This window comes from Oryctolagus cuniculus, chromosome 18, assembly GCF_964237555.1.
Source record: "Oryctolagus cuniculus chromosome 18, mOryCun1.1, whole genome shotgun sequence".
Taxonomy (NCBI): domain Eukaryota; kingdom Metazoa; phylum Chordata; class Mammalia; order Lagomorpha; family Leporidae; genus Oryctolagus; species Oryctolagus cuniculus.
In genome coordinates, this window is record NC_091449.1 from 46570295 (window position 1) to 46714473 (window position 144179).

Below are 144179 nucleotides of genomic sequence, written 5' to 3' on the forward strand. Positions count from 1 at the left end.
GGTGATTTGCCGTTTGCTTAAGCCGTTATCAACGTTTTCATCAATCCTAGTCGAATTACAGAAAGGCCTGGAGGAAACAGAGATAACACAAGAAATATGTCCCATATGGGCAACTGTTTGAGTCCTGGCTGCTCCTCTTTCAATCTAGCTTTTTGCTAGTGAGCCTGGGAAAGCAGCAGAGCGTAGCCCAAGTATCTGGGCTCCTGCACCCGTGTGGGAGACCTGGAAGAAGATCCTGGTTCCTGGCTTTGGGTCAGCTTAGCGCCAGCCTTTGCAGCCATTTGAGGAGTAAACCAGCAGATGGAAGACATTCCTCTCTGTCTCTCCCTTTCTCTATCTCTGTATGTTAGTAAATAAAATAGATCTCAAAAAATATATTTGTTAGTATGCCTTAATTTTTGGAGAAATAAATCTTTTAGCACATATTAAATCCTGTTATATAAAAGTAAATTCATACCCCTCAGAGTGCCCTCTAGCTAAAAATAGTAGTTATCCATAAAATGAATGTATGTTAATTATAAAATACTAGAAGAAATAGGAGGAAAAAATAACTATAAATCTACCTCCTAAATACAACCACAATAAAGACAGTTATAGATATAGAGATATAGATATTCTGTATATACAGATATATTTTAATTAATCCAGGCATTTTCTTTGAACAAAATAAAAACTCTTTGGACATACATAAAAACACTTAAAAGTATAGTGATTATATTCCCTCTTTCAATATATTCATCATTATGTCCTTCTAGTCATCCACATTTCTGATTTACCTTATGTATGTTAATTAACAAAATGATAATACCTGTTTTGCGACAAATTCACACAGGACGTTAGAGGCATCCGGAAGATTTAGTAGTTCTTAGCTTTCCAGGTTGCCACCCCTCGTCATGTATGGAGATCCATAAATTGTTTTGCAGGATGGAATGACATTAATGAGGACATAGAGCAAGAGAAAAAGAGACAACATTGCCTCTAGTTGAAGATTAGAAAAATATTTTATTGTAACCATCTTTTTCTTATCACTATTGACTTGATCTGTGAAATTCATAGTAACATAAAAATTTTAAAAACCCTACAGACCTTGAAGGAGAAATTTCATCAAATGCCTTTGTTCAAGTAGTACCACACACAAATAGAACACATGCCTCTGTAAAATATTAAATATCAGTGTAATGTGTAGTTATTCAAAAATCATTCATTTTATATAAGATGCTGGGTCTTGATCCTCCTTCCAATTTAATTCTCCTACTCTGCCTCTGATGGAATTTTTTTAAGTAACGGTTGTGCAAGTGGATAGAACAGTAGTGTAGATTTTAGTTTCATACTGCATTCATTACTCAAGCCAGATACGATCAGTTATAAAGAAAATAATATTTATAAATCCACTTTTGGAACTTTAATTAAGAATTAATTTCTATTTTTGTTACATGTGTATGTATAGCAGTTCAATATTAGAAAGAGAGACAATTCAGCACATTGTAGGAAGTCTAATTAAGGCAAAACTAACACCATAGCGAAGAGTCAGAGTCGCTCATACACCATCATCATCTGTTGTCAGATAGGGGCTTGGATACTGACTCCAGAGTTCTGTAGGCTGCCTTTATATCTGGTTTCATCTTGTGATACGCGACAACTTAAAGAACTGAAGTTTATTCATCTGTCACATGAGATGAATAATTAACTCAAAGACTTTGACATAAACATATTAACAGCAAAACACTTTCAGTTTATTTAGAATACATATACATGAAAGCGTCAATTAACACAAACAGAGTCAAGGCATTTTGGAGGAGTTGAAAGCAGATATGACTACAAGAATGGTTAGGAGTTAGTTTGGTCAAGGAAAAAGGGGGGAGGGAAAAGGCATGTTCTAGATTCAGTCATGAACAAAGTAATGAAGATACAAGAGTATAACACATTAGCATATGTCAGTAGTACAGTAGGATTGGATACAGTTCAGGGTGCTAGAGAGATTACAGTTTTGGGTAACAGCCTTGCTTAGAATGGTGCCTAGTACACAGTGGACCAATAATTACACTGATCAGGCTATTTAGCCAAGATTATGCAGCTACATTCTGTACACACCAAAACTGAATAACAAGATGATCATAGGGGCCAGCACTGTGGTGCAGTGGGTTAAAGCCCTGGCTTGCAGCGCTGGCATCCCATATGGGCACCCGTTTGAGTCCTGACTGCTCCACTTCCGATCCAGCTCCCTGCTTAGGTGCCAGGGAAAACAGCAGAGGATGGCGCAGGTTCTGGAGCCCCTACACTCATGTGGGAGACCTATATGAAGCTCCTGGCTTCAGATGAGCTCAGCTCCAGCCATTGTGGCCATTTGGGGAGTGAACCAGTGGATGGAAGAACTCCCCTCCCCCATCTCTACCTCTCTCTGTAACTTGGTCTTTCAAATAAATAAAATAAATCTTAGAAAAAAAGTTGATCTTATTTACCTTGAAGTATATTTTATTTTAGTAAGACTATGATTGTGTATCAGAGTCACATTGTTTAGAGTTTAGTAGTGCAGGATTTTTGATGCTGTATTTTTATTGTTAATCTTTTTAGAGTTCTCGGCAAGGTGTCTTAATGTCTATAGACAATGAGTGATGAGTTACTCTAGCCTTACATCACTTCTTCTGGCTGTATATTGACCCTGTACTCTATGCATCTAAATTACCCTATGTTGAACGACAACTGACGATTATTCCCAAGGTAATTGAAATCTTTCAACAATTCTTTATTCAATCTTTTAAAATATTCATCAATATTTCTTAATCTACACATTTCCTGTTTCTTAAAGTGTTTATTTGGGAGGTTGGAGGAGACAAATGAACACACACACACACACACACACACAAACACGGGGGGGGGGAGAGAGAGAGAGAGAGAGAGAGAGAGAGAGAGAGAGAGAATCATCCCTAGTGCAGCAGGAAGCAGGAATCTAGGAATGGAGCATAAATCCACACAATCTCACATGGAATATAGGTGTCCCAACACACATCTTAACCATCTATGGAGGAGTAGTAAGACTTCTTATCCCCCAGAGTTGGTGTGTATGTGTATATGAATGTGTACGCATGTGTGTATGTGTAGGTATGTGTATGAGGTTATTGTATACACACAACCATTTTAGTGTCAGTAAATAACAGTGGTATATCATCATATAAATATCTGCATCCTCCAATCAATATTACTCTTTAAAAATGCATGTAGAAGGGTCTAGTTTTGAGTATATGCAGAGACTATTTAAAGCTAGACAATAAATATTCAGAACTATTCTGATGACACAAAGTGCCCAACAGAGGTCAGTAACTAAAGTGATTAACTGGTAACTGAATTGTCTCAGAATATGAAAAGAAAATTAAAACTTCTAGAAAGATTATATATGCCCTAAGGAGACGGACACTTTGATCCAAATGTATTCAGAGATGCACACTACTTAAATATTGCATGCATATCACTCAAAGTTACTAGTTCAACAGGAAGCCTGGGCAGATGAAATGACTTCCTTAGGTAGAATGATGAACTCATTTAATCAGCTTCCAAATCCTTGACAGGGATAAATCTCCCATTAGGAAAGCAGGCAACTACTCCAAAGTAAACACATGGTGGGACACTGTCCATCATTTCTGCAGAGAGCTTTTCTTTTCATTTCAGACATCAATTCTTTCTGTATTAGAACTTAATGCATTCATGGATATTTGTGGCTTAATCAAAAGTAAATTATAGGCGCCCACGCTGTGGTGTAGTGAGTAAAGCCGTCGCCTGAGGTGCCAGCATCCCATAGGGGCGCTGGTTTTGGTCCTGGCTGTTCCACTTCTGATCCAGCTCCTACTATATGCTGGAAAAGCAGTGGAAGATGGCCCAAGTACTTTGGCCCCTGCACCTGCTGTGGGAGAACTGGAAGAAGCTCCTGGTTCTTGGCTTTGGATCCGTGCACCTCCAGCTGTTGCAGCCATTCAGGTAGTGAACCCGTGGATGGAAGACCCCCCCCCCACCACCTCTGCTTCTGCCTCTCTGTAACTCTGCCTTTCAAATAAATAAATAAATATTTTTTAAAAATAAGTTATATTATATAAGTAATAAATATTTATTGAGCACTATGCTAAGCACCTTATATATCTAAATATATTTTAATATAAAATGTGTTTATGTATTATTAATAAATTAATCTTAGATTTGACTTGACAGAATTCACATGCTAACATGTGACAGTGCTACAATAAGAATCTGTTCTGTTTCTCTCCAGAAGGCATGTTCCTAATTGGGTAACCATTTTTCTTACCCATTGCATTCCATTCTGAAAAGAAACTAGAAGCAATAGAAATTGACTGGTCACAGTTCTAAGGATTGAGAAGTCCTAGATTTAGGCAATGGCAGATTTGTAGTCTGATGAGAGTGGACTTTCTGGTTCATAGAAGGTCACACTTTTTGCTGTGTTCTAATAGGGTTGAAGAGGCAAGGGAATTCACTGAGGTTCCTCTGACAGGGGCTAAGCCTCAGGTCATTAGGCTAATTCTAATTACCTTTCAAAGACCTCACCTCCAAACACCATTACATTTGAAGACTAGATTTCAAAAAATAGATCTGGGGGAAGATTTGGTATTATTTATTTTATTTAATTTTTTTTGTGAGTATAATGAAAACCACTCCAAAACTGATCTACAAATGTGGTTTGTTTCTTGACTTCACTTTTTCAGTTCTATGAACTTGATAAATTTTGTTATCAACTCAAGTCTTTGCTTCTAGAATGCTATTACTTTAGTTGCACATTATTATAGCTTCATTGTGTATATTTTTACAAATAATCCAGCTAGTAATGATACATGCACATGTTGATATTAGGCAGATTATTTATTTAAATTTTCTCATTACCTTTCCCCTGTGATGACATAGTCAGATAAACAACATAAAAATATTTAACATAGTACCAGACAACAACTCTCACAACTCAGATGTGGGCTTACTTCCTATTTCCTGGAAATAACAGACAAAGATAATCTAAAATGCATCCGTGAATAAATTGATGATTGAGTAAACCAGAGTTTTTTAACCAACACAACTACTTTTGGCATCGATAGGGAATCCACACTCTTTGCAATGTAGTATATGGTCAATTTTCTTGATGAAATCCTTTTTCTTAGGTCACTGGTTGAAACTTGTGATTACCCAGCCAAACATTGTGGTATATTAGCATGGTTAGCAGTCCTGTGAGAAGGAGTAAGAATCCATTGTCATCCAGGAAGATGAGGAGACAGAGGCAGAGAGGTGCTACCTCTTGACTAAGTAGGACTTTTAGTGTCCTTCTTCCCAAAAACCTGGTAGATGTAATTCAATAATAGCTCCTGGAACAAAGTAGTGAGAATCCAAGGGCTTGAGGGTAAAAAATCTGAACTAAACCATTCATTTTTTAGAGTAGGTAAGTGCAATAGTGAAATATGATGTATTTGACAGGCTCTGATGAGAGTGTGATATTTTGGATAAAGAGGCTGTCATGTTATCTGGATCAACCCTGAGAAGGCAACAATAGCTATTGTCTGGGCAGAAGGGACCATTGATAATAGTAACTTCTCACTGGCTTGAGTATAAATGCTACACTCAAGAAAGTAACATTTGATGCCAACTCCGGACCAGGTTAGGTTACCCTGCAGAGTTATGCCTCATAGCTCCTTGAAGACATATTGCTGTGCTCCATTGATTTGTTCATTAATTCACTTGCTATTCTACTATCCATTGATTTGAACTGGATGCTTTGCAGGACTAATTCATGTTAAGCATCATGCTAAGCAAGTTGCTCTGCTTAGAATCATTGGTAAACAAAGTAAAGATACTCTCCTTATAGTTACCAAGCTTGCACATATAAGAGAACACTTAATCTGAGAGTTTCCTAAGGCCAGAGGCTACTGGATTTTCATAAATAAATCACCAGGGAACCAAGCCCGGTGTCTGATACGTGGCAAATGATCCTTATAAATGAGAGATCTTAACTAAATGATCCCTGAAAAGTTACCAAATTCTTCTATCCTAAGTAATAATAATCATAATGATGACAACAATGATGATACCAATTTGATTACATGAATGAATGTTTTTTTTTCATTATCCCTAGATGCTCAACTCTCTGCTAACTGGATTACATGAATTAACTCATGAAAAACTTGAACAAGCCTGAGGATCAGTCATTAATATTCTTCTCCTTTTACATATCAGGAAAATGAGTCCAAGGTTATTGGACAAACTCTTGAGAGGACAAAATTGCAGATCAAAGGTTCAAACTCAGGATGACTGATTCTAAATCTATCATGGAATGCTAACTTTTTTTTTCTGCAGATGCATTTGCCAGTGATAGATAAATATGGTTGTGGGTAACAGCAACACTGGAGTGAAAACACATTCTTTGTAAATAAAGATTTTAAAGACAGAAGAAATGTCTGCCAACTACAACCTGGAATTTTTCTTCCATCCATCATTCTCAATGCAGTTAAAAATTCAGGCAACTACTGCAGTCTCCCTTGCCATTTAACTTACCTCTCCAGTTACTTTAGCTAAGCCTCACCATGGCAACCCATCTTTTCCAATTGTGTTTACACGAATGTTTCTATTTTACCTATTGACTGGGAGAGGACTCCCTAACTCTAGCTATACTGTAAGTTAGGAGACAACAGCTGTTAATGGTAAAAGAGTACAGCAAAAGAGGACTTTGAGCAGAATCCCTAAGCTAGAACATTCCCAAGTATCATGTTATGTTCCAAGTTCATTTTCCATTTTTCTTTTTCTTTCTCTCTCGCTTTTTATTTTATTTATTTATTTATTTATTTATTTATTTATTTTTTGACAGGCAGAGTGGACAATGAGAGAGAGAGGCAGAGAAAAAGGTCTTCCTTTGCCATTGGTTCACTCTCCAATGGCCGCCGTGGCTGGCGTGCTTCTCCTGGTCTCCCATGGGGTGCAGGGCCCAAGCACTTGGGCCATCCTCCACTGCACTCCCTGGCCACAGCAGAGAGCTGGCCTGGAAGAGGGGTAACCGGGACAGAATCCGGCGCCCCGACCGGGACTAGAACCCGGTGTGCCGGCGCCACAAGGCGGAGGATTAGCCTAGTGAGCCACAGCGCCGGCCTCTCTCTCGCTCTTTCTCTTCATCTTCATATATAAATAAAGCATAATCCCAAATCCAGATTCTAGGAGAGAAAAGTCTGCATCATTCAGTTTATATCAGGTATTTACATCTGGTTCTGTGAAGTCTGTCCACAAGAACAGGACCATATAGTAAACACATTGTTACTGATAGAGCGCTTTAGATAGTGATAAATTTTCAATAAGCTTGAACAGATATACATGCAAAAACATTCTTCAAATTTAGCCTAAAATATATGTGGATTATAGCCCCTGGCATAAAAGATCTATAAACTCTGTTAATAAATTTGATGCAATTTTCATTACTTAACCATCAAAGTAACCCTGCAAGGTAGATGATATTTTTCTCATTTTGCAAATGAGTGAAGAAGTCAGAGAACAAAACAATGTGCCTGGGGTCACAGAGTTGCAGAAGCAGTCACAGTCAAGTGCTTTTTAACACACCACACATCCTCACGTCTCACTTGCTTTAACAGATTCAGTATTTCCAGGGGAACCGCTGCAGGATTGTGAGAGTGCTTGTTCCTTTTATGATTCTCCCCATCCTTCCTCCTACATTAAAACAGGGTCAAGGAGGCCAGCTCTGGTCTCAGCAGGCTCCTTTTAAGGAGCAGTGCCAGGATTCCCTGGAAACCATTCATCTTCCCTCTCATAGCTAGAGACAGTCCACAGCCTGCCACTCTCACTGCCAGACTGTTTAGATAAATATCTTCCATATTATCTTTCCATTTCTCCCTTTTTTTTTTTTTTAACTTGTACTTCTGCCTCCCTCCCATCTTTCTCTCTTTGCAATTTCTAAGGAATTAATCTTAGATGACGGCAAGCCTTTTTAGACCAGAAAGAATTTCCATGGATTCATTTGAAGTATAAACAACTCTCAGAAGTTTAATTCCACTACTGCATATGGAGCGCCTGCTATGGGCCAGGTACCAAAATAAGATATGAAGATGAAAAAGAAAATGAAACAGGCTGCCTGAAAGGTGAGAAATGTTGAAGACACTTTTCAAATAAGTAAATCTTTGTTAATAATAACAATAAGATATTTTTAAATACCTAAGATTTACTGAGGACCGCCTAAGTTCCTAGTACTATATTCTCTGCTTTATAAATGTTTTCTTATTTAAGTCATTTAGCGACACTATTATGTATATATTATTGCTAGTTTACTGATGAAATACTAAAAGTCATGGTATTATAATTAACAGTCCCATATGGGATTCAAATGTGCATTCAACTTATTTTTTTTAATATTCTGTTTTATTTACTCTACAGTTAAATGAAATACAATAAAATACAGAAGAGGGAGTAGTAAAACACAATAAAATTCCCCCAAAGACAAAATTATGAATATAAGTTTATATTTCAGTATTGAATTATGGTTTCTATATGGTGCCACACTCTTCATAATGGAATTATCAAAGCTAGTATCCTCAGGGAAGATTTCAGTACAAGCTGCAGATAATGTGCTGTCATCTGTTTGTAGTAGATTTAGTTCCAAATGTTAGGAAAGTAGGAACTATGGAGATATTTTGAAAAGTTCAAGGAAAGATGAAAATTAAATGATGAGGTTATTTTGTTGCAAAAATATTTTTGAAATACATGCATAGTCTTTCATAAATGCATTTTCATCAACATTTTGAAACATTTTGATGCATGGATTTAAAAAAAATTTGTACCAAAATAAGCTTATTTTAATTCCATTTTCCATGAACTTTGTTAAATATCCTTTTGAGTGTTCTGGGTCAAATCCGGAGTTATGGGAGGGGTGCAGGAATAAAGAATGAGGTTGTCTATATTATCCAAAGGCCAGAGAACAACAAATTCTGGTGAGGATGTAGAGAAATGGGAAATCTAGTGGGAATGTAAATTAGTTGAGACAATATAGAAAACAGTATGGAGATTTTTTAAGGATTAATTTTATTTATTTGAAAGACAGCATTACAGAGAGATGGGATAGATTTGGGCAAGAGGGAGGGAGGAAGGGAGGAAAAAATCTTCCACTGTCTGGTTCATTCCCCAAATGGTTACAATAGCCAGTGCTTGGCCAGGCTGAAGCCACGGACCTGGAACTCTCTATGGGTCTCCCAAGTGGGTGTCAGGCCCAAGCATTTGGGCCATCCTCTTTGGCTTTCCCAAACTCATCAGCAGGGATCTGAATTGAAACTGGAGCTGCCAGGACTCAATCTGCTGCTGATGTGGGAGGCTGGCATCATGGATGATGGCTTAACCCACAGCACCACAAAGCAGACCCTTAGAGATTGCTTTAAAAACTAGAAATAGACTTACCATATAATCTAGCATTTCTACTACTGGGTATATGCCCTAAATACATAGCCAATTTTATCAAAATGTTAACCTGTTTTATAACAGCACAGTAGCCAAACCACAGGATAAACCAAGGTGCCCATTATTAGATGAGACAAAATGTGGTATGCATACATGATGAAATATTACTCAGCTATAAAGATAATAAAATTCTAACATTTGCAGCAGAATGGTTAGAACTGGAGGATATTATCTTGCATAAAATAAGCCAGACCCAGAAAGAAAAATACCACATGTTTAACCTGATATATGGGAGCTAAGACTAAAAGAAGGAAAGATGAAAGGAAGACAGAAAAGAAGGAAAAGAGGAATGAAGGATGGGAGGAAGGAGGATTGAGTACTATCAGTTTTATTTCAAATACAGTGTTTTGTCCAACGTTGTTTTAAAATTTATCAAACAAATTGATAAGAATTATATACTGCTATAGTGTTAATGACTTTGTGACCATTTTAAAATTTACTTGTTATGAGTGAAGTTGAAAATCTTTTCCTTTGATTGTTGTATTATCCATGCCTGCTTTCCTGCTGGATTATGGTCTTTTCACTTGAAAAAATTAAAAGATTTATTTATTTGAAAGTTAGAGTTACAGAGAGGCAGAGGCAGAGAGAGAGAGAGAGAGAGAGAGAGAGAGAGAGAGAGGTCTTCCATCCGTTGGTTCACTCCCCAAATGGACACAACAGCCAGAGCTGGGCTGATCTAAATCCAGGAGCCAGTAACTTCTTCCAGGTCTCCCATGTGGGTGCGGGAACCCCAGGACTTGGCCCATCTTCTACTGCTTTCCCAGTCTATAACAGAGAGCTGGATCAGAAGTGGAGCAGCCAGGACTCGAACCAGCACCCATGTGGGATGCCAGCACTGCAGGCAGCAGCTTTACCAGCTACTCCACAGCTCTGGCCTCTATTTTTTGTTTTTTAAACTCTTTGTTTAGGGAAGCAAATAAATCTTTGACTATAATGTAAATTAATAATATGTTATTTCTAAAAATAATAATTAAAATATTCTTTAAAAATGACATTGCCTAAAACAGGCATGAAAACTCAGTGTCACAGAGAATGGAAAATTGGGGAGGAAAGTAAAAAAAAAAAAAATAAGCTGTTAGCCTAGCACATCAGAAGGTGAAGTTGTTTAAGAACGTGATTCTGAGTTCAAACTCTCTAAGCCAATTCATTATGCATGTTGTTCCATATATGGCTTTATCTAAATACTTATCATTTACAGCTTCAGTTCCCTCAAGTTTCCTTTTATTTTTAGAGGTCATTTGTATATCACAGTGCCCAGTCTTCAATAAGTTTCTGTAACATATCTGAATTCTGTTACATAAAACTACAAATTTAGCTCACCATTTTCCTCTCTTTCACTTAGATGTGTGTCCCATCTACTTTTATCTGTTGAAAGACAAGGCTTTGGTGATTTGTGTGTGCAAGCAGCCTTGGAATAAAGCAACACAGAGCTCAGTCTCCAAGAGAAGGAAGAAAGAACAACTGCACAGCAAACTGTGCATTCCTTTCCTGTTTAAATCCCACTGCAATGTGCACCGAGATGAATTAGTGACGTCATTCGGGGAATTGGATTATTTGCCTGGACTGCCTCCTTTTGAAAGCGCTGCTTCCTTGCTGATGGCCTTCTGTACCTCCCACGGAGAGGCACCCTAAGTTTTTGCAAGGACATTCAAGGGAAAGTTGTTGCAGTGCTACCACCCGTGGTTAAATGTCAATTGGATCTCACCACAAAAGTCGTAGATGAATGTTGATGTATTTGGCAATGAGCTCATCGTAGCATCTAATATGTAAAGGGAGCATATTGCTGTCTCTCTTGAAGACCTCGTGGGCTGCTGACCATGACTCAGTTTTGTCACTGGTCCCACAGCAGTATATCTCCATGTGATTAATAGCTCAGTTTGCTTGAGTTGGCTTCCTGATACAACTATTTCAAAGGAGAGCAGTAAACTGTATAGTACAACACGCATGTGGTGACCTCTCCTTCCTGCACATTCCAAAGGTGTCTGAAGAAGGATCTGTTGTTTGATGGGGGAGCTGTATGATCTCATTGATGATAGCTACTTGCCAAAGGTCAAGCTCTTCAGTGAAATCAGGTTTTGTTCTTCTGGGATTCTTGGATAGTAGCAAAAAATGTAGAATAGAAGAATGCACAGAAAAGAGTTTTAAAGGGTATATAGAGAAGAAAATCTAATGTTCAGTATTCTTATTAGAGGTAAACTAGGTATTACAATTCCCTTTTTTTTTTTTTTTTTACAATTATTTAACACCTTTATCAACAGGTATTTGCTGATTGTTGATTTTTTTTGGAAAAATCAAATTGTAAACTTATATCACTAAATAAAAATAAAAGTTTTTTTTTTTTTTAGAAAAACACATTTGTCATTACCAAAAGCAGACATCTTTAGGTAAAAATCATGAAGACCCCGTGCAACATACATAATGCAGACAGTCCCAGTAAGCTGATCAATGGGCAAAAAGCAAGCACTGAATGTCTTCTTCTCCAATCTTTTGTTGATTTCTTATTGCTGGAATTTCATATTCATTTTTTCTTGTTGGATGACCAGCCCAGATGATGGTAGAGATGCTAAGCCAACATTTATTCAGCCCTTTCAACAAGTGTTATGTGAACTAGACTAAGAACACTACGAACACGGAAGAGACTACGAACACTGGAGAAAATGTTAGATGCCTGTTATTTTGGCTGAAGTTGTGTCTACTCACTGTGGACACATTGGTTATCTCTTGCTGAATCAGCTCTGACAGGCAGTGATAAATGCCTTTGATTAATAAAACATTAGGAATTGAATTAAATATTACTGAATACATGTAGTGCCTTTGGTAGACAAGATCTTTCAATATATGTAGTCTTTTCAAGGGTGGAAATAGTAACAGCTAATAATAAAAGTTAAATTTTACCAGACACCTGTCATGTGATAAGCACTGTTCTAAGTATTTTACAAGTATTGTCCTTTCAATCATTATAACAAGCTTGTAAGATAAATTCAGTTTTAATTTCCATTCTATAGATGAAAAAATTTGGTACTTTTCCAAGGATTTGCAAGGATTTTGGCTCAAGATCATATCCTCTTACCAACCTTATTTTAAAATATAAAAATAATGAGATCTTCAGTAGTGTGATAGGCTGAATAAAGACCATATAAGATATCAGAGCATAATCCATGGGAAATAACAATAATGCTTTGAGATCAGGAGATTATCCTCAAATGTCTGCAAGAGCTCCAAATTGAATCACAACTGACCTTGTAAGAGAGGCAGAGGAAGATTGGACATGCAGAGGAGGAAAAGGTGGTGTGCAGACAGACGCGACTGTAAGCAAAGAAATACCATTAGGTGCCAGAAGGTAGAAGAAGCAAGGAATGACTTTTCCCTTATGGCCTCCAGAAGGAGAAGGAAGGTGATGTTGGACTTCTGACCTCCGGAAGTGTGAAAGACTATATTTGTTGATCTAAATTATAAAGTTGAAAGAAATTTGGCTGTTAATGCAGACCCAGGAATGCAAAGATGATGGCCTAAGTGATTAGATTCGTGCCACCAATCTGGATGACCTGGTTCAGTTTCCAACTTCAATCTTAACTTGGTCCAATGTGATTGTAGGCTTTTAGGGAGTGAACCACCAGAGGGGGAACTCTCTCTCTGTCTCTCTCTATCTCTTTCAGAGATATATTTATATATATTATATATCTATATTTATATTTTAAATATAATATAAAAATAAACAATGGAAGTCACAGAAATCTAATACAGGTTGAAAACTATAGTTACAGAACTTATCAAAACTCTATTCTATGTATTTGGAAAGATTTTTTGACTAAGGTCACAGTGATAAATTCTTGGAGTAGAACCGGATTTGATGACTCCTAGTCTGATAGCTTTAGCATCTCTTAACTTTGAACTAGAATCTCCCCTTGAATAATCATGCCAAAGTTCTCTCTTCCTCCAAGGAAGGCTTTCTGCTTTATTGTAGTCTTAATCTTGGAAGCAAGTGCTTCTATCTTGCTGCATCTAGGTTAAGATCCTCAGAGGACACCTCACAATGACATCTTATATGCTGCTTTGAAATGAAATTGAATTTAAGACAGCTAGAATAGAGTTCTGTTATGTTTAAAAATTTGCATAATTATCTATGCTTCATTGTTTTGCATCAAAAGGTATAATATATGTAAAGGCCCATACCTAAGTGAAGCCCACCTGATGTTTAAATTTTGTTTCCTTATCAAATTGTTATCATTCGTGGAGGGATAAAACAACTAAAATACCCTGAAAGCTGCCGTTTTCTCATTTTAGAACGCTCTGTATTTGACTGCATGGGAGATCCACAGAAAGCAGTTTGTTGCATAAGGAAGAACAGAGGATTTCAAGTGGGAAAAAATCTTTGAATTGCAGGATCTGAAGTGTAGTGGTTGACATTAGATAAGGCTTAGCACTTCTTGATCCTTGCTTTCTTCAGCTCTAGACTAGAGATAACACTACTTTCCTAATCTCTCCCAACAAGATATTGTGTATGCATATGTTGGGATGGAGGAAATGCCAAAAATGATAATGGATCTGACTGCACTTTTTAAATTGGAAATTTCTATATACATATGAAAGATTATAAATGAGATGACAAAATCCATCATCTTAAGGACCTACCTTATCTATGCTAATCCCCCATATGTTTCACCAGGAAACATGAAATCATTGAGTAATTTAAGAAGCAGCTTTAGACACTCAGTTGGTATTGTAGAAGGACTCTTCCAGATTTTATGGATAATCTGCATTGTATAACATGGAAACAGTAATCATCGCTTTCTCACCTCTTCCTTTATTTTTTGTTTAAATACATTGAAATCTTACTTACTCTTCATGACCTCAATCAAGTGTTTCCTCTTTGGTGAATCCTTCCCCAGTCCTTCAAGGTAGGTCAGTTCCTTTCTGATGCATTTCCCACATCTGACACACGTCCCTGTAACCGCACTTATCACTGCACTGCAACAGATCTCTTCCGCAAATTCGCCTCTCCTGCTAGTTCCCTGGTGTGCCTGGGTTATTTAAACCAGCCCGCACCATCTGACTCACTGCCACACAACCAGAATATTAATGTATGTCAAATTATTTTCAACAGTGACATCTAGAGAAATGTAAAAGCCTGATTCTAGCATCATCTTCTGATCCATCTGCTCTGTTGACTGGCACCAAGATTTGATTCCTAACTCTTAACTGAATTCTTTAGATATCTCATTACTGATTTACAGTTTCTTCCATTTTGATCTGGCCCTTCTTGTTGACTGTGAATTGTGCTCCCAATCAGTAGACTAATAGTTAAAAGATAACTGTACTTAGCAGCCATACCTGGTTGTAAGGCTCTTACAGGAGATCATTATAGAGAACTTTATAGGAAACTGATAAGCTGAACCAACACTAAGACAAGGAAGCCTCCATATTTGTAGGGACATGGCCTCATAAATTTTCCTTTGACTGGAGATTCTGACATGTGGCATGCAAGGTCACTTGACATCTGATGAGATTAAACCTTAGGAACAATGAAACACAGGTTGAGTAGCTCTTTTCCAAGTGTTCCAGATTTTGGAAACTTTATGAATGCTGGAATTTGTTTAAAATATTTATTCATTTTTGAATGGCAGAGATATGGGGTGGGGTGGGGGGACAGAGAGAGGGAGAGACAGAGAGAGAGAGAGATCTTGCATCTGTTTGTTCACTCGCCAAATGACCTCAGTGGCTGGGGCTCAGTTGGTCTGAAGCCAGGAGCCAGGATTTTCTTCTGGCTCTCCCACATGGGTGCAGAGTCTCAGCACTTGGGCCGTTTTCCACTACTCTCCTAGGTGCATTAACAGGGAGCTGGATTGGATGTGAAGCAGCTGGGACTTGAAACTGGCACCCATATAGGATGCTTGCAATGCAGTGCCATAGGTGGTGGTCTAACTTGTTAAGTCATAGCTCCAGCCCCTGAATGTTGGAATACATTTGAGAATCATTTTTGATTGTGGATATTCAACTACACAATAATAATGTCATTAAAATCTCACCTTGCTTTAAAGTCTTTCAGTAACCCCACTTTAATGAAGATATAGTGAGCACCAACTGTATGCTAGGCTTTGGAGATGCAGTTATAAGCAAGATATCATGTTTATACTATTGTTGTTAAGAACAGGCTGTTTTAATTAACAGTGAAAAATATTTTATGGAAAAAAATCATACAGGGCACAGAAATAGAGGAAGAGAAGCTACCCAAGCCTAGGAAGAATCTGGGTGGATTTCAGAAGTGACACATGAAGGAAGATGAGGATGTAGGTGAAGACTGAGGGAGAGAGCAGTCCTCAGTACTTCATCTTTCATTTCTCTTTACTTATAACCCTCTTCAAGTTACATTGAACACCCTGCAGTATTTTCAATCATTTCTTAATAAATCTTCACTTCTCCCATTTTGTTTTGGCCTTTTGTCTTCATTTTGTGAAATGTTCTCTATAGTTAGATAGGATAAATCATAAAGCAACTATATTTCAATAATTCTAGTTATGAAATATAATGGTTGTCATGAGTAGGCATATACAAAAGCTAAGTGTTTCTGTTGAAAACTTTTGAAAATGTGATCATTGGACTTGTACCTGCTTGAAGATACAATTGGGTGGTTCTGGTGATGATTGGGATCCTGCTGTTCAGTGACCACAAAAGCTCTATTCTTTAGTATATAATCCCAAGTTGCAACTAATTTATGACATTACATTTCATGCTTTGCTCTTATCAATGGTAGTAGAGTGTTTTAAGGGGCTTATTAAGATTTCAAAGTAGAAGTGATATTAGCACTGAATAACAAAGTTGTTTAAAAGAACTAAGGGTTGTCTCCCACAGAGATTGAAATAGGTCAAAGGTCCAGAATAACTACTGAGTTCATCTATATGCAAATGCTTTCTTGGAAGTGTGATTCCTCCACTTGGGTTTTTAGCAAGGTAAGTTGGAGGAGACTCTAGGCCATGCAATATAATCCTATAATTTTGATTAGAATTCAGCCAGAAGAATATTGCCTGAATTTCAAATTTGGGGTTATATAAACAATAGTAAAAGCAAACTTCCACAGTTGGTTGGGGCTTTTCAACTCATGCAATCCTAGGAATCCACAACAAAGGCTCCCTGTTCCCTGCTGAACTTGCCTAAGCCCTTTTTCATCACATAGAAATTGAAGCATTCTCTACCTTTTTCTAAACAGTTTTTTTTGTCTTCACTCTGAATTCTTTCTAACTTTCTGAAGTTTACCTAGCAGATAACAGGGTCTCTGTCCAGATCCCAAGGACAGGTTGGTTAGTCAAATTCTTGTTCCCTTTAAGTGAGCCTCTCCTGGCTACCAAAACTGTGCAACATAGGTAACAATAATGAAAATAATAGTAGGCATGAGCATTTATTTTCTGTCACATCCCAGGCTTCTCCTTTGCTTAACTTGACAAAATGGGAATTCTAATATTGGTTTTATTTCCTAATTCAGGAAGTAAAGTGTCTAAGATAAAGACATACCATTTGTCATTGGTGTACATTCAATTCATAATCAATTATGTCTGACCACAAACATCACATTCCATACTGGGAAGTCATTCTTTGAACCTCTGTTTGTCTATTACATGGCTGAAACCAGATACTGAAGTCATACTATTATTTTAAGAAATAAATTTGATTAACATGGAAGCAAATAAAACAAAGCAAGTGCTCAATAAATCTTCCCTTTTTGTTACTCTATTAGTCTTCTTGGTAAAGGCAATATATTTGATGAGCTGGTTAGTACATTGGCCTGTATATGGCAAATACTTAAGAAAAAATACTTCCCAGGAGAAGAAATAAATGAGAAAATGAATAAATAATAAGGCAAAGAATAGGTGGATGGATGGTTTGAACTTTCTTGTTAGTTTTCTTTTTCCTTTGTGTTCTAGATTTGTGATCCCTTCAGTTTTCCTGAAACCAAGATAAATGTGAAACGAAGAGTAGACTGGGCATTCTGCTCTCTTGGTAAAATATTGTAATAACAAATTCTAATCTTTCTATTATTTATGTTTTCTCGTGTACATAATTGATACTGGCTCCCTTGCTCTATCCAGTAATAGAGGAAAAAGCCAAAAGTGATGGAGAAGCTTTTTTCTATCGTTACAAAAATAAATCAATTGTTCGAGTAATATGTAACAGTATTGTTCCATGAGTTAATCATCATGAATATATTGAGTTACTACCCACGTCCCTGAAGACTCTTACAAACAACAACAAAAAGATGAAAAAGTACAGTTTAAATTGGATTAAACCAATACTCTTTCCCAGCATTTTTGTCTTGGAAAATTTTTAAAAATTTAAATCATAAATGTGTATCAGAAGATGAAGTTTGTGTATATCATTATTTACTATATCCCAGTAAAGAGAATGATTCAGATTCTATACATATGAATATAGGAAAACCATGATGAAACATATTAATAAATGTGGAAAAAGGACAAACAAAATAATGTACAAAACACAGCCTCATTCATTTAAAAAAGGGGGTTGCAAATGTATACATTTATACCTTTGTATACATAGACGTGTACAAGCAAAAGTAATGGCATGCATACTAAATTATTAGAGATAGTCACCCCGTCTTTAATCTGTTCATGAAAATGTCAAAAATTATGAATTCTTCATTTCTTCATTTTACATCTGTAAAAGCTTAGACTCAGTTAAGGAAGGCTAGCTGACCAAATCACATAGCAAATTGCTAGCAGAATCTAGAGTTATATGGGCTGGAATCTACATCTGGATTGATTATTTGAGGGCTATCATTCTAAATATTGAAAAGAATAAATAAAAATTGGTGTACGATATAATAAAGGACTTATTTATCTTTGTGCCTCTAGAATGTGTTTATCTGGCAACATAAAGTAAGCAGAGGATATATTGACAATTGGAAAAGACGGAAGTATGATCATGTTTTGCTCTCAGCCTTAGGCTGCTGAATACCATTCTTCCCCTTTTCCTTTAATCTCAGCCATGCCATTGTAAACCAGAGGAATGACAAATGGCCATGAGATGCAGACAAAGATCTTTTTGTTTGTCTCACAGAATAGGTAGATGGTCAAATTGATCAGTTATCAAGGTATAATGATCTGAAATAAATGCCAGCCCATTTGATGTGCTCGTATTGCCAGCATCAGTACAAAAGAGATCAATCTTCAGATTTTCCATAATTGAATAATTATGGGTGTATGTGAATGAGCTTCCTTAATTGCTAACTGGTAATTTGGCATTGTGACATCAGAGTGTATGAACCGTGCTCCCTCACCCTGCACAAGGGAAAAAACATTGATCTGAGAGGCATGAATGGAGAGAGCCCTCCAAATTAGAAATAATTAGGGCAGAAACAGGTGATGAGAAAAGGGCACAGGAATTGCTCCACCTGCCCTCAAGGACTTGCCCCTGATTCCTCTGACTCGGAATGCAGTGAGTATCTCCAACAGCTGTGTTCATTTTCAGAAAACACCCAAAAAAGACTACTCTGGGATATTTCCATCTATAAGAAGGATTAAACATGAATGAATTTAACCATTCTGGTCCTTGGGAAGCTTTAAGAGATAATAGAAGGCTACTTGAGCTTTAAGTCGAAGATCATCTGAAAGCATCAGGAAATACAAGAGAGAAGTAAAGTGATTAAAATATTGGAAGGAGGTAGATGCAGGAGTTATTACATATTGCTTTGAGACTGACATTGTTAACATGTGATTTGAATGTGTCCACCAAGGTTTCATGTACTGAACTGTAATATCCATCACTGGGTATTACATTAAGAGAGCAGAAACCTACTCTGATAGTGGTGTTCAGATGTGAGTCTTTGGGAGGTGATCAGGATTGGATACTGTCATCTGGGTGGAAAGCTCATGATCAAAGACTGGTGGATTTATAAGAATAGGAAGAAAAACCAGAAAATACTCACACATGCATGTTCCCTGTCTCTTGCCATGTGACTTCCTATGCTGTCTCTAGGCGATAACAAGGATGTCAACAAGGAGATAACCAGATGCAGCAACTGACTTAGAACCTCCAGAACCATGAGCTAAAATAAACTTATTTTTTATTATAAAGTAGTCTATTCCATCTATTTAATTATAATAATGCAAAATGGATTAAAAGGGACCTTCTAGTTTTTTTTTTTTTTTTTTTTTTTTTTTTTTTTTTTACTTAGTTGACTATGTGGGCAAGTTAGTTAACTTTCTGGAAGCCATTTTCTTCCCCATTTCCTTTTGTGATGACTATAAGATGATACAAAAATGATGTATGGACAGGTATTTAGCATAGTGGTTAAGACGTCAGTCTGTTAGGATGCACATATCCCTTATCAGAATGTCGGAGTCCTAGCTATGCTCCTGATTCCAATGTCCTGCTGATGAACTTCCTATAAGTCAGCAGGTGATGCCTCAAATACCTCAGTGCCTATTATCCATGTTGGAGATGCAGATAGAGATGCTGGCTTCCTACTTCAACCTGGTCCAGTGCTGGCATTGCTGGTGTTTGGAACAGTAGCTGAGTTCTCTCTCTCTGCCTTTCTATTAAACATATAAAACTAAACATAGCAGGTTAAAAATCATTACAAAAAAAAACATGATTCTATCCAGCAAAACGCACTCAGAGGCTATGAAAACAGCTTTATTCACTGCCTTCTCTCTTTGAATGAAATAAGATTGGTAGTGTCAACATTTTCAGACCTCAAGAAATATTGATACTCCCCTATATTCAGAAACACATTTCTAGGATTAAGCTTTTTTCACGATATTGCAAAAGTTTTGTCACTCATACTGTTTATTATATTTTAGACACTGAAACCTTAGTGGACATTACAATTTTAGACTTTTTTATAGCTTTTTATAAATCACAATAGCAGATCCTCATCTCTAATCCTATCACCTCACCAATTCTTTAAAATTTTCAAATTTGGATATTTTATCTTTTTTATTTTTGACAGGCAGAGTTAGACAGTGAGAGAGAGAGACAGAGAGAAAGGTCTTCCTTTCCGTTGGTTCACCCCACAAGTGGCCGCTACGGCTGGCGCGCTGCGCTGATCCAAAGCCAGGAGCCAGGTGCTTCCTCCTGGTCTCCCATGGGGTGCAGGGCCCAAGGACCTGGGCCATCCTCCACTGCACTCTCAGGCCACAGCAGAGAGCTGGACTGGAAGAGGAGCAACCGGGACAGAATCCGGCACCCCCACCGGGACTAGAACCTGGGGTGCCGGCACTGCAGGCAGAGGATTAGCCTAGTGAGCTGTGGTGCCAGCCCAAATTTGGATATTTTATGAATAATTCATATGCAAACTGAAATTGTATTTTTCCAACCATTACCAAAGTTTTCTTTCATTTCTTATAGAATTTACTTACGCACTAATTTTTGATTAACAAAAATAATTTCACAGACAATAACTATGTGCCTACTACCAGGTAAGCCACAAAAAGCACATGTTTGCTATTTCCACAAATCTTGTAACTAGAGGCAAGTACAACCACATAAGTATCAAAATTTACTATAAAAGGAAAACATGTGAAATCCTGTCAAATAGGCTATCAAGAGGTCATTTGATCAGAACTCATGCAATAGAAATCAGAGGCAACTTCCTTGAAGAAAGGAGTCTAATTTGTAATGTACACATATGTATGTGCTTATTACTAGCGATGATGACAAGGGTGTAATGTCAGCCCAGGCAAAAGAATACATCTGTGCAAAAGTTCCATATTTAGAAGTAATAAAGCATTTTCAACAGAAAGATGCATTAGCCTTAAAATAAACTTTTATTCCAATTTCCATGAATTTTTAAAGTTCCCCTGTGCACACTGATCAGTGGATAAATCATCTCCAACTGATTCTTCTGATTCATACTTCCCAGTTACTCATCGCCAGTGATTCTCAAATGATGGTGTACCTCAGAATACGCCTGCAAAGTGTCTTCACATTCGGATGTGCAAGGCTTTGTCTGTCATGTGCTGATGTGTAAAGTCAGATACAGGCTGAAACTTCGAATATTTGATATGGAAATTCTCAGTTTGTGAACAAAGTTTTAAGAGTGGATGCCTTATGTGGGCAAAGCACCTCTTTCCTTTTCTGAACATGAATATAACCGCAGGTATGATAAGGTCAGTTCTTCAATTTTTTATTGAGTGGCATTGCTAATGGTAAAAGCAAACACTTGCTTGGCATTTCTATATAAGGGAGATAAATATTTCATATGAAGTCATAACTTTAAATTTCCATTCCAAAAATTGTACTCATGAAATTTATATTTATTAAATAAAAGCTTTCTAAAAAATTTCCAGGTATAAGAGGCCTTAGAAGCCTTCTTCTGGAGTGGTTAATAGATGCTGGTTATTGTTGGAGATGAAGATTCTAAACTAGGCTGGTTCTTACATCTGCAAAACCTAAACTTTCTTCCACGGCCTGAGATTTTTACCTGTTGGAAGTAAAGGAAGCTCGCAAAAATACTTTCCTGGTTAAATGTTTGAATAGCCACATGGAGTTCTGGGAAGACAGAATCCCTGTGAATAACCAGAAATATGCATAGCCCATAATTGCATTGTTAATCTCTTTTTTAAAAAGATTTATTTAGGGGCCGGTGCCATTACATAGTGGGCTAAGCCTCCACCTGTGGTGCCCACATCCCTTACGGGCACCAGTTCATGTCCCAGCGACTCCTCTTCTGATCTATCTCTCTTCTATGGCCTGGGAAGCAGTAGAAGTTGACCCAAGTTCTTAGACTCCTGCACTCATGCAGGAGACCCTGAAGAAGCTCCTGGCACATGGTTTCAGATCAGTCTAGCTCTGGCCTTTGTAACTATTTGGAGAGTGAGCCAGTGGATGGAAGACCTTTCTCTCTGTCTCTCCCTCTCTGTAACTGCACCTCTCAAACAGGTAAATAAATCTTTTTGAAAAGGCAGAGCAACAAAAAGAGAAAGGAATTGATGAAGGGAGGAATGGTGGGAGAGTTTTTTTAAACTATTTTTATTTTTTTATTCATCTGAAAAACAGAGTCATGGAGAAATGAGGAGAGTCAGAGCAAGAAAGCAATCTTCCATTCACTGGTTCATTCCCCAAATGGCTGCAACCACCAAGATTAGGCCAGGCAGAAGTCAGGGGCCAGGAGTTTCTTCTAGGACTTCAATGTGAGTGCAGGGACCCAAGAGCTTGGGCCATCCTCCACTGCTTTCCTAGGCACATTAGTAGGGAGCTGGATTAGAAGCAGAGCAGCTGATACTCAAACTGACTCTGATATGGTAGTTTAACTGGCTGCACCACAAGGCTAACCCCAGCCTTATAAATCTTAATATATATTTGAAACCAGGAAGAGCCCCTGATGGGTATCGTCTCTAGCATTAGTATATATGCTGTCTTAAGCTGTAATTTCAGGCCTTCATATCTTTGCTTGCACTGTGTCTTCTTAGAACCCCCCGTCCTTCTAAACTACTTCAACCACAATCTATCCTTCAAGACTCTACTGAAACACTTAACATCAGTTCTTCCTCAAAGAAAGACAATCTTTTGCCTTCTCTGCATATTTATGACATCAAATCCACATTCTTCGTGTGGTGCCTGCTATAGGCCATTGCACTCATCCTGGAAGTGTCTGTCTGCATTCTCAAGGGCACAGTATGATTTTGCATTTTATATATCCACTGTCTTGCACATTTCCTGCAACAACAGAAATTATCCACTGTTTGTGAAATATCCACAAACACACCAAGATGGTTGCCAATGTCATGAGATCAAGATTGAAGCAATAGACATTCATTTAAAAGATTGTTTTCATAAACTGTTTATGTTCCTCACCAGGGGATTTACTTCCAGTTGTTTTGTAGTTGCAGTATGATCATGACTATATTTAAAGACATTAGCATGTGCCTAATTTTGTTCCCTCAGTGTATTGCACCCTTTAGAAAAGCCATATATTCATCCTCACTTGATCTAAAATGCCAAAACAGAAAAGGGAGCGCAAAGAACACCCAATGGAAAGCTTGTTAAAATACACTGCACTGTTATTTTAAAATGCAATAATTTAGACCATAATTTGGTAGGAATTAGTTTACATTAATTGTCAAAATGGATCTGATTTTACTAACTTTACACACATTTTCCTTTGCTCTATAAACATTTCCATTTAAGTATCAGTTGGTAGATCACAAATCAGTTTTAAATGTATTATACTACTTGACCCAGACACAAATATTTTAAAATATGAAGTATTAATTTAGAGTATTCATTTAAGCTACATGGAATTATGTGACTTTGTCTCCAGTCCTTTGCAAAGCATACACATTTCTCCCATTAAGTTTAATACGTAAAATGATAATATTTAAACATGTTGTTATTGACAAAACAGCAAATTTCTGTTACTTATGATCTTATTGTGCAAAACTGACAAAGAAGAATCTATTTCAACTCCATTGCTGTGTTTTACATGTGTTCCTCAAAAGTTCATATGTCGGGAACTTAATTTTCAAGTCCATGCATTGTTAGTGTTTGGAGGTGGGTCTGTGGGAGGTAATCAGGATTAGATGAGGTCAGGAATGGGGATCTCCATGATGATGGGGGAGAGGAAGGGAGACCCAGCCTAGCACACCTGGGCAGTCTCATCAGGCGATGCTCTCTGCAGTGTAATGACGCAGCAAGAAGGCCCTCACCGGAGGAGACACTGGTGTCATGTTTTGGACTTCTAAAGCTCCAGAATCATAAATGAGAAAAAGAAATTGTCTTTCATTTTTAAATTACCCAATCACTGGCGTTCAGTTATAGAAACAGATAGTAAAGTATGACACTGGTTAAAACTGTAGCTTCTTGGATCAATAAGGAAAATGAATAATAATTTAGTGCTGACCATAAGAATGTTTGAGTCCCTATGATTAAACAAGGTGGTTATTCTGAGCAGCATTAAGTGGTCTTAGCAAATATGAATTATAATATTACTTGTATTATGCAAAATTTAGAAGGTTAAATAAATAAAATGACAGTATCACGTTGTAAGATAATAATCTTGGAAGAGAGACCAGCCTTCCAGTAAAAAGAACCACAGTCGACACTGTAGTAAGACCCTCTACATCCTACTTAGTGGGATCCATCCTCAAGGCTCCTTCCCTTCAAGGCACTTACCGTGATTCTTTGAGATATAGCTTGATCTCCATCTTCCTCTTTTGCTACCAACTGCAAATAGAAGCTTGGTATCCAGAACTTGCCTCACTTACAAAACTAAGTTTGCTTAGAAAATCAGAGTATTGGGTGCCAGTGCTAGGGAGCAGTGGGTTAAAGCCCCGGCCTGCAGCACTGGCATCCCATATGGGCACTGGTTTGAATCCCGGCTACTGCACTTCCAATCCAGCTCTCTGCTATGGCCTGGGAAAGCAGTGGAAGATGGTCCAAGTGCTTGGGCCCCTGCACCCGTGTGGGAGACCCAGAAGAGGTCCTGGCTCATGGCTTTGGATCAGCTCAGCTCTGGCCATTGCGGTCATTTGGGGAGTGAATCAGAGGATGGAAGACCTCTCCCTCTCTCTGGCTCTAACTCTGTCTTTCAAATAAATAAAAAAATATTTTTTAAAAAAGAAAATCAGAGTATTGAATGTAAAGGTAAAGGATGCGAAATTAGGTGGCTCTCTCTGTGTCCAAGTCAGTACATTTGGTGGCAGGCAGTTGTCCTAGGAGTTAATATACTGGGGGCAATTCCAGTGTCCCACATAAGGGTACAAAGATGGAACAGGTAAGAGAAAGATGATTTCAGCACGTTTCCAATCCACCGTCTGAAAACAACAATTTCCATGATCAATACACTTACAATTAATGAATGCAAAAAGTATCAACATCTATTTATCACTCTTTGTAGGTTCCTTTGAACACTTATTTATTTTCATTATTGAGTTTCCTATTTGCCCTTTAATTAAAAATTTTTCCTTCTGCACTTGGCCCAAAATACATATGGTAAAGTCTCCCTGCAGCCCCCTGGTTGAGAAACACACAATTACCACCACAGACATTGAACTAATCAATTAGGGCTTAGGGTTCTCATTTTAATTTATGTAGCTAGTTGTTTTAGATCTGAGTGAATCTAAAGATTAAGTTTTGATTAAATGTATTAAACAAGTGTGTAATGTGTTCTTCCAGTGCTTTAAGGTTTTTTTTTTTTTTTCAGAAGTGCATTTCACAAAATGATACAGGAACAATGTTAATGAGTGCATTATCTATTGCTTGCATTAATTACAGCTATTCTCTTCTCCTTTTTAATTTCAAAGTACTTTGTATCAGTGATAATTAGTTGGAAAGGCCACTGCAATTCTTCCTGACAGAGACTAGGAAAAGCGATCTGATTTTCCTTTTACCCATTCATTGCAATTCTAACCAACAATTTATATGTCTCATTGTATGTTGTGACTTTGAAAACGTATATCTAGTCTTTATATCAACTTGCCCATTATCAAGGTGTAATAAATTAGCAATATTTTACATGAAAGAAGTAAATTTCAAATGATTAAAAAGTAGCAGAAGAAAAAAATCTTTTGCTATTCATCCAAACCTAGAAGCATTGACAGTAAAATAACTCAGTGCTACTTCCTTCATAGAGGATATTGTGTTGTCAGTGACATTTTTCAGGATGAGACTTGAAAAACATAAAGATACACAGTGAAAGGAGACTAGAATTGTTGCTATTTTCTTACTAATGAAACCATTTATTTTGTCCGGATTTTCTATTGAAGTGTTTCAATTAACATCTGTGTTTCCCTTTTGTCATACACGGTCAACGTTTTCTTTGATTTTTGGATTTGTTTTTATTGTTGCTATTGTTTTTCCTCTCTGTATACATTACTATAAATGCAAATACTAGATACAGGAAATTGTGTGTTTAAAATTTTTAGATTGTCAGAAGCTGACAAATTTTTTATTCTAAAAATGCTGGACCAATTTACATTTTCACTAAGAATTTATGAGACTATCCTCTACCTTCCACACTGTTGCCACTGCTGAATATTTGTCATATTTCCCTTTTTAATTTTTTTGAATCAAAAAACCAGCACAATTTTGTTATATTGAAGATGAGCTTTTCAAATGTGCATTATCTTTTGTGTGTCTATATCAGTGATTAGACTGCCCACACATTTAAAATATTTTATAGGTTTATTGATTATGCTTCTTTTGATTTTTTAATCTATGCTGTAGATGAAATTCATGGCATCTTTTTTATTTTATTTTTTAATATTTTTTATTATTTATTTGACAGGTAGAGTTACAGACAGTGAGAGGGAGAGACAGAGAGAAAGGTCTTTCATCTGCTCATTTACTCCCCGGATGGCTGCAACTGCTAGAACTGGGCCTACCCGAAACCAGGAGCCAAGAGCTTGTTCCAGGTCTCCCACATGGGTGCAGGGGCTCAAGGCCTTGGGCAATCTTCCACTGCTTTCCCAGGCCATAGCAGAGAGCTGGATCAGAAGAGGAGCAGCAGGGCTGGTGCTGTAGCTCACTTGGTTAATCCTCCGCCTGTGGCGCAGGCATCCCATATGGGCTCTGGGTTCTAGTCCCGGTTGCTCCTCTTCCAGGCCAGCTCTCTGCTGCGGACCTGGAGGGAAGTGGAGGATGGCCCAGGTGCTTGGGCCCCTGCACCCGCATGGGAGACCTGGAAGAAGCACTGGCTCCTGGCTTCAGATTGGCATAGCGCTGGCCGTAACAGCCATGTGGGGAGTGAACCAACGGAAGGAAGACCTTTCTCTCTGTCTCTTTCCCTCACTGTCTATAACTCTACCTATCAAAAAAAAAAAAAAAAAAAAGAGGAGGAGGAGCAGCCAGGACTAGAACCTGAGCCCATTTGGAATGCCAGAGGATTAGCCTATTGCATCACAGAGTCGGCCCCTATGGTATATTAAAATTTATATCATAAATTTAAATTAACCAGTGAGCCAATGTTATATATTTTTAAACTACTTCCACCTGAGTCTATTGTATACTAACATATGCCAGCTGGTATCCACCCCTCCCCGTTTCATTGACATTAAAATCTATCCTCCTTAAACTACCATATAATCCCTACTGTGATGTGATTTCTTTCTTTTAGGTTTAACTTTCTCTTTCACTATTTTTTTTTACTAAATCTTGTGGTATTTCTAAACCCATTTTTATAATTTACAGGGTGTGAATCCAGTATAATATTGGTATATGACAAATAATTACTGAATTGGTCAAATCAAATGAGGAAACTACTACTCTACCCCAACCAGTGTGCTCCCACAACAATACCTAGCTCTGAGTGTTCACATCTCTGCCATATTTCCATATCTCTTATGTCTCTAGAAATTTCAAGACAGAACCTCAAGTAGACTGGTTGCTCAAAAATCAACTATTCGCAACCTCCTATAAAAGTAGTGTGATCCTATGAAGCAGTCCTGGTTAAATGCTGGTGACAGTGTTGGTGGTTTTCATTGTATCATCTATAAGGAAAAATCTATATAAAATATTTAGCACAGGATGTGGAAAACTATAGTCTCACAAGAAATGTTAATATATCATTTTCGAGAAGGCTAGTAGAGGCAAGCATGCCACATCGGAGTGCTAGGTTTGATCCCTGGCCTCAGTTCTTGGCTCTGACTTCCTATTAATGCAGATCCTAGGAGGCAGAGGGATAGCTCAGGTGTCCCCGTTGTTGCTGGCATTGGACACTGAGCCAGTGGATGGAATATTTCTCTGCCTCTGTCAGTTGTGTCTGTTTTTCTGTGTCTCTCTACCTCTTAAATAAATAACTACATAAACAAATAAATATTCAACAAAGAAACCACATGGTTATCAAATGGGGATCATTACGATTATAGTTTCAACAATCTGAATGATTTTTCTCAATATTTTTATCCCTCTTACTCTTTTTTTTTTTTAAACAGGCAGAGTGGACAGTGAGAGCGAGAGACAGAGAGAACCCTCTTGCTGTTAATCTCATGTTGATGAAGTCCACTTTCCCTCTCATGTATCTCAGAAAATGGGGTCCTGACTGTGTGACTGCCATTGAGCAGTAAGGTGTTGATAAGAGTAAGGCAAGCAGAAGACTTATATGCACTTTTGCAGTACAACTGGGCTTTTGCACTTCAGTGACCACTCTCCCCTCCACGAGAAATGTTATGTCCTAGTTATTTGCTGGTCCTGGATTTTGCAGCCCAAAGCATAAGCTTGTGGAGCAGATGTGAAATCAACTCAGATGCTACAAAAATGCTCAGATGGATCTGCATCCTGCAACAAATTCACCCAGGGGAAACCTGGAAAGGCTACACCAATTCACAGCTGATCTGTATGCCCCTGCGTATGGGAACAAATGCTTATTGTTGTAAGCCACTGAGTTTTGGGATCATTTGTTCCACCACTTGTGCAGTAGCCAACAGATGTGCCACTGATCCTCTGGAACCCCCATGATAACAGCATTATGTTGCCAAGTGTTTGCCTCTTGTCCTGGTTCCTGTGATCTGCACACAATTATAATATATTTCTTCTCTTCAGACATGCAAATTTTAAGTTATATGTTCAAATGTAAAAATAATAAATGGTAAATCCGGAATTAGAACCAATGCTTCCAAATACCCATATTTTGAGTGACTATAACATATAACCTCACTAATTGTCCAAAATTTGACCCACCAAGAAGATAAGAATCTGTTTCAAAACATTACAATAATGGCCGATGTCCTGTGTCTGGTCTAGTCTAACACACAATGTACAGATTAAGTCAAAGACTCCCAACTCCAGTTATTTATGGGCATCAATCAGTGGCGGTAGTGTTGAGAAGGAAATGAGGATGTTTAGGATCCAGTCTTGATATTTTACAGTGAAAACTCCTAAGACAGAGACTATGGATATTTATTTAGGATAAACTCTTCTGGCAATTTTTTAAAGATTTATTTGTATATTTGAAAGTCAGAGTTACACAGAGAGAGAAGGAGAGGTAGAAAGGTCTTCCATCTACTGGTTCACTCCTTAAATGGCCACAACGGCTGGAGCTGTGCATGTCTGAAGCCAGGAGCCAGGATCTTCTTCTGGGTCTCCCATGCGGATGCAGGGGCTCAAGCACTTGGGCCATCTTCCACTGCTTTCCCAGGCCATAGCAGAGAGCTGGATTGGAAGTGGAGCAGCCGGGACTTGAACCAGCGCCCATATGGGATGCTGGCACTGCAGGTGGCAGCTTTACCAGCTATGCCACTGCGCCAGCCCCTCTTCCGGCAATCTTAAAGGAGCCAGATTTTCATCTCTCCCTGGGACTCCTAGACTAGAAATGATGATCTACATGATATTTTATTTTCTAATGTAAAACTAAATCTTGATTACTTCTTTTTCTAAGATTAATTTTATTTACTTGAAAGGCAGAGTTACAGAGAGTGGGAGAGAGGGATAGAGTGATTGTCCATCTTTTGGTTCATTTCCCAAATTACTGCAATGACCAGGGCTGGGGCAGGCCAAAGTCAAGAGTCAGGAGCTTCATCCTGGTCTCCCATGCGGGTGCGGGGGCCCAGAAACTTGGGCCATCTTCCACTGCTCTCCTAGGTGCATTAGCTGGGAGCTGTATCAGAAGCTGAGCAGCTGGGACTTGAACTGGCACTTATATGGCATTCTGTCATTGTAGGCAGTGGCTTAAACCACTATGCCACATGCTGAGCCCTCAATTATTTCTTAGAACACCATGCTAAATTTTTAAGATAAAGCATAAAATAAACATTTTTAAAAACTTTTTGTTAAATCTCACATTCTTCATTTTAAAAAACACAGCAGGGGCTTTCATTTAACCAGAAAGTTAAGACATGGGTTAAGACATCCACAACTCAAATCTGACTGCCTGGGTTCAATTCTCACCTCTTTCCTGATTCCAGCTTCCTGCTAATATGGACTCAAGGAGGTAGCAGGTGATGAGTCAAGTACTTGGGTTCCTGCCGTCCATGTAGGAAAACTGGATTAAATTTCCAGTTCCCAGTTTTGACCTGGGCTAGCCTCAGCATCTGGGGAGTGAACTGGTCTTTGGAAGCAAGCTCTGACTCTCTTTCTCCTTACCTACCGCATGTGTGTCTGCTTCTCAAATAGTAAGTAGTTAAAATCAGTAAAAAGAGGTATGACTGCCTGTAGTCAATAGGAATTCTGAGATAAATCATGAATATAATTAATCTTTTGGAACATCTTGCCAATGATTCAGCTCAGTAAGAACTCAGGACACATTAGGAACTCACGATTCCTTCTCATGTAAAGCTAATTTTATATAAAATCTGTGGTGTCAAGAAAACAAAGACTGGGTTTAAAATTTTCATTTTTTTAAAGAATACACTGAGCTGGGGATGCTGGGTGAGTGCCCCACTCAAGACAAAACAAAGCAAAACAAAACAAAATTACAACCTTGAGTACAAAGTCCCTGTCAATACAAGATGATATTGCCCTCACACCTTGCTCCTGAGTAGCTCTGACCCCCTGGCCTTGTCAGAATTCCAGTGTTAAAAAGCTCCTGTTATCTCCACCTAGTGAAACTGAGCTGGGATTTCCCCTTGTTGGTTCTCAAACTTCATTAGAATATGTAATAATGAAACATGGCCATATTTGTTGATTTACATATTGTTTGTGCTTGTCTGCTCATCTCTAATTTGTTGGAATATTAACTGTTTGATGTCTAAGAGGTCATTAGCTTTTAGAAATAAAGATAAATATGTAAGAGATTAAATGAAACAAAATAACATGTTGTACAAAGCAGTTTTCTCTCCCATCTCAATAGATCCTCCCATGTTCGCCTGATAGGCAAAGCAAATGGCCAGCTCTGTATTCACACCGGGAAATCGAAACAGAAAGATGTTTCTACGCCCAAGGAACCACCGGAAACATGGGTGAGCTCAGTGAACCTTTATAAAGTTCTGACACAGCGCTCATGTCACTAGATCTTGAAGGAACATTGGAGAGATCGTGTCCTGGTGCTCGTTTGTGTGCACATCAGACTATAGAACTTCAACGTCTCATTTATTTTTCAAGTTACCATCCCACTAGGCTCCTAGGAGAGTATTCAGTTCTATCACATTCTCAGTGGAGGCGACCATCTCTTTTTACCTCTGACTTTATTATGTCCAAAGATAATATCTACATATTGCTATATATATATATACATATTGCTGTGCAGATACTGCTGATGAAATATTGCTGTATAGATACCACAAATGAACTAGCTATCCAGAGACAAACATTTTGAAATAGGAATGAATTAGGAGCAAAAGCTGATTACTGGGCAATGAAATTTATGAATAAGCTGCTAGAAGTAAAATAATAGACTAGAGAACTAAGGGGTGAACTGAGTTTAGATGAGTCAAGAGCATGTCGATGTCTCTTAGCGAGTGGCAGAGTTTGTACACACAGTGTTCACCACGATAGTCAGATATGCTCAACAGATTTCATGATGTGTAGGTGTGTGGCAGGACACCTGTGTGAAAGTGACAACACATTTTTTAATTCATAAAGGTCTTGACATCATTAGATAAATGGAAAGCAGAAAAAGTATGATGCTTGAAAAATATACTTTGCATTTTTCCTATATATCTCAAAGGAAAAAGAAATTTTTACAATCAGATACATGCAAATTCTTATGTTTTTTTTTTTCCTTGCTGATGCAAGCAAGAAGACCTCTCTTCTTGGAGAATTTGAACAGAATGGCTAGAATATACCTAGTTTAGTAAAAGAGGAAGCATTCATGAGGCAGAAAGTTAATTTTACTTGTAGCCATAAAATGATGAGGAGGTCTTAGCACATCAAATCAATTTTTTATTCTGATTCTGCTGATTTTCTTTTGTCTTTCCAAAAATCACCTATTGCCACCTTTTGGCAGATACTCCTTGATAATTCATCATAAACGGAAAATAATGTAAGTCAAAGTAAATTCATTGTAAATTGAAAATATAAGTCAAAGGGAAACATCATGGATCTGCACCACAGTACACTGTAGAGCATGAGTGATTTACAGTCATGATGGTGCGGCTGACTGGGAGTTGTGGCTCAGTCCTGCTACCCGGCATTGGGAAAGAGATTCGTTCTGCATATGGCTTGCCCAGGAAAAGAATAACCTTCATATCCAAAGTACAGTTTCTGTTGTGTATCACTGCCACACAATTGTAAAGTTGAAAACTTGCAATGCAACTAGTGAGTAGGAGACCCTCTACAGCGAAAGGAAAAGACTCATCTGGTGATTTCTGAAACATAAGCTTAGTCAACCTTAGGTTCTTTTTATGTCAAAGAAGCCCAGGGCTATATGTGTATAAAGAAGACCTAAATTTCTTGCAGAATGATTTTTGTCTTGGGATACCATGATTTCAGCTTTGGCTCAAAATGTTTCTATTGCTTCAAATAAATACATTCGGTAATGATTTTAAAATCTTATTACTTGCATGCCTACTGTTTAGTGTCCTTCATTTTTCTCTGCATCTAATTTGAAGGCAAACAGAAGCAAGGGATAACAGAGAGATTCATCCTCCAGTCATTGTATTAATTGATGTCTGGGAGTAAGGTAATACTATCTAATGAGACTGAATCAAATGATCAGTGCAAAATGCTGATTTTCAAATACATTTTATCTAACCATTTGAGCTGCCTTGAAAATTGGCATAATTACACAGTCTGAACCTCTAAGATATGGTAATTCTTGATTCAGATATTTCATTTCACAAAAGAGGGAATGAGAAGGCAAGGTTTGATGTGAGTGACTTCAGTACTTATTGACTGTAACAGAATATATTTTTGAACACATGAAAGAAATGTAAATTATTAGATTATCTCAAGTGATTCTGAACAAGCAGACCAACCCTAACATCTTCTACAAATAAAGTCTGGTTTTTTTTCCTTTTTTTTTTTTTAAGGAAAAAGCCCTCATAATCAAGGAACTATGACTCCTTAGAACAAAAATGGAATTGGAAAATTTATAGTGCTCATAAAGTGAGAGGAAAGAAATGAGCTTTTTAATTCCTTGGTCACATATCCACTCCAGATTCCATAGATTGATATTTCCTGCTCACTACAGAAGATTCATTATTTAATAAAAAGGATTTTAAAAATAGGTCTTGTTAACTTGTGACAAGGAAATCATCATAAATTCACTAGGAATTAAAAACTGAAATACTGTGTAAGTGCATACACACGTGTACACATTCCCACATATTTACATAAATGAATGTCAGAATGAGCATGGATGACAGAGTAAATGTTATAAATGTCATGAAATGTTATAAATCCTGTTTCCTGATTGTAAACCAAGTTGTTTATTATTCTATAAATTTAGTAAAAACAACTCATCTTTCTTTCCAAAATGAAAATAATGACTGCCAGCCTACGTTTCAACAATTGAATGATGCTACATGTCAATATAAAGTTTGCAATAGCAAGGTCTCTGCACAGAGAAATATAGCATTGATACAGAATATACACATACGTGAAAAAAACAGCTCAATATACTGTGAAAAATACAAGGATATATTTGCTCTTCCATACCATTATAAAATGCTTCAGCAGTTTACTTAAGTCTAGATTCACCACTTCCAATCTTCTTCTATTTCACCAATTTCTAACTTTCCTTCCATTTTCTACCAGAATAATTGTTTTTTTTTTTATGAAGTAAAAAGCTGATTACAACACTATCCCAGTATTTCTTTTGATAAGCAAATCTGGTTGGGCAATATTCTAAAACTATGCAGACAATTGCTTATAAATCACAAGCAAATTGCAACTTCTGAAAGAAATAACTTTTCCTTTTGTTTTTCAATATGAGAAATAGCTTTTTGTGAGGTATCTGATACACTGATATATGAACCAATATATTGATTTTTATCCCAACAATACAACAACATTTACATGATAACATGAAGAGGAAGAAAGTTGATTTTTCAATGAAAAAAAAAAAGACCCTGAAGTTACAGAAAATAGCTGTAGGAAAGAATAATACTTTTTCATATTTTTAGTTTCTCCTCAGCGAGGATAGTTGTATGATATTCTTGCAGGCAAGGGTACTTAGAATTTTTTTTAGAAAATAAATGACAAAAAAAGAAATAAATGATAAATTTCAAAAAAGAGAAATGTTCACATAATGTGATTAAAAGCTAATATTTTTTCATTTGGTGCAAAATGTTTGAAATCCATCTGTAATTATTTTACAATACACATTTTCACCAACATTTTTCGTGCTTTTGTTTCATTTTATTTTTATGTATTTGAAAGGCAGAAAACCAAAGAGAGAGAGGGAAAGAGAGAGAACCTTCAATCCTCTGGTTCTAGCCCAACATCCACAACAGCTGGGACTGGTCCACACTGAAGGCAAGAGACATGAATTCCATCTGGATACCAATATGTGGTGGCAAGGACCCAGTTATCTGAGTGATCATGTGCTGACTCACAAAATGAGCAATGGCAGAAAAGTAGAATCAGGAGCGGAACCAGAACTTGAGCCAAGGCACGCCAGTATGGGAAGTGCTGTCTTTATCATGCCAAATATCTACCATGTCATGAGATTTTTAGGGATTCCATCTTTATATTTTAATTATCTTAAAATATTTGTGAAGGACTGCATTTTTAAAACATTTTTTAAACTGTCAAACTATGGTAAATTTTATTCACTATTATTTCATCAGCTATAAGTTATAAGAGCTATATTGTAGTACAGATAATGCCCCCAAACAAGAAAACTATAGTTCCAAAACCAAAGGTGACATTAGCGAAAAGGTTAATTCACAGATTCTAAACCCAACTGCATTCCACCCTGCTTACCAATTATGTGTTGACACACTAACAGGGCCAAAACAAAATATTAGTAAGAATACATGCATGGCTTCTATTCCATTTATCATTGTAAACACCTACATTTAAGCACAAATGGGTGCATATAATTTATCTTGACATGTTTCACCAGTCTTTTTTCCCCACTTTTTCCTTTATGTGGCTATCTTTTTAACCTACATTGGTCTACTGTATTAATAATGCTGGTGTTAAAATCACTACAAAATTCCCTATCAGTTAAAAAACTTACGCAATTCAGATCAACAGAGAAAAGTTCCTACATATCTTAGCAATCACCAAAGATGGGTTTTCCTGTCGGCTTCGTTGAAGGCATGTAGAAAGGGCTAATTCTAAGGCCCATCACAAACCTGGAATGGGACAATAAGAAGGTAAAGAGAAGGCCCTTATCTTTTACCTTGAGTTTCACAAATTTGTATTTAGGATCTAACCATCAACCTTGACCTGTCTGCTTCTGATTCAGATTATGGCAAAGAAGAGAAGAAAGAGTTCACAAATATCCCATCATCGTTTCCCCCTTCTCTTATTTTCATTATCTTACACGCATAATGCAAATTCATGTTGCAAGCTATTCTGTCAGAATTCCAGACTATAAACTCTCCTGGGCATAAATGTGCTGATATTAGTTCATGCTCAGCCACACAAAGATTTGAAGAACAATAGACTTGCTCTGTGAAGAAAAGGTAAGAGTGACGGGAAAAGGTAAATGGGCCACAGTTAATTTGCATGGATAAAAGACTATTGGTGTCATGTAAGTCATTCTCTGTTCCAGAGAACATTGTAGCATAGACAATACAGAACAGAGATCTATTTTGTTCAGAATATCCTAATTCAAATGGGGATAACTTTTGACATGAACAACTTCATTTAGGCATAAAGGCAAGTATTCTGAGAGGTTTCATAATTTGAAATGAATATCTGGGAAAATTATAGCATTCACTGTTTTGGTGCAATTTATATTATACTGGCTTCTACCACTTGGAATTGCATTACATTAAATCTTATTCATCCCTTCTCTATGTGTATATTTGTTGAGCATATACTACATGCTAGTGTTTTCTGCACATAGATAAACACCTACTTTTCAGAGTATAATTTGATTACTCAATCACTCGTCAAAACATTAGCTAAATAAGCTCCTCCAATGAGTAAGTAACAAGACAAAGATCTGCATTAAAAAGATAAATTTTCTGCATTGGATAAATTCTTAGATGTATATGGAAGATAAATAATTGTTTTTAAATGCAGGGCAATATGCAATGAAACAAGGGTTAATTCTTGGAAGGCACAATGAGCTACTTATTAGAAAGATGACTGAAACTTCACAGAAGCAACACTGCTTAAATTAGATCATGATGAATGAGTAACAAGGTGTCAGGTGAAAAATAAATTACATGTATAAATGGTTTTGTTTGTTTAAGGAGCTATGTGAGTTCCATGAAACCAAAGCTCAGATCAGAGGTTTTCAGCAAGGGACACTTTAATTTAAAAAAAAAAAAAAAGGTTTATTTACCTGAAAGGAAGATAGAGGTAAAGAGAGAGAGAAAGAGAATCTTCCCTGTGTCGGTTCAACCCTCAAGTGGCTGCAACAGCTAGTGCTGTATGAGGCCAAAGCTCAGAGCCTGGGACTCATCTGAATCTCCCACATGACTCTCAGGGGCCCACTAAAAGGGCATTCATATGTTGTTTTTTTGAGGTGCATTAGCAGGGAGCTGGATTGTTAGTGAAGCATCCAGGGCTCACACCAGCACTCAGATAGAGGATGCTGGTTTCACAAGGCACAGCTTAATCCACTGCACCACAATGCTGGCCCTTAAGCAAAGGGCAATTTTGTGTCCATGACATTTTTGGCAATTTCTGGAGCCATTTTGAATTGCTATATATTGTGAGGCAATGCTATAGGAACCTAATGAGTAGGGGATACTGCTCAACACCCTACGTTGTACAGGACAGTTGTCTCACCCAACACCCAAAAAAATCACTCAGCAAAAATGTCAGCAGTAATTTAAGATAAGTTGGCAAAGGATCAATAGGAAAACAGATTACAAAGAAAGTCAATGGACCCAAATACAAAGCTTTCTGAATTTCTTCTGGGTCTTGTGATGTGGAGAAAGTAATATTGTTTCAACATGATAATTATAGTATCATCTTTATTTTCTTGGATAACTTTATATGGTACAGTATGGGAGATACATTTGTTGATACTAGAATTGAATGCTATGATAACAATAGATTATTGCATTAATTATAGTATTAATTCCTATAACTATGAGAGAATGAAATAAGACTATGGAGAGGGCTGGTGCCGTGGCTCACTTGGTTAATCCTCCGCTTGCGTTGCTGGCATCCCATATGGGCACTGGGTTCTAGTCCCAGTTGCTCCTCTTCCAGTCCAGCTCTCTGATATGGCCTGGGAGTGCAGTGGAGGATGGCCCAAGTGCTTGGGCCCTGCACCCACATGGGAGACCAGGAAGAAGCATCTGGCTTCTTCAGATTGGTGCAGCGTTGGCTGTAGCGGCCATTTGGGGAATGAACCAACAGAAGGAAGACCTTTCTCTCTCTCTCTCTCTCTCTCTCTCTCTCTCTCTCTCTCTCTGTCTATTAACTCTACCTGTCAAATAAAAAAAAGACCATGGAGAAAGATACAGAATAAGAAACCATAATATAATGCACATAATAACTTACTCGGAAAATGTAGGTTTAAGAAGCCATTATTTCACTCTTGGAAAAATATATGAGAAGATTTAAATTTCATTTAAAGCAACACCTAAAAAAATACATGTACATAGAACATTAGTCTACTTTGGCTTGAATTTATCCATTTACCATTTTAATCTCCTTTTAAAAATATTTTCTTAAAATATCTTTTGATGAATCCAGATCTTTAGCAACTTCTTGAACCAGGCAATCACTGATGATAATAAAACATAGGAATATTTGTTCACATTATGGATCTCAAACTGTTTGTCTCCTCAATATTATTAAGAAAATTCTCCAACAAGTACTAACTGGTAGTCAGCTTTTACCATATTAAAGTAGACATAAATCTCACAGAGATTAAAATACAGGCATAGGCTCCTCTTGTCAATATTTAATATTGTGTGTTTTTAAAAATATCTCAGCATAGAATGTGGAAATCCCCCCTTATTCTTTCAAGAGCTTTAATTAAAATAGGAATATATGACTCTTTTGGAAGATACTGTCCAGATGGACAGAGCCTCTGATTTTGTATTACATAGAACCGAATGCCAGGCTACATTTGTACAGCAATGAACATTCGTGCAAATCTGAAGAGTAGGCAGGTGCAAGAGCAAATTTCTTAATGCCATTTGCTCTGAAAATTATATAAAGCTTCTAAAGCAATGCTTGATATAGTAGCTAAAGGAGTTTTGTTTGGTATTTTTAAACAATAACACCTGCTGCAGGCAGAAAAGCAAGCGCCTGTACAGCAGGAAGTGGGCTGCTTTTGGTGGGGAGAAGAGTTCCAGAGCTGATCTCCAATAAGTGATGAGACAATGAAACAAAATAAAAATTGGAAAATGCTGGGGTGGGTGTTAGAGATAGAAGTAGGAGGGCGGGAGGAGAAAGATTTTGTCTTTTGCACTGACAGATGCCGGCAAATGGAAGCAATTCAGCCCAGCCAAGGAGATGGCAGAAGTCCACAGGACTCCATCTGGGCCTGTTTCTTTGGCCTGTGATGCCTGGCAGATCTTTCCCCTGGTAGGCCTAAATTTCCCTTTCTCTTTCCACAGAGGCCTGTGATGACAAGTCCTTTATGTCAAAGTATCATGATTGACTATCAGGAGCTTAGCAATTGTCATTTCTCTGTTGTTCGGTGAAATTACTCTCATTCTTAGTGACTAATTAAAGTCAATGGTTTCTTAATTCAGAGTATTCTCATTGAAGCTGAATTCTCCCTCACAAGGTATTTTGGTAACCTCCTTAAGCAGATTATCTGATTTTCATATTTTAACATTTTATTCTGTGATTTCTTAATATGTATGTCTGGTCCAGGGGCTGCTAGTGATTCATTCATATGTTCATCGTTCATTCAAAGATGTCTTACTGTGTATTATAAAGAGATGGTGGTGCTGGAATGATGAAACTCATTTTTTTTAGTTATAGTTGTGTCGCTGACATCCTTCAGTCACTCAGTTATTTAATACACTTGTATTGATTTTTCTGAATATAGTGGCATTATAGCCATGGCAGCCATTACACTATCTATCTCCAAATTAGTCAACTGTTGTGACTTTCTGGACAGATGTCCCATTATTTTTAACATCTTCATGTATCTTCTCCCAAGAAATTATGGTGCAAGAAAAAGAATGAAAGTTTCTTAGTGGGAGGCAGACTAACTATACTTTGGCACTGAATAAGCAAGGAGTAAATGCTTGTACTGTAACCTGCACTATACTTGGTGGTAGATATACTAAAATGAAAAATATTTAACCTGTGTTCTTAAGAATCTGAAAATATTCCCCAGATATAAATGTAGAGACATACCATGATATTAAAATAGTATATGTGTACTTTTTTATATCAAATGATGGAATACATGAAATTAGAGTGCAGTACCATAGCGGCATCATTTCTTACCATCTCTGGTCTTAAGCAAATAACTGTTTTCTTGGTTGTCATTGTCTTCCTTTTGTTCCTTCTAATCCACCCACCCCATACTTTCAGCCTTGGTGGATCCATTTCCCCAGATCCCTACAGGGTTCATTTGAATTAAATATTTCTTAAACAACCACAGCTCTTGTCAATGCAGCCCTCTTCACAGGACTTTGTCCCAAATTCTTTGCTTTCTCTTGTCTTTTGCAGTTACGCATAGCAACCACTCTGCTGCTCTGAAACCCACGGTTCAGGATCTAATAACTCTGATATCCATGCACTCTATCAACACCTTTTAAAATACTTCTTTAACAAAACATACTAGAATTATAATAACCTGAATATATCATCAATTTTTTGCTCACACCTTAATTAATACTTAATTTAAGTTGAATGGGGTACAGCATTCTCAACTGGGAAGATATCATTGCAAAAGTTAGTGTTTCACAGTCTTTATTCCACAGGAAAGTAGAAGATCTCAAGGGAATAGTTAATAATTTGGTGTCTTAAGTCAGGTTCCTAAGATAAAAGTAGAGAATAGAGGGTTCATATATTGGGAACATCCTTAAGATCAGATATTTGAGTGAAGTAGGGTTGCTTAGGGGGAGGAATTGAATAGTGATTTAGTTGTAATGCAAGACTCAGACAGTTACTTGGGGAACTCTTGTGATAGGTTGGCCTGTCAGGGTTGTGCTACCTTGAAGTACAGCAGCTGGTCCTTCCCATTGACCAATCAGAGGGCACAGGCTACAGGGGAGCAGGCATCATCACAGGTGAGGCAGCTCTTTTGGAGAAATTCCTCCAAGAACAGTCAGCCGAGAGCCTTCTGCTGCCTACACCTTCAGCTGCACTGAAAAACGAATCCACTGATTCAGAAGGGAAGCCTGAGTATCAGGCAGACCACAACGTCCATAACATTTGGTATTAAAGGATATCAGGTTGTATTTTGGAAGTATCAAATAAAAGGGGAAATAGCATGACAAGTCTTCCTGACCGAGATAATTAGTTGTGACCTTTAACAACTTACCTACCCTACACGAATTGTACTTGCTCATACAAATCAAGAGCCAACTACATCTTTGACACTTATGGGATTTAAGTTTCTTCCAATACAACTGGATTTGTATTTTCACATATGTCAATATGAGAAATACTAATTACAAAGTCAAGTATGTTTATCTATCCACCAGTCTCCCTGAAAGTGCTCTTACTAACCTCAAACAAAGAAAGAGAAAGTAAGTGGCTTCAGTTGAGCACTTACCCTACATCAGTCTGAAATCGGAAAAGACCCCCTAAAATTTACACTAAATTGTGGCCCCTTAAAGTTCCCTAGAAATGCTATCCAGGGTGCCACATGGGCTACCGGAATTTGGGTTGCCTTACGATTTCACCACGGGCTTATTACTAAATCCCCGATATTAATAAGCCCGAGAGGGTTCTTGCCTAATATTTAGAGAAGAATTCTAAATACCGGCACAGAAACGAGGCAGCATCGTATGTCTTAAGCTTTTATTTAGTAAGAAAGGTGCATAAGAGAGTGAGAGCTTTACTTAGGAGAGAGAAGTGAATGGAGGTTCATACCGAGCACCAGGAACCAGCCACGTGGATGAGCATCTAGGCCAAGAAGCCTAGAGCACATGGCCCGAAGGCCATGCGCCCTGGAGGCACAAGGCTACAGCAAGCCCCTTCCTAGCAAGAGGCCAGGGCAAAAGAGCAGGCCGGGCCATACCGTGGCCTGGCTTTTAACCCACTTCCAAAGGGGCGTGGTTAATTAACCTGATTGACTGCTGGGCACCCACGTGTGGCCAAGTAGGGGAATGAGGCCACTCAGGGGCATAGCAAAGGCATCAGGTAGGGGCATGAGGTCACATAGGGGCGTGGCAAAAAGGCATGGTCTTCCAGTTCACAAATTTAACAATTTTAACCTGTATGCCTGCCTACTTCAAGTCATGGCGTCACTTTCTAATCTACATAACCAATTATTATAGAGTACTTATTGTCTCTTTGGCATTATAATTATATGTTCGTGCACTTCACTTTTCAATCTTCTATGTTCTGAGGGTGACATCACTGATTTAAAAAGACTGATAGGCAATTAAATTCATATTCACCTGCTTAGTAGTCATGAGACCTCTGATTCACTAAGTATATTCAACCTCAACATCTTCATCAGTAAATAAGAACTTATTTACTTTTATGAAATAAATGAGAACACTTCAAAAAGTTGATACAAAAATTTGAATTCAAATTTAAGTTTATGGAATGGCAGTTGGCACAGCAGCAGTTAAGATATTACTTGGGATGCTTGCATTTCATATCGGAATGCCTGTTTTCAAGTCCTATCTCTTCTCCCAATCTAGTTTCATACTAATGCACACCCCTCCCGAGGGCCATTAGCAATGGCACAAGTACTTGGGTGCTTGTCAATCACATGGAAGACCTGCATAGAAAAGAATTCTGACTCTCTAGCCTCAGCTTGGTATAGCCTTGGCCCTTGTGGGTGTTTGGGAAGCAAGCCAGCAAATGGACAATCTCTCTCTCTCTCTCTCTCTCTCTCTCTCTTCTTCCCTCCCTCCCTCCCTTTCAAAAAAACAGAGCCAAATAAATTGTGAGAAGCAAATTGTGGGAAGCAAAACAGCAAGTGGATAATCTCTGTCCTTATTTCTCTGTCTTTCTGACTTTCAATAAATAAAAGTAAATACATTTTTAAAAGATAAAATTTACATTGATACAAAATTTCTGAAGTTCAAAGCCATATTTTTCTTTTTTATAAAGATTTATTTTATTTATTTGAAAGGCAGAAAAACAGAAAGAGAGGGAGACAGAGAGAGAGAAAAGGATCTTTCATCTGATGGTTCACTCTCCAAATGACTGACAGGGCTGGGTCAGACCAACGCTACGAGCTGGGACCTGAATCTATGTCTCCTACAGGGGTGGCAGGGGCCAAAGTAATTCATCTATCTTTCACTGTTTTCCTAGGCACATTATCAAGAAGCTGAGTTGGAAGTGGAGAAGCCAAGACTGCACTCTGATGTGGGCTGCTAGCATCACAAGTGGTAGCTTAAACCTTGTGCCATAATATATATTTTACATAATATACATTTACATATATATTTTCATAAATATTTATATTTTATATAATATATCTTACATAAATATTCTATGTATTTTACATTTATATTTTACACAATATATATATTTACTTATATATTACATAATATAGATTTTACATAAATATTTTGAATATATTTTTCATAATACATATTTTTACATAAACCTTTTGAAGTCTCTCATATGCATGGATTTCAAAATTTTATGCTTCACAATGAACTTACTTTTTATTTCCATTTTCCACAAAGTTTTGAAGGACCTCGTAAAATGTGTATAAAATACTCGGCAGGATGCATGTGTGGTAGAAGCTACTTGAGTGCTTTCCTTTCCCATTCTCAAGACTTGCTTTCCTCTTTCAGTTCCTTGTGTTCTGCCTTTCCTCCCTTTCTTGTTTCTTCCTGCAGTGCTCCTGACAGCAGACTATATGCACAAAGCATCTTATTTTTGCAGTGACTTAATCATCCCTTTTGCTGAGCAAGAGTGCATCGCTAAAGTAGTCCACAGGTCACCAGTATGGAAGTCACTGTGCTGACTTTATAAATGATTGGATCCTAGTTTTTGGTTCATGCATTCTGATTCCAGAATCTGAGTTTATACCCACCAATTATACCAGAATTTCCAAGTGAAAATGGTACATGTGGAAAGTTGTTAACCACCAATACCAAAGATGCACATAAAAATTTGCTAACCAAGTACATATGTTGTGGTCAGTCACAACGTTCTTCTCTTCAGAAAATGAGAGTAGTCAGCAAAAAAGGAGAGAAAGATTACATTTTATTAATTTTAGTCTTTTGTTCTATTGTATTTTATTCTATTACTTCATTTTATTGTACACAGGCCCCCAAAAAGGCTATGGTGTTCTTCTTTTACTGTTTTCATATACTTGAAAGGCAGTGGGGTGGGGGGGGGAGAGAGAGAGAGAGAGAGATTTTCCATTCAGTTGTTCCTATCCCTTCCCGAATGCCTGTGAGCCAGTCTAAAAGCAGGAGCCTGCAGTTCCATCCAGGTATCCCACACGGATGACAGGATCCCAGGTAGCTGAGCCATCTGCTGAGTCCTAGGATGCATTAGTAGGAGGCTGAACGATAGAAGGGATTTGCACCTGCACTTTGATGAAAGATGTGGGTATTCCAAGTCGCAGCTTAACTGACTGCATTACAGTCCACTCCTACCCCAACATGTAACTTTTAGTACACTGGCCTTTTTGTGTTAGATGGCTAAAGAAGAAATGATGAAAACATCTGCTTATGTTAGCATATATGAACTATGTCCAGTGATACTATGCCCAGTGATACTAGGAAGGATGTTGGGTTCAATTAGTGTCTCCACAGACGCATGTCTCAGAAAATCTGAACAATTAAGGAAATTTTTCAAAACATAATTAAAAAGAAGTAAGAAATACAATTTCCTTGGGCCTTTGGCATTCCCCTGATGTTCTAGTTTCTTCTGTTGCAGGGAGACACAGCGTAAATAAAACTCAGATATTAGCAATTGCAGGAGTAGAAACATCTTCAGAGTTAAAGAACTTTCTGATCTTCTGTATGTAAAGAGAATCGAAAATGAATCTTGATGTGAATGGAAGGGGAGAGGGAGTGGATAAGGGGAGGGTTGCGGGTGGGAGGGACGTTATGGGGGGGAAGCCATTGTAATCCATAAGCTGTACTTTGGAAATTTCTATTCATTAAATAAAAGTTAAAAAAAAAAGACAATTTGGCCATCCTTCTTAACAATTTTTCTGTTTCTGAGGGTCAATGAGTAGCTAAGTTAATGCTTCAGTGTTACATTCTCCTGTGTAAAGCTTTTAAAATTTTAATCTATTTGGCTTCTATTGCCTCTGTTTTTTTGTTTTTGTTTTTTGCTATTTTTGTTTTTGCATCCTTAAATTTTGAGGTTTTTTAAGGGGCGTGATAACATTTCTTTGACACCACTATTAATTCCCCTACAAATCTGATGTTACCTTTCTTGTCTTATCCTTAGTCAAAACACTTTTTTAGGAGCCGGAGCTGTGGCACAGCAGGTAAAGCTGCTGTCTGCAGTGCCGGCATACCGTAAGGATGCTGGTTCGAGACCTGGCTGCTCCACTTCTGATCCAGCTCTCTGTTATGGCCTGGGAAAGCAGTAGAAAATGGCCAAGTGCTTGGGCCCTTGCATGCACGTGGGAGACCTGGAAGAAGCTCCTGGCACCTGTCTTCGGATCGCCCCAGCTCTGACCTCTGCAGCTATCTGGGGAGTGAACCAGTGGATAGATGACCTCTCTTTCTCTCTCTGCCTCTGCAGCTCTGTAACTCTGCCTTTCAAATACAAAAATACATTTTTTAAAAAAATGAGGGATTGCAAGACCATAATAAAATGATCTTACTAATCATTGAATGTAAGCATTGCATAGCCAGATAATATCAAAGGCAGTTCTTTATACATTTTCTATTTTCTTAATATTAGATCAATTTGAATGCAACACACAAAGTGAATTTTTAGATTCTGTACTCTAATTTTTTTCTCAAAACACACAATGGACTATGTCAAAATTTAGGCAGCAGTTTTGATATATGGTTCATCTAGTCAACAGATAACATTGAACTTTGTCATCTTAGAGGACTCTTGAGTATTCCAAATAATGCAAGCAGCAATGTTAGCATGACAGTTTCCTTAGAGAATGTCATTCTGAACAGTTTTGCTTCCTGAAGCGCCAGTTTAAGTTAACATACAGGTTGTGTAGTCTAAAAAGAGGCTGTAACTGAATTAGAAAAACAAAATGAAATAACTAGAAAAAACAACTAAAGTAGAACTTTCTTAACACACTTTATGGAATTTATAAACGTTTATTTATTTGAAAAGAAGGAGAGAGAGAGAAAGAGAGAGAGAGAGAGAGGAATCTTACATTCAGTGGTTCAGTCCCCAAATGGCTACAAAGCTGACAGCTCTGGGAGAGTCAGAAGGCAGGAACTCCATCCTGGTCTCAGACATGGATAGCAGGGGCCCAAGCTGTTGGGCCATCTTCTGCAACCTTCCCAGGTACATCAGCAGGAATTTGAGTTGGAAACTGAGCAGCCAGGAGAAGTACTTTGATATGGAATGCTGGCTTCCCAAATGGTAGCTTAATCTGCTGTGATACAGCACCACCTCCTTGTGATATTTTTATTTTAAGCAATCTTTAAAATGAATTATTTTGTAGAACAACTGTACGACAAATATTCCAGGAACCAGATATCAAAAGAAAATAGTCTGAAAGAAGCAGTACAGTGTGCAAACAAATGTGTGTATGTATATGTATATACATGAAGCAACTTCAAATAGTTCATGGAAAATGCATTCTATCCTTGATCCCATTTGTCTTAAAAAATAAGAACTTCAAAAGGAAGGGGTGGATGTTTGGTATAGCAGTTTAAAAATTGCTTGGGGGGCCAGTGATGTGACACAGCAGGTTAAATTTCTGGCTGCATTTACAGCATTCCATATTGCAGCACCAGTTGGTGTCCCAGATGCTTCGCTTCCAGTCCAGTTCCCTGCTAATGTGCCTGGAGAGCAGTGGAGGACACGTTAAGTGCTTAGGCCCTGGCCACTCATGGGGGAGACTAGCATGAAGTTCTGGCTTCCTGGCTTTGATCTGACCCAGCTGCAGTGGCCAACTGGGAATAAATACAAATAAATGAAATGCATATCAAGCAAACAAACAAACAAAAAAAGAAAATGCTTGCTAAGCTTGCAACCCATATGTGAGTGTCTGGTTTCAAGTCCCAGCCAGGCTTTCAATTCCAGCTTCCTGATAGTGTACATTCTAAAAGGCAATGGTGATGACGCAAGCACTGGATGAATCACCCACATGGGAAACTCAGGCTGTGCACCTGGCTCTTGATTTCAGCCTGGAACAACCCCAGATGTAATCGGCATTTGAGGATTAATTCATCAGGTGAAAACTCTTTGTCTCTACGTCTGTCACATTGCCTTCCAAATAATTAATTTCTTCAAAAGATTAATCTTATTTCTTCCTAAACTTTTTAAAGATTTGAATGTCTTCTTACAATATATGCATATTAAATATACGGCTGGCGCCACGGCTCAATAGGCTAATCCTCCACCTACCGGCACCGGCACACCGGGTTCTAGTCCTGGTCGGGGCGCCAGATTCTGTCCCGGTTGCCCCTATTCCAGGCCAGCTCTCTGCTGTGGCCTGGGAAGGCAGTGGAGGATGGCCCAAGTGCTTGGGCCCTGCACCCCATGGGAGACCAGGAGAAGCACCTGCCTCCTGCCTTTGGATCAGCGTGATGCGCCGGCCGCAGCGCACCAGCCGTGGTGGCCATTGGAGGGCGAACCAACGGCAAAAGGAAGACCTTTCTCTCTGTCTCTCTCTCACTGTCCACTCTACCTGTCAAAAAAAATATATGCATATTAAATATACAAAATTGTATGTAGTTTATGTATAAAAATGAATATAAAATATATAAAATTGAGGAACTAAATTTTTGTAGCCTGGGTTCTTATTCACAATTGGCCAATGAAGCTTCAATTTAATGTTATATTTACTTAGATTTACAAATGTATCAAGGGAAACAGATGAAAAAATTTAAAGTCTTCATTTCACTGAAAGACCTGGCTGCACTGGAGTGATTACACAGTTTCTTTGCCTCCCCACCTACACAGATCATCCATGACTTTCATGAAGACCAATGTGCCTATAGGTCACTGTGATACAGAGAACAGTACCTCAGTTGTCCATCAGTCTCTTAGGCAATTTTTGGTGTATGAACCTAAGACCTGTCTGACGACCTGGCTCTCAAACAACAGGTGTGTTTGCAAGCAGCAGTTGAAGCAAAGCAGCTTCTCTGTTTGTATCTACCAAAAAGCTCTCAGGAAACTCTCCTGTGTGAAGATGAAAGCTTCTCTCAGCCAAGGTTTCTGCTTAAACCCAAGGTGGTATTAACCTGCCATTCACAATTACATAACAGCAAATACCTGCAAATTCTAACATTTGGCCATGTAAAATTTTTAATATAAGAAAGGAAGAGAAAGTATTTAAATCTCAGTGGAGTTTTCTGATATGACCTATCTTGGGATAAAACTCAGTGTTTTGGGCACTAATTGTAGTACAAATTATGACGAAATCAACCATTAAATATCATGTATTTTTGTGGAAAAATACTGTTGCCTGGTAGAGGGTTATGAAAAAATATAAATATGAGAATGTACATTTTATGACACAAAATTTCTAGATGTCAACATAAAATTGCTTGTGTGATTGCATTCAAGGTAAAGGGCACACATGATATTATTTATGTATTTAAATTGTTTGAATTCCCAATTGCTAACAAGTGGGAATTATCCCTCCACAAAATATTTTTCAAGTATTTTTTCATTCTTCATGCAACATTAATATCCAGCTGAGTTCCTATGATTTCTTTGACAATATTTAAGTGGAAATATGTCGCAAAGACAAAAAAGGTTATGAGTTAAATTCCAAGAATTAAGGTGATTTTGCTCTGAAATTTCTGGCATTGTTATATGAGTACTTTCATGTCTTTGAAAATTTATATTGAACTGATCTGGTTCCTTGTAAAAATGATTCAGTTTTAAAAGATAACACTAAGATCAGTACAATAATTAAGTATAATTTGGCGAGAAATAGGATGATACTTGTTACAGTCTTCTCATCCAAGATTCTGTGCTATTTTGGTCTTTATTATAAAAAATTGTAGAGTAATTTTGGGAATGTTCACTTCATTCTTCAAATTTCCACAGCCAGATTAAAGCAAACTCATTCCTTAAACATATTTTGTGTGGGGGCCGGTGCTGTGGCTCATGGGGTTAAAGCCCTGGCCTGAAGCGCCAGCATCCCATATGGGCGCCAGTTCTAGTCCTGGCTGCTCCTCTTCCAATCCAGCTCTCTGCTATGGCCTGGGATAGCAGTAGAAGATGGTCCAAGTCCTTGGGCCCCTGCACCCACGTGGGAGACCCGGAAGAAGGTCCTGGCTCCTGGCTTCGGATCGGCACAGCTCTGGCTGGTGAGGCCACCTGGGGAGTGGACCAGCAGATGGAAGACCCCTCTCTCTGTCTCTACCTCTCTCTGTAACTCTGTCTTTCAAATAAATAAAGTAAATTAAAAAAAAAAAAAGATGTATGAAGAAGTAACTTGCTTCTTTATTTTTCTTCATTTTAGAATTTATAACTCTGTGTGTGTGTGTGTGTGTGGGTCTGTGTGAGATACTATTCTCACATGTTAATAATTGGGAGTTAAAAGAATTTGAAAAAGCAAATAATACCATCCATGCCCTTTATCTTGAATGCAATAACACACAAAAAATGTGTTTTATTCCAGAAATTTTCATGTCATTTTCAACTGTCCCTCCTGACATTTTTCTCATCCAACATGAGGACAAAATCTTCTACCGGGTATTACTATTTTAATCACAAAAGTCTTGTTATTACACCTGATATTTAAATGGTTGATTGTGTCATAATTTATACTATTTTTATAACATAAACAATCTGTAGTATTGAGCTAGTGGTGGTTATTGTACTCAAGAATATACTTTTTTTTGTCTTTTAGGTGTATTTTTAAATTATTTATTTGAAAGGCAGAGAGACAGAGACAGGCAGGCAGACTGAGAGAGATCTCCCATCCACTGCCCACTCCCCAGACGCCTGCAACAGTTTCCAGCTGTGACCAAATCTGGCAGACAGGAACTCAGTCTAGGTTTCTCATATAGGTGACAGGAACCCAACTACTTGAACTTGAGAGTTCTCCATTAGTAGGAAGCTGGAGTCAGGAGCTGGAGATGGCTATGTAGCCAGGCACTCAGGTGGAATGTGAGCATCTGATCCAGTATCTCAATCACTAGGTTAAATGCCTACCATATATAGGTATTTGTAACAGTATTACATAACATTTACTTCCTTAGGTTAGACAAAACAAAGAGTCTATTTTTACTTCTCAGAGATAATAATTATGAATTCTAAAAGATGACATTTTTCTCTGTAGGTAACCTCCTTGGTTGAGATTTCTCAGTTTAAAAACAATGCAGTATTTTTAATCCAGTTGCTTACTTAAGACACGTAAATAGAACTGGGTATACAAGTTTACTTTATGAATAAAGTTACAGAGAATTCACATTCAATGCAGCTCAGATAATCTATTTTCATGCCCCATATAATGAAGAAAGGTGCCTCTGAAAAAAATATAGATGAAAATAGAATTTTGCAAAAATAATCACATTTTTTAATCCCCAGGCAAACTCTCTCAAGTTAGTTAATGTCCCAGGAGAGAAAACAGGGAGATGGAGCATTCAAGCTTAGTAATTTGCAACAAGTTTAATAAAGTCATTATTTATCAAGATGTGAACAGTTTGTAGGGAAACCAGCAAGGGATGGTGATCTACCATAGGGCTAGCAATAGGGGAGAGATGCAATAAATACAAGGGATGAAGAAACAAGAGAAACAATGTAGATTGAGCCAATGGGAGACATCACAATGAGGTCAGAGGTTCAGGGAAGACTGAGCTGTCTTCGGCCCACAAACTTTTCAATGCCAGCTCCCTGTGGGTCATCAAAGGTCACAGTTTATGGCATGTTATGTCCACTTGGCTCATCTATTCCAGTGCCCAGTTATTACTCTCCTTGTTTCTTCATCCCTACAAACCCATCACATCTTGATAAATAATGACTTCATTAAACTTGTTGCAAACTACTAAGCTTGAATGCTCCATCTCCCTGTTTCCCCTCCTGGGACATTAACTAACTTGAGAGAGTTTGCTTGGGGATTTAAAAATGTGATTATTTTTGCAAACTTCTACTTTCATCTATAGTTTTTTCAGGTAGAGAACGTTGGGGCTTCCTGGATTCATTAGTTCCTGGAACACAGCAGGGTAGAGAGCAGAGGAGCAAAGGTCTGGATTGACAAAGGAAAGCACACTCATTCTTTGAAATGGTCCCATGACAAATCCATTGGGGGAGGTAATGCATAATGAACAAGAAATCACCCTGTGCATCCTTTGTTTCAGAAATGTGGGTAGAACTCTATACTACAAAGCAGAAGGAAAAAAAATCAACTGATTTGAAAACTACATTGATGAGCCTCAATTCTATGGATAACTTGACTGTTAGCGATTGTAGTCTTTACAATTGATTAGTTTTTATTTAGTTAGTTAGTGACTGAGTTAGCTTCTCTCTATGCCAGATGTACTGCTATACGTCAGGCAGACAAGCTATCAGTTGACATTCCCAAAAGTATTAAGAGGATTGAAATGCCTTGTCCACAGGTACCTAAGCTAGGCAGGGGTAGAGACAAAATTTTAGCATAAGTGGTCTGTGTTGCTAACATCATTGAACAGTGGGTTCCATGTGAAATGGGTATTACCCCTTTGTAAGGGAAAATATCTCCCATATTTTATCATATTTCTCTCTGCTCTCTTGTAAACCTCAAAAAACAATGGTTGCATTTTGATTTTATTTCTGTCATTTTTGTTGGTTAACTGTCTATATCTTCTCTTTTCAGGCAATCCTTCTCCAAGTATTGTTCCTTGGAAAGCTGGTTCTGATATAAACATGCAAGATGCTTTAGTAGATAGTGTTCTTAGTAGCACCCTCTGGGAAAGGAAGTTAGATGCTTGGTTAAATTTGAGGATTGGGGCCACGCTATGGTGCACTGGGTTAATCCTCTGCCTGCGGCACCGGCATCCCATGTGGGTGCTGATTCTAGTCCCGGTTGCTCCTCTTCCAGTCCAGCTCTCTGCTGTGGCCTGGGGAAGAGGTGGAGGATGGCCCGTGTCCTAGGGCCCCTGCACCCACATGGGAGACTGGGAGGAGGCACCTGGCTCCTGGCTTCAGATCGGCATAGCTCCGGCCGTTGTGGCCATCTGGGGAGTGAGCCAGCGGAGGGAGGACATTTCTCTCTGTCTCTCCCTCTCACTGTCTGTAATTCTACCTGTCAAATAAATAAATAAAAATATTTTTAAGAAAAAACTTGAGGATCGAGCATTTATACCTCTGTGGTGATCATGTGTTGTATGTAAGGTGCCCCAAGAAAGAGGTATGACCCTTGATGGTGTTATTTTCCTTTTCTGAGACAACCCACCTAAAGGGCTGAAAATTGTTGATGAAAGGTCCTTGTAGCAATAGTTCCAACGGGTAGAAGAATAAGTCCTTGGTTCCTGAAAGGAGAGTCTGTTCAATGTGTCACAGCATCCACCAATGCAATTATGAATATCTTCTTTAATTCATAATTAAAATAATATAATTTATGCATGCATGTGATATACATGTGTACTCTATTATATTCATTTTGTTTTGTGATAAATGTCAAGTCAAATATGAAGATTACAGCATAGTCAATTAAAGATAGTTACTGCAGTGACATCTTGTAAAATATTTAATCTACATACTTACATACTCAGAAATATACAAGTATATGTGCATTTCTGCTTAAATATGTGCTATTCCTAAATAGAGCTGATTCATTGGAAAAGTTTACAAGTTGCTTAACTAAGGAAATCAATGCATTCGTATACAAAACTTGTTTTATAGAAACTTGAATTAGGGCATTGATTGTTGTCCATTTTGTGTAGAATTTCTGAATTCAGATGATTAATGATATTTAAAATAATATGTTTATAATTAACAAACAAATACATGAACCTTCTGCGAGTGACTCTGATTTTATGTTCACAATTGGGCAGTGTTCATTTTCATATTTAGAACTACAAATTGTCATAAATTTGACTTTCTGCTTAATCAACTGTTTCTTCTGTAGCCTAGGAAAATGGTTTAGGGAATCCAAACTGTCCCAAGAAGTAGTTCTGGCAGGCAAAACCAGAGCAGGGCAGAGATATCATAGTAAAGAAATAAGACAGCTGTACTCTCTATATCTTATTGCTTTAAATCCTCACCATACACCCTAATCATAAGGTATTTCTAAATGAAAAATCCAAGTTAAAGTTTTTAGATAAACTTGTCAAAGGACACAAATGAAATATTTTTTAAGAGCCATGATTTAAATCTGGTTCTAGTGGGCCAAAAGTGAGAGTTTTAATCCCCTAATCTGCTTCACCTGCTAGGAAAATTTTTCAAAGGTGTGCTTGCATTAGGGATGTGTAACTGGAAGCACATATAAGATGGGTGCCCTGGGGTACTACCAGTCTGCTTTTTCTCCATTTTCCCCATCTGCAATGTTTGGCATGGAATTATGACTATTCCTCTTTGGAAGAGAATGGGTACAGATGTACAAAAAATAAACCCCTATTAAAATCTAAAGCAAATAAACCATTAAAGTGTTCAGATAAAAGTCAAATAAAGCTTTTAGTGATTCACTTGGAGATTTGATTTAAGATTCTTCAATTCTTACACAAGTCTGCACCTGTCCATAGTTTCTACTTTTCCTCTTTTAATAATTCAGCTGCTGACAGTTGGAGCTTTGCTTCTGCTTCATTAATCTGCTCCTGGGAAGTAGTATTTTCTCAAAATTTTGGTGACATTTTCATTTTTCATCTTTAAAGGATTCCTCTCCACCTCGTCCAGAGGTCACACATTTCTACCACCTCAGACAGATGGACGCTCTCATTCTTATTCAACCTGACAGTGTTCAAATTCGGAAGCTCATTTTTCCGCCTTTGATTTACCACTGCTGATTTACATCTTTGCTCATTAGATCCAAGTGTCAGTCTTTCCTTTTCTTTGACTCCAACTCACAGTCCCCTGTATTTGCATCAGTAGAGATACTGTGGATTTTTCTTTCTATTTTTTATTAACTTTTATTTAATAAATATAAATTTTGAAAGTACAACTTTTGGATTATAGCAGTTTTTCCCCCCATAACCACCCTCCCATCCGCAAACCATCTCCTACTCCCTCTCCCATCCCGTTCTTCATTAATTCATTTTTAATTATCTTTATATACAGAAGATCCACTTGGTGTATACTAAGTAAAGATTTCAACAGTTTGCACCCACACAGACACACAAAGTATAAAGTTCTGTTTGAATACTGGTTTTACCGTTAATTCACATTGTACAACACATTAAGGACAGAGGTCGTACATGGGGAGCAGGTGCACAGTAACTCCTGTTGTTGATTTAACAATTGACACTCTTATTTATGACGTCAGTAATCACCCGAGGCTCTTGTTGTGAGCTGTCAAGGCTATGGAAGCCTCTTGAGGTCACAAACTAAAGGATGTAAGTGAAAAGCTGACCAAATGAAAATGGAATTACAATAAAATATGATTCTCCAAAAACATTTGCAACAGAAAAGAATGCATAGAATATTTTAAATGTACAACCTTTTTAAAGTTCTGAGAACAATCTATTTATACAGTTTGGTGTTTTCTTCTGTTTTTACTGGTTTAGCCTTTAATAGTTTTAAGGCTCTACTTGGATGTCAATGAATTTAAGGAGCCTCTTATATTTTTCCTGTAAATTTTCAAGCACACCAATGTTATCCAAATTGAGTCTATTTTACCAAATCAACTATTATAGCACATGCTGATGTGGTTTTCATAATCAGAATACTTGAAGTCAGCAAGTTCCAGAAAAGAAGAAATGAGTCTGGAGCTAAAAATTTTTTGGGGGGTTGCTGCTGTGCTATCGCAACTAAAGTCATTGCCTGCTGTGCAGGCAGCCCACATGGTTCACGTCCTGACTGCCTCATTTCTGATCCAGGTTCCTGCTGGTGCACCTGGAAACGTGGTGGAGGATGGCCAGGTGTTTGGCTCCTGCACCCATGTGGAAGACCCAGAAGAAGCTCCCGGCTCCTATCCTGGGATAGCAGCTATTGCCATTGCGGCCATTTGAGGAGTGAACCACTGGATGGACGATCTCTCCCCCGCCCCTGTAACTCTGCCTTTCAAATAAATCAATACAATTTTTTTAATTATACTCTGGCTGTCTCTATGAGACATTTATTTGGTCACTTAATCTTTGTAAACCTCACTTTTCTCATCTCTAAAATAGTACCACTATCAGTGCCTTTCTGTAGCATTATGTGAGAAACAAGTAAATTACTATATATACTATTCTGTTTTAAAATTTATTTTTCAAGGAGAGAGAGAGAGAGAGAGAGAGAGAGATCCCATTTACTATTTCACTCCCCAAACATCTGCAATGGCAGAAACCAAACTACTTTAGCCATCTCAGCTACTTTCCCAGGTTTACATTGACAGGAAGCTGGAAACAGGAGCCAGTGCCAGGAATCAAACCCAAGCACTCTGATGCGGGATGTAGGCATGCCATCTATTAGGCTACCTGCTTCCATCCATGAAAAATTTCTAAGGCAGAATAAAGTTAGTGCTTAGGTAGCATGGATCTGTGATGCCACAGTGATTTCCCACTCTTGAGTTTTCAAGCTTTTATCTATGTGATAATTATATGTACGCAAAAACAAATCTTACTATTATAGGATAGACAGTGTCTTCATTTGTTGAAATCCTTTTCTTAAATATTTTGGAATGTGATCATATTTGGAAACAATGCTTTTGATGGTATTACTAGTCCAAAACAAAGTGTTTAAGTTGAGCACTATTTTCACATAATGGGTGTCCTTCTGAGAAGAGAGTAGGACACAGGCATGACAGATCAAAGAGTAACAATGGGGAGGCACAGTGAGAAGATGGTTCTCTGTAAGAGAGTGGAGACATTGCCAAAAATTCTGACCTGCAAATATCTCATCTGAGACTTTTAACCCCTAGAACTGTGAGAAAATAAATTTCTTTGTTTAAGGACCCTGTCTGTATTATTTTTTATGCCCTAGAAAACTAATACACACTGTTCATTTTAAGTATTTTGTCATAATGCTCATATGTAGGAGAAGCAATAAATATTTCTATTATGAAGTTTTTGATTTTTTATCTTATAATAAAATAAAATTATAATTATTTGTATGTCTTTTTTCTTAATAATATTTTTCCTCATCTCAAAAATTATATAGCCTCTACTGAGCTTCTTCCCTCTGTTCCATTGACTTGAAGCTAGTTTACTGATGATTATTGGGTAATTAATACATAATAAATAGACAAGGAATGATAATGCAGCTGAGAGTACAACAGAAAAGCTGAAAATTCTGTGTGGACCTTATGGCTACATTTAGTGGTGAATTTATCCCCCACTGTGCCACATTTGCCAGATGGTAGTGATGATTTTAACAAAATATGGATTGGCAAAGTGGAAACAACATATTATAGGGATTTTTCCCACCTAACACTCCTTATTTCAGTAGTGAAGAAATGCTTACCTCTAACTTACCTTACTGCCATCTGAATGTGGCCTATTTGATGTTTTATTTGTGTTCTTTTTCTTTGTTTTGGGGGTATGATTAATAATGTAGGGTAAATAATATAGCTAAATATTTTTGTAATCCACAAAATAAATAGAAAAATGAGGAAGTCAAGAATATCTATTTTGATAAGTGCTCCATCAATGTTTTCAGAGTTATGGTAGGCATCTGTAAAACCTGTCTGAGATGTTAAGCAACCAGAGAACACCAGCATAGCTGAAATGATTGCACACATGTTGTGAAGATGAAGTTAGGAATGTCTGACACATAGACTACCATCCAGAAAGCTGCTGTCCATTGGACTGAAATCCCACCATAAAGAAATCACAACTTTCTCAAGTTGACTTATTCAGTCCAAATGAAAATGGTAGTAAAATATCTGATTTCATAAGTAGATAGTTGATCTTTCCTGTTTTCTGTTAACTTCTGTCAACAAGTTTTTAAAAAGACTTTATTTACTTATTTATTTGAAAGGCAAAGTTACAGACAGAGGGAGAGACAGAGAGAAAGGTCTTCCATCCACTGCTTTACTCCCCAAATGGCTACAACAGCCAGGGCTGAGTAAGACCAAAGCCAGCAGCCCGGAGCTTCTTTAGGTCTCCCACATGGGTTCAGGGGCCCAAGTAGTTGGGCCACCTTCCACTGCTTTCCCAGGCTGTTAGCAGAGAGCTGGATCAGATTAGGAGCATTGGACACAAAATGGAACCCATGTGGGATGCTGGCGCCACAAATGGAGGCTTAGTCTACTATGTCACAGGGCCAATCCCAGTAAGTTCTTTTTTGTTTTTTAATATGGATGCATGAAAACTTTTGGAATATAGGATCTAGGAAGGTATTCTTCACTAATAAAAATTAAAAGAGGTAGTGTTATATTCCCTAGTGAACACACTTTAGGAAATCATGACTCAGACAAACTAAATTTATATATTCACAAATTTCAGTATGTGAATCTTTGTTTAGATTATACAGACACATGATTTTTTAAATTTATTTGACCTTAAAACACTAAATGTGGTGAGTGAATGCTTTTGTTTTTTTAAAAAGTTTTATTAATATAAAGGAAACATATTTCATAGGTACAATTCTAAGAAGATAATCATAATGTCCTCCATTTCTCCTTTCCTCCCTCTTTGCCCTCCTTCTTTCTTTTATTTTTTTTTAATTTTTGCAAATACATAATTTGAGTCCACTCTATAATCACAGGCTTAATGCACCACTAACCATAACATCAACAAGTAAAAAGTATAAAGACCCCAGTTCCGCAGGAATATAAACAAGGACTAAACATAGCAGTCAAAACATGGTGTCTGTTTCATTTCTCTTCATTCTTTTTGTTTTCTACATTAGCTACTACAAAGTAGAAAAAAGTATGATATTTTTCTCTTTTGGACTGGTTTATTTCACTAAGTATAATGGTTTACAGTTGCATGCATTTTGTTGGAAAGATGGGATTTTGTTCTTTTTTACGGCTGAGTTGTGTTCCATAGTGTTTGTATACCACATTTTATTTATCCAGTCATCATTTGATGGACACCTGGGTTGGTTCCTTATCTTAACTATTTTGAATTGAACTTGAATAACCATGGGGGTACAAATAACTTTCATTGCTGATTTCAATTCCTTTGGGTAAATTCCCAGGAGTGGGATGACTGGGTAATATGGTAGATCTATTTTCAGATTTCTGAGGAATACAATCTTCCATAATGATTATACAAGTTTACGTTTCCACCAACAGTGGATTAGGGTACCTTTTCCACACATCCTCACTAACATTTATTATTTTTTGATTTTTGGATGATAGCCATTCTAATTGGGGTAAGGTGAAACCTCATTGCAGTTTTTTAAATTATATTTCCCAGTTGGCTAGTGATCCTGAGCCTTTTTTTATGCGTCTGTTGGCCATTTGCATTTCAAGTCCTTTGCCCATTTCTCTTTTTTTTTTAAGATTTATTTATTTATTTGAAAAGCAGAGTTACAGAGAGGCAGAAGCAAAAAGAGAGGTCTTCTTTTTTATGATTTATTTGCTTATTTGAAATAATTGCAGAGCGAGAGAAGGGGAGAGACAGAGAAATCTTCCATCCATAGGTTCAATCTCTAAATGGCTGCATTTGCTGGATCTGGGCTGCTCCAAAGCCAGGAGCCAGTAGCTTCCTCTGGGTTTCCTTTGTGGCTGCAGGGGCCCAAGATCTTGGCAGCTGGAAACAGGTAGTGGCTTTAACAGCTAAGTCATAGCATTGGTCCCATATTACGATATTCTTAATCATTGGTTTCACAAAGGCATAAAAGAAAGTTTTACAAAACTATATTTGCAGCAATACTGATACGCACAGACATTTCTTTCTTTTTTATTTTTTTTAAACTTGGAGATTTATTTATTTTAAATGGGAGAACACACAGTATTTGTCTCTTTGAGTCTGGCTTATTTCACTCAACATCATGTCCTCCAGTTGTGTCCATTTTACTACAGATGGTAGAATTTCATCCTTTTTTATAGCTGAATAATATTCCCTTGTGTATATATATCACATTTTCTTTATCCATTTTTCTGATGATGGACACCATGGTTGATTCCATATTTTGACTAGTGTGAACAGTACTGCTCTAAACATGGCAGTGCAAGTACCTCTGATTTTTATGTTGAAGTCTTTTATGTATATACCCAATAGTAGGATTGCTGGATCACATGACAAGTCTATTTTTAGATTTTAAAAGAAATCTCCATACTGTTTTTCACAGTGGCTGCACTAATTTCCTTTCTCCACATCCTCACCAGCATTTTTCATTCTCTGTATTTTGGATTTCAGCCATTCTGACAGGTCTGGGAATTCTATCCTGGCCTCCCACATACATGATAGCAGCCCAGATACTTTTTCCATCCTCCACTGCCTTTCCAGGTATATAAGCAAGACCATGGAAGGGAAGCAGAGTAGCTGGGTCTCAAACCAGTACTCAGATATGGGATATGGTATTGCAGGTATCAGTGCCACAAATCCAGCCCTTGAGTACAAAATGCGGGTGCACAGTTAGGTCCCCTGTGAAAGTCAAAATTCATGAACAGTGCACTCCAAGTTAAAGAGCAGTGTGATAGCGTTTGTTGGAGGAACACTGTATCTATAGATTCCTAATATTTTTATCTCCTCAGGACAGATGGTTTGATGAACAGTTAGTAATGTTTCTTCCATCAGGTACTTCAAAAAATATAAATTAATGCCTTAGCTTTGTGGCTTCTGTACCATGCTCTTGCGTTTTAGAATAGCATGCATCAATTCACTATGGCTAGAGTCCTCTCACATTGTGAACCAGTGAAATTAAGTTTGTGAATTTCAAAAGCTGAAAAAATCACTCCTGGGACTGAGGAAAATGTGAGAATAAGACTGAGAAACCATGATTCCCTAACCATCTTTCTACACACTTACAGAGCCTCTGCCATCTGGGAGACAAAGAAAGGTCTCACCACACCAGTTAAAGGCTGTGAATGTGACCTAGATAATTCTTGAACAATTTAAGTTGAAACATTTCTTTTAATGTCCTCTGAAAGGAAAAGCTAAGCCTTCATTTCTCAGAATGAAATTGTGCTCAAAACAAATGTCTCACAAGGGCTGCACTGGGAACAAAAAAGATTTTACTTCCAGGTGAGCTGTCTTAATATATCTGATCAATCTCTGAAATAATCTTGTCATATTCAAATCATAGGAAACAATGTGTATATATGTGTGTATAATGGTTGTAATGGTTTATCTAATAGCCAAATATTATTTTCAGCTGAAGAAATATATAGCTGATCCATTGGAATAAGAAAACTTGGGGATTATAAAGATATAAATACTTTCCTTACAAAAAATGTGATATTTCTACCTTATGTAGAATACTTTGCTACTTATTTAAAGATATTAATTTTAAACAAGTTTTAAAAGGCCTAGGTTTCTGTGTTAATCAGAACAAGAACAGAGTGGGATACACAAAATAATTGTGTGACTTGATGCTTAGGTATTTTATAGATGTCCAATAAAAATGTGCTCAATGACTATTTACTGATATCCAGTCAATGCAACAATAATAAAAGTTGAACAAACTTGAATAGTACAGTGTGTAAAATCTCCATATCAGCATTCCAACTATTCAAAATCTAATGGAACAGGTGCATTTGGTATGAATTGCTCTCCAACAGAAAGAGGAATCTGGGTCTCTGTACAGGAGAGTAAGAATTACCCAACATTACTTTAATTTGTTGAACTTGATTAAGTAGCATGGTTCATTGGCTAAAGGGAATGAGAAAAAAATACTATGTTTTCTTTGGAGATAGGTTGAAAAGGATGACCCAAAATTCTTCCTCAGGCATGAGATCTATAGAAATTTAATATTTCAAGAATTCAATTAATTTGCCCATTCATCTGTTAATCCATTCCCTTCAATATCTAATTTCCCTAATTGTATTAGTGATGAGTGATCAGGAATAAGGAGGATAGTCATTTCCCCTGCCACATTGCAGCTTCAAATATAATAGGCTAGACAAGCACTAAACAAAGTGGCAAAACCACATAATAAGAGGTATAACTGAGAAAGAAGAGGGAACTGTGGAAGCAATCATGCCTTGAATAACAATAGGGAATGTTTAGGCACCAAGAAGGAGATGGCAGACTCCTCAAAATACTTATTATAAAATATCCCAAGACCAAGGCAAAGTTTGGGCCATCACTATTGAAGTAAAACAATCAAAGGCTAGAACAGAAAGTAGATTTACCACTCACTTTTCCCCTGATTTTCCCCTAAGACTGCAATGTATTCTCCTTATAAATAGTATAATGTCCATCATTACATTCATCAATGGATTCTTATGAAGTGTATTGATATTGATTGTGAAATGTCTTGGGTTTAGCTATGCAAATATTTTCTTAGATTCAATTGACTAATTTTGAGATTTACCCAATCAACATAACATAATTTTTAAGCTCCAAAGGATTGTCAATATTAAATTTAGAGTCAGGACTGGTGTTGTGGAATAGCAAGTAAAGCCATCACCTGCAACACTGGCATCCTCTATGGGTGCTGGTTAGTGTCCCGGCTGCTCCACTTCTGGTCCAGTTCCCTGATAATGACCTGGGGAAAGCTGTGGAAGATGCCCAAGTGTTTGGCCCCCTTTCCTCCAAGTGGGAGACCTGAAAGACCTCCATTTCTGTCTTTGCGGCCATCTGGGGAGTGAACCAGCAGAGGGAAAATCTCTTTCTCTGTTTCTCCTGTTCTCTGTAACTCTGACTTTCAAATAAAAATAAATGTAAAACTAAAACAAAAAAGCTCTCGCGTCTTCTTTTCAAAAGATAAAGAGTCCCATATCCTTTCTGAAAACATTTTCTTGGAAAAACTTTAGCAAATGTAATTGAATATTTATTTCCAAATGGTAGAATAAAATATAGCAAGGTAAAAGTGAATTTTGCTTCAAATAACTGTAAATAGCAAAGTAGAATGACATAAGTCTCTTTGTTCTATGCACACTCCTTATTTAGCTTTCTTCTTTTTAGCATTGGCTCTATTTTAATGGAAAGTGGCTAATAAATACAACTTTTTATAAGCAATAGTAACAGAAGTCCCTATTTCAGTACAGTTATAGACATATTTTGATATAGTGTCTATTTACCATTTAAAAGCATTAACTCAATTTCCCTTTGGATAACTATTCACATTCAAGTCTTTTTTCATGGACTTCATATGAGGTAGAGTTCACATGTGATGAAAATAGTGGCATATACCACCCACACCACCCTTGTACATGTGTGTTGGGCAATTTCTATGAATCAGGTACATAAACTTTATTTTAAAAAATGAGTTAGGTATTACTATATGTACTATATATATGCAAATGAAAACAAAAAACATGAAGTAACTTGCTCAGAGCAACATAACTGTGATAACCTAGGAATTCGGGGCCCAAGGTAAGCTGCGGGATCCTGGAGACTAACTCATGGTCTGATTTATTAGAATCTTTCCTTTTATCAGAGTTTAGGGATGAACTCATGCCCAAATCAAACCACTGGGATAACCAGATTCTTGGCATTCAAGAAAAAAAGTTTACTTTCTCATGTAGCCTTGAACCTCTGAGCATACGAAGGTTGCTCCTTTCATCTAGGTGCTCTGTGGCTGAAGGGATTAAGACAATGGGACAGAACATTCAGAATCATGGTTACTTTCACTACCAATGAAACACAACTATTCAAAATCATATATTGACAATGTATTTTTCCTTTGATAAAAAATGTGTGTGCATTTGCGCACTTAACACCATGCATAATTTAACCTTAGTATTATTGGTTTTTGCCAACAATATCTACGTATACATTGTGAGGTGTATGTGTATGTGAATGTGTGTCTGTGTTTATACATAAACTTTTATTTTTTACTATGGTTCTCATTTGTTTTCTGAAATATTAGGGGAAAATGTCAAATTTATGTTTTTGTTTGTGAATACGAGTACTCCTCCCCAAAACCAGGAAACACATTTTCCTATACATTACAAAATTAACAAGGCTCATTGATAGGAATTAAAAAATACATTTTCTTAGTTTTATTATATAAAATAAAAGTATCGCTTAAAATATATTTCATGAACACATTTTTCCTTATACATCCAACACCAGAATTACAGAATGAGCCAAGGTGGAAGATGCCCTGTAGTTATTTGTATATCTTTTCATGGAACATTTAATTTAGTCTGCATCAGAGAGAGACAGACAGACAGACAGACATTCATGTTTGATGTGCTTGATTTCTCATATTTCTCTCCTAATCTTGAAAACAAGAGTAAGATTGTGGGCACATAAAAACATTATATTACTCATCATGCTACTAACCCAAGAACATCAGAATCAAAGAACAATGAAACATGGTCTCTGATTCCCCACCTAAGCCACCTCTTTCCTTCTATACACAGTCTGATAAGAATGGGAATTTATTTTCAACAGTATGGCAAATCTACTATAGAGAAATGAGAGAGATATTTCCCATCTTTATACACCATACAAATGCCTACCTCAGAAGCTTTTCCAAAGGAGAATCTCATTAAATGCTGTTGAAATAATATTTGGAAAAAAGATTGGATTGCTTCACCATTCAGTTAACAGTCTATCATGATGGCATCCCATATGGGCACCAGGTTCTAGTCCCGGCTGCTCCTCTTCCAGTCTAGCTCTCTGTTATGCCCCAGGAGGGCAGTGGAGGATGGCCCAAGTGCTTGGGTCCCTGCACCCGCGTGGGAGACCAGGAAGAAACACCTGGCTCCTGGCTTTGGATTGGCGTGGTGCCAGCCGTAGCGGCCATTTGGGGGTGAACCAACTGAAGGAAGACCTTTCTCTCTGTTTCTGTCTTTCACTGTCTAACTTTATCTGTCTCAAAAAAAAATCCATCATGAAAGATCTTTTTCTATGTCTAAAGATTTACTATGAGATAAAAATCCTTTGTATACACACATACAGACATATATTTACATACACGTACTTACATATACATATTAACATTCATATCTTCATTTTTTAAAACTTTTATTTAATAAATATAAATATCCGAAGTACAACTTTTGGATTATAGTGGCTTTTTCCCTCCATAACCTCCCCCCTACCCGCAACCATCCCATCTCCCACTCCCTATCCCATTCCATTCACATCAATATTCATTTTCAATTATCTTTATATACAGAAGATCAATTTAGTATATATTAAGTAAAGATTTCAACAGTTTGCACCCACACAGAAACACAAAATGTGAAGTACTATTTGAGTACTAGTTAAGCTGTTAATTCACATAATACAACACATTAAGGACGGAGATTCTATATGGGGAGTAAGTGCACAGTGACTCCTGTTGTTGATTTAACAATTGACATTCTTGTTTATGACGTCAGTAATCACCCGAGGCTCTTGTCATGAACTGCCAAGGCTATGGAAGCCACCTGAGTTCGCAAACTCTGATCTTATTTAGAGAAGGCCATAGTCAAAGTGGAAGTTCTGTCCTCCCTTCAAAGAAAGGTACCTCCTTCTTTGATGGCCCATTCTTTCCGTTGGAATCTCACTCACAGAGATCATTCATATATTCATTTTTAAAAGTGTAAATTTTTCTTTTTCTTAGAAAATCCCATAAAGCAAATACTTCTGATTATCTTTGCATCTCATTCAAAATCTATAATATAATCATCAGAGAAATTATTCATCATTTGTTTTTTTCTCTAGCATGCAAATTATCTTTTGTAATGGAACATGATTCCATCATTTCATTACACTTAACATATTTACATTTTATCATCCATCACCAGATAATTCTACCCAAGTCATACATTTCTTCTATGGTGTGTCTTGTCTAATAGTCTTATTATTTATCGGGCACTAAATAACGAGCCAAAGGCCTTTTCAAATATGATTCAGATTGTTCCCCTGCTGCCATCACCCAAGGACAGCACACACCTTCAGATATACGCAGCATCATTTCTACCACTGTACCAATTCACAGGAGTATTTGTTACCCAGTGGTGACAGAATACCCAAGACCTTCTGAATCTAAAGTTCAGAGTCAACTGGATTTATGAACTAGATATCAAGAAGAATTAACATCATATCTTATAGAACACAGCATTATCTGTTGGAAGTGACTGGATGATCTATCAGGATGTCAGTTGATCTGGATTCTAGTCTTAATACAGCATTGATGGTGTGAAAGTCCCTGTGCCTCCCAAGCAGAAGATATGTGATTAGTCACCAGAGAATATATCGCTTGAATCATGCACTCATTTATAGGAAGAGACAAATGACCTTGATGATACTTTCTCTTCAGAGTATTAAAATTCCAGTCCCCATTATCATCAGATGTGAAATTCTGATAATATATTTTACTCAAACAGTATTTTTCACTTTGTGTTTCTATGTGGGTGCAAACTGTTGAAACCTTTACTTAATATATGCTAAACTGATCTTCTGTATATAAAGAGAATTGAAAATGAATCTTGATGTGAATGGAAGGGCAGAGGGAGCGGGAAAGGGGGGGGGTTGCGGGTGGGAGGGAAGTTATGGGGGGGGAGAGCCATTGTACTCCATAAGCTGTACTTTGAAAATTTATATTCATTAAATAAAAGTTAAAAAAAATAAGCTAAAAGCTATAAAGTGCAGGCTTTGTTCCATTGTAAAATATTGACAACAAAAATAATTGCTACAATAATAAATGAAGGTATTACCATTCTTTTTTCCTCTCAAGTTTGTGATGAACCAAGTTTTTTAAGATAACACAATGAAGTGCTAACTGCACAATGCAAACAGCAATACGCGAAGCCCCTGAGTCAAGGGGAGTTATGCCCTACTCTGTTGCTTGTGCAGTCAGGCTTGGGTTGATGTCTGTAGGAATTTCCATCCATATGTTAGGCAATGGCCCGGAGTAAAACATGATCAGGATCAGGGTTTTTTGCCAGGTTAGGCTGCTGTAATGCTCCCCAGAACAGCTGGAATATGTTTTTCAAGAGTATACAATAGCACCTAAATAGCTGCCTTGCCATAATTTACAAATCTTAAATTCATTCCCATGTTTAATTCATCATAAAATGCAGTTATAACATTTTAATATTCAGAAGGTTTTTTTAGATGACTATTTCTCCAAAGTGCCTTTTACTTTTTGATATATCCTTTAATGGATCTCAATAGCAAAACCAATATTCGAGATTCCTTTAGAGAGGTGAAAAAGTGGCAAAGTGAGTACAGCTTTCAGCAGGGAGACAGACCCAGTGATAGGCTACCAGAAGCACCCTAGGATGTGAAAACCAAATTTGATATTACAGACCCTCTAAACTACTGCAATATGAATTGCAGCGGAAGGTAACTGAATTCCTGACTACCTTCGGTTTCAATTGATAGAGAAGTATTTGTCATGAAAAAAATTAGAAATTCTCCCAAGGCAACCATCCACAGCTGGGCTATAATGAAGGCATTCAGGACTCCAGTCATTGCCATTTCTGTGTTGCATCATGCCAGGAGTAATAGTTCTGCATTGTAGGATTCTCACCTAGTGGCTCCATGATGCTGCTGTAGGTGTTCGCTGCATCTCAGCATCTCAGGATATATCTCTTCTCCACAGCAGAAAGAAGGAGGCTTGGTGAAAGGGCAACACAATCCATTCTAGGAAGATATCATACTTTCCTGTAAGAAATTAAGTCTTCTTCAGCTAATTTATTCTTACTTTTTGATTATGTATTTGAGAGGCACACACACACACACACACACACACACACACATATATACAGAAAGAGAGATAGAGAGTTCCTATGTGTTCTCACTCCCCCACATGTCTGCAAGGGCCAGGATGGGGCCAGGGTGAAGCCAAGAGCCAGGAACTCTATCCAGGTCCCCTACATGGGTGTCAGAAATCCTATTCCCTGTACAATCACCTCCTGCTTCCCAGGGTACATATTAACAGGAAGCTAGAATCAGGAACTGGAGCAAAAAATTGATCCCAGGTGCTTCAATATGAAACACAGGTGTGAAAAGTAATATTTTAACTGCGAGGCCACATGTGTGCCTCCCCCATTAAATTATTCTTATTTCCTATGAGCCAGAACTAGGCAAGGTACATGTTATTAACTCAAACATGGGCAAATAATTAGATTTATTTTCAAAGTATGTACATATGTATTTATGTGAAAGGCGGGGGGAGGGAGGGAGTCAGGGAGGGAGAGGGTAGAGGAGGAAGGGGTCTGAGAAAGGAGAGAGAGAGAGAGAGGAATCTTCCATCAGCTGATTCACTCTCCCCAAATACCAGCAACAACAGGGCTGTGCCAAACCAAATCCAGGAGCCAAGAACTCCATCCAGGTCTTTCGAACCATTGGCAAGAACTGAAGTACTTGGGTCATTGCTGCCTCCCAGGCACATTAGCAGGACTTTGGATTGTAAATGTAGAGTAATTGAGAGTGGACCCTTGCACTCCAGTACAGGATGCTGGCATCTCAAGCAGTACCTTAACCAACTGCACCACAGTACCCGCTCTGAAGAATAATATTTTTTGATCATTTTAAAAATTGTATTTAAAGTATACAAATTTAATCTATTTCATATATGCAGATTTAGGAACTTAGTGCTTCTTCCCAACATACCCTCCCTTCTGCCCATGCTAAAAAAAGTAGAGATTAACGGTTCTTTGGAGGATGAGGACTAGAAATCTGTGTTTTAGTCAGCTACCTAACTGATTCTAATACCCACCAAAGTTGGACAATCAACCATCCAACAGATTAGGTAGCATCTATTTTTCCTTTGTCAAGAATACTTTACTCAAGAACTCAGTAAGTCAGATATATAATACAGAGAAGAAATGTGAGTGTGGGTGGGTGGGTACTAGGAACTCAATTCCAAAGTGCACTTGGGAAAGTGCCTGGACTCTGTAGGTTTCCATCTTTTACTTATTATGCAATTAATTGTCCCTACATAAACCTCACATTGAAACAGCAAATAAAAAATTGGAACAGAACACTCCTCCTATTAACCTGGAATGATGAAACAGGGAACAATAAACCAACAAGCAAAGAAACATACCTGATTTACTACTACAGTGAGGTTGTGAAGTGGAGGTTGAGAAATCAGAGTGAGAAAGTAATAGTGGATAGTCAGATGTTAGAAGCTGGTATATAGTAAAATATTACTGCAGGCACAATTGTTGTTATTTTTGTTGCTGAATAAGAAATGCACTGCTCAGCCTGGACAGCAATCCAAGTGTAACTCTAAGCTGCCATGGTGCAATTCGTATTTTCAATAAATTCAGAGTTAAGAAAAGCAATTCAGTTATAGAGAGAAGCCTTTCCTGTATTAATAGAAAGAGTAAAACATTTTGCTAAATCCATTGAAGAAACAAACCTCTACAAAAATTAATTGATTGAATATTACATCTAAAGAGAACATTTATAAGTTATAGTAGAGATTAAAACAAATATCCAACAAAGACTTCTAAAATCAGCATATAAAGCCACAGAAAACATGGTAATAATGTCTGAGGGACACAAAAATATGACAGAAGTACATGGACAAAAGAATTGAAACCATGTTGCACTTTTTTGGCCATATGGTCCCAAATTTCTCATTAGTCTTTTAGTGAAGAGGAAAAATTACTTAACATCAGAATAAATTAGACAATATAATTTTTATTTTTATAATTATACAATATGAAGAGCAAAGTGAATTCTGTCTCTTTCTCATTCTGAAGTGTAACTTAAAACATCCACAATTTAAGAGTTTATTATCCTGATCAAGCTTTGAATTAAAGAATCCCTCTATACAGCACTTATCCTAATAGTGAGATGCACATGTGAATATTAAGTTGAAATTCAGGTATCCTTAAGAGTTAAACAAAGAATAACTCAGTCCCTCCAGCCCCCAACAGAATTTTGCTCCAATGAAGCTTATTTTTAAATGAATTTGTCATATGTAGAGAAGTATTTAGTGAAGTTTTTAAAAGATAAATGATTAATATCATTTTAAAGCATCATGAAATGAGGGCATAGAGAGCAAATGAAGTATATTTGTGATCTTCTATGGTGTAGGTAATGCCAAAAATAAAATAAATCCCATGAGTAAGTGCCTTTATAATTATTTTAGTCAGAAAATATGGTTTACAACTGATCAGTTTGCTAACGAGCAGGAAAAAAAATCTTCAGACACTGTGATACTTGGTATATTTTGTGCCTGACTAGACTAATTTGTCAAGGGCAGTCAATTTGGCCACTGGAGAGAAACAGGGCATGTCTAAGAAAGACTCAAAATATATTTGTACTTCAGAGCTTATACCTGTCAAACGAGGTATTATTTTTAGTCAACCCATTGTTGTTCTGACTTAAATCCTTTCCACAGCCGAACACATTTAGAGTAATTTTGGAAATGACATTTTAAGTGAAGCCGTTTCTTTACACTTTACACTATATTATTTTGTTTCTAAATAAAAAAGAATTGTGTGATACAAAATTTAGTATGTTTCAGTGATAAAATGCACTGAATACAACAATACAATTTTAAGGACAGATAGGAATTCTGAGCTGTACGAACATATGCACTGCAAAGCACAGGAGCAAATTATGTCAGAAAAATCATCAAACTCCATAGAATTCCCAACATTACAATTATAGTCCTGTGTAAGCTGTTGTCTCACATGTTGACTTAGAGGAGACTCCTTCCCCATTGTAGTAGGAGAGATCAAACCCCCAAAATCTCTCTGCCAATGTCATTAGAGTTCATAAATTTCACTTTTGAAAACTATATGTCAATGTGTGTTTTTAAATACGCTCACACTCTTACAAAGATTTTCCATAGGTAGTGAAACCAGATGCTCTTTATTAAACAATGTCTGTACTACTATACTGGAGAAAAGCATATGGAACTCAAAAATACAGTATTTCGAGGAGGTCTAACTGACACTTTCAAAAAGATTAGAAAGATTTCAGTTAAACCACAAGGATTACCCCAACGTTTTGACCACTCTAGATAAAAAAGGGGTAACTAAATAGAAGGATTATGGGAAACTGAAAGGAAAATGTCCTGTGTAAGTGCAGCTGTGAGTGCAGTTTCATTTAAGGCTCAGCCAGTCATCAGTGATTCTTGAGAGGCAACAGAGGCTGATCCCCCAATAGTGGTTAAACTGCTGCTGAGATGCGTGCATCCTGTATAGCTGTGCTGGTTTGAGTCCCAATTGCTCTGCTTCTGATATAGTTGCCTGTTAATGTAGATGGAAAAATGGCAGATGATGGCTCAAGCGGCTGAGTGCCTGATGCCCGTATGAGAGACATAGATGGATTACAAGGCTCCTGACTTCATTGGCTAATCCTCCGCCTGAGGTGCCGACACCCCAGGTTCTAGTCCAAGTGGGGCGCCGGATTCTGTCCCGGTTGCTCCTCTTCCAGTCCAGCTCTCTGCTATGGTCCGGGAAGGCAGTGGAGGATGGCCCAAGTGCACGGACCCTGCACCCTCATGGGAGACCAAGAGAAACACCTGGCTCCTGGCTTCGGGTCGGCGCAGCACGCCGACTGTAGCGGCCATTTGGGGAGTGAACAAACGGAAGGAAGACCTTTCTCTCTGTCTGTCTCTCTCTCTCACTAACTCTGCCTTTCAAAAAGAAAAAAAAAAAAAGGCTCCTGACTTTGGCCTGGCCCAGTCCTACTGTTGCAGCCATCTGGAGTGTAAACCAATAGGTGGAATCTCTATCTCTCTCTCTCTCTCTCTCTCTCTCTCATGCATGCGTACTCTCATTCTTGCTCTTACTCTGGCTCTCTTGCTCTGTCACTCTGCCTTTCAAAAACATAGATAAATGTTTAAAAAATGTGTTTAGGTCCCTGCCACCACTTGAGAGTCCTGGATTGAATTCTCTTTTCTGTTTTAGGCCCAACCCCACTGGAATGCAACAGCTGACAGAATGTTCTCTCTCTCTCTCTAGTAGATAATTTTTTAAAAAATCAGGTCAAACAATAAATGACTTTATTTCTATTTTACTTTATGAAAATGTATCATGCAGTTAAAATGAAATAATACAGAAATTCTACATATTGGTCTGCAACTAAAAATGTGGCATATTAAAATGTAATACACCAACTAAACAGTTTACCTATGTGTTGCATGCCTTAAAAGCCAAATATAAAAATATATTCATTTACCACATTGTAAATTCATTTGCCCACTTGAAATTTCCAAAGGTGGTCTAAATGAGAGTATGTTGGTAGAGCTGGAATGAACACAACTTTTGCAAGGGAACATTTTCTCTTATTTCTTATCCTAGAATTATGGTGACCAAGAATGTTAGGGAATTACAAGAGTTGATAGTTGCCATTTGGAAATGATGCCAAATAAAATACCTATGAAAACTCTATAAAATTTAATAGTAGTGAGGACATTGAGTAGCTCATTAGAGAGCACTGAGGTATTTGGAACACAGATTTCTTTCTGAGTTTAATGAACTAAGAGATTTATGTGGAAACTGAGGCTGTATAGATTTGTGTGTATATCTGAAATAATGAAATAATTTAATTGCTGCAGACATTGACATTGAAGCCTAATTCAATTAGAGACAGAATTGTTTATTCTCTCACCACTTCCTCTGCAAAATCTATTTATCAGGAAAAGGAACAAACAATTAAGTGCTTCATAAATATCAATGACAATGGTAATGGCTTTACATGGAAAACTTCAATTGCAAGGATTCAAATGAATTGATGAGAAATGTACCATTCTAGTTGATGCTCTTAATATGTGCCTAGGTGACTATTATGAACAGTAATCAATTCAGCAGAGGATAGTCTCTGAAATCTAATAGAATTTTTAGTTTAAGATTGCAAACAAAGCAATAATCACTAATGCCTTGGGAGACAGTGCAGAAGCTTAACTGAATAGTGTAAGTATTCCCCGTTTTGCCTGTTATTGAGACAGAACTAGGAAAACCCAGAAATACGAAATTCTTTCTGTCCATTTTTGGCTTCCCAAAGGGCTTTCTTGAAAGATAGTTAAATAATCAATGTTTCCTTTAAAATTGTAAGACTTCTATTTGCATTAAAAGACTATGGAATATGTGTCAAACACACATGCGTTCAAATCCAAGTTCTACTGCTTATTGGTTATATCACCAAGATTGAATAAATTAAATTCTGTGTCTCAGTTGTCTTATCTAGGAACAGTGATAAAAAAACTCAGAGGATATTTGAAAAATTAAGCAAATAACAAGAAACATTTCAACCACATTTACCATTGTATTTTATAACTTGTTTTAAACAAAATGATCTCAAAATGTAGATGATACACTAAGATTGAGTAGCCACATCCTTCCTATGTATTCCCTCTTACAATTAAAGAACAACATAACAAACAAAGAGAGACTCGGCAAGGTGGAACGAAATTTGGTTGCCTAAGGATCTTGCAACTTGAACTACACTGTAGTTAATCCTACAAATATATTACCTTCCATATATTCCAGAGAGAAATTTGCAAAATAGTTCAGTCCTGCAACACCAACAAGGCACAGACAAAATGTTCCAACTAAAGGCTTTTCCCCCCTAGTTATAAGACAGGGGAAAAGGTGGCCTAATAAAACGAAATCGTTTTGGCAATGTATGCTCAACTATAGCCGCACATCAATGCAAAGTCTGCATTGTTCTATGGTCTCAGTGAGGTCAAGTGGAGACTTGATCTCTGACTCTATTTCACTCTACCCCGCAGTTAAAAAGCAGTTGTGCTCAAATTCCTCAACCCATTGATGTCAACAGGACCATGCAATGATCTATTCATCAATCCCTTGTCCACTCCAGGTGGTGCCCTTCCAGTTCTTCTGCTGCAGTAATGACAGTGAGGCTGAACTGGGAACCAGTCTTCCATTCCTTAGAGTAAACAGGCAGGATTCTGATTTTACTGTAAGGTTAGTGACAGACGAATACTTTGGAGAGCCACATCAGCATTAATAAGTATGAACAAGGTGGCATGAAGAAGTGCTACAAAGTATTCTGTTTTCTCCTACATTTTTTTTTTACAGGCAGAGTGGACAGTGAGAGAGAAAGAGACAGAGAGAAAGGTCTTCCTGTTACTGTTGGTTCACCATCCAATGGCCGCTGCAGCCAGCGCACCGCGCTGATCCGAAGCCAAGAGCCAGGTGCTTCTCCTGGTCTCCCATCTGGGTGCAGGGCCCAAGGACTTGGGCCATCCTCCACTGCACTCCCAGACCACAGCAGAGAGCTGGACTGGAAGAGGGGCAACCAGGATAGAATCCAGCGCCCCAACCAGGACTAGAACCCCGTGTGGCAGTGCCGCAGGCGGAGGATTAGCCTAGTGAGCCACGGTGCCGGCCTTCTCCTACTCTTAATACCAGTGAATCCAATGATAAGCTGAACCTCCAGTCCCAACCAACACAAGGCAGAACAAGGGTGTGAGTATTCACCACTCTTAACTGCCTTCCTCTATTGATGTCAGTGGAACGAATGAAAGAACATTGAGTGGATGATATTATTCAGATGCATCAGGTTTAAGAATAATCTCATGATAATACTAACGCAGATAAAATAACAGTGGTTCAGTGATCAAGTATAAATCGTCCCAAAAAATGGAAAATGGAAATCTCAGCAAATATATAAATACAAAAAATAATTAATTGGTATCTGGGGCAAACATTTATTCCAGAGGTTAAAATGCAAGTTAAGTTGTCCACATACTATGTAAACATCTTGGGTTCAATATCTGGTTCTAGCACGTGAATCTTGCTTCCTGCTTCTGCAGACCCTGAGTAGAAGCAGGTGATAGCTCCAGTGATTGAGTTCCTGCTGACTGCATGGGGTAACTGGGTTGAGTTCCAGGTATTGTGGATCTTTATAGAGAAAATAGTTGAATGGGAGTATTCTGTCTCTCTCTGTCTCTCTGTCTGTCTTGCTCATCAACTAAGTATATAAATTTAAAAATCAACTGAAAATAAAAGAAATTGCTGGAATAAAATGAGGCACAGACACATGGAGAGAGAGCTTCCATTCAGTGGTTCACTCCGCCAAATACCTACAACAGCCAGAATTGGACTGGGCCGAAGTTCAGAGCCTGGAACTCAACTTGGATCACCCATATGGGTGGCAGAGACCCAAGTACTTGAGCTATCATTTTCTGCCTCACAATGTGCACAGTACCAGGAGCTGGATTAGAAATAGTATACCTTTGATTCCAGGCATCCCAAATGGCAACTTAACTGTTCTGCCAAATGTCTACCTCAGTTTTTAAAGTATAGGAACTGTGAATTTGAAGACTTAACAATAGGATTTACCAAATATAAATGGCAAAGATAAATTGACTGGTAGAATAAAGCAAACTAAGTCTAGAGACTCATAGGACAACGATAAGAAATCAAACTGTTACTTAATATTGTAGTTAAAGAGGGAGAGGAGAAAGGGAGTGGGTTAAAGAATATTTGATAAAATAATGACTAAACTTACTCAAATTTGGAAACAAAATGAACCCCAAGTGAGTTAAAGCTAAGGAAATTCATGCTATCTAGTAACAAACTTCCAAAAATCAAACACATATAAAAATTTGTGAAAGCAGCAAGATTTCTCACTCATAAGTAAGAAGATCAAAGAGGAGTGACACAATAGTAAGCACTGAAGAAAGGAAAAGTTAGCAGGAAATTGTATATCAATTCAAATATCTCTCACAATTGAAGGAGAAATAAAGATATTCTCAAAAAAAGAAAAACTTAAATTTTGCTTTGAAGATCACCCTTAGAGAATGACTAAAAGAAAAGTTTCTAAACTAAGTAGAAGTGATAATTAGTTTTTTTTAAAAAATAAGGTAGAATACCACAATGGGTAGAAATAGGAGGAAATAGAATATGCTACTTCTAGTAACATTCTTACATTATCTTTGGTGGGTGAAGCAAAAATTACACCACATGCAGTGGTACTCAATGTATATGCAGAGATGCCTAAGAAAATCATCTCTACAAAGTTGGAAGGGCAAATAACCCAAAAAGAAGTAAGGTTTCCTCATTTTCTTAAAGTGGTAAGCCGTCAGTGTTAGTAGACTGATTAGGTGCATTTAAGCAATGCAATACTTAGAGCAATAATTAAGGAAACCAGGAAAAATGATGCACTCAAAGACAGTGTAAATAAATCAAAATGAAATCATAAAAATTAGCCAAGAGGTAATACAAGGAAACAGAAGAAACAGAGGAAAGTAACAGAAAACAAAGAAAGTGGCACAGTTAAGCCTCAAAACGCCGTATGTTCACACAAAACTTATATGTGAAGGTTCATAGCAGTTGTAATTGCCAAAAATAGCCAACAATCCAAATGCTTTTTCATAGCTGAATAGTTAAGTAATACCCATTATGATGTTCTACAAACCCATCATAAAATTCTGCGCAACAGTAAACAGAGGTGAAGTAATGAAGCACACAGTACTTCAACAAATCTCTGGAGAAATGTAATGAGGGAAAAGATCCAGTCCCAAAATATTGCACTCTCTATGGTTTAATTTAAATAAGATCCTTAATGATAATTATATAAGCCTGAGGGGGAAAACGCGTCTAGGAGTTCTCCTGGATGAAGGTGAAGACATGGAGGGAATGTGTGTATCTCTGAAAGGGCAACGTGAAAATTCATTTTAGTGAGGGAAATGGCCAGTATTTTGACTGCATCAATATCAATAAACTTGTTTGCCAGATTGTACCACAGTTTTGCAAGATATTACCACAGGGAGGGAAATGGATAAAGAATATACAGAATTTCTTTACCATTTCTAACAAATTCCTACAAGTCTATGCTTGTCTCAACGTAAAATTAAGTAAAAGGAGAAAGTTTTTACCCAGAGAGGCACAAAAGTTGGCCAGTACTCTTCCTCCTAACCTTCAAAACCATGACAGAGGAAATAGTAATAATTAATTCATTATGTTAAAAATAAATTGACCGAAATCAGCAGATGTGCATAAAGCTATCTCTCTTGTATGACTATATTTTTTAGTTGTCAGATTTTGTAATACGTCTGTTATTTTTGCTTTGTTTTTTAATCACATTTAATGTTAAGATTAAGTTTGACCTAGCCTTACAGCTTGCCGGACAAATTAGATTAGATTTATGTTGGAAAGGAAATTTTTAATAGAAAAGTTTTGATAGAATTAGAAAAACACTAACAGCAATATGCAAGTTATTGTTCATTGTAATAACTTGTTTTAAGTAGGCCATTTCCAAGGGCTCTCAATTTGTCTTCAGAAGAAAATGGATCCTTTGCCCTTATCTTAACTTGTGTTTCTTCATAACTGCAATTACTGTGAAAAATAGAGCACCCACTATTTCATTGTACCACTTTATTCCTCTCTACCTGCATGTCAGCAATACTCTACATTCATCTTTTACTTTAAGGCAAACTATTCCACGTGTTTCTACATTGGGATGATTTGCCTCCTCCCCAGCTTACTCCTACTCTTTCTCACTTTGAATGTTCATGGAAGAGGTTGGACTTTGTGATGTGTATATGCCACGTGTCTGGATATGTAAATTATTTAAATTCTGTGTTCCCCATTGTATGATAACCTTCCTGAGCACTAAGGATATGTTGTTCATATGTGGATCAGCTAACACAGTATGCCACATATTAAACATGCTCACCAAGTGTGAAGGAGCAGGAGGAGGCAGAAAGAGATTGAAAGAAAAAGAATATGATGAAGGAGGGGGCAGGAAGCAGAAGGAGGGAGAGATAAAAGAGGAGAAAGAAAAGAGAAAAGAAGGGAAAGAGACAAAGTGAAGGAAAAGAGGGAAATAGAGGAAGTGTTAATTAAGTAGTTTGGCAGATAATTTCATGTTCTATTTAACTGATCCACCATGATTTCCAGGTGAACTCTGGGGAAGCAAAGAGCATCTTGGCCTGGAAACAAAGTTAGAGGCTTACTGAATACTTGCTGTGAGCCAACTGGGGAATTCATCAGTGAAAACGGGTGCATCACGTGCTGCTTACTTGAAATGTAGAATTTTGTTGGAGAGACAGTTACATAGGAAATCGCACAATTATGTGTTTTGCCTACTAAATAACAGAACCACAATCCTTGTGAAAAGCCTGAGAGCTGTTATCCACAGTTTCACAGATAATTAAACTGATTTTTAGAAGGCAAATGACATTTGTCATCCTGCATTGCTTGGATATTGAAAAAGTCATTGTGGCCATGTGATCCACACTGATTCCAACACACTGGTTTTGTATCACATGTATCTCATGGTTTTATAAGGCCAAATTCATTTTTTTTATCTCTCAACTCCCAAAAGGCACAGGTCATGTCATAATTAAATGTGCATCTCCCAACAACAAGCAAGGGACATAATAAGTTTAATAACCACATGTTTAACAAACACAGGGCTAACGAATGGATGCTTGGTTAGAGGATGACTGAGAAATCTCTATTAGAAACAGTTTTGAAAGGTGTGTGTTTGGGGGTAATGGATAGCAAAAATGTTAGGTTGAGTATTTCTTGGGAAATCTTCAATATATTTAAAGAATATTGGGGCCGGCACTGTGGCAAAATGGGTAAAACCAAGCCAGCAGTGCCGGCATCCCATATGGGCGCCGGTTAGAGTCCCAGCTGCTCCACTTCTGATCCAGCTCTCTGCTATGGCCTGGGAAAACAGGGGAAGATGGCCATGCACCCGTGTGGGAGGCCTGGAGGAAGCTCCTGGCTCCTGGCTTCAGATTGGTGCAACACCAGCCATTGTGACCAATTGGGGAGTGAACCAGCAGATGGAAGACTCCCCTCTCTCTCTTTCTGCATCTTCTCTTTCTGTGTAACTCTGACGTTCAAATAAATAAATATTTTTTAAAAAAGAATATTAGTATTTGATTAATATTGCTCAAAAATAGAAATGCACCAACAATGAAACCATTTTATCCCCTTCTATAGCAAAGCAGTCTGGTCACTCTCATTTTGAACAATTTTAGTAACATTTGTGACTGAAATGTACTATAAGTTAACTTCAGATCATTGGATCATGCATAAAAGCATACAAAGGAAAATAATCACATATGGTGTCATCACCCTCTAATCACCACTGTTAATATTTTGTTGCTGTTCCCTAGAAACATAATTATGTGGTACCACAGTTTTCTCATTGACAAGGCATGATTCCACTTATTTCTAGAGATAGTCTACAAGAAATCCCAATAAAAGCCAACTTTAATCTCACTTTACTCAAAGTAAATATTAATTCCAGTATTTTGAAAAAAAAAAAAAAAAAAGATGGAAAGTCTCCTAATCAAATGATGGTAAAATAGTGTACTTCATTCACCAAGTAACTTATGTAACACAGGATTTCTGTACCCAGCTCATGGACATGTAGGACTATATAAATATTGAGATTTTTACACATGTATTCATAACAGAGATTGAAATAGCTTTTGCCATTTTGCCACATTATTACTCACTGCTCCTACATATAGTCCAACATTTGCTGGTTGTGCTAAACATTAACATAGTAATTAAAACATAGATCATAGATTTATGATTCTACTATGTACTACTATAGCAGAATACCTGAGTTAATTATAGAAAGCAAAAGAACACTCTTCCAGGCCAGCTCTCTGCTGTGGCCAGGGAGTGCAGTGGAGGATGGCCCAGGTGCTTGGGCCCTGCACACCATGGGAGACCAGGAAAAGCACCTGGCTCCTGGCTCCTGCCATCGGATCAGCGCGGTGCGCCGGCCGCAGCGCGCCGGCCGCGGCGGCCATTGGAGGGTGAACCAACGGCAAAAGGAAGACCTTTCTCTTTGTCTCTCTCTCTCACTGTCCACTCTGCCTGTCAAAAAATAAAAAAAAAAAATAATAAAATAAATAAATAAATAAAAAGAAAGCAAAAGAACAGAAATGTGTCTACTCACAGTTCCAGAGGCTGGAGATCCATGACTCAGGGGCCTGCATCTGTGGGCTTACTTGCTGAGTCATTACATAATGGCTGTCATCACAGAGTCAAAGGGCCAAGAGAGAAAGGAGAGGACTGAAATTTTCCTTTTATAGTGACACCTTTTCCATTCATGAGAGTAAATCTCTCTTGGCATAATTACTTTTGAAAGGTCTGAACAAATATTGTTTAAAATTTCACTAAATTTCAATGTGATTTCAGAGGGGACAAGTATTCAAGCCTCAGCAAGTACTACTAGTATCTATAATTAAGGGAAAAATAATCAAAGGCTGCATATCACCTATTTCCAGGATGGCTTTGAAGCTTGAACATTTGCCCGAGATCTAAATAGTTCTTCACTATTTTAACTGAAAGTGGCTCAGCTCCATTTTGACAGAATTTGAACTGAATTTTTTAGTAACGTGGTGATTTGGTTCTAAATTCCAATACCTCTAGAGTCCTTGAAAACCAAAGCAGATCAGCTGAAGATAGGAGTTGCCGTATGCCACTACTTTTCTTTAATCAACTCTGAACAGATTGTAATATTGTCCAAATTGATTTATTGCTTTTGAGTAATTAAATTATTTAATGATTATAAATTATTGATTAAATGCTAGTTATTTTATTATTAAAATTTTGATAAGCATAAAATACTTGCATGTTCTGGAACCCAATATACAGTCTCTTCCTATCACCTACACCCAGCCTTCCCAACTCTCATAATCACTATTCTAAGTTTAGAATGATATAATTTTCTGCAACTTCCACATGTAACAGGGAACATATGATATTGATCCTTCAGTATCTAGCTGACTTCACTTAACTGGAGATCTCCAGTCTCATCCATTTTGAGGCAAATGTCAGGGTCTCTGGTATTACATTGTGTTTTTACACCACATTTTCTTCACCCATAGATGAACATCTATGTTGAGTTCGTATTTTGGCTATTGTGAACAGGTTTACAATGTGCCATCAGAGTGCAAGGATCTCTTTCATACGCTGATTTCATGTTCTTCAGACATAGAGCCAGAAGCAGGATAGCAGGATCATATGATACATCATCTTTACTCGCTATGTTCAATATCATTACATTCATTATAAGCCTGTTTCAGGTTTTCTATGTCTTCACAATTAAGTTTGGTGATTTATTTGTATCCAGAAATTTATCCATTTCTTTTAATTTTCCAATTTGTTTGCAGATAGTTGTTTATAATAGTCTCTAATGATCCTTTTATTTCTGGGTTATCCACTGCAATACCACATTTTTTCTCTTATTTTTATGAATCTTATCTCTTTTTTAAAGATTTGTTAATTTGCTTTATCTTTTCAAAAACAACTTCATTTCTGTTCTCTTTGCATTTTAAAAAATTTTTATTTCATTAATCTCTGTGTAATCTCATGTTTTCATCCCTCCTACTGTGTTTCCTTTCTTCCTGTTTTTTTAAGTTTTTGATATGTATTTTTTTAGATTTATTTATTTATTTGAAAGACAGAGTTACAGAAAGGAAGAGGCAAAGAGAAAGAGAGAGAGACAGAGACAGAGAGATCCTCCATCCACTGGTTCACTCCCCAGATGGTTGCAATGAAGCTGTACAGATCTCAAGCCAGGAGCCAGAAGCTTTCTCTGGGTCTCCCACGTGGGTGCAGGGACCCAAGAACTTGGGCCATCTTCTACTGCTTTCCCAGGCCACAGCAGAGAGCTGGATTGGAAGTGGAGCAGCCAGGACTCGAACCGGCGCCCATATGGGATGCTGGCACTGTACGTGGTGGCTTTATCAGCTACGCCACAGTGCTGGCTCCTGATATGTGTTGTTGAATTGTTTATTTGATTTTTTTTAAATGTAGATACTTATTTCTGTGAACATACTTCTTACTACTGATTTTGATATCTCATTAGTTTTGGTATGTTGGGTTTCAATTTGTACTAGTTTCAAGGAATTTTTAAATTTCCCTTCTGAATTTGTCAGTGAACGACTGCTCATTCAGGTGTATTTTGTTAAGCTTCTATGCACTTGTAGTGTTCCCTTTTTTTACTTTTATTGTTGATTTTGTTGATTTCTAAATTTATTCCATTGTTATTAGAATAAACACATAATGTGAGCTTCATTTTGTAAAGTTTGTTAAGGCTTGTTTTGTGACTTGATTTTCTATCCTACAAAAAGGTGTCATGTGCTGATGAAAACACACCGGGCAGCTGTTGTTCTGTGTTGCCTTTTAGATCTGTTTGTTCTATAGTTTAGTTTAACTCTGATTTTTCACTTGTACCTTTTCTAGATGCACTAGCTGAACAATTTTTTTATGTTCTAAGCTCGTTTTAAGCAAGGTAAACCTAAGACATAATCCCTGAGCTCAAGATGTTTACTTTGTAATAGGTTTATGGATGTATGAAAGGATATGCACCACAGAGTATGATGTGCAATTAAGTAGATTTGTATGAAAAGTTTGGACACCCAGAGGTACTCTAGATGAATGTGTAGTGTCACCCCGATCTGCAGTCATAGAATGGCTGACAAACTGAGGCAGGTCACTTTACCTTTCAGCCTTCCCATCTCCTGGGAAAGACGATAGCACTTGATGAGCTTAGAGTTATTAGTCTGCTCTTTTATCAATGGAAAACCTAGTTAGCACCAAGACTTCACTTAGTATTCTGATATCAACCCCAATGGTAATAAATTCCTTTCTTGATACTGACCATAATTTTGCTAGTTGGTACATTGGCAATAGTTAGTATTTTAACATGGGTTGGGCTACATGTGATTATTTATGTTGAACCTCCAGCTATATACTTGTTTGTGCCATGTAGTGCTCTTATTGCTCTGATTATTTTTTGGAGGGCATGAGTCTGATGAGAGGAAAAACAAAACAAAAACATATTTCACAAAAATGGCAAATGGCTTGAACCACAATGGTGATTTAAAGAGATATGTGATGTCATCAAAGTTGGCTTAACATGAAGCTAATATGGATTATGAAGTAGTTATATATTTAAAGTATTTGAATTGTATTTATATCCCCTTTAGATTTAGATTTTATTTTGAGTGAAGCATGAACGTAAGATTTTTATGTCCTTTTCTCTCTTGACTTAATCAGTCTTCTCACCAGCTAGGTACAAGAGAAAATAATATCTCTATCAGTTCAATGATGCTCAGGAAGATAACTATAGAGCAGGTGACAAGAGGTAACAATATCTGAATGGGGAAATTATAGTGCTGATAGAAAAGGACAGGTAGAATGTCTTAAATATCACAGAAGTGGTGCATTCAGGTTTTTTGTTTCCCATTTTAGGTCTACTTAAACTTGTAGTGTCTTTGATGCTCTGTAGTTTCTGAGTCTAGTTCAAGGGAGGAATCAGAAGAACCTGTATTTATTCCTTTGTATTTCTCCTACTCAATTTCTCAAAATGCATGCATGTTTATAATTTTTTTCCATTGTCCTGAAACCCATCATTTTTTAGGTGTGCCTGAGTGGTTGATTTCATCAAGATTCCTTTGTTTGAAGAATGCCAAGGTAGTTCACATAATAGAGGAGAGAATTGCAGGAATCAACATCTTACAGCTGGGCACTGGGTTATGAAAAAATAGTGACTCTGTTTCTGCTTAGCTCCACTCAATTTTCCTCTGAAAACTAGCTTTTTCACACATGGCATTTTAAGAGAATGCCATGACTCTACAGTCAAACTTCCTCAACTGCTTTGCATATAAAAATAAGACAGAGCAAGGTGAGTATTTAGTATGATTAAGATGCCCACATCCCGTATCTATTTTCAGTTCCACATCCTTGTTTACATGCTCTCAAGGAGGCAGCAGGCAATGGCTCAAGAAGTTGGATCCCAGCCACCAAAGTGGGAGACCTGGACTGAGTTTCCAGCTCATAGGTTCAGACTGGCCCAGCACTGTTAGTGGACATTTGGGCAGTGAACCAGGAAGACGAAAGATCTCTATATGTCTCCTTTGAGAATAATTTTTTAGAAAAATATAAAAATGGAACTTTTTAAATTCAATTTCTGTGGATCAGATCCTAAGAAGACCACTTACCTGTTTGGTCTGTAATGAGTAATGTTGATATTTTTGAAATAATATTGAAACCACAATTAAAATCAGAGAAAAGAAGTCAGTGTTTTGTCAGAACCTATCATATGTCGTGATTCCTGTCTTCATAGTTCTACGTGGAATGGGGGGTGTTTTAATGAAAGAAGATATGCTAAAATGTTGGAATGAATATGCATCCACTAAAGTGTGCAGCTGTATATTTTGGGTAATTTTGCTGACTAATCTTTGATTTTTTTTTTTTTTTTTTTTTTTTTTTTTTTTTGACAGGCAGAGTGGACAGTGAGAGAGAGAGACAGAGAGAAAGGTCTTCCTTTGCCGTTGGTTCACCCTCCAATGGCCGCCGCTGCAGCCGGCGCACCGCGCTGATCCTGGCAGGAGCCAGGAGCCAGGTGCTTTTCCTGGTCTCCCATGGGGTGCAGGGCCCAAGCACCTGGGCCATCCTCCACTGCACTCCCTGGCCATAGCAGAGAGCTGGCCTGGAAGAGGGGCAACCGGGACAGAATCCGGCGCCCCAACCGGGACTAGAACCCGGTGTGCCGGCGCCGCAAGGTGGAGGATTAGCCTATTGAGCCACGGCGCCGGCCCTAATCTTTGATCTTTTGATCCGAATGCCATTTTTAGGATGGCTGCTGTACTTCTATCATTTAGTTATTTTTTGTCTCCCCATTTCCTCAGATTCCACTTTTGAAATAGTAATCATCAATGAAATGACTTTCCTGGCTATATTTGCCATGTACTTTCTCATGTTTCCTCACTTGTCCTGTCAAAGAGCCCCATGATTTGGAACTTTAATATAGTAATCCATTGATGATTTATTCTCAACTCCACATTCTCCTGATTTTTCCCTGTCATACAATTTATGACTGAAATCTCTTTACTCCATTTTTTGAAATAGTAAATGATGTCCATAATCACTCTTCATATCCTAGTGTGGTGCAATTAAATATATACATATATATATATATATATAGTATCCTTTTTGAACAAATATGAGATAGCTTGCATAATGTAATACAAACTGACAAGTGTAGGTGATCAAATAGGACCCTTTTTAATTCTAATAGCGGCATAATGTAGAGAACTCACTTAATTCATTTATACAATGAGTGAGAATAATACTTACATCTAATTTTTAAAGAAATAAGAGTAGAACATCTAGTTCTTTAAGAATATTTGGGCATTACGCTGTGTCACAGTTGGCTAAGCCTCTGCCTGCAGCACTGGCATCCCATATGGACACCTGTTCATGTCCCAGCTGCTCCTCTTCCGATCCAGCTCTCTGCTATGACCTGGGAAGGCAATGGAAGATGGCTCAAGTCGTTGGGGCACTGCATCTGCAAGGGAGACCTGGAAGAAGCTTCTGGCTCCTGGCTTTGGATTGGCCCAGCTCTGACTGTTGCAGCCATTTGAGGTGTGAACCAGTGGAGAGAAGATCTTTCTCTCTGTCTCTACCTCTCTCTGTAACTTTAACCCTCAAATAAATAAATAAATCTTTTCAAAAAAAAGAATATTTAATACATTACTTATACTTATAAAACAATGCCAATTATTTAATGAAATTATCTAATTAAAGGAAAACTTGTTTCTTTACTAATCTTGATACTCTGGTATGTCTTCCTGTTAATAGTACAAACAAGTAGCTCTTTTGCAAGGCTAATAACTGTCTTCTATATAAAATATCAATATATTCTGTGTTAAAGACACCATTAAATTCCTATTCATATATATAAATATACCATATTCCCAACACCTATATTGAAGACAATCAGATCACTTCTTCCACATTAGAAATATTACTCTTAGAATATTTAATATCTTGATTCATTTTGCAAAAATAATTATTTATTCACTTGTTTGAAAGGCAGAGTTACAGAGAGGAAGAAGCAGGCAGAAAAAGAGAACTTTCATCCACCAGTTCATTCCCCACATGGCTACAATTACCAGGCTGAAACCAGGAGCCAGAAGTTTCCTTCAGGTCTCCCACATGGGTGCAGAGGCCCATGGACTTGGGCCATCCTCTGCTGCTTTCCAAGTGCATTAGCAGAGAGCTGTATCTGAAGTGGAGCACCCAGAACTCCAATCAGCACCCATATTGGATGCCTGTGTTGCAGGTGGCAGCTTTACCCTCTATGCCACCGTGCCGGCCTCAATTTGATTCATTTTTATGTGTGCACATGTATATGTCTCCTTTAGACAGTATTTTAAAGGACATAACATGTTTTTATTTGTACTTATTAAGTTTCAAGTTTCATTGGCAATATACTGTGTTTCAGAACATGCATTAGTATTTTATTTTCATGATTGAATCTATACGACAATGTGATCCCTGTTTTTGTATTCTGAAATATACATACATTGAGTTATTTACTATATTAATTATTTGGTAGATACCTTTTTTAAGTTCCTGCGGGAGGTGAAGTAAAATTGACTCTGAGATGCTGCTCCAATAATTATCCTTCCTTGATGACAACAGTTTTATAGATTATGCACCAAACTACCTTCACAAGAGTTAAGGAGGCCAGATGAGTGACCACAAGACCTGCTTTTAGAATAATAAAACAAGACCCACTGAAGAACGCTGTAAAGAGCTGCTCATGCCACACCTCCCCCAACCTGAAGCAGTGTCACATGGAGAGATACTTGTTGTTTGAGACTTCTTTGCCCTGCACAGTCTTAACAAAGAATTACATGCATCTTACTTCTGGAGGGATGTTACATGCTAAGAATATGTAAAATTTACTAAAGTAAGAAAAATTACATTGGAATCTTCCTTTTTTTTAGGAATGATAGCTTTCTTTTATCAATTAATTAATGTAAGTATATATAAGCATATTACCTCTAGCATACATCCATAAGAGATTATTAAGTTCTTAATAGAAACAAGATAATACCTTCCTCAACCTTATAGCAGAATTATTCGTGATGCTGTCAAATAACTAAATTGAAAATATTAAAATATGTTTACTGAATTATGTACATTTTATTGTTCAATAAATACTCTCAATAATGGAGGAGAATATGGTTCATTATTGAAGGTGGAGCCTTTTGTTATTAACAAAATATGATTCCAATGAAGAGTAATTTTAAAAAGTTGCAGTAACTGATTTGCTTTGGAAGACAAAATAAGAACAATAAAAAAAGAGGGGGACAGGCAGTATAATGCCACTGAATGCTGGTTTAAGTCTTGGCGTCTCCACTTCTGATCCACCTTCCTACTGATGTATCTTGGGAGGCAACAGATGATGGCTCAAGTCCTTGGATCCTTTTCCCCTACATGGGAGAACCAGATGGAGTTCCAGGCTCCTACCTTCAACTTGACCTAGTTGTCACAAGCATTTGTGGAATGAACCAATGGATAGAAGAATTTCTCTGTCTCTGTCTCTGCATCTATCTCTATCTCTGTCTCCCTCCCCGCAATGCTTTGAAGTGGATAAAAATAATAAACATGTTACAAAAAATCAGGGGCAGACAGTGGTTTGTCTAACATGTGAAATGCCTTTTGGGACACCAGCACCTCATATTGAAGTTCCAGAGTCCACCGTCAATTCTAGCTTCCTGGTAATTCACACCTTAGAAGGTAGTAGGTTATGGCTCTAGTAGTTGTGTCCCTACTACCTTCCAGGGAGACCTGGACTTACACTGCTGGCTTCCTCTTCTTTTTTTTTTTTTTTTCAATTATTCATTCATTTATTTATTTCAAAGGCACTGTTACAGAGAAGCAGAGACAGAGAGATAGAGAGGTCTTCTATCCACTGGTTCAAGCAGAGTTACAGACAGGCAGAGGCAGAGAGATAAAGAGAGAGGTCTTCTATCCAGTGGTTCACTCCCCAAATGGCCAGAGCGGCCGGAACTGGGCCAGTCTGAAGCCAGGAGCTTCCTCTGGGTCTCCGACGTGGGTGCAAGGGCCCAAGGACTTGAGTCATCTTCCACTGTATATCAGAGAGCTGGATAGAAAATGGAGCAGCTGGGACTGGAACAGGCATTCATATGGGAAGTCAACACTACAGGCAGTAGCTTCACTTGCTGGCTTCTAGCTTCACTGTGGTTCAGCTCTGGTTGTTGCAGGCATTAAACCAGTGAGTTGGAAGATATTTGTGCTAGTTTCTCTATCTCTATCTCTCTTGCTCTAGGTCTTGCTCTGTCTCCCTCAAAATCAATATAAAACTGATAGGAAAATAGTTAATTATATGGTCTTGAAATTCCAAGATGAGCAGAGTATTTTCAAAGTTTCTGAGATGAGAATAATACCATTATTCTATAAGTACAATGGGAAAATAGAGAACTAGAACATAGTGGAGGTAGGCCCAAAGCTTAGCTGGGAAGTTTCAAGAGTATAGAACATCATTTTCACTTTATAAGATGCTTAAAAATTATTTTCAATAGACCTTGAGATTCTTACTTAATGACAAGTAACGCTATGCTTTAATTTATATTTTGAAAATCCATACTGGCTCCTTTATGAGAAATGTTTTTAAAAGAAGAACCAAGGAAAGAATAAAGGCAATTTGTGATGGTTAATTTTATGTCCTGTAACTGTCTAAAGGATGCCCTAGTAGCTACTAAGACATTATTTCTGGGAGGTATTATTAACCTATGAATCTGACAAGTGAGTGAAGATGAACTCACCAGCATAGTTCAGCATCACTCAATTCCTGGAAGTTCTGAATATAGCACAAAGGAGCAGGAAGGGCAGAAGCGCTCACTCTTCTCCAGAACCTTCGTCTTCTGCCCTCAGAGGTCAGTGCTCCCTGCTCTCAGGGCTTCTGATGCACACTGCATTTCTTGTTTCTTCATTTGGCAGCCAGATCATAGAAGTTCTTGTTTTCGAGTCTGTTTATTTCTAGAACTAACTCTCTCTCTCTCTCTCTCTCTCTCACACACACACACACACACACAAACATGGAAATGATTGCCTTCGTACTTTTCAAAGTCAAGGAGGAAAAAACTCAGACATCCTCTGAATTATTTTGATTGGAATGCAGTTTAGATGGATGCAAACACTGGAGTGAGAAGTTAATAAGATATTGCTAGCCTGGAGCTTACATATATTTTGTGACCTTTCATAGCTGAGTTTGGGTGAAATCGAGACATTTCCATTTTTTTTTTTGGCCTAACAAAATCTTGGAAGTTTCTTCAGTCCGAAAGAAATGTGGGCCCTTTAAGTAGTTCTTGAAAATTTAAAAGACAAATTTGCTGCATAGAAGAAACCAACACTAGGAATGCATCATTATGTAAAGAACGAATTCATTTGTTTCCACAGAAATTATTTTCATGATGACTGATGAACAACCTATTGTGTGTGTGTTTGTATGATGTATTTATAGTATTTACACTATTGAACACAGCACACACTGCCAGAGACACACTGTATTAATTATCATGTTTTGTGAAAGGAATTCTGAGGTTTGAATGACACTTACTCTATTTCTACTTCCTGGTATCAGTGTGAATATTTATATTTTGAGAATATGATGCCAGTGCGTATGTAATTAACTAGCTACATCTTCTTGAGTATGACGAATAAAACTTGTTCTCTGATTTCTTTCTCTATCCTAAGAAAGGCCAATTTTCTATGAGAAACATTTGTAAACAGTAAAAGCAGGTTCCACTTCCTCAGGATCACAACTTAGAAACAGTGCTACATACAGGTGTCCTTATCTGGAAAATCTTGACAAAAGCATTATTGAAATAAGGAGCCAGCTACAATATGGTGTAACCGTAAGCTACAGCCTGTGATGCCAGTATCCCATTCAGGCACCAGTTTGAATCTCAGTTGCTTCTCTCTGACCCAGCTCCATGTAACACACCTGAGAAAGCAGTGCAGCATGATCCAAGTGCTTGGACCCCTGCGATCCACATGAGAGACCTTGATGAAGGTCCAGGATCCTGCTTGCTTGCTCTCTAACTTAGGCACAGTTAGAGAGAGCCAGAGAGAGAGTGGGAGAAGAGATTTTTCATCCGTTAGCTCACTCATCAAATGCCATCAACAGCCTGAACTGGGCCAGATCAAAGTCAGGAGCCAGGAGCTTCAGTTGGTTCCCTCACATGAATGTAGGAGCTCAAATACTTAGGCCATCTTCTGTTGTTTACCCAGGCACACTAGCAGGAAGCTGGATCAGAACTGGAGTAGCTGGGACTCTGAATCAGTGCCCATATGGGATATCTGCATTGCAAGCAGCAGCTTAACCCTCTACACCACAATACTGGCCCAATGTAAATGAATCTTTAAAAAGTAGTGAAATCAAATGAGTGGAATGAGAACATACTGTATATTCCTCCAAAGTTCTAGAAATTGTCATGTGTTTATTGAATTGAACAAACATTCAGTTACTCCCTATTGTGTCACATATTTGATGTGTAAGGATTCAAATTGCAGCATCTGTCCTCAGGTAGCTCACAGTCCAGAAGGAATAACTGACGAAAAATGAAAAGGACAATCCTGGGAGAGAAAAGCAATGATTGAACTATTAATGTAATTATGACCCTGTGAGGTTGCGAACATGGATTTTTCTTAAGCTTCCAAACAAATATGACTCTTCTGGAATCTATCCCAGACTAATTTGCTTCCTTAGCAATCTCCCAACATCTATAATGTCAGCTCCTATGTAATTGGACTAAACACTGGTTCAAGAAATATTGCTAGCCATATCGAGTTGAAAGTGGTTTCGAGGTCTTTTTCTGCAAACTGATCAATACAGATAGCACATCACACCGTTCACTGAATTTATTCGTGTAATTTATCTTAGCTTTGAGTGTAGCCATGGTTAATTGCTAATCCATATTCATTGAACATCACAAATGAAGGCATAGCCAGGAGATACTTCATGTACCATCTCATCTACTGTGGAAAGTTATAGGCTCAGATTTCCATCTTTTTTTACAGTTGCTTGACTTCTCTACATATTTTTAATAAGAAAAAAGATAGCATTACCATTGCAGATTATCACAGAATTTACATGGTGATGCTTAGCAGGTAACGACTTCATTAAAAATAGGAACATAGCTTAAATTGCCACCATATACCAATTGAATTGGTTTAATTGGACTATTTGAGTTAAAGATATCTTTCACTTGTGAAAATTATTTCTTTCCAAAGGCACCGAATCTAACTTTGAAAATATCATTATTTGGAATGTTTCATGAATTCCAGCTGAAATGATCTATAAATTAATGTGAGGCACGGGGTTGTAAGCAAAAGGTTTCTGTTAAAACACCTGGGTGTCTCCAAATCAGCCTTTTTCTTTTACTTTCAGACTAAAATTTGTGGAAAACTATTTGGTAGATTGGCCACCAAAGAAATGCATTTTTGGTTTAGAATAGGCTAATTTTGTGGAGTTTTCCAACTATTAAAACATTTGTGACATTGTTTTTTGTTTGTTTTGCTTGTCCAACATAATGTGTACGTCAAACCTGAGCCACATACTAACAATTTTTATGTTTGATTTTCATCTGCTTATATGAAATATCATTTAAAAGGTAGACTTTAATCAAACAAATTTTCAAAACAAGATTCATAGTGATACTAAATACACATTAATAAAATAGAAGTCACCCCCACATCTCTAATCCTTGCTTTAAGGCCCTTAGTTAGATATTGGACAGCAAAAGGGGAGGATGAATGGTTATTAAAATTATATTATTCAGCATTTTACTTAATGCTTATACAAATATTCCTATGCAGTGATGTAGTTAAAAATTACATAAACAAATGCTTATACAATTATTGACTTTATTTATGAACAGTTTATTTTTACAATAATAATAATAATATTTACATTTAAGGACCTGGTTCTACACAAAGTATATTCATTAATAAACTTATTTTCCACCAAAATATCAGACTGGAATCCTATTTCAGATATGGAGGAAACTTGACCTTCAAAGAATAATTACTATGTCATGGTTACACAGGAAGTAGTTGACAAAGCTCAGATTCAAATTTTGATTTATATTACCATATTTATAGATTATGTTCTTAGCCACTTATGTATTCTAATTCTATTTTAACTCTTTTGTTATAAACCTTGAGGTTGAATCTAATTTCTTCTTTAAAACAAATTTACATTCAGCATATCCCCAATTTTTTTATTTTTCCACTTGATAGGAAAAATTATATTCTCAACCTTAATTTATATACTGCATTCCATAAAAATTTAAAGTATTTTGAAAGTCCCTACATGTATACACATCTTCTAATCTCTTGACAAATTCTAATGAAGCTTCACTAGGTAGTTTTCTTTGTATTTATTTACGTTATTCTTTTCATGAACATGTTGCTATTTATTATTTTAACTTTAAAACCATTAACATGATAAAGTCTTCCACACTGAACATATTATGGATTGCCGGTAGGTACTTGTTCTATGAATTGTAACCTCTAACAAGTCTTCATAGATATACAGTCTTTCCTTGTGTTGATCATTCACTCACCATCCTTACAACTTCTCATGGCAGCCTTCCTAAGTTTCTGATTAATAAAAACACCATACTCATCCCTGTTTCCATTCTCTTAAATGTGGTGAAAAAGAACTTTTAAAAGGAGTTAGAAATCAGATGAAAACCATTCTCCTGACTTTGTGTTAGCAACATCAACTTTTTGATCCTTTCTTATTGCCCTTATAAATTTGTACATAATAAAATCTAGGAGGGAAAAAAAACTCATTTATTTCATTCAGTATTATATCCCTTATTCTCTTGACTACAAATTCAAGTATCTTTTTTGAACTCACACAACAGACAAGACACACTTTTGCTTATAAATGTAGCTTCCTATTGTGAACAAATTCTAGATCACATAGTTCTACAGATGAAAAGACTGAGCTTGAGAGAGACCAATTTAAATAGTTCAAACTGCGAAAACAGAGCCTGTGTATGCGAACTAGGGTTCATCTAATTATAAGGCCAACATTTTTCATTGTTATAATCTACACAGCAAATTGAGTTTGTCTTTTCAAGAAACTCTGTCAAAAATCTGATGGCATGTGCAGAAGTGTTAAAGGATACCGACGGGAACAATTATTTACAGGGCTGTAGGAATTTAATGGTAAGGCATCAACAAGAGATAATGAGTCTCACACAGACTAATAAGAGTTGGAAGCTCTTACTTCTTCTAAGTTTGATTGGGTAAAGGGAGTGACTAGATACTGAGATCCTTCTATGAAATGGAAGAATCCATTCAGAAGAATCCAATCCAATTGTACCCACAGGAGAATTAAGCCATTTCCAGAGTCACAGTAAAGAAAAAATTAAAGCACAGGAATATTCTTTTCCTGTGACCCCCATCAGCCAAACCCAACAGAGTTTAGCGGAAAAAGGAACCCAGGAGGAGCCATCCGGGGAAATTTCAGAAAAACGAAAGGTCACAGGAGAAGGTTAAAATGAATCTGGGTGGGGAGGGAGGAGATGACAGAAAAGAAGCCCAGAACTTTTTGATACAGCTCAAGGATATAAGGAGTCCTTCCTGGTTACTTCCTGTCCTTTTTTATATAAATTCTTATTACACCATGTAAAATACACTTTAATTGCCTGAATCTACTCACGTCCAGCATATAAGATCTCTAAGAATAGTCTTTTTTTTTTTTTTTTAACCCAATTGCATCCCTAATGACCGAGAAAATGTGCCTGGAGTTTGGATTGTGCTGAGACAATGTCTGTTAAATGGATGGATGGGAATGAACACATGTAAACCACAAAGAACCATTTCAAATCTCTAAACATATATAAACAAACCAAATTATTATTCCAGAATAGTAGGGATTTATTTTTGCTGCTGTTGTGGTTGTAGTTGTCTGTGTTTGTTTGCAGACATATAGGTTGCATATAGTAGGAGGCAAAAATGCTTAGTTTACTGACTTTTTTTTACATTTATGTATACACATACACACACTTCTATATCTAACAAGTGGATTCACCTCCAGTGATACTATTCCAAATCCAGGCAAGCAAGTCTTTTCTTAATTAATGTTGATAGCTCATTAAAATTAAGAAATCTAACATTTGTATATAGAGGGTTTCTAGAGTTGCTAATGTGTGCATTAGTGATATTGCTTAGAGGCTGTACAGGAAGTAAGTTCTAGGATTGTTTGTTTTTCATGTGTGGTTAAGGGATCACTATTGACAAAATAATAGGCAGAGTTGCTAAATTACATTGCACAACCCTAGAAGGGATCATTCATATTGAAATTCACACTAATAGTAGCCTCCTGACAGCGTGCTTTGGTCCCAATGAATAGCCAAATCTCTCTCCAACTACTCTTTGGCTATCAACCCCAGCAAAATGGTTTTCAGCATGTTCAAGAAACTGCTGACAATGATTCTATGGTCCATTGACTTTATTACTTATATTTCATCATGTGATCTACCCAACATGATACCTAACTGTATCATGATTGGCCTGAACACAGTTTTGTTACACTGTTTCCTGTCAAAATAGGAAAGACAAAGGGAGTAAAACTAAACCATTAAAGGTTTGGTGAGAATAAAATTTGAAAATATTTACAAAGAAAACTACCCAATGCTTAGAAGCTAATATAGGGGCCAGTGCTATGGCATAGAGGGTAAAGCTGCTGCCTGCAATGCCCGTATCCCATATGGGTATCAGAGTTCCAGCTACTCCACTTTCTGATCCAGCTCCCTGATAATGCTCCTGGGAAAGCAGCGGAAGATGGCCCAAGTACTTGGTCCCCTGCACCCATGTGGAAGACCCAGAATTAACTCCTGGCTTCTGACTTCAGATCAGACCAACTCTGGCTATTGTGATCATTTGTGGAGTTAACCAACAGATCGAAGACCTTTCTGTCTGTCTTACCCTCTCTCTTTCTCTCTGTAACTCTGTCTTTCAAATTAATACTTTTTTTTTTAAAAAAAGAAGCTAATTAAGCGCAATTAAATCTTTATCTTCTTCATGATCATTAGCAATGTCTGGAAAAAGTAAAACTAAGAGCACATGTTTATCAATATGCTGTGAAGTGCCTATTTAATTCAACACTACTACTTTTTAAATCTAAGGCTATCTTGAATATCCATCTAGTATATTCCAGTACTTTCTCTTATCCAACTCATTTGTTTATGTGCATCAGTTTCTAATGATTTTGAGGTGGAACATTATCACAGATGTTTATGATCAGATATGTAACAATTGTTCCAGAATATTCCTATACCTTCTTTCTGTAATTGCAATTTGCACTTCTGTATTGATAGATCTTTCTATAGATATGTATATATGCCCGTATCTACATCTATATCTAGATATAAATATAAAGAAAGCCTTTCCAAGAGTCTTTTTGTCCACTGTCACTTGAAGAATTAATGAACTCAGTTCTTTGAAAAACGCAAGAAATGAAAGAGATTTGGGGGAAGTCCCCTTTACAACTTCAGTGAACTTGTGTTCTGATTAAAGAATAATGCTTAGAACTTCATATTATCAACACTAGGGAAATTAGTATGTCCATATTTGAATTTAGTACATCATTTGGCATGCAGTGTAATACCATAAATATGCTAGTACATGCCTACATAACAATTTGTAGCATGAATCACATGTAATATTTTCTTTGAGTTGGTTATAAAGCACATTTGGAAACCAAAATTAACCAGATGACATTTTATGATGCAGTTGGACTGATGTAATGTAAAATTTAATTACATAATATTTCACACACAGCTGTGACAAAACATATATGAGCTTCCAAGATCCACCAGCTAAGCTGACATGTAGATCTTTTGGGAGGGTGATGGAAGTGGGTTATCTTCTCTGGTTAAATGAGAATCTATTTAAGTGTCCTAAAGCTCTTTTCTTAAATATTCAAATGCCACCTTCACCAAGTTCCTTTGAGAGAACAGATAAGCCCTAGAGAATCTTTATAACAAAGTGGAACAAACAATACAAAACAAAATAGTTCATCTGAATTGCCTTGAGAAGAATCGAATGGGGTTGGGTGAGATCACTCTACTTTAATCCCCCTTGTGTTTACAAAGCTTCAGATTTTTGGTATCTAATTGCTAACAAACAGAGGATAATAAAACGTGTTCATCAAACGAAACAGGATTTGGGTTCATTTTGTGGCTACATTGTCTCTGTCTCAAAAACTTTATCTGAAATGTGTTCAATGAAAAGCCATTTTACACCTAGAGAGAATTTAATTAGAATAAAGTGCATGAGCTGCCAATACGAGCAATTCAGCAAGCATTTATTGAGTCTTACTATTTACCCAGCACTGTGCAAGGATGTGGAAAGGCATGGGAGAATGATTTCTTGGGAAGCTGTCTTTCCAGCACTTCTTATTTGAGGTTACGTGGTACTGTGGGAAATGTTTCAGGGACTGTAGAAGAGGCTCTTAGATGCTTCTTTTCCACCTTTCTAAGTTTCCTAATGAGAATCTAGGATGAACAAGGGAGATCCCAATGGTCCCCAAAAACTAAATATGCATTTAAAACAGGGCTTTAATTAGGCACTTCCCAAAATAGGCCTTATCTGCTCTCTCTCTACTGCTAGCACTAGGGTTTCTTACTAGGATTTCCTTCTGATGGGCTCAAGATGACTTGAGGATGAAGAACAATGAGAAAGGCTAAATCATTATCAAAGTCTTTTAAAAAGGAACCTCTCCTGTTATTTGTATGACATCTTAATCTGCAACTTAAAAAGTTAATTCTCATAGTACAACTCAAAAAGGACAGAGGTCCTACATGGGGAGTAAGTTCATAGTGACTTTTGTTGTTAATTTAACAATCAACACTCTTATTTATCACATCAGTTATCACCTGAGGCTCTTGCCATGTGCTGCCAAGGCTATGGAAGCCTTTTGTGACCATAATCTCTTTAGCAAATCCCTATAGTTTCTCTACTAAAACTTTTGCATTAATACATCAAAGTTAGCTAGTTTGTCTGTCTCTACCACTAGGTTGTAAACCTCTTAAGAAAGTGTTCAGCTTATGAATCTGTATATCATCGGTTTCAAACTTCAGACCTGGTATAACCCAAGTGCTGAACTGCAGAAGACAAATCAACCAAGATATTCCCTCTGCACAAGTTGCCTTAGAGTTTTATATAAGTGTAAACTCTAAAGGAAATATAGAGATCATTGCATTAGAGGTTCTTAACAATTTTGATCACATACCAAATAACAAACACATTTGTGAATGACATTTATGGGAAATATTCATGTCTGGAGAAAATATGAGATTTTGTATCGCTATAATAATTTCTAGTAATAAATCTATTAAAAATAAACTATTCAATTACATCACTCTGCTCATTATGGAAATAGATTAAATAAGTTAAAAATTTTCATAATTTCAGAAATTTGAATTATACATTCACTCATCAAGAAAGAATATTAGAATGGCCATTGTCTACTTATTTTTCAGTCCAACCAGCAGACCCTCCATAGTAAGCTGTGTATATCCAAAAATTTAATGACTTTATAGGTGTTTCCATGATTCTCTCAGTTGATATTGTGATGTAATTTGAATTCAAATTTCACAAAGAATAAGGAGCCAAACCATCTGTTAACTTACGTGGTATAAGGTAGGACCACGAGTAGTTGGAAGAGATGATGTGAGGATCTTCAGTGGTGGAGAAAACACCTTTGGTTACTGATACTGTTTCATTTCTCACATGCCCTGGATGTAGTACTCCTGTCCTTGGAGTCTATAAAATGAAGAGATGAATATTGTTATATAATTATCATAAAACTTCTTTTTTGTGAAATAGCCTTTGATCTGTATAATTTCTAAAAACTAATAAAGTGAAAAATGTAGAAAATCGATTTAAATAACCTAATTTTAAAAGGTAAATAATTTTCAATCTTGACAGTTTAACTATTCTCATTTTATTATTGTATTATTTCCTTGGCCCCTTGACAAATGACCTCACCATGCCAGCGCACTACTCCACTTAAGAAAACCATTGATTTCACTCAACCCATTCTATTTCAGATGGAGAAATTGAGCTGTAATAAGATTCGGTGGCTTGACCAGGCTGATCAAGTGGCTTATAGTTCATCACCTCATGCTCACTCATGTAACTTGGCTTGCATTGTCCTTTACTTGCCCTGTTTTTAACTTACCTCTCCATTTCCAGTCTTCCCTTATATCCTTGAATGAAGATTGATAATGTTCATTTTACATATTTGAAAATAAAGAAATATAATTATAATTACAGAAAAATGCATTTGGAAGAAATACAATTTCAGCTTTACATTGGAAGATCAAATTCCTTGACATATGAATATTTTCAATCTACAACACAATGAGTTGTATGTGACAAAAAAGAACATAATTGAATTTTGTGTTTCACATCACTTCAGTCCAGTACTGTGGTACTTCACTGCAAGTCACTGAGTATCCAAAAAGTATTCTATCAGTAGTAGCATTAGTTCTGTGTGCAGAGTTCCTGCTAGCACAGCCAACCAGTCCCCTCAATAAGCACTGAAAGACTGTAAGCTTATCATGCTTTGCAAGCAGACTACACTTTTTCATATAAAGTTAATATACAATCACAGAAAATAGAATATTTAGTGCCAGCCACAAGTCATGGGGCAGGATTTCTTTATAAGAGTGGTAAAATGAAAGTAGACAAAAATGATTTCCTAATGTTCCACCTCATTTGTCTTATAGACCACTAAGATAGGAATAGAGGTGGAAACAGAGACAGAGATACAAGACACAATCAGAGAAAAAACATTTGAACAAACCATTGGCTAAGAACTCTGTTGCCAGAAAGTGCTCACCTGATCAAGTAATGTTCAAGAGCTGTGGGAGTAGAAACATTTTCTCTAAACAACACCAATGGATGAGATTGTTTCCAGAAGGGCCCCTCAACGCTTCCTAAAGTCATGCCTGTGTGCATCCTCCCTCTTCAACAAATGTTTCGAATCAGAAGTATTGATCTGCCTCTGCCTCTTGATGATAGAAACTTGGACAAGTTATTCAAGTACTCAACTTTTCTTCTCTATCCGAAGGAGGAATATCAAGACTTATCTTATAATGCTGCTGTAAATTTTGAGGGAATAGATTTTAAAAACCTGTCAGTATAGTTCTAGTGTGAATGATCATTGAATAGGTAGGTGCAGTACCCTGAAATAAAAAATGACAATATAATAACATAAATGAACAATATTTAAAGGTGTTGCGGGCTGGTGCTGTAGTGTAACAGGAAAAGCTTCTGCCTGCAGTGCCAGCATGCCATATGGGCACTGGTTCGAGTCCAAGCTGCTCCACTTCTGATCCAGCTCTCTGCTATGGCCTGGGGAAGCAGTGGAAGATGGCCAAAGTCCTTGGGCCCCTGCACCCACATGGGAGACCAAGAAGAGGCTCCTGGCTACTGGCTTTGGATCGGTGCAACTCTGGCTGTTGCAGTCATCTGGGGAATGAACCAGTAGATGGATGATCTTTCTTTCCCTCTCTCTGTGCCTCTGCCTCTCTGTAACTCTGCCTTTCAAATAAATACGTAAATCTTTAAATAAAAAATAATGTCTTAGTTCACATGTTACAGAATTCTTACATAAAACTTATATAGACATATATTTAGACTAGTATGGAAACTCACAGTTTACTTTGTTTTTATGATGTAGCAATACTGGCAACACAAGGAGACTTACAAAATGGACATACATATATTGAACCATCATATGTTATCTCTTATAATTTTTATGAATCAATTAAGAGAACATGAATTTTAAAATTATGAAAAGATATAGAATCACAGAATTCTTCTCAAACCTACTAAATCATCATCTGTCCTTTTAATCAAAACCTTGGTATTTTGTATGTATGCTAAAGCTTGAGAAGAGTTGATATTCAGTATAAAATATTACCTTTTTACTGCTGTTATTGAATGTTTGCTGTGTGTTAGTACTGTACTAGGCACTTTTATATTCATTGGCTCATTTGTTCTTTAAAAAATGCAATGAAAAAGTATTACCACCCATTTCAAAAATGAGGAAAGTGAAAGGGGATTCAGGAAAAACAAGCTGAAATTGCCTGAGCCAATTTCAGAGTGTGAATTGTCTTTCCTGAAGCTATTCCATCTTTTTCATTATTTAAGATTTCATGTGTGTTTCACTGGTGATTCCAGTGGGAAATACGAGTTGCAAGTTGGGATTTCAGGAGAGATCGTTAAAGGTATTATTTACAAGTTGGTGTGTAGGGTTTAGAGAAACCATAAATGATAGTTAATAACAGTAAGTTACTACCACATTGATCAAAAATAAATTAGAGTTGGTGGAGGTTAACAAAAGTGAAAGGGCAAGTGGCTACTGCATCACAAGGAGGTAAGAACCTTGATCAAAATATGTATTCAATGGAGATAATTTACATATGGAACAAACTGGGGAGATAAATCTTCCCATCTCCATTTTCCTTGCTCCCTCACATATTGTCTTCCCATGGGCCAAACTTGAATGGAAACTGTTGATAGACTCCACGTAGACAGTGTTCCTATCTCCTCTCTCTCGTACAGAGAAGGAAAATAGCATTCATAAGGAATTTGTTCATAACCTGCACATGTAATTTCATATCACCACTTAATAATAAAAGGAAGTTTGCATCATGAAATATGTAATAATAGCAAGTAAAAAAATCATAAACTGTAAGAGATTATAAACAAAGAAATATATGAGACTAATGCACAAAAACTGGAAGGAAATAATAAATCTAAATTTTTAGCATTTTCTGTTGTTTGTGAGCAGATAGTTGTGTTGTAATGGACACACACACACACACACACATATATATATGTATAATTATAGAGATATATGCACCATTTTTAAATCAATTTTATTGAGCCCTCAATGCCAGGTGAAGTTCTGGTAATTCAACACTCACATGCATTGAAGTTAATGCTGAGTATAGATCTGAGTCTTTTTCTAATTGTACCAGGACTTGTGTGCAGACTTGAAATACTTGAGCCGTGAGCCCACATGTCCACTACTGTCTTCATTTCCATGAGACTTCCTCAATGAATGCTCTATGAAGCCTGTGCAAGTCTACTTCTTGATTAGTTGTCTTTGTTTTCTTGACACTGAGCAATATTTCATCCTCATGTTCTAATCCAAAACATAATCTGTCACATTATCCACAAAAGAAATTCTTCTTGGGGTCCTTGTGCTAATGCTGCAATTTATGTTGAATGTTCTAAGATATACAATCAAAATTTGAAATTGCAGAATATCTTAAGAAATCAATTTGCCATTCTCTTGATATAATGTTTTACTTCCTATATTACATGTTTCATTTAGTTGGTCTTATAATTTTATTTATGTACTTGTTTCAATAATTCCTGAAAAAGGATATTTACATTGTTGTTTGAGACCTTCCATATGCTACTCTCTCATTTGATTGATAATTATGTCAGATAAATAAATTTAAGAAGCATTTTTAAAATTACAATTTTAAAAGCATTGTTTCAATATTAAACAATATTACTGTTGACAGATCCAATATAATAAACATGTACATTATTTTGCACGTTGTTGGTCTATTTACAAGGCAATGTTGATTATCTTGTTATCTTTGAATTTCAGATTGCAGGGAATATATATATATATATATACACGCAATATGCTTTTTGTTTTATAGTTTTTAAGTTGTTACTAGAATTTTAATAATTACGGTTTGCTTGATTGGTCTCTTTTGTGTTGGAGAATTAGCTTAAATATCTGGTGGTTCTTAGCTGTATCCTAAATGCAGCACTGCAATCTTGTGCATAGAGGAAATATTGATCACCAGGAACCTTACTCTACAGTCTGTGTACAGTAGTCTGCCATTCTCTTTGAAATATGTTTGTGGAGATATTGCTAGGGTCGCTCATTTGCTCTACAGATAATTCTTCCAATATCATGCTTGGGTATGCACAAGCCTCATGCCCTAAGTTTTGTGAATAGGATGGATAAGGAGGAAATGAGTCCCATAGTATAGTATAGAGATGACTGCTTTTCCACTTTTCTAAACAATCACCATCCCTCACTTCAGCTTCCCATTCTGACTCGTATGTCTGCCTCTATGTTTTTTGTTATTTCGAGTCTCTTATCTCTCAGGGAAAAGAAATAAGAAGGAGCAAAATAAAACAATTTCCTAGGAATGTGAAACGAAGGAGAAACCAGTGAAACACCAACTTTCTTATAAGATGGAATATACATATATATATGCACATATATGTGTGTGTACACATATATTTATATATGCTTGTGTGAGAAATATAACACATACACATATGTGAATTATTCCCCTGTGTTCACATCTTCTTCAATCTACCTTCAAATCTGGAGTCTCTCAGGGGTTCTCACGAGCCGATTTTTCAATCCCTTAAAAATATTTCCCCTCAGAACCCACTTATGTTTTGACTTCCCTTCTCTGACAGCTGTAACACCTAGATATGTATTCTATCTACCAATTTTTTGTTTGAAAAAGAAGTATATGTTCTTTTCTCCTCATCTATCTTTGTGTCTTTGTCATCTGAGTAAACAATACACTTACCCCTCTGTTTCTGTAGCATGGTGCAGGGTTAAAGGGAGAGAAAATTAAATTGTCTATGGTCAGTAACCCACATTACATTTATAATGACAAATCACATAGAATCAGTGTGAAAGGATTACAATTTTTCAGGAAAATGTTGGAACACATAATAAGAACAAGGTGCATAGAAGTCACATAAATTTCCTTTTCTACAAACAGAAAAATGCAGACATCTAACATGCAGATGTGAAAATGGAAATGGCTAATGTGAAAAACTGATTTCTGTAACTCAGGAAAATATCCCTGAAAATGAGACATGCTTTCTCTAACTTTGAATCATCTTGCTTGACACTAGAGAGTGAAGCACAGATACACATATCCCCAGAGAGTAAGGCAGATGCAACCCTTGAGAAAAATAATACGACAAAGTTAATAACAACATTATTTGTGTACTACTTATTCCATTAAACTTGAATCTAAAATTCTATTTTATAAAGTGGTGAGGGGGAGTCAACTAAGTAATAATAATTGAATTATGTGTTATGACTGAAGAAATAAAAGTGGAAAAATGGAAAAAAGGTCAATAAAATCAGATACTACTTAATACGCAGGTTATTTTGCTACACTGAAATGATATATTGTGGGCGAATGTTATAGCGCAGCAGTTTAAGGCACGGCTTGCAATACTGGATGCTCTATCAGAGCAGGGGTTTGAGTCCTATCTGCTCTTCTTTTGATCCAGCTCCTTGCTAATGCATCTGAGAAGGTAGAAGAAGATGGCCAAGGACTTGAGTCTCTGCACTCATGTAGGAAACCTGCATGAGTTCCTAGCTCTTGACTTCTACTGGGCCCAGATCCAACTGTTATAAACATTTGGGAAGTGAACCAAAAGGTGGAAGATCTCTCTCTCTCTCTCTCTCTCTCTCTCTCCCTCTCTCTCTCTCTCTGTGTGTGTGTGTCATTCTGCCTTTAAAATAAATAAAGTAGGTCTAAACAAAAGAAATGGTACATTTCAGGTATATGGAAATATAACATGATGGTGTTCAAAACAATCTTAAATAGTTAGAAAATATTCTTTGCTATTGTTATCTTTTAGAAGCTCAAAATGTAACCAAAACCATGTCAGAATCAACACTGAAAAAGTCTTTAGAAATATATCAAATATGTTCATTGGCTGACTTTATATAGTTAGATGAGTGAGTGACATTAGTATTCTTGCATTTGTCAAATAATGTCTGAACAATATATTAATTCTACATCAAAATAGTAAAGTAACCTTTCAACAGTGAAAACAGGAAGTAAACAACACAATGGTGTTTTTAAGGAAGTGAAGGCTCTTGACAAACCCTTTCAGAGCAATCATTCTCCTTGACCACTTATTTTATTAATAAAAAACATGTCTAGGGTCCTGCGCTGTGGTATAGCTGCTAAAGCTGCCACTGGGATACCAGTATCCCATGTGGGTGCCGTTTCGAGTCCCAGCAGTTCCACTGTTGATTCAACTCTCTGCTAGTGTACCTGGGAAAGCGGTGGAAGATGGCCCAAGTCCTTTGGCCCTGTTTACATGTAGAAGACCCAGAAGAAGCTTCTGGCTCCTGGCTTCAGTCTGGCCCCACCCTAGCCATTGCAGCCATTTGAGGAGTGAACCAACAGAAGGAAGATTCCTCTCTCTGTGTCTCCTTCTTTCTCTGTAACTGCGCTCTTCAAATAAATATCCAGATGTCGTCAAATGTCCCCAAAGAGGAAAAGTCTTCACCATTTTGAAACCAGGGCATTTTTAGTAGTAAGATTTTGGGTAAGTTTTAATCATTTAGGCCTCTCTTTTAGGATATTAATAGATTACTCACAGAGTTGTTATGATTACTAAATATGTGTCATGTATGCTGGCATATTATATGGTCCATCATCTACTAAATGTTGGAGAACCCACAGCTGTGTTGAGAAAAGCTAATTATTATTATGTTAGTCATCATCATTGTTGTGGGTTGAAATGTGTCCCTGAAAAATTGCTATAATGGGAATGTGTTTCTGAGAACCAGGAATGCAATCCAGGTTTCCCAATTAGGTGGCAGGAATTCAATTATTTCATCCATCACAATTGCCTCCCAGAATATGCATTAGAGGAAAACTGGAATCGGCAGTCAAATCTGGGATTCAAACTCAACTACTCTGCTGATTTGGGACATAGGTATATTTAAAAAAAATTTTTTTTATTTGACACGTAGAGTTATAGACAGTAAGAGGGAGAGACAGAGAGAAAGGTCTTCCTTCCGTTGGTTCACCCCCCAAATGGCCGCTACGGAGGGCACTGCGCCAGGTGCTTCTTCCTGGTTTCCCATGGGGGTGCAGGTGTCCAAGCACTTGGGCCATCCTCCACTGCCTTCCTGGGCCACAGCAGAGAGCTGGACTGGAAGAGGAGCAACCGGGACTAGAACCCGTTGCCTGTATGGGATGCTGGCACCACCAGGCGGAGGATTAACCAAGCGAGCCACAGCGCCAGCCCCCGACATAGGTATCTTAACTGCCGGGCTAAACAACCACTTCCTAGTACTTAATAGCTTTATATATATATATTTTTTTTTAAAATAATGGGCAGAAAGTAAAGAAAAGCCATTGATATTTTTGGTTATCTGAAAAGTAGGCATCACATATAATATGTATTTTCCTGTTTTAACTGCTTCTTGAAAGAGGTAAAATATGTCATGTGCCAGAAATAACTACTAATATTCTAGGATGGATTTTAAAAGGCATATATTTATACCATATTAATAGATACTATATGTATATTCCTGCCTACACACATTAAGATGATGCAAATAATTTTACCCAATAATTATAGAGCAAATGAATGAAGAACCCTCAGGAAAAAACAATTAGTGATAATGCTGTTTCATAACAAAAAGCACATGGTCTTTATACAGGCTCTGGCACAATGCAAGACCATCTTTATATACTGAGGAGCCTACATAGTGCCCAGAGGACTAATTTAATTAATGTCATGATTTTTGAGTTCAATGCAATAAATAAATAAATAAGTAAACAAATGTTAGCTTTCAGTATAACATGATTTTACTTTCTATTCTGTTCTCTTGAGCCAAGTTTATGTCACTGCTGATATGAAGGTATGTTGTTATGTCCTAAAAGGAATAATAAACCAAAAATCTCTCATAGAAGACATTCTTACCAAAATGAATGTTATAAATGTGCTGCTCACACAAATAAGCCTTCAAAATAACTTTAACACCAAAAACTAAGTTTGAAAAAAACATAATTTCCCAAGCGCAATGAGGCTGGGAAGATGTGGCCCTTAACCAATATATCCATGAATTGAAATGCCACATTGTACATTATAAATATATGTACTATGTATATGTAATACAATCTACCAACCAAAAAACAAAATAAGTGGATCTTAGGTTATTTTAAAACTATCAAGGGTTTCACTTTTTCTTTTCTCATGTTCTGTATGAGGGAAAAGATGGGTGATGGTGATGATGAGGATGATGATGATGATGGAGGATAGATAATTCAACAGGCAACTTCCAAATGTTTTGTTTGCATAAAGCCATTGGTAACATTTTTGTTTTAACTTTTATTTTATGGTGAAAATGTTTCACATGATGTTGAGATGTCTAACAATGAAATATTACAGATTTTTATGCATCCAAATATGATGTGTTTTTATTATAATTAAAATACAACCTTTTATAAAGCATGTCATTACTTAATTTGGACTTAATGTAGTGATCATTGGAAAAACAAACAAGAAATAAAAGAGATCAAAATAAGAGACACACACCCCCACACACATATACACAGAAAAAGAGAAAATACAAATAAGACAAAAAATAGATAAAACTCAACCCTGAACTGAAGTAGATATTCTTGCTAAAATTACTCGTTGATAGTATCTCAGGCCATGGCATGAATTCATATGGAAACAAAATTTACTTATCCAGGATTGGAGAACAAATACCAAATCTCAGGATTTTCAATGATGAAAATATTTCTCCAAGGTGATGACAAGTGCACTGTTTGCATAATTCAGATGCATTTCCTTATTACATAGTTGTCCTTTTAAAGCACAGAAATTTCATTTCATCTTGTGTCTTTCTACTTGTCCTTCTACACTGTCTCTGCAATGTCCTCTCACATGAAGACACATGGAGGAACAAAAACAAACAGGTAAACACATGCCGAGAAAAAATGCAGTCTGAACACAGCTGGTCAATTTCCCACTTTACAATGATTCCTGCAGAACCATTCTCCCTTGTTTTCTAAACATCCTACTCATTTGAATTTCTTATTCTGTCAGCACCATTGCTCAGGACACCTGTTTTCTAAGTGGTCCCCACACAGTAGGCCTCGATGCTAACTTGGTCTTACCTACAGATCAAACGACTTGGAATCCAGCAACCTGTTTTTATTCATCTGTCTTAGGAACATTTCAATCTGCTGAACCACAATGCCAGCTTGAAATATTTTTTTGACCTAGATAAATCAAGATAACACCAGATCCTCCACTTTTTCTCTATCTTTGTGCCAGATTTCACATCAGTAGCATCCTAAGAGGCACTCAGTAAACCTCTAATGTCTTTAGAGATATGTCCCCAAAGCAATGATGTTGTGAAGAGAATGAGTTCATGCTGAATTCCATTCACTTCTGACAGCGTCTTACACACTATTCCCTGAAACAGTGGGTTCTCCAAAACAGCAGCCAAGAAGCCAGCAACTGCTGGGAGATTCCTTTCCCTGACGATGATGGAAGAGTTTTTAAAATGAAGCTTATTGATCCTTGGTAAGTGAATGATGGAACTTTGAATTCTCACTCCATGATATTGCAGCAAAACACATTCTAAGAGAAGTCGTGCCTAACCCACTAAGCTGACTGTATTGAGCAAATTGATGAGGCCTCCCCATCGTTTAGCGATGCATTCCTGGAAAGGTTTCCTTTTTTAGGACGTGAGTCCATTTCGAGTGAATCACGTAGTTACCTATCTCTCAGGGCAGCTGATCCATTAGGGGCTAATCTTTGAGGAGGGGAAATGCCACGCTCTTACCTGCAAAAAGAAATTGCTTGCTATGATTTCTGCTTTGAAAGCTCTTAAGATAACTTCTGCCTCATGTTATTTAAAGTTGGGAAATGTAGTATTATTAATTCAATGTGCTAACAGCAGGCAAAATTGTGATTCAGAATCACAAGACTCCATGTTTCCAAGAAACATCAGATTTTACTTGGTCATTCTGGGGTACTTGAATTCCAGCACGGGTATCTCTCAGTGAGGACTGGTAGGGTCCCACCCCAGAGGCATTACTATTGACTCTTTTGTTGTTGTTGTTGTTGTTAAAGATTTATTTATTTATTTATTTGAGAGGCAGATTTACAGAGAGAGAGAGGAGGAAACAGAGAGGTCTTCCATCTGCTGGTTTATTCCCTGAATGGCCCCAATGGCTGGAGCAGGGCTGATCTGAAGCCAAGAGCCGGGAGATTCTTTCTGGTCTGCGGAGGTCGGAGGACTTGAGCCATCTCCCGCTGCTTTCCCAGGTGCATTAACAGGGAGCTGGATCAGTGGTGGAGCAGCAGGGACTCAAACCAGTGCCCATATGGGATGCTGGAAATGGAGGCAGAGGTTTAACCTACTGCACCACAGGGCCACAGCCTGCTTTTGTAAACAAAGTTTTATTGCCACACCTTTTTATTTACATATTTTTGTAGCCTCTTCTGTCCTTCAAAGGCACAACTGAGTAATAGTGAAAAAACTTCATAACCTGAAAGTTAAAATATTTGTGCCTTGGCCCTTAACAGACTCCTACCACAGAGGACTGAAAATTCTGACCCAGATAATGGCTCTTATGTATGTGTTCATCCATCTGTGTGTGCTTTTGATTTTACCTTATAACTCTAGAAAATACTGATGTAACTACGCATTTTAATTAATGCATTTTCTAAAATGTTGGCTGATTTCTTCTTTAAATCATGGAAATCATTCACAGAAGTTATATGTTTATGTGCATGCACATCCGAGGCTGCATACATGTCTACTTTAAAATGTTGGAAATCTTGGCCAGTGCCGCGGCTCACTAGGCTAATCCTCCGCCTTGCAGCACCGGCACACCGGGTTCTAGTCCCGGTCGGGGTGCTGGATTCTGTCCCAGTTGCCCCTCTTCCAGGCCAGCTCTCTGCTGTGGCCAAGGAGTGCAGTGGAGGATGGCCCAAGTGCTTGGGCCCTGCACCCGCATGGGAGACCAGGAGAAGCACCTGGCTCCTGCCATCGGATCAGCATGTGCGCTGGCCACAGCGCGCCATCCGCGGCGGCCATTGGAGGGTGAACCAACGGCAAAGGAAGACCTTTCTCTCTCTGTCTCTCTCTCTCTCTCACTGTCCACTCTGCCTGTCAAAAAAAAAAAAAAAAAAAAAAAAAAAAAAAAAAAAAAAAAAACTTGGCAAATCCTTTTCAGAAAAAGACTGGGTTTCCAGACTGATGTTCTACCTGCATATACACATTTCTGCCACCTCTCATGCCCCACCTTCTATTTCTGCCATTGTTGAATAAACAAGCTTTACCCGTGTACCTTTAGAACAGCTTGTTTTACCTGATATGTAATTCTCTCTCTTGGCATCTGGGGTTTCTCTGGGGCTGTAAAAAGGAATCTCTGCAGGTACCCTTACTATGCAATGCAGAACGAAAGAGCAAAGGGAATAACATGCATGGTCAGTGCCTCGTGGATAGGATTGAAGAGTTGAGTGGATAAATGCTTCCTTCTTTTGTTCCCTGGATTAGTAACTGCAAGGTACATTCTATGTGAATCCTTAGATATTCCCAGAAATATAGAAGCTCACAGGCCTACAACCATGATCCTTGGATCAGCTTTTTCTTCTTCATTTTTTTTACCCTTTCTAATTCCTCACCCCTCTTCTGTAGAATCACTTGCAGAAATAAACTTCACTCCTTATCTACTGAAACCTATAGGATACGGAAGAGTGTGCACATACTTGTTGAATTGCATGTACACTTAGTATAAAGCTGCAAATGAGAAATAAACTTCCAGCAATTCTCCCCACTATGATCTGGCATCCCTTAATATGCACATAAATTTCCACAGATCTTACAGCAGCCTTCTGAATATTTTTCAAAATGACATGTTCATAAAGTCACTTCCAAATATCTAGAGTTGCCAAAGGAAATAAAGCTATCTATAACCCTTGATATACATTAACGTATACAGTCTAAATGTAAGATTGTGTGGTAGAGGGGCATGGGAGATATAAGTGCTTATAGACAGGCACGTATGCTAAAATATCACACAAAATTTATTTTCAATAGCATAGTGTTATGTATATGTTAAAATAGCACATAAATAATTTGTTATGATATATGATAGAATTGCTTGAAATCTGGCCACACTGCCCCCAAAATGTGTCAATGTGTTATGCAAAATCAGATAAACAAGGCAATCCAGAATAGAACAAAAACACTAACATGAAAACAGAGGTATAGTGTTTTACCAACCCTCTGATATTAGATTTGTTTATTGGAATTTGGTTTATTTAACTTTTGTTACTAGGTTCTCATATTTTTAAAATAATAATTGGTGTTCTTAATTTTTTGGACAAACCAAGATAATGTGAAATGCTATGTTAGAAACTTGCTGTTTTGTGTTAATATTAAAGTTCATTTCATTAGCAGGGTGTCTCCTATCAGTGGATAGATAGCAAGGTGTTATTTATCAGTCAAGTCTTAATACTGCTGGCATCACTCAGCATAATAGGTAATAGATTCCACTGCAAATTTAGAAAAGACACAGGCATGCCTTTTTAAACGATGTTTCTTATACTTACCTCCATAAAATCTAATGCTATTATAGTGTATCTTTACTCTGAAGTTATTTTTATGTCAGCTCCAGAAATTATGATTTCTGCTGCTATAAAATTTGTCCTTGATCCACAAAAGAGAGGCTTCTAGAAAAATTATAGTCTCCCAATACAGGTTAGTGTAATGGAGAGATAATAGGGCCTACAGTTAAATTTCCCTGTGTCTAAATCCAGGTTGTGTGCGTGTGAGTGTGTCCTTCTCTGACCCTATTTCTCATTCTCAGTAGATTCTTTTTTTATTGCTGCTATTACAAATTACCACAAACCTAATGTGACAAAACAGTATCTATTTGCTATCTTTTCATTTGCTAAGTCAAAAACGCGATGCAGATCTCCCCGGGTGAAAATCAAGGTATCTGCTGATCTTCATTTTTTTATTATTTTTATTTATATAAGGTGAACACATTTCACGTATTTCACATACACAGATTTAAGAGGGAGGCCCTGAGAGAGAGCTTGCTTCCTGACCTATTCTATACAGAAAGCTCCTTGCATTCCATGGTTCTTGTCACCTATATTCATTTTGTGCTTCTATAACAAAATATCCAACAATGAGTGATTTATGATGAATAGAAACCTATTTGGCTCAAGGTTCAGGAGGCTGGAAAGTCCAAAATTGAGCAGATGAATTTGCTGACGACCTTGTTGCTGAGTCATCCCACTGCAGAAGGCAGGAGGGCAGGAGAGCAAATGAGGGAGAGGAGAGAGAAAAAGAGAGAAACGGAGACTAAGGCAGAGACAGATACGAGTACTGGACTAAATCTTTCATAAGAAGCCAACTCTGAAAATGGCATTTAATGCATTCATCAGGCCAAATTCCTTGTAGCACAATCACTTCTTAGTAGGTCCTTCCTTCCAAAGCTGTTGCCTTGGACATTACCTTTGCAAAATACGAGTTCTGGAAGATACCTTGAACTATAGCGTCTACTTTGTTCGGTCTTCAAATTCAGCAGTGTAACCTCTCTCTGACCAGTCTGTTATGGCTCACAGCTTGGGTGTCCAGGTCATTAACTTCTAGCTTTCTCTCCTAACATCTGTACTTCTGGCTGCAGATGTTCTTCCAAGCCCTCTTACCACGGCTGAGAAAAATATTCCCAACTTTTAAAAGCTTATGGAATTAGATTGGGTCTACTCACCCAAGTATGTAGGGACCACTTCCAGAACAATTTCTCCAAATCATAGTCTAAACCCTTAATCCTATTTAACAGTCATTTTTTTTCCATGTAAGATAACATATTCATAGGTTCTGTGGATTACCTGTGCATATCTTTAGGGGGGAGGACATGATTCCCCCTACCGCATTCAGCACAGAGATTAAAAATGCTCCCTTTCCTAGAGCTACATAATTGATTTAATAAAATGATATGGGTAAGCCAGTAATTCTCTACAGGTGATTTATAGGTATACGTTGTTTTCCATTTTTTCATTTTTTTCAGATATTCAGTTATAATGAAATTTTCATGAGTCAGATATATAAGAATACTAGCTCATGTTGAAAACCAGGTGGCATCATATCCCTAGTGATGTTACTTACACAAACAGGTACAGATTAAGATGTGATAGAAAATATTTGTTTTGTGAAATATAAATATTTTAGTGCCCAATGGTATACATCTACTAAGGGAGGACAATGTACATAAAGTATTAATTTTTATAGCTCTACTATTTCTTTAATTTTCATACCTGTTGATCATCTATTTTTCTATTGATTTCATTATGAGATAGTGATATCCTTCAGGAGTGTCAGCTTTTTATTATTTGTTGCCCTAATTCTGTACCAAATGCTGTATGTTACCAAGTGCATATGTGAATAATACTTTTATCATGGTTCCTGCAAGGAAATTTTTCACAGACAGGATGCATAAAATATTTATATCATATTTTAAATACTATAAAAATATGTGCTAAGCAATACAGTGCAATGTGATAATATGTAAATGTATATGTATATATTATTACATATATGATTTGTTCATATATGCCTATGTTTGGTTTCTCTATATTATCATGAAATAATCTAGAGTGTTAGAGCAATGTTTGGCAATATTTAGTTGAATATGTATATTAATGCTTATGTATGCTTATATACACATGTTTGTGTATAAACATGTAAGTTTGTATATAAACATATCTTTGTATATATAAATATATATAGGGCATCTTATAAAGTTAATGAAAACTGGACTTAAAAGAATCTTAACAGATACATTTTCTGAAAACCATGCATAGTTTTTTTTTACACTACACATAGTTCATGAACTTTTTGAAGACATGTCACAAAAATGGACTTGGATATATCCCTGCTTTTTACCTCTATTACTGAATTAGTATCAGGGCTTCTGTTCTGTAGAATTCCATAAATCTTGAGCTACAGTAAAATGGTTGTCATTTTAAGATGTTAAGTTTATGGATAATTTATTTTATAGTAATTGATAGCAATGTAAGGTTCAAGGTAAGGGTTATCTCAAATTTCTAAACAATCCACAGAAGATGATGAGCTGAAAGATATTAGTTCCAGCTATGATTAAAGGTGGACAGACATCATATCATGTTCTCAAAGAATGTATGAAAACCCATATTTTAAATTTTAAAGCTGGATCTTTGAGACTTCAACACAATATGGGCATAAAAATACTAAAAATATGTGTGGTCTGTTCATTGTTTGAGGGTAAAGGGTATGGTTGAATGAAAGAAGGGAAGCAAGATGGACAGAGAGAGGGAGAATATTAAGAAAGACAGAGATTTCGTTTAGGATGCCAATATTATGTAGGTCAAATGAATATGGGTCTAACAGATCAATTTTCCACTGACTTAGCGAGTTAGTTTTGCAGTCTCTCCTTTAACAGACATGATGCCATATTTTTTAAAAAAGAAAACATTTAATATTTTCAAACCATCAAGGTGTACATACTGTTATTTAAGCTTTTTAGAAATTGTGAAGCCTGTTGAGAACCATAAGGATGCTTTCAAGTAAATTACAACTTCAGTGTGTTCAGTTATTTCTATAAAGCAACCATCAAAATTCCCTAATGCTAACTTCAGTGCCTTATAAAGTGTGATCCTGAAATATCACTATTCATGTTCAAAGTCTAAATTGTAGTACATGTTGCTCCTTTTGCTTAGAATTCTCTCATTCCCTTTGTCTTTCCTTCCATACACAGGTGGAGTATCCTTAATCTGAGAATCAATTTGTTTCAAATTCCAAAATGAGGCTACAGGTAGAAATTCCACATTTCACATGAGGCTACAGGTAGAAATCTATCAACTGTTTCATACACTTTTTTAAAAAAGTATGTTTTTAAAGATTTATTTATATATTTGAACACCAGAGAAAGAGGTAGGGAGAGAGGGGTGGAGGGAGAGAGAAAGAGAGAGAAAGAGAGAGAGATAAAGAGAAAGAGATCTTCCATTCACTCGTTCACTCCCTAAATGGCCACAAAGGCCTGCACTGGGCCAGGCTGCAGACAGCAGCCTGGAACTGAATCGGGGTAGCAGATACCCATGTTCTTAGGCCATTCTCTGCTACTTTCTCAGGCACATGACCAGGGAAATGGATCAGAAGTGGAACAGCCAGGACTAGACTAGAATTTATGCGGTATGCTACCTTCAGGCAGCGGCTTAACATGTGCCATAACGTTGGCAACACAAATTTGATTTTTTTCTTTTAGTATTGAGTAAATGGGGGTAACATTATGGCATAATAGTTAAAGCCAACACTTGTGATGCCAGCAACCCATATGGACGCTGCTTTGTGTCCAGGCTGCTCCATTTCCAACCCAGCTCCCTACTGATGGCCTGGGAATGCAGCAGCAGATCATCCAAGTGCCTGGGCCCTTGCTACCCTTGTAGGGAACATGGATGAAACTCTTGGCTCCTGACTTTGGCCTGGTCCACTCCTGGCCATTGTGACCATCTGGGGCCCTCTCTCTCCATAACTCTTTTAAATAAATAAATAAATCTTTTAAAAAGTAAAATATTGAGTAAAATTATCTTCATGCTATGGGTAGAAGGTGAATATGAAACATGAATGGATTTCATGTTTAGACTTATGTCCTATTCCCAAGATTTCTCATTATGTGTATGAAAATATTCTGTGATCAGAAAACTTCCCAGATCTAAAATACTTTTCCTCCAAAGTATTTCGAATAAGAGGTATTCAATCTACAGTGAACTCTGTAATTTCTAACATTTTAAAATTATTAATATAAAGAGATTTTGGGGCCAGCGCTGTGGTGCAATGGGTTAACGCCCTGGCCTGAAGTGCCAGCCTCCCATGTGGGCACCCATTCTAGTCCTGGCTGCTCCTCTTCTGATTCAGCTTCCTGCTATGGCCTGGGAAAGCAGTAGAAGATGGCTCATGTCCTTGGGCCCCTCCACCTGTGTCAGAGACCCAGAAGCAGCTCCTGGCTCCTGGCTTTGGATTGGCACAGCTCCGGCCGTTGCGGCCATCTGGGGAATGGACCAGAGGATGGAAGACCTTTCTCTCTGTCTCTACCTCTCTCTGTAGCTCTGTCTTTCAAATAAATAAAATAAATCTTAAAAAAAATAAAGAGAACAAATTTCATGTATTTCGTAGATACAATTCAAAGAGCATAATGATATGCTCCTTTAATGTATATGAAGCAGTAAGCTGTGTGCCAGGCACTCAGACTCCAAATCAAAACTTAAGACTTCTCAGAATTCTCCAACAAGTTTCATTTCTCTGTATCTTTTACTTTTTACTTCCCCATATCTTTTATCATAGTACTTTTTTTTTGGCATCCTACAGTGTAGGCTTAAAACAAACGTTCGTATCTGGACTTGCTATTTGACCTCGAAAAGTTTCCTTAAAAAACTAGAATCTTTTTTTCTACGCACATTGCTCAAGGTTGTGAAAAGTTATATAAAATATCACAGACCTGCTACTTGGAAATCTCTTGGTAACCTGATAGCTATCGCAGAGGTGTTGCCAGAGTTTCTAAGTCTTGACTACTCATGGTAGAAGCCCATCGTGGATTCTTAGGAATAAACAATCCTACCTTGACAGTCATATTATTATTCTGTTTTTAAACAAAAGCAATTTAATGCTTTCCAGATAAGCTCTACTTTCATATGCTGTCATCAGGGGCCAGGGAAAATATCAGTGGGAAACCAACTGGTAGAAATAGATAGGGCTGTTTGCTCTCTAAGTGTCTTTGAGCTTGAGAAATGACAGTTCTGCATCTGGATTTCCCAAAGCCTGCGAGAGGAATGTTTCTCTACTGGAGCTCTTTACCTGTGCAATAAAATAACTAGAGCATCTTTCTTCATACGAGAAGTCTTAAGTTTGTCCATTTACTTAAAGAGATCAATAAATCCAGCTCTTCATTTTAGTCCAGGCATCCATTTGTCACTAACATAAAATCAAATGAAAAAGTATTACTCTCAAGAAGAAATCACTGTAACAGAAGATACCACATATTTAGTGACAACAAGGTCATGTCCAGAAGTTTATGTGTAGTATTTTATTTCATTAAAGATGCTATGACTTAGATACTATCATTATTAACCTCATTTTTGAAAGAAGAGTCTCCTGAAATGTGGAGCAGTAAATTAATATTCATAGCAAGTACAAGGTAGAAGAAAGATGTAAACTCAGATCTTTCCCTCCAAATCCTGTTCTTTCCACTAAATTATATTATCTCTCAAAATTATCCATTGACCAAACATGTTAGTGGGAAATGGTTTAATTGCAAGTCAAGTTCTGTGAGCTAAAGGTGTACGTTATTTGTAGAGGGAAGGGAAAAAATGCCATAGGAAGACTTTTTATTTATTTGTTTTTTCTTTTCCCCTTAGTGCAGTGGTTACGGCTAAAAACTACATGTCATTGGGTTTGGGACTTGTGTGCTTGCCTGAACTCCATTGTTTAGTAGCTGCAATTAATTTATTCTTTAAGATTTATCTATTTATTGCAAGGGTAGATATTGAGAAGGAGAGAGCGAAAGAGAGAGATGTTCCATTCACTGCTTTATACCCCAAATGTCTGCAACAGCCAAGACTGGGCCAGGCCAAAGTCAGGAGTGGAACTCCATCCGGGTCTCCATTATGGGTGGCAGGGTCCCAAGCAGTTGGGTTATTTTCCACTCCCATCTCGAGCATCAGCAGGAATATGAATCAGAAGTGGGCTAGCAGACTCGAGCTGGCATTCCAATACAGAATGGAGGTGATGTGGGCAGTGGCTTAACCCCCTGTGACAGGATGCCAGCTTCCAGCTGCCTGGATTTGAAGTAATCACTGGCCTTGGTAGACTGTTTCTAATACAAACTGGCCTTGTGACAGTCATTTGTAGGCAAGTTTTTGTCTATTTTGTTTGGATTTATTTTGGGAAGGAATCCAAAGGGATTCCAGAAGGGAAATGAGAAGATATATGAGCAGTCAATACCGAGTACATCAATGAAAAGCAGTCATGGGCAGACAGGGCTCCCTGTCACTTGGGACCTCAGCAAGACTGCAAAGAACATTTCTCAGAGAGCCCTGTGCTCCCAAGAACAGTACAGACACTGGGGCATTGCACGTCAGCTCATCACTGCACAAAGACTAATTTGTAGGCATTGTTCCTCTGATTTCTGATCTGCCCTGTGGAGACACATTTGCTCTAATTATAAGAGACAGTGCTGTCAAATGCCCCAAGTTCTGCAAATAGAAGATTATAGATATATACAGAAATGATGAGTGCTAAAGACACTGCGCTGACAGCATCTACTGTACTCTTAGAATCTAGATTTTTCTCCTAAAACATAAGGATTATAACCCATGATCTTCCCAATGTAGATAATATGAAGATATAAATGATATTAATACTAAAGTGATTCGAAGGATAGCATTTAAACAAATGCTATGTGTTTTCATTTTGAGGAAATCACTCATGCTATTGTAAAAAAGCTTCTTAAGTTATTTTAAGTAATTCTCTTTCTTGATGACAAAATCTAACATTTTGGGACCAGTGCTGTGGTGTAGTGGGCTAAGCTTCCACCTACAGCACTGGCATCCCATGTGGGCACTGGTTCATGTCCCGGCTGCTCCACTTCTGATCCAGCTCTCTGCTGTGGCCTGGGAAAGCAGTGGAAGGCGGCCCAAGTGCTTGGTCCCCTGCACTTACATGGGAGACCAGGAAGAAAATTCTGGCTCCGGGGCTTCAGATCTGCCCAGCTCCAGCCATTGCGGCCATTTAGGAAGTGAACCAGTGATGGAAGACCTTTTTCTCTGTCTGTCCCTCTCTCTCTCTCTCTGTAACTCTCTCTCTCAAATAAATAAATAAAATCTTTTTTTTTAAAAAAAGGCTAACATTTCTCATTCTGCCAATTTTTTGCTAAGCGAATGAGAGATATATGAAATTGTTTGTCATTTTAGTCATTTGCGTTTGAGGAGATAGCTCTTTACCTAGCACATGATGAGGGATTATTTTGAAAGTGTCTCAGTCATCTTTGTGTATCCCCAGTAACTAATACCTGTTGGAAAGGCAATTCATAAATATTTGATGGACAAATTGGATTTAAAAAACTTTCTATAACAGGCTTTTTAAGTATATGCCTATAAGTTTATTAATTTTAGAATATTTGATTACCCTTTTTTCTTTCTGCCCTCCCATTTGGTGCTAGTATTTTATCAGAAAATTTAAAACAAATGCCTTAGTGGCTGTTCTAATGGAACTGGAAGAACATCATGTTGAGTGAAAAAGGCCAGACACAGAGGAATGCCATATGTTGTCTCTTAGATGTAGGAGCTAAAATTAATTTTTTAATAAATCTCAATCTGAACACAAAATGTTGATTACTAGAGGCTGGGAGGGGTGGGATAAACAGAGTTTGGAGGAAAACAACTAATATGAGACATTAATAAGGGAAACTGGGTTAGAGATACATGTGATTTTTTTGTATTACTGCTTTACAATTTTTGTTTTGTAAATTTAAAGCTATTCTGAAATAAAATGTTAAAAAAAAAAAACAGAAAGAAACATTAAAAATGCTCCTTCTCAGACTTGATTGATTACAAACAAAGAATAGTCAAGTTTGTATTCTTGAACAGAGCAGAAGTTGGCATTATTTACCTGTCAGATAATATTGACATCTGATCATTTACTATTTGAAAGATTTAAAATAGTATTTCTTTCACCTCCAAAGATTCAGAAAACTATTGTCCACTCAACTGTTGTGTTCCCTCCCACGCCCTGTTGTCAAAATCTATTCTATCTAATGATGTCAGGAACATTTGGGGGATTCAAACAGTTTTTACATGGATAAATTGGAGGGAGGGTCAAATAACAAGTCATGCTTGATACCAGAACCATGGTGTCTATAAGGAATTAAGAATGTCATGAATGACAAGGTATTTAGGAGAGGCTAAAGAGTAAACTTTAGGAATCAGGTCTATGATGCCTTGAAAAACACAAATGTGCTAAACTGATTGTTTTATATATCTAAAATTATATATTATTTTATTTTATATATTGATATAAATTAATATTAAGATATTATATATTAATACAAATACATTAACTGTTATTAATATATTAAGACATTATTAATATAATGAATAACTATATAATTTAAGGGATTTTTAGTGTGGATACTAGAGAGTTAAAATTATGTTATAAAACATAAGATTGCAAATCTCAGGCTGGTAGTACCATATCCTGGGCTGTCACTCCCAGTGTGAAAACCACTGAACTAGACAAGGTACATGAGATGACACACTTCAGGGCCAGACAATGCACAGCGTGACCACGCATTCTCTGAAAGCAAGGATGTCACAGGGTAAGTCCCATTGCCCAGAATCCGTAGTCTGAGCAGCATACAGCTTTGAACCCAGCTAAGGAAGTAAAAACTGAGATAGGGCAGCTGAATCTAAGAGGTGAATGTTATCAACTGACTGTGGCCCTTGTTTTAGTCTGTTTAAGTTGCTATCACAGAAATATTTTAGATTGGGTAACATACAAACAACTGAAACTTATTTCCCACGATTCTGGAGGCTGGGAAGTCTAAGATCAAGATGGCAGGAAATTCAGTGTCTGGTGGAGATCTGTTCCTCATAGATGTCACCTTCTATGTATCCTCACATAATGGAATGGGTAACAGGGATCCTCCCTTCAATCTCTTTTGTAAGGGTGCTACTAACCTCTTTCATGAGGGCAGATTGCTCATGACAATCATTTTCCAAAAGGCACCACCTCTTAATGCTATCACATTGAGTATTAGGTTATAGCATGAATTTCTGATGGACACCAACATGCACACCATAGCATCCTCTAAATTTCATATATTAAAATCCTAACTTGTGTTGAGATGCTCGTAGGAGGTAGGGCCTTTGGGAGATAATTTATGAAGAATGGAACCTTCATGAATAGATTCAGTGTTCTTGTAAAAGAGACCTCAGAAAACTCTCAGTCTTTTTTTTTTTCTTTTCTTCCATATGAGGATAGAAGGACATATCAGAAGTCTACAACCAGAAAAACGTCCTCAATGGACATTGGAGCCACTGGACCTTTGACCTAGGACATGCCAGCCTCCAGAACTGTGAGGAATAAGTATGCTATGTATAAGCCACCTGATCTATGATATTTTTATAGAAGTCTGGATTAATTAAGACAATGAAGCATTATGGAAGGTCCCCAAGTCTCTATGGGGTGCCTGAGACTGGCTTGTAACCATGTAGAGCAGGCTTGTCTGAGTGCAGCATCCATGGAGTTGAAGGCAGAAAATGGGAGAAATCAGACAGAACTTGGCGAAGGGTAGTGGCAGAGGACTGGCAGTTTGTACCTTGCCAGGACAGATGATTTTCCTTATTATCTGTTCACAGCATTGCACCCTATGGGATATAATAAAGATGGTGTCTTTGAAGCAGAGACCACAAAAGAGAAATAAGATGTAATCTCTCCTAGAGTTAAGACTTGATAAGATTTTCAGATTAGGCAGAGGGTTCACTCTTCCAAATGCGAGAGTTTTGGAAATGCATATCTTCACAAGATCAGCCCATAATCGAAAATATAAGTATATTCTTAGCTATTTACCTAAAAGAAATCAGAACCCACATCCACTCAAAGACTGTATATGAAAATCTGTATTTACCGTTATCCCAAATTGGAATCAACCCACATATCTATCAATAAACATTGCTAAATAAACCATGATACAAACATATGATATACTAGTCAGAAATGAAAATTAAATAACTGCTGATATGCAACTCAAAATTAATAAATACCAGAAATATTTTGAAAATTAAAAGAAAAAACAACAAAAGAGCAAATATTATATGATCCACTTATATAAACTCAAGAGAAGTCAATGTAATATACTGAAGAAAAACAGATGAGTATTTTACTAGATTTTTAAAATCTGTTTTTTGAGAGGGTAATTTGTTGAAAAAGAAGGGACATACAATTAATTTTTCATGGGTTAGAAAACTGCATATATCTGCATTGAGGTAGAGAAAATATGAGTGCTATGCACTTAATTCGATTCCCTCAAAATTCATGTTCATGGTTTGACCCTTGGAGTGGACTGCAAATGAAAGCAGGGACTCTCAGGAAGCAACCAAAAGTAAATGAAGTCATAAGGGTGTGACTTTGGTCCCATAGCATTAATGTTTGTAAAGAAGAGACATCAGAGCTTTCTCCCTGCCTACCACACCACCTTGTGAGAACACAGAGAAAAACAAAGAAGAAAGCCTTCACCAGAAACCAAGGTAGACAGAACTTTTATCTTGGACTTGGAACCTCCAGAACTGCAAGAAAATAATTTATGTTGCTTAATCCAGCCAGCCAGCATCTGGCATTTGTGTTATGACATATGAACTGACTAATACCCTGGATGTGTTGATTTGTTAAGTCTTAGTAGATGATATATTTTAAAATGTGCTTATATATAAATTATACTTCAATAAAGTTGATTAAAATAGGTGGTAGAGACAGCACACTGCTTTCAGTGTGATTTATTGTGAAAGAAGGATGGGTGAAGAGGGCAGACATATTGCCTGGTGATTTCTTGTACAAATATCAATGGTACGTATCAAGCAAGCAAACAAAAATTTGAAAAAAAGTAATCTGGGTTGGCAGGAGGAAAGAAGTGAGCATAGATTATTACATTATTATTACATTATCCAGATGCTAAAATCAATATATTCTAATTTTTGTTAGATGTGTTATAGTGAAGATGAGGGATGGCATTTTGTAATGTCCAAGGAGTTCTGAGTTAAGTGACTAGGTAAATAATTGTGACATTTACCTAAAATACAAAATAATGTATAAACTGTAGATTGGGAAGACAGATGCATTTATTTTTGTATGATGATGATTGATTGGGTATGATGATGATTTGGGTATGATTATCTTGGGTTTGAGTTGCCTTGGGATGCCCAAAAGTGTATCTGTCTGTGATACTATTTATAGAGCTTTGAATTTCAAAATGACTTTGCACCTGCCTATAAATTAGGAAACCATTGGCACAATGAAAATTACAATCATAAGGGTGGAATGAGATCACCCAGTTGGAGAAGTTAGAAAAAGGAAAGAAATTAACTGAGAACACATAAAATATTAATATTTAAGAGTCACACAGAGTAAGTCAAGACCATGAAGGAAGCAAAGAAGGATAAAAGAGTGAATAAAGAAAAGTGGTGTCACACAAGTCAAGAGAATAGAGAACTTTGAGGAAGGCAACATCAATAATGTCAAATGCAACTGAAAATTCCACTAAAAGAGTCCATTAGATCTGAAACACATTTATTGCACTTGGCATCAAGAACAGGGCAAAAGAGAAAGAAATCCTAGGCTAAAAGCTAGAGTATGCATTCCCCTCCAGACTCCAGATAATTACTGTGCTGCACAGAATAAATTCCTTTACCTCTATGAACCTGAAGATCTTTTTCTTCACAATGATATGATAAAGCAATAAGTTATAGAGAGGATAAAAGGCAATATTGAGCATAGAAGCATTTTCTTAATTCTATGTTTCTGTGCTTATAAGATATTTAATGTGTTACTCTATATTATGGAGGGAAGAATAATATTTAAGAAATATATTTATTCATTTTAACTTCAGTCAAGAGCCGCTGGATTGTGCTTAGGAAACCAAGTATCATAATCTTCATTGCTTAACACAACTAAATTATATTTCACATACCCATGCTACATATGCAACAAAAGTCAAGGTTGGGTTTGTGTACACACATTCTTCCTGTCATTTCATGATTTAATCATGCATAAATGCCTTCTGATCTACTACGACATGGAAAGAGAGAGATGAAAAGTATCCAGTATTCGCAATTTTTTATTAACTTTAATTTAACAAATATAAATCTCCAAAGTACAGCTTATGGTTTACAGTGACTTTCCCCCCCATAACTTCCCTCCCACCCACAACCCTCCCATCTCCTGCTCCCTCTCCCATTCCATTCACATCAAGATTCATTTTCAATTATCTTTATATACAGAAAATCAATTTAGAATATATTAAATAAAGATTTCAACAGTTTGCACCCACACAGAAACACAAAGTGTAAAGTACTGTTTGAGTACTAGTTATAGTATTAATTCACATTTCACAACACATTAAGGACAGAGATCCTACATGAGGAGTAAGTGCACAGTGAATCCTGTTGTTGACTTAACAATTTGACACCCTTGTTTATGGTGTCAGTAATCACTCTAGGCTCTTGTCATGAGTTTCCAAGGCTATAGAAACCTTTTGAATTCGCCGACTCCAATCTTATTTAGACAAGGTCATAGTCAAAGTGGAAGTTCTCTCTTCCCTTCAGAGAAAGGTACCTCCTTCTTTGATAGCACGTTCTTTCTACTGGGATCTCACTCACAGAGATCTTTCATTTATGTTTTTTTTCCAGAATGTCTTTGCTTTTCATGCCTAAAATACTCTCATGGGCTCTTCAGCCAGATCCGCATGCCTTTAGGGCTGATTCTGAGGCCAGAGTGCTGTTTAGGACATCTGCCATTCTATGAATCTGCTGTGTATCCCCCTTCCCATGTTGGATAGTTCTCTCCTTTTTAATTCTATCAGTTAGTATTAGCAGACACTAGTCTTGTTTATGTGATCTTTTTGACTCTTAGTCCTATCATTATGATCAATTGTGAACTGAAATTGATCACTTGGACTAGTGAGATGGCATTGGTACATGCCACCTTGATGGGATTGAATTGGAATTCCCTGCCATGTTTCTAACTCTACCATTTGGAGCAAGTCTGATTGAGCATGTCCCAAATTGTTCATCTGTTCCCTCCTCTCTTATTCCCACTCTTATATATAACAGAGATCACTTTTCAGTTAAATTTAAACACCTAAGAATAACTGTGTGTTAAGTAAAGAGTTCAACCACTAGTATTAAGTAAAACAACAACAACAAGGGGTAAAGGATTAAGTTGTTCATCAACAGTCAAAACAAGGGCTGATCAAGTCACTGTTTCTCATAGTGTCCATTTCATTTCAAAAGGTTTCCTTTTTGGTGTTTGGTCAGTTGTCACCGATCAGGGAAAACATAGTATTTGTCCCTATGAGACTGGCTTGTTTCACTCAGCATGATGCTTTCCCGATTCCTGCATTTTGTTGCAAATGATAGGATTTAATAGCTCTTTACTGCTGTATAGTATTCTATAGAGTACATGTCCCATAATTTCTTTATCCAGTCTACTGTTGACGGGCATTTGGGTTGGTTCCAGGTCTTAGCTATTGTGAATTGAGCTGCAATAAACATTAAGGTGCAGACAGCTTGTTTGTTTCCCGATTTAATTTCCTTTGGGTAAATTCCAAGGAGTGGGATGGCTGGGTTTTATGTAGGGTTATATTCAGGTTTCTGAGGAATCTCCAAACTGTCTTCCATAGTGGCTTTACCAGTTTACATTCCCACCAACAGTGGGTTAGTGTCCCTTTTTCCCCACATCCTCGCTAGCATCTGTTGTTGGTAGGTTTCTGTATGTGAGCCATTCTAACCGGGGTGAGGTGAAACCTCATTGTGGTTTTGATTTGCATTTCCCTGATTGCTAGTGATCCTGAACTTTTTTTCATGTGTCTGTTGTCCATTTGGATTTCCTCTTTTGAAAAATGTCTATTGAGGTCCTTGGCCCATCTCTTAAGTGGGTTGTTTATTGGTCTGTAATTCTCTTTCAATGCTGCATCTTTTTCAGGCTTAGGGATTAAGGTGATGTTGGCTTCATAGAAAGAATTTGGGAGGATTCCCTCTTTTTCGATTGTTCTGAATAGTTTGACAAGAATTGAATTTAGTTCTTCTTTCAATGTCTGGTAGAATTCAGCAGTGAATCCATCTGGTCCTGGGCTTTTCTTTGTTGGGAGGGCCTTTATTACTGTTTCAATTTCTGTCTCAGTTATGGGTCTGTTTAGGTTTTCTATGTTTTCATGGTTCAATTTAGGTAGGTTGCATGTGTCCAGGAATCTATCCATTTTTGATAGATTTCCCTGTTTGCTGGCATAAATTCTTTGTAGTAATTTCTGATGATTCTTTTTATTTCTGTGGTGTCTGTTGTTATGTTTCCTTTCTCATCTCTGATTTTATTGATTTGGGTCTTTTCTTCTTTTAGTTAGTTGGGCCAATGGTGTGTCAATTTTGTTTATTTTTTCAAAAAACCATCTCTTTGTTTGGCTGATCTTTTGTACTGTTTTTTGGATTCAATTCTGTTGATTTCTTCTCTGATTTTAATTATTTCTCTTCTACTAGTTTTGGGTCTGGTTTGCTGCAGGTTTTCTAGATCCTTGAGATGAATTGAAAGCTCATTTATTTGGTGCCTTTCCAATTTCTTCATGTAGACACCTATTGCTGTAAATTTTCCTCTCAACACTGCTTTTGCTGTATGCCATAAGTTTTGAAATGTTGTGTTGTAATCCTCATTTACTTCCAGAAAGTTTTTTTTATTTCTCTTTTGATTTCTTTTATGACCCAGTGTTCATTCAGGAGCATGTTGTTCAGTCTTCATGTGTTTGCATGTGCTCTTGGGTTGCTAATTTCCAGTTTCATTCCACTGTGGTCTGAGAAGATGCATGGTTTGATTTTGATTCTTTTGAATTTGCTGAGACTTGCTTTATGGCCTAGTATGTGGTCAATCCTAGAGTAGGTTCCATGCACTGCTGAGAAGAATGTAAAGTCTTTAAATGTAGTATTGAAAGTTCTGTAGATATCTGTTAGATCCATTTGGGCTATAGTATCGATTAAATCTGCTGTTTCCTTGTTGATCTTCTGTCCGGATGATCTGTCTATTTCTGAGAGTGGAGTATTGAAGTCCCCCAGTACTATTCTATTACAGTCTAAGTTTCACTTTAAGTCCCTTAACATATCTTTTAAATAAACAGGTTCTCTGTAATTAGGTGCATAAACATTTATAATAGTTACATCTTCCTGTTGAACTGAACCCTTAATCATTATATAGTGCCCCTCTTTGTCTCTCCTAACAGTTTTTGTATTAAAGTTTATTTTGTCTGATATTAATATGGCTATGCCAGCTTTCTTTTGGTTACTGTTGGCATGGAATATCTTTTTCCAACCTTTCACTTTCAGTCTGCATGCATCTTTGTTGGAAAGATGTGTTTCTTGTAAGCAGCAAATAGATGGGTTTTGTTCCTTAATCCATTCAGCCAGTCTGTGTCTTTTAACTGGAGAGTTCAATGTGACTATTGATAAGTAGTAACTTTGCCCTGTCATTTTCCCAAAAATACTTCTAATATATCCTTTGAGCTTCCTGTGATCTTTTACTGGGAGGTTTTCTTCCTTTACCTTCTTTCATATTGATGACCGTGTTTCTGTGTGTAACACATCTTTAAGCATCTTTTGCAGGGCTGGACGAGTGGCAACAAATTCTTTCAATTTCTGTTTGCTATGGAAGGTCTTTATTTCACCTTCATTCACAAATGAGAGCTTGGCAGGATATAATATTCTGGGCTGGCTGTTTTTATCTCTTAGTACTTGGGCTATATCTCCCCATTCCCTCCAAACCTGTAGGGTTTCTGCTGAGAAGTCAGCTGTGAGTCTGATTGGAGATCCTCTGAGAGTAATCTGACGTTTCTCTCTTGCACATTTAGAATAGTTTCTTTTGTTTCACTGTGGTGAGTTTGACTACAAGGTATCGTGGTGAGGATCTCTTTTGGTCATGTTTATTAGGGGTTATGAGCTTCCTGTATTTGGATGTCTCTGTTCTCCAAAACTGGGAAGTTTTCTGATAGTATCTCACTAAAAAAGCCTTCTAATCCTTTCTCTCTCCCATGCCTTCAGGAACTCCTAGAACCCGAATGTTGGGTTTTTTAATAGTATCCTGTAGATTCCCAACAATGTTTTTAGATTTTTAATTTCCTCTTCTTTTCTTTGGCTTGACTGTATACTTTCCTGTGCTCTGTCTTCTAAGTCTGATATTCTCTCTTCTGCTTCACTGATTCTGTTTTTAAGGCTTTCTAATCCATTTGTTATTTGATCTATTGAATTCTTCATTTCATTTTGATTTCTCTTCACTATCACAATTTCATGTTCTACTAGTTTCTTCATTTCACTTTAATTCCTCCTTAAGATTTCATTTTCACAAGAGAGATTTTCTTTCCTGTCCAATAAGGATTTCTGTAGTTCAAGAATTTGTTTTTGAGAACTTCTAGATGTTCTTATCATAAATTTTTGAAATCCGTATCTTGCATTTTTTCTCTCTCATCATCTTCATAATCTTGGCTTGGAGTGTCTTGTTCATTTGGGGGCCTCATAATGTCTTCTTTGTTCTTATTTCCTCAGTTTCTGCGTTTGTTGCTTGGCATTGTGGAGATATTCTTTGGTTTCTTCTTTTTTTTTCCTCACTATTGTGGTTTTTCTCATTATACTATGACTCTAGATTAAGTGGACTGTCTGCTTTTGATGGATCCATAGAGGCTTCTGATGGGTGTGGCCAGAGAGCTTTGTTTGGTTCTTCAGGGTTAAGGGTGTGCCAAAGGTGACACATCCAGATTAGGCATGGTAAATCTTCTCTCTCTCTCTCTCTCTCTCTCTCTCTCTCTCTCCAGAAGGAAAGTAAGTCCACACAGCTGAGCAGAACTGAAGGCAGTCAGTGTCTGAGCTCTGGCCCCTATGGGTATAATATTCGTCTGCTCTGTCCCAAGGACCACACCAAGAATCTGTGCAGTCCACAGTGTAAAGCTCAAATTCCCCTGTCATCTCCCACCAGGTTGCCAAGGTTGCCGAGTTTTTGGCTTCTCAGGCACTCCATGAGTTCTCTCCCACACCCTCAGTTTTGTTTTGTTTTTTCCACAGTCTCAGTTCATTAGCTCCACACATTCACTAGATCTTAACCTGCTGTTATTTCTCCCCACCAGAGTCAGGTTTTTTTGCTTGGCTGAGGGTGGGTGCAGCCCACAGGCGTCGCAGCTTTTACGTATGTCCAAAATGGCACCTGCTCTTTGTCTTGCTTGCCTTTGTAAGCTGAGTGGAGAGAGAGGCTCGTGTCCGTGCTGGTCCCCTTTATTTATTTATTTTTTTCTCTCCTCTAGTTTGCCTGGTGAACTTTCCTCCATGGGGCTTCAAACCTCATTCCCTCTAGGCTCTTCCTGCTGCTTCCCTGTCAGTGTCTTGGGCTACAGAGGTTTCACTTCACCTCCCTTTCCAGTGCTGGTGTGTAGACTCGGCGGCTGGGGTCCCGAGCCGTGGGCACCCATGCCCTCCTCATAGGTCCACCGTGTCCCACTAGATCTGGAAGAGTTTCCTCTGCAGTTTTTCCCCTAACTCTTCCCTGAGACTACAGTATCTCCACTTTTATTAAACTATCTTTTCCCAGACTATGAATGCACTCCCTCCCTATCCCGCCATCTTGGAGCAACTCCTCCATATTGGCAATTTTTTTTTTTTTTGACAGGCAAAGTTAAACAGTGAGAACAAGAGACAGAAAGAAAGGTCTTCCTTCCATTGGTTCACCCCCCAAATGGCTGCTATGGCCGGCGCACTGTGCCGATCTGAAGCCAGGAGCCAGGTGCTTCCTCCTGGTCTCACATGCAGGTGCAGGGCCCAAGCACTTGGGCCATCCTCTACTGCCTTCCTGGGCCACAACAGAGAGCTGGACTGGAAGAGGACAGAATCTGGCATCCCAACTTGGACTAGAACCCAGGGTGCTGGCACCGCAGGTGGAAGATTAGCCTAGTGAGCCACGGCGCCAGCCCAGTATTGGCAATTAAATACTTTGTCCAGGAAAGAAGAGGTCACTCTTTATATTTGTAAAAAATTATTTAATTGATATAATTAGATGCTTAAATATACTTAATTTCAGAAAGTTAGAAAAGTCTAACTTTTAATGTGCTTTTAAGGAAAGAAGAACCATAAATGTTGAGAAATGTAGATCTCCTCCTACACTACTTTGAAATGATACTGATACAAATCTAACAAAAAGATCTCAAAATACAGGACAGATATTTCATGCCCCAACTAAGATGCCACTAAGGATGTCCACATCTCATATCGAGGTACTTGGATTGGAGCTCAGGCTCCACTTCCAGACTCCAGCTTACGGGCACCCTTGGAGGCAGCAAGTGATGGCTCATTTACTTGGGTGCCTGCCACCCAGTGAGAGATCCTAGTTAATTTTCCAGGCTCCTGACTTTCAATTGGTCCATCCCCATCTGTTAGAGGCATTTGGGAGTCATCCAGCTGATTGGTCTCTATGTGTCTCTGTCTCCTTTTCAAATAAAAATAAATCAATAAAAATTTTAAAAACAGAAGAACTCTAAAATAAATATGTACCTTTAGCATCATTCAGTGCAAAACTGTCTTTTATCCCAAGCTTTGTCATGTATAACACTTAACAATGCCCATACATTGCTAGAAAAGCATAAATATTCCACTTATATTATGTGATTAGTTGATGGATCATTTAAAAAGATTTTATCATGCAATGGGGAGAGGATGGTTACTGGATAAAATAGGCATACATTTGAATTCTGGATGTGTTGTAGCTATAGATAAAATATTTAAAATCACCCAGATTCACCTCTTACTTACAATATAAAGATAACAGAATCTTCACAATTAACTTTCCTGAAAATTAATCATGGTAAATGAAATCCCTGAGAACAAAACATTACCTGCACTTAGTGGAGCATTTTCTCAAGTTGGTTGCTTTTTCTTGACAGTCATAAACCAATTAGAGATGACTGAATACCTGCTTTTGTGTCTTTGGCCTCCACTTATAGAATGGCTTCATCACACCTTCCTTGAACAATTAATTAAAACTGCTATGAAATAAGCATACATTGAATGCCAGGAGAAAGAATCCTACCCATCCATGTCCCATCCTTTTCTGGCGCCCGTGAGTCTACTTCGTATAGAAGCAGCAGCTAGCTGTCTCTGAGACACCAAGTTGCTACTTCAGAGGACTCACATAGGCTTTCTCGGGCTTACTGCTCTGCACTCTGCATTCTCTGTGGAATTGGGGATGGTCAGGCTGTGGAGCTCTGCATCAGTGATACCCCAGCACTAAAGAATACTTGTCTTCAATTATCAGGCACACTTTCCCCAGACTCTTGCACATATGAGTAGAGTGTGTACATTAGAATAATTCCCGTGATGGTATGTATGTCTCTTTCATTTAACTCTACCTTACCAGAACCCAGAAATCAAAGTCAGTATTTCAATCAAAATGTTAGGTCAACCACCCAAGTTGTTAAAAGTCAGGCGATTACCCAAGGAAATGTTTTGTGCCTTATTCAGTAACTGAAACTAACTGAGGCAACATTTACATTTGTGTTGTGAAAGTAAATCTCCTTTGGTGGGGGTGGGGGAGCTCATAATTGTATTGCTTCTTGTAGTTCCTTCAGATTCTTGTGTGATTTGTTCTATTGCAGTGGTTCTGCAGGGATTATTAATAAAATGCCAAACATCCCTTCGTGGCCAAAATGTGTTGCTGGAAAATGAAACTACTTCATTATGACATAGATCCTCTTGTCTGTAATTTAACCGGTATGAAAGACACATGTTGTGGATTTGGGCCCTGATTTGATTGATTTAATATGTGATTATGCTTCTCAACTTATCTGAGAAATACTCAGAATTAATCCTTGCTCCTGTTTCCAAATACTGAGGTAGAATCAAACTCCCAGCACTAGGCCATTGGCCATAGATGACCAGGCATCTGCACAACAAGATTCATCCTCCCAGAAAGAAGCCTATTGTGTGGTATGTTCATTGGAAAATGAACAATAAAATTATATTCTTACTGTATAAAATAATAGAAGGATAAAAATGGAATCAGCTTCTTTTAGAAATAATTTATGGAAGTACTGTATGTCCCAAGCTGAAAAAGAGAAAAATATTAAAATATGATCAGTCTTAAAAATCAGATCAAATGTATGTGAACATTTTATACCAAATACCAATTTCAATTTAAAAAATGCAATCCTAAATAGTAATGACTCTGAACACAAATCAAAATCCAGTTTCATTTTTGCAAATGCTTTTCTTGCTTATCTTTTTTTAGAGATAAAAAATACCCCCATTGCAATAAAGCTGATCTTAGATGAATTTAAAGCTCAAGGGCTGATTAATTAGAGTATTGACTGATCCTTCTAATCCTTAAGCAGATTATCTGAAAATAGATTGATTTATGATCACCATAGGAATGCATCATGAAGATATTGAAGTTTTTATTTTGAAAAATTTACTATGCTTTTAAAAATAACAAAAATCCTAAAATCAAAACTGCCACAACTCCCAGCAATATTTGTTTAAACTACAATAATCTAAATTTAATTGAGTACATATGGAGTCATTATCATTATCATTACAACAATAATAGTTTTGTATTTTCTATCTCTAGAAATCTTTCTAGGTATGATTTCTTTTACTGAGCTGTGTTACAGGTCCAAGCTATGTAGGGAAAATAACCAAAAAGCTATACATAGATTGAGAGGAGGGAGGCAGGAATGGAGATAAAGACACACACAGGTAGATGATAAATAGATAGACAGCAGAAAGGTGGACAGACATATAGATATAGACAGATGATAGATAAGACAAGGCAAGGTAAGATGAGAAACATACTTATGAAAGAAAGAGAAAGAGGGAGATTTTTAAATTACTCACATGCTATTTAAGGCAAGTGGAAGATTCAGGGAGATGATGTCGCAATCTCAGATCTGAAGGCAGTCTGATGGTAAAATATTTTCTTAAAGTGGAAACCTCAGTCTTTGCTTTTAAGGTTTATCACTAGATAACTACTCATGTTATGGAGGATGATTTTGTAAAACCTTTCTTGAACAGTGTACATTTTGGGATAGTGACCTTAGATTCATAAATCTAACTGAAGAAATTTGTCTAAAACTAAATGAATGGTTCTTGATGATTTCTACCAAGAGAGATGAGTCAGCCTTAAGTATAAAGTTAATTAACCCACAACCCATAACCCATGAAGCACTATAGGCTCATCAAGTCTATGATCTCATTTTCATAATTACTATGTAGCTCCTTGAGTTCATGAAGAAAAAATGCACAAGAAAGCAAAGCAAGCAAACAAATAAAACCTGCTATTTTGCAATAGTAATTATCTTCTTAAATAAAAAATAAACAAACAAATGTTATATTATCAAGACAGTAGACTAGGTGACCCTAGTCTGTGTCACTACCTCCTACCCCTCAAAAAAGAGACCTTCACCTGATGGATGAGGGTGTTTAGTTGAAAAGAATCAACAATTACATCACAATAATTAAATGAAAATAACTCTAGTCAATTCAGGAGTCCATTTAAGAAGCTGAGACAGCATAGTAGAGGGAAAAAAAAAGAAAAAACCTCCAAAAACTGCACATAAGAACAGGAAGAACAGTTTCATGTTGCCTGCATCACCCTGTCCCCAGGGCTGGTAGAGTTCATTGCTGGGTGGGAACATCCTCACCCAAGAGTTCTGCAGGCAAGGGTAAGGACACAGGGGAGTGAGCCGCTTCCCCGCCTTCTGGGGGCACTGCCAGAAGGACCCGCTTCAATGTCATCCCATACCCGTGGCCTGGGGGAACTGGCTGAGCTGAGACATCTGGAGATGGCCGGTTAAAAAAAAAAAAAAGACAAAGAGGCGGCTAGGAAGATCAGTCGCTTAGCAGGTGCCACACGGTCCCCAGCAGCCGCCACTGTTGAAGACTGCAAAAACTCTGCCGGCTGATAGGAACCTCTTGAAGCTTTTCCTGCTGAGGACCCGGCACGTGCTCTCTATCTCTGATCCTGCCTTTTGCTCTGCAGGGACTTTTAACACAGGAGAAACAGCATAGTTTCTGAAGATCACCACAGTTTTTGACACTTAAGGCCTGTAAGTTTATGCTTTAGCAGATTACAGCTGAGAAATTTTCCTGTATTCCACCCCTCTGGAGCTTTCCCAGGGCTTGCTGGCTGCAGAGCCTGGCTAGGCCACCGAGTCCAAGCCTCCAAATAGACCAAGACATCACTGCTGCCTTCCTCTTGTCTTCCTCCACTTGGGAACCAAAGCTGGCCCATTCAGTCAGCTGTGTGCACACCTCCAGCCTAGCCCCTGTGGCGGGTAGCACAATGCATGCATGCATGCAAGCTCCAGCCCCATCTCTGACCCCTCAATTAACCCCTACAGCTAAGTATGTGCCCAATGTCAGTTCCAGTGGCCACAGCTGTCACACATGTGACACCTGTCACCAGCCCACTCTGCCACACATGTGTTGGTTACAGCTAGCTTCTGGAGTCGTGTACTTGAACCCCACAGCCCTGTCGTCAAAAGTGCATGCTGCATGGCTTTGTTGCTGGCCCTGCATGTGCCTGCAGCCACACACTGTCACAGCAGAGACCCAGCGCAACACTGACCTACACCGTTAGACACATGGAAAGCCTCATGAAGTTGTTGCTAGCAACAACTGCATGTAAACAAAGCAAGTAAATGTCACTTGGAAAATTTATGTGTTCTCTAAGAAATCATATAAACACACGTAAAAAGTCTTCATCTTTTTTAGTCAGAGAGAGAAAAAAAGTGAAAAAGGGAGGAAATAAAGACAAAATGTGGATTATGGATTCTACATATTATCCGAACCTGGCATAACTAAGCCATTCCGGAAGCTCTTATTTTCAACGTGAATTGCATTTTGATTTCTCATGTGTTTTGTAGTCAGTAGAAATCCCAGAGTAGTCACTGCACGTGTTTCCCTCTGAGCCCTGGGAGCTTTCATTGCAGTGTCCACATCGAGAATACAAACGCCCTTTCTCAGGCTCCTCGATGAGTGTGACTTATTGACTGCACCCAGACTCCTGGCTGATCAGTGACATGAAATTTCACTAGTGTCGTGCTTTTTTGTTTTAATATTTATTTATTTATTTATGTACTTGAGAAGCAGAGAAACAAATAGACAAAGAGAGCTTCCATCTCTACATTCTTTCCCCAATTGCCCCCAGTGACCAAGTCTGGACTAGGGCAGAGCCAAGAGTTAAGAACTCAATCCAAGTCTCCCTTGAGGTGGCAGGAGATCAGGTGCACCTACTGGATTGCAGCGAGGAGCTGGAGCACGGAATTCAACGCAGACACTCTGATGTGGGATATGGATGTCTCAACCAGTGTCTTAATTATTGAGCTAAATGTCCTCTCCTATTATCTCCATTTTTTAATAGTTCTTTTACGACGCTTTGCCCATTTATCTTTATTGCTGTCAACTTTGATTAAAATCTGTAGCATCTGTGATATCTCTTCAGATATTTTCTTAGCACAATATTACTTTTGCAATTTTTGTACATTTAAACCATTCATTAAAGAATCATTTCTTAAATCATTTAAAATTATTTGATTAATTGATAACTCAGAATGACATACAATCCTCATTAAGAGAAAACCCTTTACATTCTGTAATTTTGTAATGTTGTATATTACAGGGATTTGGGGATGTTTGAAACATGAAATCAATGCTTAGCATTGTAACAGTTTATGATAAGGAGTCATTGCCTACTTAGGGCCTATCACTGTCTAAACTGTCATGAACCAATGTGTGTCTTCCTGCACCACCATTCTGTACATATACGTTATTTAGAGGAATATATGGGCGGCATAGGTTTCGATAGGAGAATCTGATAGGACTTCTTATATAAGTTAATCACTGGAAAAGGTCTTGACATATGAGAAGCTTTTTAACAGATGACAAAATCTACACAGCCATATCTAGATTGAAAAAAATGATATTGCTAATAACAGAGACACAAAACTGCATGGAATTTAGAAACTGTACTCTGATGTTACCATTGCTTCCTAAAACGGGAAATAATAGGGGATGGGAGTGGCTTCTTTTTTTTGTAAAATTCTGAAGCATTTTGCAATTTACGCTGTACACTTTGGAGAGCCATCGAGGGGATAGAAAGGGAAAGCTGTACTGTGGTCCATATTTGTGAAGGTCTGCCTGATAGTCCTGAATGAAGGAGTTGAAATGTTCCTGTGATACGTAATGTTTGGAAAGAGGAAATAGTCCTGGGAGAAGCAGTTGAGTATTATTTGACCACTTGCTTATGCTGTAGAGGGGATTCTGCTGGCATGGGAGAGGAGGCTGATTTATGAACAATATTCTCTTCTGCCCTGACATGATAAAGTTGTATAGTCTTGCAAAATGCAGTAGACTGCACAGATTTGAAAGGGCTCTGGATGGAAATCCTCCCCTCCACTACTTTTTTTTTTTTTGACAGGCAGAGTGAACAGTGAGATAGAGAGACAGAGAGAAAGGTCTTCCTTTGCCTTTGGTTCACCCTCCAATGGCCGCTGCGGCCTGTGCGCTGCGGCTGGCGCACCGCGCTGATCCGATGGCAGGAGACAGGCACTTATCCTGGTCTCCCATTGGGTGCAGGGCCCAAGTACTTGGGCCATCCTCCACTGCAGTCCCTGGCCACAGCAGAGAGCTGGCCTGGAAGAGGGGCAACCGGGACAGAATCTGGCGCCCCGACTGGGACTAGAACCCGTTGTGCTGGCACCGCAATGTGGAGGATTAGCCTAGTGAGCCGCGGCGCCAGCCCCTCCATTACTTTTACATCTGAATCTTGATGTCTGCTTCCTCATCTGTAAAATGGGGGCAAGCCATGAACCTTGATGTGAGGCTATGTTTAGCCCAGTGCCCTGCAAACAGTAACTGCTCAATGAAATGAACTGACAGTCATTTAAGAGGACAGGTACTCCCACCTCTGGCTCCTGTTTTGCTGCATTTTACTGTAAGAGGCAGCCTTGATCTTGCACCTTGGTACAGGGCCAGGTGGGTAGGATCCTGTTGCACAGATGCTGCTCTTATTCTTCATGGTTCTGTCACCTGTGACCAGGTGTTTATATGCACTTGCTCTTTGTTTTAGCAATGAATTCCCAGAAATGTTCCAAGGGTCCATCTGGCATTAATCCTTGGAAATGACAGATACTTAGACTAAATTACACAAGATTGAAAGTGCCATTTGTTCAGCTATTAAACCAATGAAGGAAAACTCTTGTTGAGAGAGAAAAAAAAAGTGCTCAGTATGGCAAATTCCCCATAAGATAAACATCTTCCCTCTTTGTCCTGGGAGAGTAAAAATAGTAGTTTCATGTCATCAATATTTGAAGATGCTTTGAAATTTAAGTTAGAAATACAAGAAACATCTGAAACAGTATTTTCTGCTCCAATTTATGCTTGCAATTCTCCTTATTTAAAATCATTTCCTCCAAACAGATGTTGATAAAAGAACACAAGGTTTATTTGATTTAAGTAAATTTAAGTCTTGTCTCAGTTTCAAAATTAACATATTAAGAAAATGAACAGAGTTTAAGAAGAAATAATATGCTAAATCTGGGGGGAAACTAAACTAAAATCTGTTGCAGATGGTCTCTGAGAGTGATTGTCATTGAATATTCACATTTATCCCCCTATTTTTTTAAACTCCTCAAGACCAAAGTGGGGAAAAAACACTATATTTTCCATTATTTTATCCTCCCCTACTTTCAAAGGTAGACAAAACTCATTTCAGGGTTGTGTCAGAGTATGATAATTGGTACATAATGAAGACAGTGTGTTTTAGCAAAATTTCTAGCAGATATTTTTTCCATGAATGACACAGAGACAAGTTGTGCATTGATCTTTATCTGAATTCCTCTTTTCTTGTTACAATTGTCTCAACATAGAGTGTACGGAGATGACATATAAGAAAGGAAAGATAACCTTTTTTATCATTTTATTTGAGAGATCAAGAAACAGGGTGGCTGAGAGAGAGAGAAAGAGAGCAAGAGAGAGAGAGAAAAGAAAGCACACTGTCATCCAGTTATCCATTCGTTCACTCCCCAAATGAATACAGTAGCCAGAATTGGGCCAGGACCAGCCAGGAGGCAGAAATCCAATCAGGCCTCCCAGGTGGCTGTCAGAGACTCTCACTTGAGCCACCACTGCTGTCTCCCAGGGTCTGCAATGTCAGAATTCCAGCGCCAGGAACCAGAGTCCGGAATAGAACCCAACTTGATGTAGGTTGTGATCTGTTAACTGCTAAGGTAAACATCTAATCCAATAGTTTCAAATTCTGAATCATTGTGATCATGTCATTCCCCACACTAACATTTCATAAAAATGGAGGAAGCTGAGCAGGAGTACAATTATGGATCAAGATAAAGACATGTTTAGAATCACCCCTTCCCTTGAACCCAGGACCAAATCCATGAGCATTCTCCCTCCCCCTTCCCCTGAAAGGAAAGCTGCGCAGAGGATCCGACTGTAACAGACTGATCTGAGTCTGGACTGGAGCAGGGGCCTTCCTCCACTTCAATGACCCCATCTGTCATTTCATGTTTAAACCAGGCCTTTGTGTTCTGTCTCCTTATATAAAGGCTATGAACTGTGCTTGTTATCTTTGTGTCCCTTGGGCATAGAAGCAGGTCAGGCATGTAGTAGGTACCTGGAAAGTGCTTGTCAAAACTTTGGATAGATGTATGCACGGACGGATGAATGAATGGTATCATTTAGTAGATAAAAAAGGATGAATTAGTAAAATTGGACATAGTGAAAATGTATTGGTCCTTGCTCATTAATAGGTGTTGCAGGAAATCAAACATTGCCTCAACAATAGTTTTCTACCATTTCCCTTTGCATTATTTCTTCATTAGACCCTAAAGATATCAGGTACTTAAGACTTTACAGTCAAGACAAAAAAATACTCCATGATTTTATCTTCTGTGAAATTTTGTGAAAAATATGAAACTGAGATTGTAGATATTTAGGTGTTTCTTTACGATGCCTAAATTTCCTCTCTTTGCAAGAAGCACTGAGGTTTTGGCCTCTGGAATATCTTTGTTAATGGTGACCGCTGTCAGCAATCAATAGATGTGAAAGAATACTCAGAACTATTGGAGGGTAAAATTGCAAACTCAATGTCCAAACACACAGCTAGGAAAATTATTATCTCATTACTGGTCAGGCCAGTTTTGTGCACATTATTTTTAATTATTTGTATTGTCCTGAGATAGTACATACAGTTCTGGTACAATGAAAATCACTGTAATATGGTAACACTCTTGTGTTTTCTGTGTAGCTTTTTTAATCTGCAAGGCTATTGTCATAATGCTTAAGGAAGCAAGAGACACTTAGGGCTTGCATCCCAAGCCTCAGATCACTGAGGGGACAGTGCTGGGCACTGTGTCTAAAGTGGCCCTGTTTACCTGGACTTGGGAGAGATCAACAGCAATTCCAGAGTCCTTGTGTCTCAATTAACTAGGATTAGGGAGATTTAGTCAATGTTGTAAGTGCAACAAGCCCTCTGTAAAACCAATTATTTTTTTTTTAAAGCTGAAAGTTTTAAATGTGATTCTCCTCACTATTATCAAGAGATACCATATTTTCCTATACCTGTTTCCTTCATCTGTAATATTGGGGGATAATAAGTTTAGCATAAAGTGTGTCTGTAAGAAACAGGTAAAGACTATATTTAGGGGCTGGCGTTGTGGCATAACAGGTAAAGTTGTCCCTACCACCGTTTATATTGAGGCTTGATCTCCATTGTGGCTTATGGGAAAGTGGGGACCAGTGTGCCTGTTTGGTTATGGGAGCAGAGCCCTCATGAATGGGTTAAGGCCTTGCTCTCCAGAGGCAGTTATTGCTGGAGCAGATTTTAAAAAAGAAATTTTATTTTATGAGGTTGGTACAGTGGTGTAGCCGGTAAAGCCACTTGCAATGATGGTATCGCATATGGGTTTTGGTTCAAGTCCTGGCTGTTCCATTTTTGACCCAGCTTCCTGCTTAGGTCTGGGAAAGCAGCAAAAGATGGTCCAAGTACTTGGGCCCCTGAATCCACATGGGAGAACTGCATGAAGCTCCTGGCTCCTGGCTTCGGCCTGGCCCAGCCCGGGTAGTTGTGGACATTTGGGGAGGAAACCAGTAGATGGAAGACTCTTTCTCTCTCTCTGCTCTGTAAATATGACTTTCAAATAAATAAATAAATGCTTTTTAGAATATTTGATTTTATTCATTTTTTTTTTTTTGGACAGGCAGAGTGGACAGTGAGAGAGAGAGAGAGACAGAGAGAAAGGTCTTCCTTTGCCGTTGGTTCACCCTCCAATGGCCGCCGCGGTTGGCGCGCTGCGGCCGGCGCACCGCGCTGATCCGATGGCAGGAGCCAGGAGCCAGGTGCTTTTCCTGGTCTCCCATGGGGTGCAGGGCCCAAGCACCTGGGGATTTTATTCATTTTAAAGGCAGAGTTAGTGAGAGAAGAGGAGAGATGAGATCTTCCATCTGCTGGTTCACTCCCCATATGGTTGCAATGGCCAGGGCTGGGCAGACTGAAGCCAGGAGCCAGCAGTTTCTTTTGGGTCTCCCACATGGGTACAGGAGCTCAAGCACTTGGGCCATATTCTGCTGATTTCTCAGGCACATTAGAGGAAAGTAGTTTGCAAGTGGAGCAGCTGGTACTTGAACACACACATATGAGATGCTGGCATTGCAAGCAGCAGCTTTAGCCACTGCACCACAATGCCAGCCCCTGGAGCAGTTGTTAAAAGACAAGTCCACCTCATATGTTGTCTCTTTAACACATTCCCACTTTCCACCATGAGTCAAAGCAGTGGAAAGCCCAGCAGAGATCAGTTCAATGCTACTGGACTTCCCAGCTTCTAGAACCATTAGCCATGATAAACATGTTTTCTTTATAAGTTACCCAGTTTCCAGCATCCTCTGACAGCAACAGAAAGTGGACTAAGACTGGTGTCTCTTTAAAAATTATCCTAATACGACTTACTATGCATTCCAAGGGGACAGAACAATTCCTAGTGCTTCTTTGTAACCCTGGAGACCTCCATCTGTACCCCCACCATGCTATGTCCTGCCCTATATTGGCTGCCTCACCGGCCTCTAAATCAGCCTCCTTCTTTGAATTCTCCTCACTTCTTTTCGATGTTATTTTTCTCATCAGACATTCTCCCTATGGTTTTATTTTTTAACATATTTCCCAATTTTAGATGAGTAGATTTTTCAATAAGCTCTTGAAAATTGTGCATGGCATGTAAAAGAAATGTGCTTTGAATATGTGTAATGGAGTTCAGTGAGAAGTTATATCCCTTGGAGGTTAGAGCTAACGCACAAACCATGGTGCCTCGCAGCTGAGAGCTCCAGGAATGAGGAGAAGGGAACAAATCTTCCATGGACATCCAGGGCACACTTGTCAGTTGATACCCAAGGCGGGACAGATAAAAAGGAAGTTAGCAGCACATTCAAAACTAGAACCTTTGTCCCTGGATATCCAGGCTGTCTCTTCCCTATGAGCTGCATCGTCTGGTAGGGTGTGTGCTTGGTATCCTTTTTATTTCATTGACTGTTCAATCCTTACTATGATAATGTGCTGTGTATCTCATTCACTGTGACCATGGTCATTCTACAGATGAGGACACGGGGAAAAAGAGCTGCAGACACCGATCTAGTTACTAGTTGTAACTAGTATGTGGCAGACTGAGACTAAAAAATGGACACACACACACATGCACGTGCACAAAATAACTTCATTTCAATAATTCATATATTTAAAAGCCAACTTGTAATCATATACTTAAAAATAATAGTTCTTAATTAATCAAAGCCATCTTTTAAATTGTTTTATGCGTTTTCCTTTGTTAAAAATTGTTAAGAATAGTAATTGCATTTTATGTTATTGAGCCCCCGATGCACAGCTTCTTTTAAAGTTCAGATAGAAATGTTCTAAAGAGCAAGGCTGATTTCAAACATCCAAGGCCTGTGCAAAAGAATATGAGAGATGGGCCAGTGCCGCGGCTCAACAGGCTAATCCTCCGCCTTGCGGCGCCGGCACACCGGGTTCTAGTCCCGGTTGGGGCGCCGGATTCTGTCCCGGTTGCCCCTCTTCCAGGCCAGCTCTCTGCTATGGCCAGGGAGTGCAGTGGAGGATGGCCCAAGTGCTTGGGCCCTGCACCCCATGGGAGACCAGGAGAAGTACCTGGCTCTTGCCTTCGGATCAGCGCGGTGCGCCGGCTGTAGCGCGCTGGCCGCGGCGGCCATTGGAAGGTGAACCAACGGCAAAAGGAAGACCTTTCTCTCTGTCTCTCTCTCTCTCTCACTATCCACTCTGCCTGTTGAAAAAAAAAAAAAAAAAAGAGATGGATGACATTGTGAATCTTTTCTCTCCTTAAATGGAGCAGTGTTCAAACACCTAATCTGTGCCTTTTTAAGACACACTGAGTACAATAAAGTCTATTTTACAACTTTAGCTAAAAAGCACCATACCTAGAAAGCTGAACAATGAACATAATAGTCATTGGGATTTCCAGCTCCAGCTGTTGCAGGCATTTGAAGTGTGGAGCACTAGAGCTTATTCTCTCTCTCTCTCTCTCTCTCTCAAATAAATTTTTAAAAGAAAATAAAGTTTAAAATATAAAGAAACACATATTTAAAAAATTTAATGATGGGGAACGGCATTGTAGCATGGCACATTAAGCCACTGCCAGTGATGCGTCCCATATGAGTTTTGGCTGCTCTGTTTCCAACCCAGTGCCCTGCTAAAGCAGCTGCAGTAGCATCAACAGTGCTTGGGCTCCTGCCACCCACATTGGAGACCAGGATGTAGTTCCAGGCTCCTAGATTTGGCCTGGCCAGGCCCAAGCATTGCTACCAGGCTGCTTGGGTAGTGAACCAGCAGATGGAAGGTTTCTCTCTTTTTCTCTCTCTCTGTCTCTCCATTTCTCTCTATAACTCTGCCTTTCAACTTAGTAAAATAAACCTTCTAAAAAAGTAAAAGGTAGTCATTTATATGCATCAGCTTAAATTGTTTATCTCATGGGCCTGTGTTGTGGCATGGTACGTTAAGTCATTGCCTTTGGTACTGGATCAGAGCACTAGTTAGAGTCCTGAATTTGCTGCTTTTGACCCAGCTCCCTGGTAATATGCCTGGGAAGGCAGCAGAAGATGGTCCAAGTAGCTGTGCCTCACCACCTACATGGGAGAGCAGGATGGAGTTTCTAGCTCCTAGTGTTGGCCTGGCCCAGCCATGACCACTGCGGGCATTTGAGGAGTGAACCAGTGGATGGAAGATTTCTCTCTCTCTCTCTCTCTCTCTCTCTCTCTCCCTCCTTTCTGTCATTCTGCATTTCAAATAAATAAAATACATTTTTAAAAAATGAAAAGTATTTCTCTCAAGTTATTAAGAGATTGCTTATAGAATATTGGCCGATGAGCAATTCATAATGTGAAATATTATGATATTATGTCAATTAACAACATGCAGTATCTTCCAAAGATAAAAGAAGGATAGTTAGGTTAGGCTTAGGGATCTAAAAGTCTGTTTATAAAACATATCACCTAACAGATTTGATTTTTCATGTATGAATGTTGTGGGTTAGATTGGGTCAGAATTAAAATTCCAGACTTTTGCATTTTACTTAGAGATAAATACTGTGGGCTAGCGCCGCAGCTCACTAGGCTAATCCTCCGCCTTGCAGCGCCGGCACACCGGGTTCTAGTCCCAGTCGGGGCGCCGGATTCTGTCCCGGTTGCCCCTCTTCCAGGCCAGCTCTGCGCTGTGGCCTGGGAGTGCAGTGGAGGATGGCCCAGGTACTTGGGCCCTGCACCCCATGGGAGACCAGGAGAAGCACCTGGCTCCTGCCATCGGATCAGCGCGGTGCGCCGGCTGCAGCGGGCCGGCTGTGGCGGCCATTGGAGGGTGAACCAACGGCAAAGGAAGACCTTTCTCTCTGTCTCTCTCTCTCTCTCACTGTCCACTCTGCCTGTCAAAAAAAAAAAAAAAAAAAGAGAGAGAGAGAGATAAATACTCTGTACAGGCACGAACATGACATGCAATGTGATAATGTTTACCTACAAAGTGAGAAAAATACACAGGCACTCGTGGGCTTTATTTAGGGAGAGTGAGCCAAAGAATGGAAATTATCATACCTTGCTCTGCTCAACCTGAGTCCACCAGGACAGTGAGAACTTCTGTTCCACCTGGCTTTTTATGAGCTTAGAAAAATGGAATTGTTTACATGGTACCACCCCCATGTCCCAGGTAAGAGGAAGTATTTCCAGGTAAGGGGTCCCTTGATTGACAGGTGAACATGGCAACACAGGGCAAAGTAGATGTGGTTTCCACTTCATGAATTTAAAATGATCTTCTTAAGCTTTCCCACATCATGAGGAAGAGTGGCAATGTTTTCAAAATAAAGGGCAGACATATCAGATGGGAAATAATACCAATTTTATCACCAGTGCATGAAGCAAGTCCCAATGAAAACAACAAAGAAGGTAGGACCAGAATGACATTGGAAAATCATTTGGTGCTCCGTTATGTGATTTTTTACTGTGAAATTAAAAATCATTTGCCCAGGAACAGGTAATATCCTTTGTGATAGAAGTTCATTGATTTAAAACAATAATGAAGGGGCAGGCACTGTGGTAAATTTGGTTAAGCCCCAGCCTGCAGTGCTGGCATCTATATGGGTGGTGGTTCAAGTTTCGGCTGCTCCACTTCCAATCCTGCTAATGTGCCTAGAAAAGCAGTGGAAGATGGTCCAAGCCCTTGGGCCCCTGCTCCCTCACGGGAAATCTGGAAGAAGCTCCTGTCTTCTGGCTTCAGTCTAGACCAGCCCTGACCATTGTGACCATTAAGGGAGGGAAACAGCAGATGGAAGAGCTCTCCCCTGTCTCTCTATCTCTCTTTACAACTCTGACTTTCAAATAAATAAATAAATCATTTTTTTAGAAAAAGAGTAATATATTTTCCAGGAAATTTGATTCATAAAAATGTCTCTATTTGGTAATACAAAATACCAAATTTGGGATGATTAAATAATAGGATTATGTTAGTAGTAGTAAAATAATTTATTTCATTTTCAGCAGTATGGCAGAATATATTTCTGAAAAGTAATTATAAGCTCCCGATAAGCACAACAAAAATGCCTAACACATTATATTGTGTAGTTGAAGTTACAAGAAATTTAGGAAAATCTCCAGGGTCCCAACGTTCAGTAGAAGCTAAAAATCAGAGTGCTGTAATGGCATTGACACTTCAGCTATCCTGGGGCATTAGTCAATTTGATCCAATGAGATGTTGTTTTTAGAGCCTCAAGGGAGAAATGCACATAACAATTCCACAGAAAATCAAGTATTAAGACTAAGATACTGAAGGGCTAAAATGCGGATGGAAAGCAAAAACATATTTGTGTGTGTGTGTATGTGTGTGCACATGCACATTTGTAGTGACTTGCTGTTGAGGTTCTGGGAATTAAACAACAAAACCACCCCTAAGAGTGTCACGACTTCAGCCTTTCCCTCAATATCCATCCATGGAGAGCGTATTTATAACACAAGCCAAATAATATCTTACAAATAATACTGGCTTAACATTACGGCATTAGTACTTTATATAAACTAAATGCTCGTATTGACTCTCTTCTTTTGATTTAATTCCTTACTCTGTGCAAGACAATTCAGAAGGAGGGTGGAATGTGAATTAATGTTCACTGCAGAGTTGATAAATGACTATTTGCTTCCTTGGGACTGGGTGAGATGCTTCGGCCCTGTCCCTATCAATTGGGTCAATAAGAATAGGGTACATGACAGCCAGCTGTATTTTAACAAATGATCTATACAATGCTAAGAATGAGAATCTCAGCAAATTTATAGCTTTAGAAACAAGTCGTGTTTCTATTGCCCAATTCTAATAAAATTTGCTGGCTCAATTCTGCAAAGTTTGTAAATTTTCTATCATCCTGCTAACACATGTCTTCAATACCTTTGTGTCATTGGTTTCTAGGACTTTAAGCAGAGATATAAATGGCCTTTGTGATTTTGAATTTTTTATCTGTCCATTTGTGACTGCAGGTTAATGACATGTGGGAGGATAAGAAATGAGAACACCTGATTTCTATTTCGAGTAAGTAGGAAACAACACACACAACACTGTGGGGGATGAACAATGAGATTCCATTTCCAGATACAGGACAGACACTTTTTTCTTCTTTTTATGTTTTCCATTTTTCAACTTTTATTCATTGATTTTTATTATATTTATTTGCACATTAATATTTATTTTTTTAATTAGTTGATTTTTATTTATATAAGGGGAACACATTTCATGCCTTTCATAGAAACAGTTTTAAGAACATTTTTGATACTTCCCACCCTACTCTTCCCCATCCCACCCCCTCCTCCTTCCTGTCTTTTTTTTTTAATTTTTGTAATGGCACACTTTCAATTTACTTTATAAGCACAAGCTTAATTCTCTACTAAATAAAGAATTCAATTAGCAGTAAGCAGAAAAAAACACCATTCCTCAGGTATATAGGCAAGGGCTATGAACAATAATCAAATCTCAAAACATCAATTTCTCTCATATGCATTGTTTCTTGTACTCTATATTAGACTCTAGATAAATACTGAAATTCCTGTGAAATACTTTGTGTTCTCTGTCAGTCATCATCACTGATTTCCCCTGCTTGTTCATTAGAGGTCTTTGCCCTTAGTATGAAATTGCAGCCATCTTCTGAAGGCAACCCCTAATGCAATTGGCAATCCTTTTTTTTTTTTTTTTTTCGGGCAGAGTGGACAGTGAGAGAGAGAGAGACAGAGAGAAAGGTCTTCCTTTGCCGTTGGTTCACCCTCCAATGGCCGCCGCGGCCAGTGCACCGCGAATCCAGCGCCCCGACCTGGACTAGAACCCGGTGTGCCGGCGCCGCAAGGTGGAGGATTAGCCTAGTGAGCCGCGGCGCCGGCCATGCAATCCTCT

The 144179-nt window shown here is 37.8% G+C and overlaps 1 long non-coding RNA gene across 1 annotated transcript; it reads right to left on the reverse strand.

Annotated features, from left to right (window-relative positions):
* Window positions 1-37918: 37918 nt before the first annotated feature.
* LOC103348478 (uncharacterized) lies at window positions 37919-115696 on the reverse strand. Its single transcript, XR_011384273.1, has 4 exons — window positions 114255-115696; window positions 96190-96322; window positions 66268-66401; window positions 37919-40729 (listed from the first exon to the last, which is right to left on the reverse strand). It is a non-coding gene; the product is annotated as an uncharacterized lncRNA (long non-coding RNA).
* Between the last annotated feature and the right edge of the window lie 28483 nt (window positions 115697-144179).